Source organism: Haliotis rufescens, unplaced genomic scaffold, assembly GCF_023055435.1.
Source record: "Haliotis rufescens isolate VD_foot unplaced genomic scaffold, xgHalRufe1.0.p SCAF_15, whole genome shotgun sequence".
In the NCBI taxonomy this organism is placed as follows: domain Eukaryota; kingdom Metazoa; phylum Mollusca; class Gastropoda; order Lepetellida; family Haliotidae; genus Haliotis; species Haliotis rufescens.
Window position 1 is genome coordinate 4,205,603 of NW_025963835.1, and position 144,179 is coordinate 4,349,781.

General features: G+C 39.6%; 5 protein-coding genes and 4 long non-coding RNA genes across 30 annotated transcripts in view; 7 read left to right on the top strand and 2 right to left on the bottom strand.

The window, feature by feature from the left end:
* Positions 1–12,408: 12,408 nt before the first annotated feature.
* On the bottom strand, positions 12,409–30,419 carry LOC124134952 (F-box only protein 21-like). Its single transcript, XM_046500072.2, has 12 exons — positions 30,233–30,419; positions 23,632–23,877; positions 22,825–22,949; positions 21,463–21,618; positions 20,234–20,370; positions 18,850–18,983; positions 17,494–17,638; positions 16,710–16,889; positions 15,603–15,725; positions 14,572–14,642; positions 13,865–14,022; positions 12,409–13,129 (listed from the first exon to the last, which is right to left on the bottom strand). The coding sequence occupies exons 1-12, from the start codon at positions 30,340–30,342 to the stop codon at positions 12,954–12,956; spliced, it is 1,761 nt and encodes a 586-aa protein (XP_046356028.2). The 5' UTR covers positions 30,343–30,419; the 3' UTR covers positions 12,409–12,953.
* A 3,069-nt stretch (positions 30,420–33,488) lies between these two features.
* On the top strand, positions 33,489–54,339 carry LOC124134954. Of its 10 annotated transcripts, none has more exons than XR_007220993.1 (3): positions 33,489–33,618; positions 35,386–35,444; positions 54,212–54,339. XR_007220993.1 is itself a non-coding variant. In XM_048396053.1 (3 exons), the coding sequence occupies exons 1-3, from the start codon at positions 33,600–33,602 to the stop codon at positions 36,109–36,111; spliced, it is 306 nt and encodes a 101-aa protein (XP_048252010.1). In that variant the 5' UTR covers positions 33,489–33,599; the 3' UTR covers positions 36,112–37,242. The 10 variants fall into 10 exon arrangements, 1 of the variants encoding a protein (XP_048252010.1); XR_007220998.1 differs by lacking the exon at positions 35,386–35,444 and adding an exon at positions 53,663–53,795; XR_007220992.1 differs by lacking the exon at positions 54,212–54,339 and adding an exon at positions 39,247–39,367.
* LOC124134953 lies at positions 44,452–48,158 on the top strand. Its single transcript, XR_007221001.1, has 3 exons — positions 44,452–44,588; positions 46,347–46,405; positions 48,029–48,158. It is a non-coding gene; the product is annotated as an uncharacterized LOC124134953 (long non-coding RNA).
* A 2,793-nt stretch (positions 54,340–57,132) lies between the features above and the next one.
* Positions 57,133–61,678, top strand: LOC124134957. 3 transcript variants are annotated; one of them, XR_006861185.2, is made up of 3 exons: positions 57,133–57,278; positions 59,120–59,178; positions 61,551–61,678. It is a non-coding gene; the product is annotated as an uncharacterized LOC124134957 (long non-coding RNA). The 3 variants fall into 3 exon arrangements; XR_007221003.1 differs by lacking the exon at positions 61,551–61,678 and adding an exon at positions 61,042–61,066; XR_007221002.1 differs by lacking the exon at positions 61,551–61,678 and adding an exon at positions 61,031–61,064.
* A 3,458-nt stretch (positions 61,679–65,136) lies between these two features.
* Positions 65,137–69,694, top strand: LOC124134955. Of its 3 annotated transcripts, none has more exons than XR_007221005.1 (4): positions 65,137–65,282; positions 67,123–67,181; positions 69,042–69,185; positions 69,567–69,694. It is a non-coding gene; the product is annotated as an uncharacterized LOC124134955 (long non-coding RNA). The 3 variants fall into 3 exon arrangements; XR_006861179.2 differs by having other exon boundaries at positions 69,053–69,185; XR_007221004.1 differs by lacking the exon at positions 69,042–69,185.
* A 2,887-nt stretch (positions 69,695–72,581) lies between these two features.
* On the top strand, positions 72,582–98,027 carry LOC124134956. 4 transcript variants are annotated; one of them, XR_006861184.2, is made up of 4 exons: positions 72,582–72,729; positions 74,576–74,634; positions 76,505–76,637; positions 97,895–98,027. It is a non-coding gene; the product is annotated as an uncharacterized LOC124134956 (long non-coding RNA). The 4 variants fall into 4 exon arrangements; XR_006861183.2 differs by lacking the exon at positions 97,895–98,027 and adding an exon at positions 77,019–77,146 and having other exon boundaries at positions 76,494–76,637; XR_006861181.2 differs by lacking the exon at positions 97,895–98,027 and adding an exon at positions 77,019–77,146.
* LOC125380034 lies at positions 87,101–97,228 on the top strand. Of its 5 annotated transcripts, none has more exons than XR_007221007.1 (4): positions 87,104–87,246; positions 89,088–89,146; positions 91,003–91,146; positions 91,528–91,655. XR_007221007.1 is itself a non-coding variant. In XM_048396054.1 (3 exons), the coding sequence occupies exons 1-3, from the start codon at positions 87,228–87,230 to the stop codon at positions 96,308–96,310; spliced, it is 306 nt and encodes a 101-aa protein (XP_048252011.1). In that variant the 5' UTR covers positions 87,101–87,227; the 3' UTR covers positions 96,311–97,228. The 5 variants fall into 5 exon arrangements, 2 of the variants coding, with proteins under 2 accessions (XP_048252011.1, XP_048252012.1); XR_007221008.1 differs by having other exon boundaries at positions 91,014–91,146; XM_048396054.1 differs by lacking the exons at positions 89,088–89,146; positions 91,003–91,146; positions 91,528–91,655 and adding exons at positions 95,721–95,779; positions 96,083–97,228 and having other exon boundaries at positions 87,101–87,246.
* Positions 98,028–115,976: 17,949 nt separating the features above from the next.
* LOC124134958 (G-protein coupled receptor 143-like) lies at positions 115,977–128,388 on the bottom strand. Of its 2 annotated transcripts, none has more exons than XM_046500074.2 (9): positions 128,235–128,388; positions 125,584–125,955; positions 124,964–125,070; positions 124,357–124,445; positions 121,496–121,588; positions 120,517–120,629; positions 119,748–119,856; positions 118,537–118,630; positions 115,977–116,463 (listed from the first exon to the last, which is right to left on the bottom strand). In XM_046500074.2, exons 2-9 carry the CDS (start codon positions 125,864–125,866, stop codon positions 116,233–116,235), a joined length of 1,119 nt encoding a protein of 372 aa, XP_046356030.2. In that variant the 5' UTR covers positions 125,867–125,955; positions 128,235–128,388; the 3' UTR covers positions 115,977–116,232. The 2 variants fall into 2 exon arrangements, with proteins under 2 accessions (XP_046356030.2, XP_046356031.2); XM_046500075.2 differs by having other exon boundaries at positions 128,275–128,384.
* A 423-nt stretch (positions 128,389–128,811) lies between these two features.
* Positions 128,812–144,179, top strand: part of LOC124134959 (pre-mRNA-processing-splicing factor 8) — a 41,792-nt gene continuing 26,424 nt past the window's right edge. The window contains exons 1-15 of the mRNA XM_046500076.2: positions 128,812–128,938; positions 130,287–130,495; positions 134,421–134,589; positions 135,227–135,391; positions 135,585–135,800; positions 136,329–136,541; positions 137,648–137,773; positions 139,315–139,420; positions 139,987–140,177; positions 140,625–140,744; positions 141,179–141,368; positions 142,107–142,226; positions 142,641–142,775; positions 143,118–143,327; positions 143,887–144,003. Coding sequence (XP_046356032.1) covers positions 130,303–130,495; positions 134,421–134,589; positions 135,227–135,391; positions 135,585–135,800; positions 136,329–136,541; positions 137,648–137,773; positions 139,315–139,420; positions 139,987–140,177; positions 140,625–140,744; positions 141,179–141,368; positions 142,107–142,226; positions 142,641–142,775; positions 143,118–143,327; positions 143,887–144,003 — 2,271 coding nt within the window. The 5' untranslated portion in view covers positions 128,812–128,938; positions 130,287–130,302. The remainder of the gene's footprint in view (positions 128,939–130,286; positions 130,496–134,420; positions 134,590–135,226; positions 135,392–135,584; positions 135,801–136,328; positions 136,542–137,647; positions 137,774–139,314; positions 139,421–139,986; positions 140,178–140,624; positions 140,745–141,178; positions 141,369–142,106; positions 142,227–142,640; positions 142,776–143,117; positions 143,328–143,886; positions 144,004–144,179) is intronic.

The window sequence follows — 144,179 nt, forward strand, 5'->3', positions numbered from 1 at the left end:
AATCCTGTATACAATTTTGTGATGAAGACAAAAAAGACACAGATACAAACACAAATCATTACAGGTGTAAGTAGAAATCATTTCATAACATATATTTATATATATATGCATACATATATTAAAAAGCTGAGCAAGGGAGGTAATTCCGGAACCCCTTCCTGCTGGTGATCGCCCCTCTCCTTACCCTGTATGTAGAAGATTAATATCGTATTCGACGTAATAAGCGCCCACAGGGATATTTGCTAATATATTGGCTAGTGAACAATCCCAATTAGCACCCTTCAGATTGATCAATGCACACAAGACTTACTTATTCGTGTATAATACGCATTCGTGTGTTATATGCACCCTTAATTACGAGCAATTAAATTCTGGAAAAATATATCTGTCGTGTATAATACGCACAGATTTCTCTTACGTATCATTTCAGGCCGTCACCATAAACCATGAAATTTACGTTTTTTCAACTCTTTCACCAAAATTATATTCTAATAAGAGCCCCTTATTTCATATTTTGAGAGTGCCCTGGGCGCTTATTACGTCAAATACGGTAACTGACAATACAGACATAAACATTTGAGAAACAATAAAATATGGTGCATACAAGTGACTGAGTTGGGTTTAATGCCACTTTGAACAGTATTTCAGTTATATCATGGCATGTCAGCTTTATGTGGGATGAGAGCCCGAGGTGGTGCAGGGATCAGACATTCACCACATCGGTGAGTGAGTGAGTTGGGTTTAATGCCGCTTTTAACAGTATTCCAGTTATATCACGGCGTGTCAGCTTAATGTGGGAGGAAAGCCCGAAGTGATGCAGGTCTCAGACACTTACCACTTCGGTGAAACCCACAAGCACGGGTATGTTGCTGACAAACCTAGAAACATAATCGGGGCGAACCGCACAACTTCGGTGACAACCTTGAGCAGGGGTATGGTGCTGACAAACCTAGAAACATAATCAGGGCGCACCGCACAACTTCGGTGACAGCCTTGAGCACGGGTATGTTGCTGACAAACCTAGGGACATAATCAGGGCGAACCAGGATTCAAACCCACTATCGTAGATTTCTGGCATGTCCAAGGGTCGCCACTCTATACAGCAAATAGCAGCACCTTAGACAACTGGGCCACCAGTGCCCCAACAAACACAAGGGCGACATACAACATTTACACATCCAGTTTTCGCTATTGTACTCGTCTCTTGAATAATTCTACCATGACACTGAAGGATCATCTAATTTGATTGGTTATTTAGAGTAAATTTGAAGAGAGTCTTTGAAAGGCATTTAGAAGTGATACACATAAGGAAGAGAATTTATGGATGTCAACTTCTTCATTATGAGGAACGAAACGTTGTGTTCATCATAATAAAGAAGTTGACATCCATAAATTCTCTTCCTTAAATTTGAAGTGGTTAATGACCGATAACAGACTGCATCACTGAACATGTGAGCTAATTTAAAAAAACATATTTTAGTCATGGTAGAATGGAGATGTTACATGTAGCCGTGTATAATCAACAACAATGAACCACCTCAAAATTTAAAACAGAATATGTTTATCACCTAATTAACTGTCAGCTCATAGTGATCAAGTAAAAGTTCTTTCATAAAAGAATGAAGTCTTCAAGCACTGCAACTATACAAGAGATTAAGTTTGTGTGTTAAGTAAAAATGTCTGTGGAATTCAAGTCATTTTCAAAAGTATTTAAGTCATATCACAGCATTTCAGGCTAATGTGGGAGGAAAGCCCAAAGTGAGGCAGGTTGTTGATGCTTGTCACATGACACCCGTTTAATATCATTTTGAAAGATGTCGTGCACACAATGCCATACAAAGATAAATCATATTAATATAAGATATGGATCAGCAATCAATTAAAAAATCAGAATTGTTTGTTTTTATCTATGCTAAAAGTTTGTCATGTACAAATGTCAAAGAAAGTCATGAATATTAGCATGGGTTTATTTTTCAACTGAGTTGCACCCCTTAGACTACCAGGATACACTAAACATGGGGTCTGTGTCACTTTCCACCTGTCAAGCTTGTACACTGTAATATATGGCACTATATTTAGAATTATTTGGTTTACAGATCCGTCAACCATAAAAATCAAGAGTATGAAAACAGAAAGAAAGCCTGATAATATAAGTTGTAGCAGTATCACAAGGGGTACATGGGGTTTTAAGGTATTTAGTCTGCATCTCAGAAATCCATGTGCAGTCTGTCTTGTTCATGGCAGGGTATAAGCGACTTCTTCTCCCCCTGAGACATTTATTTCACTCCAAGGCAGGACACATAGTATTTTATCAAGATCATGTGGACCGATCAGATCTCGGCATTCTGACACAGGGTTTTTATTTTATTTTGACTACAAACCCAAGGTTTCGAGAGTGAAAATTCTTTAAACCAACTAAAAAAGGTTTAAGTGAAGAAACATAATATTCAGCATAAAAATAATATTCCTTACCAAGTCTGAATTCCATAAGACTATTTCAACACACAGTAACACAAGGCTACACAACTACCATCCAATTATAAGGACTTCAACTGACAACAATGCACAGCTGCGATGACACTGAACAAAGACACAGAACTTAACACAGTTACATATTCTGAATACTAAGCAAAACTAAGCCAGTATGGTACAGAAAACTTCATCTTACAATAACCAGACATGGTCATCTCAAAAATACAAATTTAAAACGTGGACACACAAAATGTCATAACAAATTGTAAAATCAATAGGAGTGTCTGTTTGGTTGAAAACTGTTAAATAGATTCGAAGCCCTGAAGCCCAGTATAGCATCACTGTGACTTTGTAATCTCAACATTAAACTTAATCACTATCTCCACGAGGCCTCTGTTTTTTCCGCAATAGTCAAACGTGTTGTCCAAGAATTCTTGATATGGTAAGTTTTTAATTATAATAAACATGATGGGAGTGGGTGTGAAATTTCATGCCTGGTGTATATAGAGAAGGTGAAAGTGAAAAAGGCATCAAGTTTCATGGTATAAATCAGAACTTTATATATCTGCATGGTGCTACCCACCACCAACTGTGGTTGGTTGGTTGGTTGGTTGGTTGGTTGGTTGTTTTACGCCACACTACGTAAATTATGGAGTCTGGACCAGACAAACCAGTGATTGAAATCATGGGCATCGATCCACGCAATTGGGATACGAAGACATGCTTCAACCAAGTCAGCAAGCCTGACCATCGATCCCGTTTTCGCCTCTTACCACCAACTGTGCACCAAGGTCCTTGATGTTAGTGGTGCAGCAAGTACAGACACGTGCACCATTCACACATCTCTACTGGTCTTGTTAACTTATCTATAGTTATTTAAGGTCAAGTTTAAACCACTGGACGAGAGGCGAAACTGACGTTCATAAGTGTATGAACGACACATGATGGCTTTTTACAAGATTGTATTCTTGTGAGGACATAACACTGATGGACTACTTCCACATTCCTGGGAAATCCCTGGGAATCCCTTGCATGAATAATTACACAAGCATTGTTTCTGATCATTTAGACCCCTTAATCTTGAACTTAGTGTTTTAGAATTTAACTACATGCCTGTTCAAGAATATCCTCACTATGACCCATCCTAGTGAACAAAACAAAGAAATGCACACCCAAACTATAGACTCCATCCATGTCTAGAGTAACAAGTGACAGTCTACAGCAAACTATACATTTACATAAGTATCTATTTGACTCATCTTTAAAATCACCTTTCAAAGATCAGCCAATTGATCAATATTAACTAACACCTGTAATCGCCACAGATTCATGAACAACACTGAAATCTCTCACGTTTTTCGTGTCAGCCATTTTGACGTCCTGTATTAGATGTAAATGTATTACAAGGCGCTGTCACAAGCTCCCACATTCAGACAGTTTGGCCCTCACTAGATATGAAGGTTCATTTTCCAATGAACTCACATGAAGTCAATTCGTAATTTATAAAACCCTGAAGTTCCAACTGTCTCTATTCTCCATAATTTACATTAAGTAAACTGAAAAAACAACAAACATACTCAAGAGAATGACAACACAACACACATACTCCCATTACACCAGAAATAGAGCCAGACAGGGTGCTCTCCCCTTGTTTTCAGGCACCTCATAGTTGTCCCTCCTTGTGTGTTCATCCCTTGACAAGGGTACATCACCAATACTCTGTTTTCAACCAATCAAACAAGCCACAGCCTGGTTCATTGAGAAGGAACCAGTGAGTATTCTGTCCAATGATCGCTCAGTTCTTACATAATATGGCAATCTAGAGTTCACCCCCTTTTCAAAATGTAGATGTGCCTTTGTGAGTTTACACATCCCAGTGGTCGAGAGCACCACCTGCCTGGCGCTGGGCCTGCTCTCGTCACAGAGGTCACACGAAATGTCTACCTTCATTATAAAACTACTATCTAGCTGCCCATGAAGGAAAGTCATTGAGGATAAATATAGAGCTTCTCTCAGAGAACTACATGTATGTACAATTTCATGGTCTGTACATAAACAATTCAAAACATTATAACAAACAGGCAATAGGTTAATATACAATATGGCAGATTACTTTCACTTATAAAACATTTCCTGGAGTCCTAAATCAACAGTTGATATTATTCCTACAATTTTGCATCCAAACTCAATGGTTTGGTTTTAAGTAGGAAACATTAAATAAAATTTGAACTCATCCTCAATCATCTAGGGTATTATGTTTCCATTCAGTTATGATAAATACCATGGACCACGTTCCACAAAGTGATAGCAGCACTAAGACGATAATAACTCCCCTACTTTAATACAGACTTACATCAGTCGTAGCACTAAGACGATCGTAACTCTCAAAGGCCATTTTGACGTCCTGTATAAGATGTAAATGTATTACAAGGCACTGTGAGATTGGCCCTCACTTGATATGAAGGTTCATATTCCAATGAAGTCACACAAAGTGAAAGTCAATTCTTGATTTATAAAACCCTGAAGTTCAAATGGAAGTTTGATGGAGGCGTAATTTTAGGCTCAAAATCGCAACAATTACGCCCAAATCTTCATGGTTAGCATCTCTGAGTTAGGTATAAGAGAAATTCAGATGGGAACATCACTTCTGAAATAATGATTTTATGGTACAGGATGTTTTTCATGACAGAAGGCAGATATGAAACCAATGAGGGTGATGTATGTTTGGCACAAGGTAGCATTCTACTATTGTATACACTGCCTGCACAAGCAATAGCACAGACTATTGTAAGTCTACATAAAGCATGGGAGTTGTGACGGTCTTAGCACTAAGATCAGACCCTCAAATGCCCTTTCATGATGTGTCTCATAGTGAGTGAGTGAGTGAGTGAGTGAGTATGGTTTTACGCTGCTTTAAGCAATATTCCAGCAATATCACGGCGGGGGACATCAGAAATGGGCTTCACACATTGTACCCATGTCGGGAATCGAACCCGGGTCTTCCGCGTGACGAGCGAACGCTTTAACCACTAGGCTACCTGACCGCCCCTGTGACTCATAGGATGACCTCAGTATACAATAATGCCACAACCCAAGCTCCATTATCAACACCCTCTTCATCAACGTCCTCCAAGTATACATACCTGTCCTTTTGTCTTATTAGTGTAGGTGTCCTCCACATACTCAAGTTTCCATATTAAAATTAATGGAGGAAACGATTGAAGTAAATGTCCGTTTAAGTCACTTTTGTCAGCTATCATATATATCATATATGAATCATATATTTTATATGAAAATACCAGTTTGCTTGCCCAGAGAGGGGTATCAACACTGCCATAAATGCAATGAAGATAATTCTTGTGAATACCTCACCTCTATCACATCAGTGCCATAAATTCCTGTTTATGCTGAGAACCACACTATAATTTTTTTATAAATTTTCAACAGACGTCCACTACACTGCCAACATATCCATAGTTGTGAGGGAAACCCTATCCCTTGCCAGAGGCGCCACTGCGCATGCGCAAGGCGGGAATCTAGTCACTTCTTTCCTGTGTGTCCTGATGACAACAAGGAAATCTTTTTTGTTGCACATCCGAACACGTGATTGAGTTCCACATACAAGATAGATCGTCTCAAGCTTTATAGACTACAAGCAGAGAGCAGTTCTACTAGCAGAACGGGGGTATAGAAGATCGTAGTCTCTAGTAAGTAATTAGTTAAGAAAAGTGTTGTGGGATGAGATCTTCATCTCATAAGCAGACACCTGTCTGTTTGGGCTGTGGACAACACCAAGCTCCTGGGGATCCTCACCCTAGATGTCTCGCATGCAAGAAAAGCAGCTGTACACAGAGGTCAAGGGCAGTTATTGCGAGCATCTGTCAAAAGAAAAATTTGACAAGCTCTCCAAGACATGGATCAAAAATCCCGATTATAAAACGGTCACTAGAGCATCTACATCAAGAAAACAAGTGATTAAGCCCGTGGCGGCTAAAATTAATCACAGGGTGACAAGCGAGTGTCGCGCGAGGGCGCCATCTCACCTTTTGAGGAGAAGAGACCCCGTCGCTCATCCCACTCTCCCAATAATGTTGAGGAGCAGATGCATGTTACCGGTCAAACAGAAAGTGCCTCTAACTTGCATCCGGCAACGTCTGCTACGGTCGATCGTCGAGTTTGGACAGAAACTAACGACTTTCACCCTCTGCCGCGTTCCCCCTTTAACGTAAATGAGTTCACGGAAAGAATAACAAATTCAATGTCTGTTATGATTGACACACGCATGCAATCTATGTCTCGAGAAATCTCAGATCTAAAAGAATCAGTTAATCAAACCCGGCTTGGCCAATCAGGGATTGATCACGAACAGAGATCTAAGGCTGAATATGGCAGTACACCCTCATACAGCAGACATGTACAAGGTTACGCTGAATCAGACTATGAGGACAGTAGGAGAATTATACTAAGAGAGCGAGAATCTCATAGATCTTCTCCCTACCACGCACATCACAGGGCTCATCGTGAATCACGGTCTTCACACCGCAGTATGCACAGAAATACGCACCAATCACCGTCAAGCCACTATGATAGACGCACCGACAAAGCTCGTGCATATCAGGATAGTAATCCTAAGCGTGCACCCTCTCATACTGCCACACAGTCCTGTTATACGGGCGAAGAAAGCGAGGGAAATATGACATCACCATACAGTTATAGACCACGTGATTCCCGCACAGCTTGCCGTAAATCAGACTACCGGGATTACGATACCCTCAGCCATACGACCCACTCCCAGCCCAGCCAGAGTAGGGGGTGCCGATCTACACCTGAGTATTCAGGCTATGGGGACACTGCTATAGAGGAGGATTATAGATCAAACAATTACTCCCTTAGAGACATCATAGAACTTTATGAACTAATGCCCACCTTAAAACCAGACCAGGACAGTACACCCGTTAAACCATTGATTGAACGGGCAGGATATGAGGGACCCGATAAGGGGACCGAACCATTCCATACGCTTCCCCCTCTGTCATATTTGGATGACGTCATCAAGAGAACTGAAAATCAGTTGAACTGTTCAGCGGGTCCTAGTCCGAAACAGAAGCCGATCTATATTAGATCTGCCTACAAAACACATGATCCGTTCACACTACAGCCTAGCATTGACGAAGATTACTTCGATCTGGTTAAGAAACCTAACCCCAATATGCGCATTGATATGTCCCAGATCAAGAGCTTAGATAAAGTCAATAAGCAAATGATTAATACCGGTTCTTACATCAACTGGTTAGCAGCTGGTATTCGCCATGTCATACCCCCGTATACCCAGAGCGATGATCTTCCCTTAGACACTTCCACGGAGATGACTAGTCAGAAGACGGGATTTATCCACAGCTCATTAGACCACATACTGAAGATGCAGGAAGACCTCCTATTATCTCAAGTATGGATGTCAGCACAGTTTCTGCTCATGCAAAGAAGACACTTACTACAGCAAGTTCATCATGTGATGCCAGACCCTTTAAAGAGATCCATGATGTCACAGCCCATTACGTCATCGCAGCTTTTCAACGGTAGACTGAAATCGGTGAAGGAAGCCATTATCTCGTCAACTAACCAGAAATTTCAGGAATCCACCATCTCGATAGCATCCAAGTTACAGAGACAACCGGCAGTTACTCGACCCCAGCGACAGAGCCCTGGACCCCGACGCAAACAGCCCAATCGGAATTCTTTTCGAGCCTCTACTCAGAGAAACAGATCGTATCAACCCAGGTACAAGAACTCCAGAGTTGATCTTCCCACTTCACAGAGAGGACTTGGCAGAGGAAGAGGCAGTTCCCGTAGGGGCCACCCTCGGAAATGACTTCACCATAAATCTACAGACCCATCCAGATCCTACCGACTTCGCCTGCCCTACGGACAACGAGTTAGAATTACGGAAGACCAAGGACACGCCTACTCCAAATCCAGTCGAACTAGCCAATCTTACAAACATCGACCCAAGACTATCCAAGTTCAAATCTCATCCTATTCCGGGACCAGTCGGAGGCCGTCTTATGCAGTACGCAGACAACTGGGAGACCATCACAGACGACTCATGGTTACTCGAAGTAATAAGAAGAGGCAACAAACTTCACTTCTTAAAACGACCAAAACTAGTCATTCATCCTACCGGACCCCGTTTCCAGCTATCAGGACCGAAGCTAGTCGCAGCAGAAGTAGCCATACAAAAATTACTCACAAAAGGAGCTATCAGCACCCTAAAGGAGTCAGACACCTCTCTCGGATTCTACTCCCCAGTTTTCCTGGTACCGAAGAAGAATTCTTCAGAGATGAGATTAATAATAGACCTAAAAACTCTGAACAAAGATTATCTGGAAAAACCACCCACATTTCAGATGGAATCTATAAAGAAGTTGAAGAATTCCCTAAGACAAGCAGACTGGATGATAAGCATAGATCTCCAAGATGCATATCTTCACGTCCCGATCCATCCAAGTCATCGTCGATACCTACGATTCGCTGTCAACGGTCAGAGATACCAGTTCAGGGTACTACCATTCGGCATATCCATCGCCCCATGGTTATTCACAAGGATCACCAATCCCGTCATTGGTTTCGCCCATCTAAATCTCATAAGGCTTCATGGATATATCGACGACTTCCTATCGGTCGATCAGGACAAATCACAAATCAGTCTAAACACAGTGTGTCTCATCCAACTTCTCACAAACTTAGGTTTCCTGGTTCACGCTCAAAAATCAGAGCTGGCACCACACAGGTCATCACCTACATAGGCACAAGATTTATCTTCGACAAGGGCATAGTAGCACCCCCAGAGGACAGATATGCAAGAGTACAGAGCATGATTACAAGCGCACTCGATCAGCCCGTCAAGTCGAGACGCTGGTGGATGTCTTGCCTAGGCACGCTCACATCTATCCAAGACCTAACCTACAGAGGCAGGCTACAATTACGACCATTCCAGATTTGGATGAACACCACCAAGAATCTAGAGCTGGAAGCACTAATCCAACCCCCAGAAGTTCGAATCTCAGAACTCCTTTGGTGGCTAAATCGCCAAAATGTCATGCCAGGTATTCCACTAAACTACCCCACCCCCCTACATCAACTCTACACAGATGCATCAGGAGAGGGTTGGGGTGCCCATATGGACGATGCCACCATTCAAGGGAAATGGTCCTCCCAAGACAAAGAGCTACACATCAATTGTCTAGAAATGAGAGCGATATATCTAGCATTAACAGCTTGGCTAAATCGTCTACACCACTCGTCAGTGAAGATCGCTACAGACAACTCAACTGTGGTCGCTTACATACAGCACCAAGGGAGCACAAGATCTCAGCCTTTACTGAAGGAGGTTACACGTTTATATGCCTTGGTAGACTCAGTGAGTTACAAGATCGAAGTAAGACACATTCCGGGGAAGCTAAATATACTAGCAGATTACCTATCCCGGAAAAACAAGATAGTACCCACAGAATGGTCACTACATCCCGAGGTGTTCAAGTGGATAACCCAGATATGGGACACTCCAAACATAGATCTATTCGCCACATGTCTCAACAACAAACTACCAGTCTACGTCAGCCCAGTACCAGACCCACTAGCACTCCAAGTCGATGCGCTCTCCATGGAATGGAAGGGAATGTTTGCTTACGCATTTCCCCCATGGGCTTTCCTAGACAGAGTACTGAAGAAAATAGAGGAAACGGATTGTGTCATAATCCTCATAGCCCCGGCTTGGCCCAAAAGCGCTTGGTTTCCGAGACTTCTACAACTCCTGCTAGAAGTACCTCTGAAACTCCCAGTACGTCACAACCTATTGAGACAACCGAAGACGGACATATTTTACGGCCGCCTCGACAACCTCCATCTTCACGCTTGGAAATTATCTCGCATAAGATGCAAGCCGCCGGTTACTCTAAAGCAGCTGCACGAAGAGTGGCTAGCTCATGGAGACCAGCCTCATCTGCCTTATATAATAACAGATGGGACAAGTTCATCGAATGGAGAAGAGGGAAACAGTTACATGGAGATATAACGATACCTATAGTAGCCGAATTCTTGATCCATCTCAGAAACGACAAGAAATTACGACACGGCACTATCGAAGGATATAGATCAGCCCTGTCATCAGTATTACAACACGATGACCTATCTATAGGTACCCATCCAGTACTAAATCGACTTATGAAGTCTTTTGCCCTGGAAGATATAAAAGGACCACGTACTTTTCCTAAATGGGATCTATCTATAGTATTGTCGGCATTGATGAAAGCACCGTATGAACCCATGAGTAGTGCGACATTACTATCAGTCTCCAAGAAAACTGCTTTTCCCCTTAGCCATGGCTACGGCGGCTCGCGTGTCAGAACTACACGCTATTGATATCTCCACTGTAACCCATACCAAAGAATGGAAAGCAGTGTCGTTCAGATCGCTCCCTGAATTTATTGCCAAAAACCAGTCGTCAACCTTCGGCCCACTCGGACATCGGCAATACACTATACCAGCTCTAAGTAAAAGTGTGGACTTCCCGGATAGATTGCTTTGCCCCATAAGAGCCTTGAGATATTTTATCACAGCGACTCAACCCCACAGAAAGCAGAGAAAACGCCTATTTATCTCTTGCAAGCCCTCGTCAGAAAAGGACATCGCAAAGGGCACTGTAGCGGGATGGCTAAAAACAGCTATCACAGATAGCTATAAAACGGCACAAATCTCCACTCCGATTTGGGGTAGCTGCAGACCCCACGAAATCAGAGCACTGGCAACAAGCCTAGCCACATGGAATACTGCATCCATCGAACAAATCGTGGCCAGCTGCCAGTGGAAGTCCCACAACACTTTTTCAAACTTTTACTTACGAGACATACAGACCGATCTAAATGGACTATACACTCTGGGGCCTTTGGTGGCCGCCCAGGTGATAGTTACCAAGTAAAGTAACCTGTTCCCTCCCTCTTCCAGGAAAGGGAAAAAAGAGGGGGGGGGGGGGGGGGGGTGAAGATTTCAGAAGTACCTCAGGAACTCAGGGTAAGTTGTACTTTGTTACTGGACTGCGCTATTGAGTTAGTAAAACAGGGCAAATGTCAACACTGAAATCAGAGATCGAAGGATTAAGTGATATACGGTAATCTACATGATAGGAAGGTTAATGTACTACCACCGGAAGTGACGTCATAGGAGTCATCACACTGGAGAAACGTTAAGATACGTTAAATATCACTATCCAAAAAGGGCATAACGGTAAACCACGTCATAAGTGATACGGGAGAATAGTGCCACCGGAAGTGACGTCACAGATGACGTCATCACCGGAAGTGACGTCACAGATGACGTCATCACAGGAAACGATGTCACTAAAAAGTCTAAGTATCACAAGGGAATATACATATACCCTTCACATGACGCCTTGAAAATTCTATACGTCTAAGTCTTGTAAGTAGACTATTAGACACATCCGTTTAAGACCCCTTTTGGCATATAATCCTTGGTTTTACCACTTCACTAGCCAAATATCTATGGGATGCTAGATACCAGAACCCGCCGGTCCCTCTGGTGTATACTGGCACTGATGTGATAGAGGTGAGGTATTCACAAGAATTATCAAACAATAGTTATCATTGTGAATAATTCTAAGAATACCACCTCTATCACATCAGGAATTAATCCCTCCCACCTCCCCAAATATCTGCATCTAGTTGATGAGAGTATGGGTTGAAAGAAGTGACTAGATTCCCGCCTTGCGCATGCGCAGTGGCGCCTCTGGCAAGGGATAGGGTTTCCCTCACAACTATGGATATGTTGGCAGTGTAGTGGACGTCTGTTGAAAATTTATAAAAAATTTATAGTGTGGTTCTCAGCATAAACAGGAATTTATGGCACTGATGTGATAGAGGTGGTATTCTTAGAATTATTCACTATGATAACTATTGTTTGGTGTTTAGAGAAGACTAGTTTGTTATTTACACCGCACTCAGCAATATTCCAGCTATATGACATCAGTCACAATTGAGTCTGGCCCAGACAATCCAGTTATTGACATAATGAGCATCGATCTACGCAACTCGAATGCGATGACCACCCAATCCACTTAGTCACGTCTTACAACAAGCATGGGTTGCTGGTTGCTGGTGTCTTATATTCTCACCCAGGATCCCCACAAATCTAAGACAAGTGAACATGAATCGCAAAGCCTGAATGTCCAACACTCAAGAGGGGAATTATGAAATCGGCAACTAGCTGTTCAATAGTCATGCTGCAAGAACACACAACTGGGCCTGCACAATATGAAGAACAGAAAGTTTCCAAATGGACTTGTGTTTGTCAAATATATCAGTCGGCAGTCAAGCACCCATTCTCCTAGATGCACAATCCATGATGAGGTCGTCTGGGAAGAGCACAAAGGTATCACAGCGCCATGTTGCTACTGTCAGTGATTACACTGATCACATGTTGGGAGTGTAATGTTCCTGCAGGAGGGCGCGCGTCACATCGGTGTCGTCCGGGTACTCCCTCTGCTTCTCCTGGTTGGGGATGTAGTGTGTCTCTGTGAAGGTCTGGAAGTACCGACCCACTTCAGGGTGCTGGATCTCGCGGGGACTGTCCGTGTACAACATGTTTTCTGGAAGTAGAGTCAAACAGAGCTATAGTTCCTAATTCACGCCAGCCTGTGTATACTTGAGGTTAGGTCATAGACAAACAGTAGTTGAGAGTAGGGCAGGTATTTGGATCCAGATCCATTTAGGACGGCCTAAGTGGCATCCTGTGTAATAATTTTGCATACAGATAACATCAATGGCAGCCTGTGTAATTCTTAGAGCATAATACTAGTGGACCCATGCAGTAGGGCTGGGACAAGTCCAAATTTACTACCCGGGTACCCAACACCCTATTACCCGGCCCTACGCGGATACCCGCTGTAGGTCTCAAGAGTTGAGTACAAAATGTCTGAATGGGAATTGTTTTACTGCAGCCCTGGCACAAACTATTTAGATACACATATAAAACGATTTGGTCATGTATACACTGCAGTTGATAGACGCTTTATCGAACATAGAAAAGTCAGAACGAATGCTTGCATAGTGAGAAAGAAATGTGAACATTAGCTATACTTGTAGTGTAACCATTGAGTTTTATTGTTAATGTCATTAAACAGTATATCACGTGTTTAACCACGGGTCCGGGTAGTCATGTGGGTACCCGGGTCTTACTCAGGACCCACCCGACCCGGGTACCCGAGTTACCCATCCCAGCCCTACCATGTAGCAGAACACCAATGTGAGCAGCCAGCATGTAATAATTCCTCATACAGATGATGTAACTCTGCCCCTGGAATAAATGCTGATATCAGACATACCTTGTGCAGCGTATCTATTACTGCCATCTTCCACAAGGACGCTGTAGAAAGGCTGTTTGTGTTGCTTCGTCAGATTGTGAACACCCATCTGCACTATCCACTCCTCGCTCGCCTGACAAGTCTCATCCCAGCCAAAGATCACACAAGTGTAGTCGTACCTACACAGAAACCAGTCCCCTCAAGCTCGGTAGTCATAGCCTACATAGCCTATTGTCTCACCTTACATTATAATATGAGCTTCTGATCGGTTAAGGAGCAGGCAATTATTTTCTATGTAGCTCGCTCATATACCCCGCTGAGAAATCAATCCGAACACACCTTAGGTAACTTGCTTATCTTAGGTAACTTGTTTTAGCCCCTTAATGCAGAGCGCCAGGCATGTTAATAACAAGTACCATCTTTTAACGTCTTTTTGTATAAGGCTGCCACTCTCCGGGCAGAACTCTACCACTAGACCACGAAGGTGATCCTTTTCAATCATGAAAGAGCAATGTTAATTTGACTGGACATGTAATTTCACATTGCATCAATCCAACAAGACCGAACCAAATTTGACTAGGCTCGGGCTTCAGACTAGTGACTAATGTCGCAGATTGAGAAACAATACACCAGGTGATGTAACATGGGGTTTATTGTTGCATTCAAGAACATTTCACTGACACAGCGACTACAACAACCTTGATAACCAAGGATTGTGTGGGCCTCACCTCTTGTGCTTCATCACCATCCCCACAGAGTACTTCACCTCCTGGTTGTCCTCCCGCAACTTCCTCTTCGGCTGAAACAGTAGCTAGTCTCAGCTCTCCGCAAACACTGATGACTGACTGGCTATTTTAGCAGTATTTAAGCAATATCAATGCATGTCAGCTTAATCATCTTAATGGGTGAATGAATGGAAATATATATATGTAGATAACAGTTTAGATATCAACAAGGACAGACACTTAACAAAAGTTGCAACAGCTTTGATACTCAACTATTTCTCAATAAATACTTAGGAAGAAAAACTCTTTTGAGATGAGAAGTCAGCAGAGCCAAATATGCATTTTAACAGAATTTTAGAGCGTGGTTAAAACAATTATTCCAAAGAAATGTGTCAAATTTTTTTTTTACTACTCATATACACCAAATTTTTATTACATTTCGAACAAATATGGCCGAGGAAGAAATAAATACATTTTTCAATGAAGCTGCAACTTATGGCATTTTTAAAACTGCATTCAAAACAATTTTCTGCATTTCCAATATGGCACCACGGCTATATTTGATTTCTGATGAAAATACCTGGATCCAAATTGGTACCTCATAAGCCGACCATCTCACCCAGTTACAGGCCTCTGGTCCTGGTTACCTGGTTGCCCATATTGAAATTCCAAAATGAGGCCTTGAACAAACTTGAACCCCCTTTATTGTAACAGGTATACATGTATCTGCACAAAATTTTAGCTGAATCCATCAGGTCATTTAAGAAAAGAACTAAGACCAGGTAAGATAAACATGGACCCCACCCCGGACTCAAAACCTGATATCAATGGTAATGTGCCACACTTTCGACATTTGTCAAAATGGGTCCTGGCACTGTTCCATGTCTGCAACAAACACTTGCAAAGAGAAGAGAAGATTGTCTCCCCTGATTGGCAACTCAAGGCCATCTAAACCTGACCTGTGCTTGACGATGGAACATTTACTAGTCTGGTGAAGCCCCCTGCACTGTTCTGAGAATCATTCAATCAGCTACCTTTTCTCTCTTTTCTGTGTCCTTGTTTTCCTGTATGTGAACCTGGGCCTCCTGCAGCAGGTACGCCACCAGCCCCATACGTGTAGGGTCAAGGTCAGCGACATGCTGCAAACTGTCAATCACCTGCGAGAAAAGTCAAGTCACATAACAGTCTGAAACAACTTACAAGCTTGAAATTTGGCTTCATTTACACCATAGTTTAGTCCTAATAAATTTATATGGACCACATGGGTCATTAGCGGGATGTACTGGATTGTAAAATTGAAACGAATAGTGGAATTATTGAATCTATTTTCACGATCATGATAGTATTTCATTAGTACCCCACACTATTGAATAGTATTGCAATAGTTTTAAACCAACTTTAAGGTTCGGTAATTATATTAATCAAAGCAACAGAAATGAAGAAAGTATTGCTGGCAATATCAGACAGCCATTTTCCACCCTGTAGCGACTAAAACAAAAGGGAAGTAACTCTAAACTTAAGTTGTCATATTCAATTCGGGCCAGATTTGAAATTTGACTGAAAAATAACTTTACAAAATCGACATCTGGTTTTCAAACGGCATTGCAGATTTTGGTTGATTGCAGGCTTTGCAAAACATGTGTACCGCCAACACGGCCTGAGTAGATATTTTCCAAATCTTTTCATGTTTTTAGTAAAGGTGCTCAAGTGATTTGATGCACTTCGTGATGTAAGATCCGTTATTATAATATAGATTTTGATTATCAATCAGATCGTCTTGACTAGGCACCGTCATTTTGTTTGAAACAAATGCAAGTGATATAAGAGATGGAATCTGATTGGTCAATAGGAGGGACATAGGGAGACATAACTCATAATAGTGACTGGTGGCGCCATGATCGAGCCCAGAAATTCCATCCTAGTTCAGCAAGGGTGGAAACTGGACTTTTACAGTCGTTAACTCCTTGATGCTTGCAACTCAGAATCACCGATTATCTGTCCCTTATGAATTCCTAAGTTGGATAACCTGTTCTGATCCTTTTGCATTTGTGAATGAAATATGTTTAAAGTTAACTATAGTACAGAAGAGTTTTCAGGCTACCTCATTACAGCCTGTGTGTAGGCAAAGCACATGTACTCACATCTGGCAGGTTGATGTTGAGATGGAGGTTGATGCGGACTTGGAGCAGCCTCATTTCTAGGTCATCAGGGCTGATAATAAGGAAGAGATCGAGGGCATTGCGTAAACACAGCAGTCCGTCACCAAGCTGACTCTGATGGCGCCCAATACCAACCAGGTTCCTGGCCATCCGCTCCAAAACCTGCAACCGGAGATTAGAGTTACCATGGTAACTAGGTAACAGAAAGTAGGGTACCTGAAGATTGTCACAATCACCATGGCAACAAAAACAAAAGTCATTAGAAGAAGACATATCCCCCCGCTCTGGTACATTCAGAAATGGCTTTTCAGGTGGACAAACAGACTAGTGCACTAGAAAAATAACTGGTCTACAAGAATTGGCTACTGAAGTACAAATACCATATTTCCATACATTCATATTATGTTATAAAAATCAAATAAGAAATCTGGCATTTCAAATTTTCTTTTCTAGTCAGTCAGCCCACCCCAATTGTAAAATGACTGGACCTAAATGATTTTTACTAGTATCTGTCTGATTGGCCAACATTTTTTATATGCTGAACCTGGAAGGAGCGATTGAGACATTAGAACCACCTTTGAGAAGCTGTGATGACCCATCCTCTATTATCTAGGGTATAATATATCACCTTTCTATTATGATAAATACCATTGGCCATTCATCGACTAATCATAATCAGCATCTATCCACATTACGAAGGTTTGATCTCACACTAACACAGCCAGCTCATACCTGGGAGACCGTCTTCCTACTGGCTAGTATTTACCTTCTTTGGTGGAACAGACATGTAGTGTTCCTTCTGGAAGCCGAGCCCCTCGGGGATGCCCACTGCACCACAACACTCATCCTGCTGCAGGAAGCGCCCTCCCCGGAACACATCCACGAACACATACTGCTGACTCACTGGGGCTCTGAAACAACACACCTTAACCAGTCAATTCTAATATGAAAGCTGAAATACAGCTGAAAACGCTAAAAGAATAAATGAAGAATGAAAATAGTAATAGCAGAAAGGCAAAGTATCTTTAAAAAATGGCATAATGCTTCACCATGTTCATGATGTTCACATTTAAAATTTGTGGTTGTACTGAGTACTTATTTGCCATGTTCCAGTTACATCACAGCTGCCTGTAAACATTGGAGTCTGTACCAGACAAAACCATGGATATTATGAGCAACAGCCACTTGAACAAGGTACAATGGCAAGGAATGAACCAAGTCACCAAGCCTTACCACCCAATCCACGCTCTTACAACCACCATGTGTTCCTGGGGACCAATTCTACCCTTGAATCACTTCAATCTCATAAAATCAGATTTTAGTTCTCGCTACTGCTAAACAAAGATCTGAGGACATCCCATTAGGGGTCATGTCAGAACGACCTTTCATCCGACCAATCAGAGCGTTGCTTACCAGATCATGAAAGTGACAGTCTGAATGTGATTTCTAATCATGCAGCCTCGAAAACATTGAAACGGGGTATTCCGAACGATAGTTACAGGCTTAACGACTGAATCTATACAATCTAGACAATATATTAGCCATTCTAGAACGTTCTGTTGTTCAGCTTCCCCCTGATTGGCTAATGTCGACTTCTTGTCAGTAATTCCATTGGTTGGTCAGAGTTTGCGAAAGGTCGGTCTGACGTGACCCGTAATGGGATGTCCTCAGATCTTTGTTTAGCGCCAGCGAGAAGATCTGATTTTAATGAGATTGGAATCACTTCAGCATGTTCAGGGCTAGTTAGTAATAAAAGTAACACCCCTATCATCAAATGGCCATGGCAGTTGTAATAAAATCAGATGTCAAATTAAAGAAATATTTCTAAACCCTGGAAAACCACTAGTCGCTTGGTTATGTAAAAGAGATCTTTTATCATTTGAATTTGAGTGGTTCAGTTAAGATGCTGACTCACTAACTTAGACTGATTTCCTAGTTTCAGAATGTAACTCCAAGCTATAAGGCTAAAAACATGTAAAGAACAGCACGCTTGGTGCCAAGTCAGGGATTCAAACTCATGGCTAAGGGCTGCAGTTCTGACACTGCCATTAGTAGTGCCTTAGTCAACTGTGCTACCATACCCTCCTGCTAAAGGACAGTTTGATCATCCCTAATGACTTACATGGGCCGCTCCAGCCATCGCAGCAGGAAGTGGGAAGGAAAGTTGATAGCTTCACACACGACCCCCAGTCTCCGCGCCACGGCACTGTAGACAATGGACAGCGTAATCGGAATCCCCTTCTTCCTCTCCAGAACCTAAACATTGCAACTGCAGTCACTACTGTGGTTCTGTACACAGAAAAGGATCCTAGCTAGCCATTGCATAGCACTGGGCCCATTGCAATCATGAATCCATACAATGGTGCATACAACTGGTTCCACTGCACACCTTCATATTGTAACAGACTCATTATGTAAGTGCCATGTAGTGGTCAGGTAGGCTACATTTACATCTGTGACTTTGGCCAGGGTACAGCTCCTTCATCCTTACTTAACATAGTTTATAGAAGGGAAATAATTATTGACAGAATGTGTCTGCTTTTGACTTTAAAGAGGCACTAGGACTGTTGGCCACCCATCCTACTTTAGTTGCCAATAGTTACCACCCATCCTACCTTAGTTGCCTATGGTTACCACCCATCCTACCTTAGTTGCCTATGGTTACCACCCATCCTACCTTAGTGGCCTATGGTTACCACCCATCCTACTGTAGTTGCCTATGGTTACCACCCATCCTACCTTAGTTGCCTATGGTTACCACCCATCCTACTTTAGTTGCCTATGGTGACCACCCATGCGACCTTAATTGCCAATGGTGGCCACCCATCCCACATTAGTTGCCGATGGTGACCACCCATCCTACCTTAGTTGCCTATGGTGACCACTCATCCTGCCTTAGTTGCCTATGGTGACCACCCATCCGATGGTGACCACCCATTACCTTAGTTGCCCACGGTGACCACCCATCCTACCTTAGTCGCCGATGGTGACCACCCATTACCTTAGTTGCCTATGGTGACCACTCATCCTGCCTTAGTTGCCCATGGTGACCACTCATCCTGCCTTAGTTGCCTATGGTGACCACCCATCCTACCTTAGTCGCCAATGGTGACCACTCATCCTGCCTTAGTCGCCTATGGTACCACCCATCCTACCTTAGTTGCCCATGGTGGCCACCCATCCTACCTCAGTTGCCCATGGTGACTACCTATCCGACCTTAGTTGCCTATGGTGACCACCCATCCTACCTCAGTTGCCCATGGTGACTACCTATCCGACCTTAGTTGCCTATGGTGGCCACCCATCCCACCTTAGATGCCTATGGTGACACCTATCCTATTTCAGTTGCCTATAGTGACCACCTCAGCCCACCTTAGTCGCCCATGGTTACAGACCAACACACCTTAGTTGCCTATGGTGACCACCGAGTCAGGGTCTCCATTACCCATTGTTAGTGGAGGAATATTCTGCCCTGAAATAAGCATTGTTAGTGTCTACTTTCTTACTCTATTGATGTAGGAATTCTTTGGATCGTAGTAATTCTCCTCATTGCCACAGAATCCAAGCTTGTCAAACAGTACATAGTTTAACGTCACCATGACAACTCGACATAGCTGAGGTGACCACAGATGCTCTGAAATAGCTGAAAACAGACAAATCAAGAGATGATGCCAACGATTTAAAAAAGGGTACCAAGTTGTAGCTTGTGTACATATTCTATGGCTACTTTAGAGAAATATTTATGGGTGAGGTGAAATTGGGTTTAACGTCGCGTTCAAGATTATTGCACTTATATAGCGACGTGCATGCATGTGTGTTTGTGTGTGTGGCTGCTTGTACTAGACCCGACTGATGCCGATTTATAGTGCTAGCCCACTGAGATACCATGCTGCAGTTTAACATCAATACCCCACTCAGACACAGTATACTGACTCCGAGCCTACCAGTCCTTGCTTTAACCCCTTAATGCCGAGTGCCAGACAGGGTAACAACAAGTACCATCTTTTAACGTCTTTTGGTATGATTCGGCCGGGGATCGAACCCCGGACCTTCCGCTCTACCACTAGACCACGGAGGCGGTCAGAAATATTTATAACATCTTACAATCCTACTACTGGTAGGACAAGAAGCATCATTACTGTTGCATTCACAGGTTTTTATACACTACATTCCTCCATGAGCCATGAATATACTGGGCCAATAAGGCATGCTAACCAACAAGATGACCACCCAAACATCACCTCATACAACAAGCAATAGTCCAGGCAAAATAAGGTTTCACTTAAAACAAATTGCAACAGGATTTATTTCACAACAATGCATTTCTACTAGGTCCCAAGAACAACATACAAAAAGTTCAAAACAATCCAAGTTTGGGAAAAAAATCTAATTTGCATAATCCAATATGGCCGCCAATTATCAACATATCTTCCATATTTCAGATGAGGTTCAATCTATTGATGAAAAGCATGGGTTTTATTGCAAAAAAGCCATATTGTGCTTCTAAATGGATTTTAACAACAGCTACCCAATGTTTTCGACTATTGAAAAACCTACAAATTATTCAAGATGGCCATCAATTTCGAGATGGCTGCTGGGGACCTAGCCTCAACGGAATCCCAATGGGATTCACTATTAGATGAGCTTACAAGACCAAGACATATCATTTAGATTCTTGCTTCAGTGGCTATTATCGCAGACTGATAAATGTGTGCATGTACAAGATTCCGCTCACCTCCTGCATTGTGGTCCATATTGCATGCTGGGTGGTCCGGCGACCTCTGACACAGCTCCCGTCTCACCATCCGCGCTATCTCGTCCAGCTGGTCATTGATGGAGTTCTGGGTAACACTGATAGTTGGGTGGCACCACTGGGCAATCATCACAGCACCTGGGGGACAGAGAGGGGGTGACATTGATGGAGTTCTGGGTAACACTGATAGTTGGGTGGCACCACTGGGCAATCATCACAGCACCTGGGGGACAGAGAGGGGGTGACATTGATGGAGTTCTGGGTAACACTGATAGTTGGGTGGCACCACTGGGCAATCATCACAGCACCTGGGGGACAGAGAGGGGGTGACATTGATGGAGTTCTGGGTAACACTGATAGTTGGGTGGCACCACTGGGCAATCATCACAGCACCTGGGGGACAGAGAGGGGGTGACATTGATGGAGTTCTGGGTAACACTGATAGTTGGGTGGCACCACTGGGCAATCATCACAGCACCTGGGGGACAGAGAGGGGGTGACATTGATGGAGTTCTGGGTAACACTGATAGTTGGGTGGCACCACTGGGCAACTCCCCTTCATTTGGGGGATCTGAGTTCGCAAAAGGTTCATGCAGAGAGGTGTCAGTGTGAAAGATTTGAGTCTTAAAGAGACTGTAAAGTTTCTCTCTACTGATCCTATCCAAACATAGTGAGTCCTGGGATAGAAATCCACCAGGCACTCACAAAGATGTCTAGGTGTGCCCTTTGGAATTTGTGTGTGTCACCAAGAAAACTTGTCATCCACTTTCAAACTCAGTAAACATCATTCACCATGTTCACCATGAGCTACATTTGTTTGTTTGTTTGTTGTTTAACGCCACACACAGCAATATTCCAGCAAGATGATGGTGGTCTGTAAATAATTGAGTCTGGACCGGACAATTCAGTGATTAACATCATGAGCATCAATCTACGCAATTCGGATACGATAAAAAGCAACAAGCAAGTCAATAAGTCTGACCACTCGATCTCGTTAGTTGCCTCTTACGACAAGCATGGGTTGCTGAAGACCAATTCTAGCCCCAATCTTCACGGGTATCAGTAGCCGGATGATAAGTAGCTGAAAGATTGGCTCCATCTTCCTCTTTGAGCTTGATAACATCCAATTCAGTTTCAAATCCCCAGGTTTATTTTATGAATCATACTGTGAATTACATTTTTCACAAGCTTCATTTAATATACATTATCACAAGGAATATTTTCATAAATTATGATTTCTAATTGTGACCTTCAGGCACCATGAATTTATCAAAGCTGTGCCATTGTTCATCATACTGTATATGGCACTCTAATACAAGGACATTCATACCCTGAAGTACCTACCCAACTCCAGATTCTGGTCGGCCTCCGGTAACTGGAGGTACTGCTGCCATTTTGTTGCCAGGTGGATCTGACTTAAATGTCTTAAGACCTTCTCTGCATAGTATTTCTCTGTCAGGTTGTGGCACCTAGTGAAACAGAAATGTCAGACATTGTTCAGTCCCTCAGAATTATGTCTGCAAACATCCAAATAAGTCTCTTTAACAGCCTTTGTGGTGCAATGGATAGATAGTCTGAACAGAGAGCAGAAAGTCAGTGGTTCAATCGTGAGGCTGATTCATAAGAAAAGACGTTAAAAGATGGTACCTACTGTCACCCTGCCTGGCTCGGCATTAAGACACTGGAATGTTGAGACTCATGAATAATATGAATATGGACATATGCTTGGCTACGTGGAGCACCTTTCATATGCCTAAGGGACAATTATACTGACACAACATTTTCAGACTGATCACTCTGTGACTTACCTCTAACATGTCTTAAGGAAGAAAATGTGCGGGGGTTTAGATTCTCAATTTAAGGCGACAAACCCATTAACATTTACCCACCTACCTTCCCTACTAATCTTAAGTTTGTTTGTTGTTTGACGTCAAACTCAGCAACACTTCATCTATATGACATCAGCTTGAAAATAATCAAGTCTGGACCAGACACTCCAAGCCATCAGGATACAATAAAACAGCATCAACCAAGTCACCAGGCCTGTCCATTTGGTCACCAAACACAACCAGTCTGGGACATGATAGGATGCAGACGGTAATGTTCATAACAGTCAAGCAACGATTACACTTTCAAAAATCCTTTACTCACTTCTTCCCATCATGCACTATGTTCATGAGTTCATCCATGATGTAATTCCCCGACTCATCATGTTCCTCGAGGAGTACAATAAACTGCGAGAAGCCTTCCTTTGATATCTCCTGAGTGTTGAAGTACTCGGCCGACAGCCCTGACACCACATTCCTCGTTCTGCGTCCATACAGCACACGTCCCTTGTACACTTCCCGCCAACACTTGTGCACTCCTCGGTCATAATGGTCGTACAGGTCTGGAAAACTGCACAGCACAGAACAAAAGAAATATTATTAGTCAAAAGAATATTGGTTCCCATTTTGTGACTGACCCTAATCTAAATCCCCTTACCCTTCACATTATTGTGGGGTTTTTCCTAGTTGCACCACAGCTGTTATCATCATCCCAGTGTTGTTCATATTTTATGACACTAACACAAATGTGTTGCATTTTACTGTAGATAAACCAGTAACTTAAAGATGGAAAACCTGCCTATTCCAATTTTATTCATCTTCCCATGGCAAGGGAGTTAACTGTCTGTAAAAGACCAGTTTCCAACCTTGCCGAACTAGGCTGGAATTTTTGGGCTCAATAGTAACACCATCAGCAAGATCAGTGGCAATTACGAGTTATGTCCCTTCTATGTCCCTCCTATTGACCAATCAGATTCCACCTCTCATATCAGTTGCATTTGCTTCAAACAAAATGGCAGTGCCCAGTCAAGAAGATCTGATAGAGAATCAAAATCTATTTTGTAATAGAAATGTATTACTTCGCGAAGTGCATCCAATCACATGAGCACCTTAATAAAAAATATGAAAAAATTTGGAAAATATCTATTGATGCCCAGTTGGCGGTACACATGCTTTGCACAACCTGCAATCGACCGAAATCAGCACGACAGTTTACAAACCAGATGTCAATTTTGTTACGCGATTTTGGTACGACTATGCATAGACTCATTAGTCCAGCCAAAATAAAACTTCATAATTCCAGCCTAGTTCAGCAAGGGTGGATACTGGACTTTTATAGTCAGTTAACTCCCTTGCCCCGGGAAAATGCTTTCACTGTGCTGAAAAAAAAACCGCACATATTTTTTAGAGGGGCTCAGGTAAGAACTTTTTCAAAATTTGGACACCATGGATACAGCTGCCCCAACAACTAATCTTCTTCCCACTAACAAAATGTTGCCTAGACTAACATTAGTCCCAGAAATAAAGTTAGTTTATTTAAAAATATATAATATAAAATCCAAACGGAACCACACATTGCTTAATTTCAGGAGATGAGGCAATCTAGACTTGCCCAGTCATTCTACACTTGAACTGGACTAATTTATTCTCTAGGGTCTGGGAGAGGGTTGCATAATCAATCATGTTATCAGGTTGACCAACCCTGTAGATGGTCAGGACTCGAAGGCAACCTATCAGCATCTGCCATTGGTCTCAAGTTTGAAAAGATTGAATACCAAACAAGATGGTGGGCGCTACAAGCATGCAAGAAAATAAGCATGTATAGCGTGAGATTCAGACCTTGACCAATCACTGGGTGGAAGTGATAGCTCTTCCAAATCTGGTAGAATTTTAAACTTGAGGAAAATATCCTTGAAGCTTGCTGAGGGCGCCTTCAACATGTTCAAAGTCAGAGCTATTCTTGGCAGAGGAGGGAGTCGTGGACAGTCCACCCGAGGCAGGGGAGGACATCCTGGCCGTAACAGCAGGACGTCCCACAACAGGTGGGTTAGACAACAACACTGTCTTTTTGGCGTGAGCAGTTCCTTTCCCCGCAGGAAACCCTTGGGTTCTACAGACACTAGAAGGATTTGACCTGCTGTCTCTACCAGTCCTAACAGTATACCCCGTTCACATCTGCCTGAGTCAGAGCAACTTGCACTGAGCAAGGAAATCCAAAAGATGCTCATAAAGAAATTCATAGAAAGGGTTCTCGTTATTTCACCAGAACAAGGCCCATTTCTAAGCACAATGTTCGTGGTACCAAAGAAAGATGGCGGTCACAGACCTTTCATAAACCTGAAAGCCCTAAATGCTTGTATCCCTTACAAGCACTTCAAGATGGAAGGCTTGCACCTCCTGAGAGATTTTCCCAAGGAAGATTACATGTGCAAACTCGACCACAAAGACCCTTACTCAGACCTCAAAGTTGCGACCAAAACAGTCGCCAATGTGACCATGGTGACCTAAAAGTCAATTTGTCTGCTATAAAATATTCAGAGGTCGCCAATTGACTACCTTGAAAAATCTTGTAGTGATTAAATTCTATTGCTTCAAATATATAGATACAAAAATAAATAACTTGATTGACATTTGCTACACAGTTTTCTTGACTGCCAGGTTTTTTCTGATTGCAATGGAAGTCACATAACCATACTCATCATCTGTTTCAATGAACATCTCAATAGCTTAATGCAGCATACGAGGATTCTTCTGACGTGCGTAGAACATCCGTTCCACTTGACAACATCATGGCAAAAGTACTTTGCCATTTTGAGAAAAAAAAACAACATACCACCAAAAGTTGTGAGTTAAACGAGTATGAGTGTAACTTTAACTAGTAATAGTGATGTTGAAAGTGACAGATAAATTTCAATTTTGGAATGACAACAAAACAAAAAATAAATAGATATACCTACAACCCTTTGTCCATAATAATATACAAAACTCAGATCACAAACAATCATATTATAGATGATATTCGCCTAGTCTTCAGTTTAGACGACACTGGTGGAAGAGTTTTCATGAAGATACATCTTCTGCAAGAATGTCCACTCTGTGCAGATTATGAATTTTGAACTTTTTCTAGTGGTCAAACATCAAGTTGAATTTAAGAGTTTAGAATATGCTACAATATACATGTAGTTGCTTCCAGATTTGTCCATAAAAACTGAAATGTGACTGAATAAATCATATGTAACCCATACACATCATGAATGTCAACATGGCCAACAGTGTTTCAGAGCTCCAGATAAGCTTTTGGTGTTGTGGGTATTTTACCCATGCATTTTAAAATCATTGGGTATCAGTAATTCTATCTGGGTATTCAAATTTCTGTTACCCACTAGTTTTTACACATGTGGGTATTTAAGTTAAATATTTAAAAACACTATTCATCTTGTCCCTGCAAACTGGTGTCGTGTGGGTTCGAGAGCTTTATAGGACTCAAAAATACCACTATACTTCCACAAGAAAGTGTGATGGCAAATGATCATGATGTAACTGTCATCGTGGAGTTTGGCAAGGTTGACAGAATGCCCGTTTATAATTTCAAAATAAGTTGCTGATTTGCTAATCGAATATGCGGGGTTACTTCATAATATTTTGATGATACGCACAAGTTTTATTTTTGTAGCGTATCTGTAATGTTCGTTGCATATTTGATACGCTTGGATTTTATTTTACTGCGTATTTCTGCATTTCTGATGCCTATTTTACGCAGATGGGGCTTGAAGCCTGTTCAAGATATTTCACAATCTTGTAAAACACTTTTACATTCTGACGATTCCATCCACAGAGAGTAAACAATTTTGGAACTCAAATACTTTATTATATTTTTTGTGCCCTTATGAAGAAGGGTTTATAGGTAAGATTTGTTACGAGATCTTGTGAGATCTCATTAGTAAAATGAAAATGAAATTATAAATTCACTGCACACACTACTTGTGCTTGTGAAATTTTCAATATTAATACTAGAATGGAGACATGATACAAAGTAGGGCTTTACTACCCAGATACCCAAACCCCTCTTACCAGACCCTACCCAATGTAGGTCTCAAGAGATGAGTACAAAATGTCTGATTGCGAATTGTTTTACAAGAACCCAAGCAAAAACTATTTAGTTGCACACAAAAAACGATCTGATCATGCAAGGGGAGCAGGATATAATGGCCCCATGCAAAAATGGCAACAGGCAATTTGGAGAAAAATGCCACAATTTTTAGTGAAAATGACCCCAAATTTTGCAGAAAATGGCCTCAAATGTTGGAGAAAATGGAACCAAATAAAACCTAGTTGTCTAGTTTGTACAATAATTACATGAAACCCTTGCCTCCCATTTCACATTATCAATTGTTATTTTGTTTGTTTTACAATTAGTTCTACATGTACTAGGAGTAGTAACACATGTTATTTAAAAGCTAGATAGGCCAGAGACAATGACACATACTGGAGAAGTGAGGACTCAAATTGGTCCCATGTATTAATTGTTATTTTGTTTGGTGTTACAATAATAATAATTTTGTAGAAATTCTGAAGAAGTGAGGATTATTGAGGATAATGGTTTACACAATATTTTATTAAAAAGAAATGGATGTAATACAAGCGTGAAAGCCTATATAAAGACTTCTCTTGTACACACTAACAATCATCCTGATCATAAACAGACATTATTATATACATTTTGGGAAAAAAGGCACATTTTGTTATAGTGAGTGAGTATGGTTTAATGGTTTTACGCCGCTTTAAGCAACATTCCAGCAATATCACGGCGGGGGACACCAGAAATGGGCTTTACACATTGTACTCAGGACGTGAATCGAACCCGGGTCTTCGGCATGACGAGCGAACGCTTGAACCACTAGGCTACCCGACTGCCCCACATTTTGTTATAATGCTGATGATTACATAAAGCTGCATTGTAACTGAAGCTGATGTATAACCTGCTGCAATTTCATCAAAACAGCTGGAATATTGCTAAAAACAGCGTAAAACCATACTCACTCACTCATCAAAACAATTTTTATTTTGACAAATAAATGCATTGTTTACTTAAAAGGATTGGGATTAATTAGCAGAAGTTAGACAGTTTTGACAGACCATGTGACATACATTATCAGTCCAGAATAGCCTATCACAGAGCTCCAGATAAGCTTTTGGTGTTGTGGGTATTTTACCCATGCATTATAAAATCATTGGGTATCAGTAATTCTATCTGGGTATTTAAATTTCCTTTACCCACTAGTTTTTACACATGTGGGTATTTTAGTTAAATATTTAATAAACACTATTCATCTAGTCCCTGCCATCTTCCCGAGGCAAGGGAGTTAACTGACTTTAAAAGTCCAGTTTCCACCCTTGCCGAACTAGGCTGGAATTCCTGGGCTCGATCGTAGCGCCACCAGTGGCTATTACGAGTTATGTCCCTTCTATGCCTCTCCTATGGACCAATCAGATTCAACCTCTCGTATCACTTGCATTTGCTTCAAACAAAACAGTGGTGCCCAGTCAAGATGATCTGATCGATAATCAAGATCTATATTGTGATAAAACGAGTCTTACATCGTGAAGTGCATCAAATCACGTGAGCACCTTGATTAAAAACATGAAAAGATTTAGAAAATATCTGTTGACAACGAGCTAGCGGTGCACATTCTTTGCAAATCCTGCAGTCGACCGAAATCTGCATGACACTTTACGAACCGGATTTTGATTTCGGTGCGCGATTTTGATTGGACTATGCATAGACTCGTTAGTCCAGCCAAAATATAACTCCATAATACCAGCCTAGTTCGGCAAGGGTGGAAACTGGACTTTTATAGTCAGTTAACTCACTTGCCTCGGGATGATGAGTCCCTGCAAACTGATGTTGTGTGGGTTCAAGAGCTTTATAGGACTCAAAAATACCACAATACATCCACAAGAAAGTGTGATGGCAAATGATCATGATGTAACTGTCATCGTGGAGTTTTGCAAGGTTGACGGAATGCCCGTTTATAATTTCAAAATAAGTTGCTGATTTGCTTATCGAATACGCAGGGCTACTTCACAATATTTTTATGATATGCACGAGGTTTATTTTTGTAGCGTATCTGTAATGTTCGTTGCGTATTTGATACGCTTGGATTTTATTTTACTGCGTATTTCTGCATTTCTGATGCATATTTTACGCAGATACGCAGCTTACCTGGAGCTCTGCTATCAATAAATGAAATAAATCTTATATGGATTTGTGTTAGTTGTGTTTCTCAGAAAGCTTGTGTCCATTTTCTCTAAAAAATTATGGCCATTTTCTCCAAATCGTCAGGGGCCATTGTCTCCATAACCCCTGAACATGCATACACTGAAGTTGACTGAAGCTTTATCTTTATCTTTACTCAATACACGTCAAAAAGAATGAATGCAGTCAGAAAGAAATGCGAACATTAGCGACCTAGTAGTGTAATCATGGAGATTTATTGTTATTGTCTGTCGGCAGCCAATAAGAACCATATTTGTGCCTGGTATTTTTTTAACCACATTGTTACCTTGTCATTAACGGTTTCACATGATTTACCATTGGTCCAGATATCCACGGGTCACCCTCAGGACCTACTCATCTCTGACTACCCGTCCTAGCCTTAATACAAAGGATAATCGAGGATGCCCCCTCCCCACGCAGGGACAAATACTATTGAATTTGAATAGCAACTTTACAAGAATCTTTATTTAGCTGGCCTAAACAGAATTGTTTTTAGTATGTCTGGCACAAGGCATGTCTGCTAGCTGCACTTGCTGAAATCCGAAAGGTGTTGCATGTAAAGTGCATTACTCCCCTGGATCTGAGCAACAATAAACATGATGAACCTCGTGAAGAAAGGGAAAAGTAGGACAAATGGCGATAAACTTACCTTTGTTGTAGTTTCTTTCGCCATAACTCGTTGCTCTTGCAAATTTTCTGAAAATATTTGCATGTATCGGAAACACTTGTCAGATCGACGTGATCTAATACACATGACATAAAAATATGTTCCCATATTTCCTCTGGAATGCCAAGTATCCACGGTTGACAGTCGTGCGATCCATGTGTGACCGCCATGTTTGTTTACGATTTGAGGGAGCGATTATTGTGGTAAATGGTACTATTTTCGTTCTTTCATTTTTGTAGGTTGGCTACCGGTTTGTTTTCACTAAAACTGTCGCATAGTCAGTTTGAATATATTTACGCTTGTGAATGTATAACTGTGGAAATAATTCCCAGTTTTATACAACCCATTTAATCGGCATAACTAAAGCAAGGTCTGCACGTGTTATGATTGTTTACATCGGATCCCTTGTCACGTGTGACTTTCGTTGTTCCAAGGACTTGCATAACCGTATTATATATACGTTTTGGTGCACGTGTACGTGCCTGCTCCATGTGATAATGTGACCAAGGCAATCTCAAGTAAATGTCACGAGGCTCTCATCTGTATACATCCAACGATTTAAACGTATGTCATGCAACGCATTTTCTCAAAATGTGTTTCGGTGTGATTTTATAGTTATGATCTTAGGAATCACAATTACTAAAATAACCACGTCTCTCTCTCTCTCCACGCAATAATATTTATTAACAACGTTGGGCTTCCGGCTATGGGGTCTTTAATTGCGTACTGCGCATATGTATGTGCGAACTTGACGAGGAATTCTTCCTTCCCCTTGGCACGTACAGTCCCTGGATCATAAGATTTTCTTTTCCGTCCAGCCCTTTCTGTAATGCAAAAGCCCTAAATGAAGCAAGTCTAAAATTTCACCAGGTACAGGCTCCCATCTCACTGTGGCAATGGAGATTTTTCTTTCAATCAAAATTACATGTTTTTTATACTAAGCGTTAGTGTACCCTAGATATTGATGACAGCGCTGATAATTTTCTCAAGAGACGTTCTCGTAGCAATTAGGGGTGCACTAGAAACGTAGAGTTTTATGTGTGGTCCTATGATAATGACAGGTTTTCTTAAGCTGGCTATATCAAAGCGAAAGAAGTGGCGCTCCCGTGTCCAACGTCAGCAGTGACTCCTTTGCTGTACCATAATGCATGAAATACAAGAACAGTGTTATCATAAATTTCAGATAGCCAAAACCTGTAAGAAATAGTACAACACGATGAAGCTTTAAGGCTAATCCATTTCACTTCATTGTTTATCCGTTTACGGCGCAGCATAGTTTCCGTGCAACTTCCCCTTCATGTTAAATTATATAATTATCATGTATCATCTATCTGTAGAATAGTCAAGCAGTATGCACACCTATATTAAGAAATGTGCACCGTGTAACTTTACCTAGCGTATTGTACCTGTAACAAATGTTCTCTGACTAGAGTGGGTGAGTTGGGTTTAACGCGTGTCAGCTTGATGTGGGACGAAAGTCAGAAGTGATACAGGTCTCCACTAGAACATTACATCATAATGATATAGAGCACGAAATATGTATTTTTGCAAGTACACAAGAGGCATCTGATTTGCAGCTTCACGTAATGGATACTTTATAAGGATAACAACTTGGTTTCTTGCAATGAGTGAATATCAATAGAATATTTATCCAAACGCTTGTGGGCATGGTCATGTTTGTTTGTTTGTTGTTTTTGCGCCGCACTCAGCAATATTCCAGCTATATGACGGCGGTCTGTAAATAATCGAGTCTGGACCAGACAATCCAGTGATTGGGATCGATGACATGCATCAGCCAAGTCAGCAAGCATGACCACCCGATCCCGTTAGTCGCCTCTTACGACATGCATAGTCGCCTTTTACGGCAGGTATGGGTTGCTGAAGACATAAGCATGATAGACAGTATGCCTGTCACTCTTATTTATTACTAATCATTTCAAATCTTCCATTTCAAGATACCCTATCATGCAAGTCACTCTGTTGTATCCTTGGACAAGGTAATTGACTCCACTTGTCCTGCTGTGATATATGACGTGGACGAGAAATGCCTGTTCATCGTTATTTACCCTTACTTGGAAAACAACATAAACATATGTATGAAATACAAATTGTTTATTGCAATAACCTAAACTGACGAACAAAAGAAACATTACCAACCAACTTTGTTTGTTCCTAAAACAGTACCAATGTCACGGAAGATGCTTGTATTGTTTAAAGACATAATCTATCAACATCATTACAACATTTGTCGTGAATGAAAACAAAAATCAAGGTATTGTGTCCACAGTTTGGAGGATGGGGTCAGTTGTTCGGTAATAGATCTACCATCACGACTGAAGTCAGCACATGGAATTCCCTTTATCCTTCAAAATATCAAAGTTGCCACCATCTTGTCAGTCAGTATTGTGTATGCCCTCCACGGGCGTCTGTGGAAGCCCGAACTCAACGACGGGCAGAAGATGTTTGACGTCTGGCCACAAGAAATTGGATTCAACACTATTCTTCTCGGAGGGCCTGTGCTAACTGAGCCTTGTTATAAAGAGCGACCTGGTCGTTCTCTATTTTGTCGGTCAAGGTCATCCCACAAGTGTTTTCTATGGGCGATAAGTCTGGTGATTGTGCTGGCCAAGGCAACATGTTGTATGAGGTCTTGTGTCACATAGTTGAAACCCCACTTCAAACTCTCAAGTTCCACGGATCTGGGTACTGCAGCACGTGCATTATTCACCAAATTGTTTTAGATGTGTTTGGGCGAATGATTCTCAACCATTTCGTAACACTTTGTGGTTTGGACCTAACGTGTACAGATTTGAGTTGGGTAACGATTCATTGTCAATTTACGTCAAAAGTTATGTTATTTATGTTGATCATTCACAATCTTAGACAAGTACATTCTTCCGAGTAGCCTAGGGGTTAAAGCGTTCGTTCGTCGTTCGTTCCCCACATGCCATAATGTACAGATCGAAGCCCATTTCTAGTATCTCCAGACGCGATAAATTACTGGAATATTACTAAAAGCGGCGTAAAACCATACCCGCTAGATTTTGATGAACTGAGTCGTCACCTTATCCTACCCGATAGCCCTTATTCATACATTTACAACTCGCTCGTTTTGAACCACCGAACATCAGAAAAAAATGACTGTGATCCTGACTTGCGTAGAGCAGGAAGAAAACTGTCCAGCTGTAACGTCACGTGATAATATACCAGTCTCGCGAGAGTTATGACGTCGCCATGACGACACTTTACTACTGATGTCGCCATTTTTGTGACAATCATACTGCTATCATCTTGCTAATATTTTGCCGCTGTTTGCCTCGTATTGTGCATATCTTCGTCTGTGAACACTATGAGTTCCTACGCCCAAGGTATGTCATTATTTCTGAATTAATCAAATCTTCTTTTTTCTTCTTTTATGACGTATCTACTTGTATGATCTGAAGTAGATCTAGCCTGAGGAAAAGAGGAAACTTTCAGAACATACTGCCATCAAAGATAATCATTTGTCCACTGTTAAGATCTTTTCAACGTTAATTGAGGCCGATTTTTCAACACTTTCAATCTGTTAATAAACACATTCGTGTTTTATCATTTCATCTTTTCAATTTTATATATATTTTATCTACTCGTTCTCTCGACCTGGGTACCGTCGATGTGATGGGGACAGATTAGATACCCCAAGAAGAGAAACGCAGGGTACAAAAATATATAACAATACATTCTGGGTACATTCCGATAGATCAAATTGTGCACATGTCGATGGTACCCAGGTCGAGAACAGTCTCATCAGTGTCCCTAACGCCACTATCGGAGCTGATGGTGTCAGGCTGATAACGTTTTAGGAATAGGAGGCGAATGTACCATTGGTCCTTGATTACCCTCACATCACATTCAAGTTTTGGATTCACCTATTATCTTTCTTGTTTGTAATGTAATAAAAGAAGGAAAATCCCACAAGATGAATTTGTCATTTCTTAAACTCTTAGTGATTCGTTTTCCTGCCCAAAATGTAGGTTATTTGCCCCTTTGTCTTATTAACAGTTTCTTCACTAGGCCCTTTTCAGTAGGCTACTACAGTTTACCTTCCATTGGCACTGATGAGATTTTCTGTAAATGTTAACCAGCAGGCATAGGTCAGCTATTAGTAGCCCTATATAGATATAGTTTACATGTCATTAATAATTGAGGTAGTGTTGGTTTCCAAGGTTTCTACTAGTCGGATGTTGGTTTCTACTGTGGTTCAATACGTAGACACAACAATCAAATACCAATGATTAGACAATTCATTAATATAGCCCACTATCAACATACTGAGTTGAAATGTGATTGAATTGTGTACTCACCCAGAAAAAGAAATTATTATTCTACCCAATAACTCCTAGACTGACTACACTGTTACCTATACGTATACACATACTCTTAAATACAAGAACTTTGGTGAACAAAAAGACTTCATGTACTTGTGTTCGCTTTTCTATATATCTAAACAAACACATTTATATCACTGCTTTATCAACACACACAGCCTTAGACTAGTCCTATAGTCCTTGCCACACTGCCCAATATGTATCATAAGCAGCGTTAGAAATTGGCACCAGTCCTGTAGTCAGCATTAGAAATTGGCACTAGTCCTGTAGTCCTTACCAAACTGCCCAAAAGTAAAGGTATCCTAAGGACTAGTAGAAATTGGCCCATTTTAAGGGTTTTGCTATATGTTATCATTAGAAGGACTAGTGGACTAAAACTGTACGTTTCTACCGCTGATAAGGACAGTAGAAATTTGCCCTTTTTAAGGGTTTTGCTATATGTATTCATTATAAGGACTCTAGTCAACTAAAACTGTTAGTTTCTATCACTGACAGTCTATTCTGCCCAGTCTACACCAATACTCATTATATTTCTGCTTTTATCCCAACCTGTAGTAAGCAGTCCCTTCATCTACTACATACGTCTCGAATAATTCTCTTGCAATTCTAAGTGTCCCAAAGCAATTTACCTTATAATATGATTGTGTATTGTCAATCAAAGATGTGTGTAGTTTTATTTTATTCTACCTTGTTATTGACAGAGTAGTTTGTATCTACCGAGATCTTGTTTATCCTTATTTAAGACTCTCATTCCTTCTTACTTGACAGCTGTTGACCTCGTGATCAGGTTCCCCTTGAACTTTGACATCTGGGCCCCTCCTCGCCAAGTGGGTGTCTTAAGAATCAGTACTTTACTAGAATTGTTGTAAAACTGAAATTGTGTGTCTTGGGACTTCATTAGTGTATAGCCTTAGCCATATAATGATCTATAACTAACACATCAACACATGTGCTATTGACTTGCAAACCAATATATATGTTCCATAGTAACCACATATCATTGACTTCTTCTTTTGTTCTTGTTTTTGTAAAATTGAAATTGTGTGTCTTGTACTTCATGAGTGTATGGGCTTAACCAGATAATCCATACTGTTGACTTGCAAAGTAATTTATATGAGAGATAATAACCGCACATCTTAATCGCTGACATCATGCATCATAAGTATCCCTTAGTCAGTCCATTTCCAACATCTACCCTCATCTTTCTCTACTTTCTACTTCCATCTTCTATTACTCTCTACATGCCCTTCTTTCCCCTCCTGCCAGCGTCGTCCTGGGAGATACATGACCATCCTTGACCCCCTGTCAGAGCTGCCCACCCCTCCCACCTCTCTCCCTGCCCCTCTCTCTACCCCCGTCCTCCGTGATGCCCCTCACTTCGTCGAAATCAACCTCGATGATGACGACACCCCGACCCAGTCCCCAGTTCGAGTCTTCCTGTCACGTGTGTCTGGATTCTTGAGGAGAGTGTTACGTGTCAAGATGGACGCTTAGAGTGACATCTTGCTACCTCTTGGACGATGTGTCTAATAATTAATTATATTGAATCATAAACACAAGATATTTTGTGCTTTTGGCATTTTTGGAGATTTCAGAAATGTTTTGTTTTACTTTTCGGACCTTTCGGACATTTTGTGCTTTTGGCTTTTTAAAAAATTGTACAATATTAGTATTTATAACACCTTTAAATACTTATATGTTGATTTACACATTTTGGCCCTTCCGAGTGTTCCGTGTCAAAATGGACGCTTAGAGTGACATCTTACTAACTCTTGGACGCTGTGTCATATAATACATTGATTCAATCATAAATACAAGATATATTGTGCTTTTGGCATTTTTCGACCTTTCGGGCGTTTTTCTATTTTTCGGACTTTTCAGTCACTTTGTGCTTTTGGTTGTTTTTTTCTCCAGAAATATACGCTATTTGTATTATACGTTTAAAGACGTATAGTTTGATTTACACATTTAGGAACTTTCGGACAAGGTTTCAACTTCTATTTTATTTGATTAAATCGATTACCAATCAATATTAACTATTAAAGATTATCTTTTGTTTTTAGCCCCTTTGTTTTGTCTTTTGTTAGATAACACTCGATCTTGAAAATCAATCAAGCAACGCGTGGTATGTGCAGAAACTGCATATAACGTTTTTAGAATCATCAGTTGTTCGTGTGGACTCATGACAACAGATAGTTACAGATTCTGACTCGATTCTTTGCATCCCTCTCAGCATATTTGCTGTAACATTTAACATTGACTTACAATACTAAGGGTGCCAGGTACCCTTTTGGCACGCGGGATTCGGGGTCTATTTAGAGGATTTTCGGGACTCAGCAGTGTTGTACGCGGGACGCAAATTAAATCGTATTTGAGATCCAAGATTCGAACCCGCAGTCATAGGGGTCAAGGTACGGTGAACAACGCGACTGCACAGCTTCCAATACCTTGGTCACCCGCGCCTCCTTGCATAATTTAAATGTAATGTCGGTGTAGTTGGTCCTATGTCCTAGAGTTCCTTGATGTCCTATGTTACTCATCTTCCCGAGGCAAGGAGTTAACTGACTTTAAAAGTCAAGTTTCCACCCTTGCCGAACTAGGCTGAAATTCCTGGGCTCGATCGTAGCGCCAACAGTGGCTATTACGAGTTATGTCCTTTCTATGCCTCTCCTACTGACCAATCAGATTCAACCTCTCGTATCACTTGCATTTGCTTCAAACAAAACGGTGGCGCCCAGTCAAGACGATCTGATCGATAATCAAGATCTATATTGTGATAAAACGAGTCTTACACCGCGAAGTGCATCAAATCACGTAAGCACCTTGATTAAAAACATGAAAAGATTTAGAAAATATTTGTTGACAACGAGTTAGCGGTGCACATGCTTTGCAAATGCTGCAGTCGACCGAAATCTGCATGACACTTTACGAACCGGATTTCGATTTCGGTGCGCGATTTTGATTGGACTATGCATAGACTCGTTAGTCCAGCCAAAATTTAACTCCATAATACCAGCCTAGTTCGGCAAGGGTGGAAACTGGACTTTTATAGTTAGTTAACTCACTTGCCTCGGGAAGATGTATGTTACTGTACAAAGCTGGAGGTGCAGTCATCCTCAACGGACGAGATTTAGAAACATTCCGGCCCTGTCACGACGATGGACATCAATATACTGGCCGATACTGTAGTCTCTCTTTGAATATACTTTGTTGGTTTGTTGTTTGTTGTTTAACGCCGCACTCAGCAATATTCCAGCTATATGACGGCGGTCTGTAAATAATCGAGTCTGGACCAGACAATCCAGTGATTGACATCATGAGCATCGATCCACGCAATTGGGATCGATGACATGCATCAACCAAGTCAGCAAGCCTGACCACCCGTCCCCGTTAGTCGCCTCTTACGACAGACAAGCAGTCGCCTTTGACGGCAAGCATGGGTTGCTGAAGACCTATTCTACCCCGGATCTTCATGGTCATGTATTCTATGTGACAATCCCAGTGTAATTTAATTGTACCAGTTTTGCACATTGATATGTATCAAGAGTTCTTACATTGGACTCGAAGACACTCGGAGTGTGTGGAGGAGGTTTTTAGTGAGCTAGACATGAGCACTTATTACAGATCCTCATGTCACCAGAACAGCCATTCTTTCAGTTTCGGCAACGCCGACAGTACTCACGTGAGTTCATTAAGACTTAATTGCAGATATATTTATGCATCCATTACATTGCCTGCGAAAGGGTGATATTTGATATGAATGAGTGCATGTGGCGAATCCAGTGGGGAACAGGTACAATGTCATAGTACTATGTCCTAGAAGTCCTTGATGTCCTATGTGACTGTACAAAGCTGGAGGCGCATTCATCGACTCTAGGGACGAGTTTATAAAAATATTCCGGCCATCAAGATACTGTAGTCTCTCTTTGAATAGACTTAACTGTGTGAGTGAGTGAATGTTCTTCAGTAATATTTCAGCTATATCAAAGCAGTCTGTAAGTAATAGAGTTTGGACCAGGGAAACCAGTGATTGACTGCATGAGCAACGACCCACACGGTCGAAGCACGGTCGAGTGGGGAGATTATTCCGCCCCGCAATCTCCAAGTGGGGTTAGTAACTCAGGGTCCCAGTTTTATTTCCACACTATTCCATTTGAATCGACTCTGAATTGGCGGCAAAACTTGAGACCAGTTTTATCATCACCAGAACAGCATTTAAGAAATCCACATTTACTTTACGATATGCAAATTCATGTAAAACGTAAAACATGTCAGTTAGAGTATCAATATTGGATTAGACATTTGTCCTGTGTCAAACGCTGCGTTAAATTGATAATGCCGTTGATTTATTTCTTATAAGTCGACCGTTTGTTCAGAGAGATCATCGGCATGTTTCAAGTATGTTTCGCGGAGACGGTTTGTTATTACTTAAGTATAGGACAAATCACGACACATAGTTTATTCTTGGCAAAGCCCTAAGGAAGAGAGGCAGGAATGATTAAACAAGAGGTGAAACATCGATTTCAGAAAAATAAAGTATTTTATCACAAAATACAGTGCCACATGCTGTCTGCTAAATATTGCATCCCAGTTAACTCTGTTCATATATTTTTTTCCGTCTGTTCACAGGAAGATCCGAAGCCAACCCCTCCACTCGCTAGCTATGTAGCAGCCTTCGTCTCCATCTGATGTGTATCGCGCCTGTTATACACATGTAGAAATGATACATTTAATAAAATTCTGCTGTGAATGTTAATCTCTTGTGTGCTTCATTGTAGCTCTGTTCAAATTGTTTAGGTGTAATTATCACTTGAGTGAGTTAGTGAATTGGGTCTAACGCTGCTTTTTACTGTATTTCCGTTTGCAAAGTGTGGAATGCAGGCCTTGAGCGCTTATAGTTGTTTTGAAACCAACGTGCACGGGATTCGAACACATGGTCATGGAATTCTTACACGCCAAAGGTGACGAACATCTGGACGTGTTGTATCCTTGGTGTTATGTAAATAATTACCAGTGGAAAGAAGGTATCCAAGATCCATCTCTACCCCTTCATCATGCTTTAGACATGCTGGAACTGTAGTAGTGGTTGTAGGGTATATCATTCTTTAACCAGTGATTATAATGGATTATTTTTTCGGAACATCCAGCATGTCCTGAGTTGTTTCAAAGGCACAGAATGTCAGAAAAATAATAGAAAAAGTCTTCTTTTCGGACTAAACTCTTCAGTAAGTTAATCAGACTCGTCATTAACATAAGACACATGTGTGGCGTTTGTGCCATGTACCAGTATTAGGGCGCTATTTACTACCAATATTGCACAGGGAGAATCAAGAAGAACTACATTGTTCGACACCATCGTTTATTCTCCCCAAGGGATGTAACTCTCATCGGTATACCATCTTTAGTAAAGGCCAACGGGATTATCCCCCTTATAAAAATACAACTATAACCATCAGATACAGAACAAAGTTACAGCAATTGTACTACTCGCCACATCAACCTTATCTTTTCAAAGTGAAACCACTCGAACAAAACATATTTTGAAACATTTTTGTTTTGAGGAAAAAGCAACATGTAAAAAGTTTTAAGAGAGACAAAAATCAGCCAAATTTTAAAATTGTATTATTTAAATTTCACATAGTAATAATATGGTGTTGTAGTATTTTTGCACGGCGTCGTTACAAAACATTAAACCTTAATCTGTGGTGAAATGAAAACTGACATATGCAAGACTTGTTTTTTCTTTTAACAAAATGCTATGAACATTCATTATAAATACACATATTTGAACTAAATTATAACCACCGTAATAAAACAACACACGTGACACATGTGCTTACATTAAAAGGTGTAGACCTTAACGTTTTGTTGCTACTAGAGAAATATGATTATTATCATTATAGTACAACAAATACATTCCCGTGAATATCTTAAAATGAGTACACAAGGATGAAGGAAGTTCCTCAACAAAATGGATCTGTTACATTAAGAAAAGGTAAAGTCTTATGCTTGTATACCTACAGTCAGTTTCTGACATTCATACAATTGTATCAAACTACAACTTGAACGTAAAACAAGAGAACTGACATGCGACAACAAGATTGTTACTTAAATCTGAAAATACCATAAAACATGTAGTAAGCATGAAAATACAATATACAGAACAATCAATAAAATCAACATCACTGACTCTTGGAATATGTCCGTATCTTTGAGTGAGTCTCTTCAACTAGTTTTTGTTTGTTTGTTTGTTGTTTAACGCCGAACTCAGCAATATTCCAGCTATGTGACGGCAGTCTGTAAATAATTGAGCCTTGACCGGACCATCAACTGATTGACATCATGAAGATCGATCCACGCAATCGGGATACGATGACATGGATCAACCAAGTCAGTGAGCCTGACCACCCGATTCAGTTTGAATTATGTTTGATTTATCTACCCTAATCATTTCACAGGATACTGAGGATAATACCATATCTTTTTACAATACTCTTTCCTGAGAGTGCTCTCAATTCAGTAGGTCTGGTTACTCTGACAACAAGTCTGGCGCATTGTCTCTGCTTCAGTTTCAGAACATCTGTCAATGGTAGAGGGGACTTGATGGCCCAATAGAGGGGACTTTATGGTGCAGATGGCCCAATACTGTCAGCAACTGCAGGAGATGTAGGGTCAGCAGCTTCTTAGGTTGGTTGGTTGGTATGTTGTTTAACGCCGCACTCGGCAATATTCAAGCTTTATGACGGCAGTCTGTAAATAATCGAGCCTTGACCAGACAATCAAGTGATTGAAATCATGAACATCGATACGATGACATGCATCAACCTAGTCAGTGAACCTGACCACCCGATCCTGTTAGTCGCCTCTTACAACAAGCACCGTCACTTTTTAAAGCAAGCATGGGTTGCTGAAGACCTATTCTTCCTCGGATGTTCACGGGTCCATCAGCTTCTTCAGCTTCTTAGATAGCCATGTTTAAGTCTGTTGATTTGGACCCTGCTGTGGGCTAGACGTCCATCACACATTTTAACATGCACTTCAGATTGCTTCTCTACAATATGGTAGGGACCTGTCCAAAGCCTCAGAAGCTTTCGCGTCTGATTCGTTAGCAACACAGTAGATGGGGTCTTCATATTGGCAACAAAATATAAAGGGGAACGAATATCATTTCCACCATGTGGCGTTGGTGCCACGTGCACGTATTAGGGCACAAATAATCACCAATAGTATACCCTGAGACACGTATCAAGACAGGCGATTTGGGCATCATTTTTACAGTCTCCGCAAGGGAAGTAACTCCCGTCGGAACACCTAGACTGGGTGGAACCAGTTTACGGTACACGATCATCGTCGGTAAAGGCCAACGGAATTATCTCACTTAAATAACTAATACAAATATTGATATACGACTGTATAAACATCACAACAAAGTTACATCAATATTACAACTAAACTTTTTCTCACCACATTAGGGGGCACGGGTGGCCAAGTCGTCTAAAGCGCCGTGATTTGCTGTGCAGAGTTGCGTCCCTTTGGCACGCCAGACACCTATGATTGTTGGTTCGAATCCCGGTTCGCCCATATTATGTTTCTAGGTTTGTCAGCACCATACCTGTGCTCGTGGGTTTCACCGAAGTGGTAAACGCCTGAGACCTGCATCACTTCGGGCTTTCCTCCCACATTAAGCTGACACGCCGTGATATAACTGGAATACTGTTAAAAGCGGCGTTAAACCCAATTCACTCACTCACTCTCACGACATTACCCAAACAATAACAGGCTCCAAACTTGATGTTACAAAAAATGCAATGAGTGTACCTTCTTCATGTGCAAATCCTCCTCAATACAGGAAGTTGAATAGTCTTTCAATTTGTGCCAGTGAAGCGCTAAAACTGAAAAAGAACTATAAATTACTGAACAGCAAAAGGCACAGGTTCAGCATTTGTCTGGTGACGATACACAATTTTACCAAACTGACACCATTAATGAATGGTTTATGATATATGTTCTGGAAAAGAACCCTAACTTGAAGTACAGGACCATGTAACTAATAATAATAAGGACCAAATTCGCAAAAAAAACCTCCGAGTATGTTTGTTTTATTATTAGTTATTTGGTCCTGTGCTTGAACGATGTCCACTTTCTTTGCCATGGCGTAAGAAATATCATTAATATAAAATGACTCTTCCCTAGGTTGTTCTCAACGCAGCATCCGGGACTACAAATCCAACAATAAGCATCCTGCAAACAATTACTTGGCAATGTGCCCATTTCTGTGATTTAACCAGAGGCTTATGTAGATTTATGGGAATTGAATGATAATCGACGAGGTAGGCTGACCAATCAGATTGCGAAACACACTGACTATTAGTTTACAGTTCACCTTAACTTTCACAGACACGATATGAAGGTCGAGCATTAACGGTTCTGAAGAGTGTGTCCAGTGAAGACCACAACGACCCTTCCTTTATATATTTTCCTGTAATCCAAAGATTTTAAAATCATACCTTATACAGAAGCCTATTGGCTGCTAGATTTTGATGCTCTGCGTCGTCGCTATTGTCTTGTCTGATATGCATAAAATCTATACAACCCAGCAGCGATAAAAACTGACAGTTTTAGTCCTCTAGTACTATAAAGGTAACATGTAGCAAAGCCCTTTAAAAGGGCAAAATTTCTACTGGTACACTGTAACAATTTGGTCCCAGTGTGGCAAGGGCTATCCGACTAGTGCCAACGTTGCTCAGTGTGAACTCATTTTGAACCACCCAACAAGCACTCTCCTACCCAGAGTTCCTTGCGGTCGGCAGCCAGCCAGCATAGTACCTCTGCCACAGGCCAGCACCATGCATGTGGCGATTCTCACATCTTACAGAGTCTATTCAAGATATTGCGTATGCTTTTCATCCGTTTCATTTTTGACAGGTTTTCCCATTTTCAGAAACAAATGTCATAGAATGGTTAACTTTCATTAGGAAAATATCCTAAAACGTGAAAATCTACTTGCGTAGTTTACCCTTGTTTACATTGTTTGTACGGCTCCATGTGCTGTCATCGAAGCCCTGCGGAGAGCTAGCGATACGGTCACTTTGATGTATAAATATATACTGTCATGCAACTCACTGTCGCAGATGTAGTAGCATATCTATATAATTATGCAAAACACTATATAAAGCGCCCACAAATACTTGCATTAGTCCGTTCTATACTGATTTCTGAAAAAGCGCGTTTGTTTGTTCACGTGATATGCAAATTAGCCTGTGGCACCGTTTGATGATTTGTAATATCAATATAGAGGTCATTTACCTGCACGATCCATTTGGTCTCCAACATTCGAACGGAAGTCCAAATAAAAAAAACAAAAAAACGATTACACCCGTGTTGTACCGATTTGCCCTGACAAATAACAAAGATTTCACAAATATATGTATTAAACATTTTTAAAATATGTTTTTACAACTTTTAGATAATCTATCTATTAGATGATGGATTAATGCCAGTACATGTTTGAAGTTATGTAATTTGAAATACTTTATTACTACTGGGGCTTAATTGTGGCATGCTTGCCGTAAAAGGTGACTATGATTGTCGTAAAAGGCGACTAACGGGATCGGGTGGTCAGGCTCGCTGACTTGGTTGATGCATGTCATTGATCCCAATTGCGTGGATCGATGCTCATGATCCCAATCACTGGATTGTCTGGCCGTCATATAGCTGGAATATTGCTGAGTGCGGCGTAAAACACAAACCAGCCAATCAACTTAACTGTGGAGTGTGCCCAACAAGCTGTAACGTCACGTGATAATATACCAGTCTCGCGAGAGTTATGACGTCGCCATGACGACACTTCTTTACTGATATCGCCATTGTTGTGATAATCATATTGCTGTCATCTTACTACCATTTTGCTGCTGTTTGCCTGGTATTTAGCCCTCCTTCGTCTGTGTACACGATGAACTCCTACGCCCAAGGTTTGTCATTACTTCTGAATAAGTTATTTTGACTTTATTCCTTCTTTTATGACTTATTTACTAGAATCTGAAGTAGGCCTCGATCTAGCCGATGGAAAAAAGAAGAAACTTCCAGAACATACTGCCATCAAAGATGATCACTTGTCCAGTGTTAAAATACTTTTCACGTTAATTGAGGCCGATTTTTCAACACTTTAATCTGTTAATAAACACATTCGTGTTTTATTATTTTATCTAGCGATATCTAAACGACTTCCAGGCTCATGGAGTGGTTCTCGACCTGGGTACCATCGACTTTATGGGGCCCGATTAGGGGATACCAAAAGAAATACGCTGGATACAAAAATATATTAATAATACATTCAGGGTACATTCCGATAGATCTAATTGTACCCCAGGCACATACCGATGGTACCCAGGTCGAGAACAGTCTCATCAGTGTCCCTAACGCCACTGTCAGAGCTGATGGTGTGAGGCTAAAAACGTTTTAGGAGGCGAATATTCCATTGGTCAAGTTTGGGATTCACTGATTATCTTTCTTGTTTTGGTAATGTAATTAAATATTGGAAATCCCACATTTGTCATTTCTTAAACTCTTAGTGATTCGTTTTCCTGTCTAAAATGTAGGTTATATGCCTCTTTGTCTTATTTACAGTTTCTTTACTAGGCCCTTTTCAGTAGGCTACTACAGTTTACCCTCCATTTGCACTGATGAGATTTTCTGTAAATGTTAGCCAGCAGGCATAGGTCAGCTATTAGTAGCCCTATATAGATATAGTTAACATGTCATTAACAAGTGAGATAGTGTTGGTTTCCAAGGCTGTTTCTCCTAATCGGATGTTGGTTTCTACTATGGTTAATAGAGCTGTTCAATACGTAGACACAACAATCAAATACCAATGATAATACAATTCATTAATAGCCCAATATCAGCACACTGAGTTGAATTGTGATTGGAATGTGTACTCTCTGAGGAATAAGAAATCATTTTTCTACCTATTTAGTATTACCTTCTAGACTGACTACACTGTTACCTATACACATATTCTTAAATACAAGAACTTTGCTGTACAAAAACACTTCATGTACTTGTGTTCGCTTGTTATATATATATCTAAACAAACACTTTCAGTTAAGACAATAACATTTCTATCACTGCTTTGTGAACACATGCAGCCTTAGACTAGTCCTTCAGTCCTTGCCACACTGCCCAATAGGTATCATAAGGACAGTAGAAATTTGCCCTTTTAAGGGTTTTGCTATATGTATTCATTATGAATACTGTAGTGGACTAAAACTCTTAATTTCTATCGATGACGTGCCAGTACTTTTAGTCCAGTCTACACCAATACACATTATATTTCTGATTTTAGCAATACCTGTTGCAAGCAATCGCTTCATATACCTATGTATTCACATGTCATATATCTTTAACAATGTTTTTGCAACTCTACATGTCCCATAGCAGTTTACCTAATAATATAGTGATGTATATATCTTCCAAAGATTTGTGTATTTTATGTTGTTCCACCACCTCATCATTGACAGAGCAGCTTGTATCTTCCACAATCTGTGTATCCTGTGTGTGTTAAAACTTCATCCAGTGATGATCACTTTTTAGACTGTAATATTATTTGACTATGATGACAATGGATCAACAGAATAACTGTAAACATTCTAAAACTCGTTTGTGTACTGTACAGTTTATCCTGTCTTGTTTATCCATATTTAAGACTCCCATTTCTTCTTACTTGACAGCTGTTGACCTCGTGATCAGGTTCCCCTTGAACTTTGACATCTGGGCCCCTCCTCGTCAAGTAGGTGTCTTAGGCATTAGGAATAACTAATTTACAAGTTGTTCTAAAACTGAAATTGTGTCTTGTATTTGATGAGTGTATGGGCTTAACCATATAATCCAAATCAACACATCAACACATATCCTACTGAATTGCAATCTAATATATATTTGCAATAATAACCACTCATCTTTGACTCACTAACGTTCTTCTGACATCATGAGTATTCAACAATATGTCCATTTCCAACATCTACCCTCCCCTCTCTCTACTTCCATCTTCTGTCACTCTCTACAAGTCTTCTTCCTCCCTGTCAGCATCGTCCTGGGAGATACATGACCATCCTTGACCCCCTGTCAGAGCTGCCCACCCCTCCCACCTCTCTCCCTGCCCCTCTCTCTACCCCCGTCCTCCGTGATGCCCCCCACTTCGTCGAAATCAACCTCGATGATGACGACACCCCGACCCAGTCACCAGTTCGAGTCTTCCTGTCACGTGTGTCAGGATTCTTGAGGAGAGTGTTCCGTGTCAAGATGGACGCTTAGAGTGACATCTTGCTACCCCTTGGATGATATGTCATAAAATTAATTCATTACTTTTAATCATAAACGCAAGATATTTTGTGCTTTTGGCATTTTTTTACCTTTCGGACGTCTTTGTTTTTACTTTAGGACCTTTTTATTACTTTTCGGACCTTTCGGACATTTTGTGTGCTTAGGTGTGTTTATTTTTTTCAGAAATACAAGCTATTTGTATTATACGTTTAAAAACGTATGTTTTCCTTTAAACATTTTGGCTCTTTCGGTTTTAATGCTTTAAGTATTATAGAATATTTAAATCGATTGCAGATGAGTATTAATTATTAAAGATTGCATTAATTTCCTAGCTTCTTTGTTTTGTCTTTTGTTACATAGCACGCGACTATTGTTTCTTTAATCAGACATCTTGAAAGACATTAAAGCAATTAGTGGTATGTCGAACATATTTGATTACAGAGCAGGGTCTACATTCACAATACTTTCTTCTTCTACCCAATAACACAGACTTACAATACTTGTAAGACAGATCAGATAGTACATACAGTCACAGGAGTCAGTACTAAACTCTGCTGAGGTAGTCATATGACCCAAATTCAATCCCATATTATGTCAGTCCTAGTACTGCCGAATAATGGATTGGAATAAAAGCGTACATCAAAGACAACCATGATATAGAGACCATCCCTATGGAGCCAACCTCCTTTTCAAGTGTCATGGCTGAGTGAGTAAGTTGGGTTTAAGGCTGCTTTGAATAGTAGTTCAGTCATATCCCTGCTGTCAGCTTCATGTAAGGCGCAAGTCAAAGTGACGCAGGTTACAGACGTTTCTTGAACCCCACTACCAAGGGTATGGTGCTGACAGAGCACGGGTACAAAACAAAGGAGAAACCAAGATTCGATGATGATGATGAAGAAACCCGATCTATCCCATTTACATACCCCGCCCCTCCTCCACAGCAAGTCTCTACGATCAAGTCAGTTCAGTATATCATCTTAAAATCCTGGAGGTCTGTTCAGAGTACACCAGACAAGCAGTCTGTTCACATGCTGTCTACTCAAAATTGTATCACAGTTAAGGTTATTCCATATTTCCCGTCTGTTTACAGGTTGACGATCTGAAGGTTGCCTCTCCGCTCGCTAGTGATGTCTCACTGAGCAGCCTTCGTCTCCATCTGTATCGCGCCTGTTATAAACAAGTATCAGTGAAACGTAATAAAATTCTTCTGTGAATGTTAACCTGTTCAGTGGTTCTTTTTTAAAGCTGGTAAAAAAGCTTTGGTGTAATTATCACTCGAGTGAGTGAGTGAATTGGGTCTAACGCTGCGTTTGACAGCTTAGTGTGGAATGCAGGTCTTGGACGCTTACAGTATCAGTTAAACCCACGTGCACGGGTATGGTACTGACAAACCAAGAAACGTACTCTTGGCGAATCTGGGATCGAACACGGCAAATGTGCCGAACATCTGGACGTGATGTTTTGTAACTAATTACCAGTGGAAAGAAGGTACCTAACATTCCTCCCTACTCCTTAGCGATACTGTATACATGATGGTTGGTTGGTTTGTTGTTTTGCGCCGCACTCATATATTTCAGCTATATGACGGCGGTCTGTAAATAATCGTGTCTGAACCAGACAATCCAGTGATTGATATCGTGAGCATCGATCCACGTAATTGGGATCGATGACATGCTTCAACCAAGTCAGCGAGCCTGACCACCCGATCCCAAGCATAGTCGCCTTTTACGGCAAGAATGGTTTGCTGAAGACCTTTTCTACCCCGGATCTTCACGGGTCTTATACATGATAGAACAGACGTGATGGTTGTAAAGAACCTTTCTTTTACAGGTGTTTATTTTTGATGGTATTTGTTCAGAATATGTCCCACGTTGTTATAAAATCCGAGGACATTATTCTTTTCCAGGGCACACATTTTTTTTTTCAACCCCATTGTCATTCTCAAATACAGCTATGTTTTAAACCACATTCGAACAACACGACGCTAAAAATAGCCGCCCAATCAAATTACAGTCATGAATGAGGCTATTTATTATACTTGAATGGAGATAAAAGAAAATAGTGATGCTGAGCATAAAAATCTGGCGTTAAACAGCCATTCGTTTTGTACTACACTCTTGAGTAGGTCATTCATATAAGGGGTAGAAGACATTTGTGCCATGTACCCGCTATTTATCACCAATATTCTACGAGACGAATAAAGACAAGCTACATCGTTCAACACCATCTTACAGTCTCCCCAAGGGAAGTCACTCTCATCGTTACGTCATCTTCGGTAAAAGTCAACGGGATCATCTCCCCTAGACCTTTCCCTAAATTGCTCACCAAAACTGTTGAAATACAGCTAACAAAGAGTCAGGATAAATTTACATCAGTTGTAACGAAACTTCTCGCAACACATTTGAAACTTAAACATTTTTTTTAAAAACCCAAAAAACTTTTAAAATGTTTATAGAGAAAGACAAAGATGAGTCAAATAATAAAATTGTGCTATGATTTAAATTTTATACTGTAATAATATCGTGTTGTAATTAACACCGTGCACAGCGCTGTTACAGTGCATTGTGTGTCTCCATTATGTGTGGTGAAGTCGAAACTAAGGTATTTGGTTTTTTTCTTCCCAATAAAGGCAGTTAACATTCATTAAATTACCTTGCACGTATTTGAACCATAACTGTAACCATGATAATAGAACAACACCCATGACACATGTGTTTACATTAAATAGTTTAGGATTACAGTTTAATATAGCTGGTACCTGAGAAATGTGATGTAATAGTACAACAAATACATTCCCGTGAATATTCATATAATGGGAACACAAAGATGAAGTTCCTAAACAAAATGGATCTGTTACACTCAGTAACAAGTATAGCCTTATACTGGTATACTGTGTCAGTTTGTGATATTCAGGTTCAGAATATCAACTTGACCATACAGGGTGTTAATGCCATTTGTACCTCAGCATAACAATTTAAACTCCGTCACTTGCAAGGATGCACATTATCTGTCTGTCGTTACACTGACAATCAACTTCAGCCCAAAATCAACATGATAATGATCAACTAACATTGAATTGAACATTGAACAAAACAGTTATCTAGTGGTTTTCAAATCTGAAAATGCCACAATGTATGTAGTAAACATAATAATACAATCTACAGAACAATAATAAACTAAGCGCCTCTGACTCTTTGAATCTGTCGGTATCTTTGAGTGAGTCTCTTCAACTAGTTTTGACACGTTGGGGTGACATCATTGAAACAGACCCACATTTTGTTACAGTACTTTTTCCTGAGAATCCTCACAATGGTGTGGGTACTGAGTGAGTGAGTTTTACTCACTCATTAGCAATATTGCAGTAATATCACGGCGGGGGGACACCAGAAATGGGCTTCACACATTCACACATTCACACATTGTACATTTTACCAATGTCGGAATTCGAACCCGGGTCTTCAGCGTGACGAGCGAACCTTTTAACCACTAGGCTATCCGACCGCCCCTGGTTACTCTGAGACAAGTCTGGCACAGTGTCTTGATCTTCAGTTTCAGCAGACTTGTCACTGGTAGAGGGAACTTGATCAGCCACCTCATCCTCATCAAGTACAGGTGGCTCAATGTTGTGAGTATTTGCAGGTGGTGTAGGGTCGTCAGGCTCCACTCTCCCAGATAGCCATGTTTAAGTCTGCTGAGTTGCACCTTGTTGTGACTCACCTAACACATCACAACAGATACATGTAGTTATGGATAGTTCTAACTCATGATGTTCCACTTTCTCAGATATCCAAGTTCAAGTCTGTTGATGGACCCTGTTGTGAAAGAGATGGCCATCAAACTTTCTACTTAGATTAACATGTACTTCAGATAGATTCTCCACAATGTAGCAGGGACCTGCCCAAGGCATCAGAAGCTTTCGCGTCTGACCTGTTACCATCACAGAACAACATGAGCAGCTGTACCTCCAACTGAAAATATTGATTTGTGCTCAGTCATCTTTGATTTCTCTGCCACATCAACTTTTCGATCCATGCATGACACTTCCATGGCTTCAAGGAGTGGAACAATATATGTAGCAGCAGTTTTAGGAATTTCATTGTTTGGGAGGTCAACTTTTGTACATCTAGGAAGTGAGGTGAGGTGAAAAGGGTTTAACGTTGCGTCAAATATTATTGCACCTACATAGCGACGTAAATGCACGTGTGTGTGTGTGTGTGTGTGTGTGTGTGTGTGTGTGTGTGTGTGTGTGTGTGTTCGATTGTACAGGATCAGACTAATGCCGATTTTAAAGAGCGTGCCCACTGAGATACCATGCACTCAGCATCCCTACAAGAAGACAAACTGTTCCATTAAACATGATGAATGATGAACACTTCCTATTGACAGGCTTCTGTCTTTTACCTGCGAATATGGCCCAGTGCGGTGTTAAACAACACAAACAGTAACTATCAATATCCGTTACCGACTACATATAATACAAAAAGTGAGTGAGTATGGTTTTACACCGCTTTTAGCAATATTCCAGCAATATCACGTCAGGGGGACACCAGAAATGTGGCGGATCGAACCCGGGTCTTCAGCGTAACGAGCGAACGCTTTAACCACTAGGCTACACCACCGCCCCAGGATAACTGAGCTAAAATTCATGAATGAATGACAGCCAAATTCATCTCGAGTTTTGGACAAACCATTATATATTATATTTTGAGACCAGAGTGCAGTTGTACAACGCGATCTCAGCCTCTTACATGGAGGTCGAGTGTTATTACAGTTCTGAAAAATGTATCCAATGAAGTCCAAAAGGACTGTTTCGACTATTTGTTTTGCTGTGTTCCAACTTTTAAACATTCATAACTTAAACCTTTTTCAAGCTGTCACGTCACGTGATACTACGACAGTCTCGCGAGATTTATGACGTCGCCATGACGACACTTCACTACTGATATCGCCATTGTTGTGATCATCATATTTCTATCATCTTGCTAATATTTTGCTGCTGTTTGCCTCGTGTTTTGCTCATCTTTGTCTGAGAATACCATGAACTCCTACGCCCAAGGTATGTCTTTACTTCAGAATGAGTTAATTTGGCTTTTTTCCCCCTTTCTTTTATGACTTATTTACTTAATTGGATCTGAAGTAAGCCTAGATCTAGCTGATGGAAAAAGAAGAAACTTCCAGAAAATACTGCCATCAAAGATGATCACTTGTCCACTGTTAAGATCTTTTCCACGTAAATGGAGACCGATTGTTCAGCCTTTTCGAGTGAGTGAGTGAGTGAGTGAGTATGGTTTTACGCCGCTTTTAGCAATATTCCAGCAATATCACGGCAGGGACACCAGAAATGGGCTTCACACATTGTCACCCATGTCGGATATCGAACCCGGGTCTTCGGCTTGACGAGCGAACGCTTTAACCACTAGGCTACCCGACCGCCCCTCAGCCTTTTGGAAGTAATTCAGTATACGGACACCTTCCGCCATTTTGGTAAGGGATGTAGATCTACATGAGCCCATGCCTTAGTAACGGTTTCTGTTTTTTTCAGACGCCATGTTCGTCGCCAAGCAATAAATAACAGGGGAATGCTTTCATAATGTTATGTCTTTATGTACACTCAATGTAGGGAGTGGGAGATAACTCCGGATGGCTTAACGTGTTCATGCTATTGTCTCATTCGTCACCACTCGCCCCTTTCCGTAACCTGCAAGAAGACTCGTCCCCCTATCGATGAATGTTATGTGCGAAAATACGACAAACCAATCAGAATGCGCGTATGATTTCTAGTTCTTCATCAAAGAATCCCTCAGAAATAATTTTTGATTTTACATATGTCCTGCGTCTAAAAATATACCCAAGACACAATTAAGTGTGTTCAATCACACCGTATAATTCCGCACGTCCCGATGTGCTTTAAATTGCATCTGAAATATATATAATATATGGGGAAATATATGTGAACCATTACGCAACGAGTTGACAATGGTTTTAGGTATGCCCGTTTGCGCTAAGACGGAAATTGTCCTAACAATCATCAAATACTATGATCAGTTATTGCGATTGCTATAGCATATCTATCTTTCCACCCTAACCTGTGGTGGTAGATTATGTTCATGGCTATTTTAAGTGCTAAGATATATGAATAAATAATACAAGAAAATTAGTCTTTTTGTTTTAATTACATGCATTCCTATTGACAGTAACATGGATGGATCCACATGCCTACTTTGTCTAACTAGCAAAGTCACTCATTGTTTATAGCAAAATTCTTATGACCACATATTACAAGCATCTATGTATCAAAAAAGTTGGGAACTACATCAAATACAGATATTATCAATGCATTTATGCATAGGTCAGTAAATGTCAGTTGCAAATTATTACATTGATAATCAGAAAAAAATTGAGCAAGCCAATCCCTTGCCCCCTTCCCACTTAAAGTATTTCCTATTACATGTGTATGATAAATGGCCTGGGTCCGGCACTAGGTCGAAAACAATTTTTTCTTGGGAAACAGTCTTGTTGAAAATACCTACAAGCATTTAGCTGAAAAACTACTGGCACAAGTGTTTACGAACATTGTTACTTGTCCATTCATCAGCAACATGGACACTGACATCATTCGTCTCAATATCATCACGATGGACATCAAGTCACTAGCCGATACTGTAGTCTGTCGTGAATATACGTAAGTGTGTGAGTGTGTGAATGTTCTTCAGTAATATTTCAGCTATATCAAAGCAGTCTGTAAAGTAATCGAGTCTGGACCAGGGAAACCAGTGGTTGACTGCATTAGCAACGACCCACACGGTCGAAGCACGGTCCAGTGGGGAGATTATTCTCCCCCGCAATCTCCAAGTGGGGTTATTAACTCAGGTTCACAGTTTTATTTCTGCACACTATTCCATATGAATCGCCGCTGAATTTGCAGCCAAAGTTGAGACCAGTTTTATCATCACCAGAATTTTTTTTAAGAAATCCCCATTTACTTTACGATATGCAAATTCATGTAAACCGTCATAACATGTCAGTTAGTGTATCAATATTGGATCAGACATGTGTCCTGTGTCAAACGCTGCGTTAAATAGATAATATTGATAATGTCGCTGATTCATTTCCAGTCTGCTCAGAGAGATCGGATGACCTCGAGTGATTATACAACAGGTGAAACACAGATTACAGATAAGGAATTTCGTCACAAAATACTTTGTCAAATGTTGTCGGCTCATTATTGTATCACAGTTAACTTTGTACATATATTTTTGCCGTCTGTTCACAGGAAGATCCGAAGCCAACCCCTCCACTCGCTAGTGGTGTATCACTGAGAAGCCTTCGTCCCCATCTGATGTGTATCGCGCCTGTTATAAACACGTATCAGTGAAACGTTTAATAAAATTCTGCTGTGAATGTTAATCTGTTGTGTGCTTCTTTGTATTCCTGTTCAAATTCTTATGGTGTTATTATCACTTGAGTGAGTGAGTGAATTGGGTCTAAAGCTGCGTTTGCAAAGTGTGGAATGCAGGTCTTGAGCGCTTACAGTTTAAGTGAAACCCACTGGATTCGAACCCATGGTCATAGGATTCTGACACGCCAAAGGCGACGAACATTTGAACGTGTTGTATCCTTGGTGAATGTAACTAAATACCAGTGAAAAGAAGGTACCTAACATTCTTTAACCAGTGATAATATAGGATTATTTTGTCAGAACATCCAGCACGGCAAGTGTTCTAAAACCCGAGGACATTATTTGTTTTCAGGCACAGAATGTCAGAAAAATAATAAAGACAGTCCTTTCATTTTGGACTACACTCTTCGGTAAGTTAATCAGACTCGTCATTCATATAAGAGACCACTTAAATCGGTGGAAAGTCATGGTGAAACAAACTGGTTAAAGTTGCTGTGGTGTCAGTGCCATGTACCCGTATTAGGGCGCTATTTATCACCAATATTGCACGGGGAGAATCAAGACAACTACATTGTTCGACACTATGGTTTATTCTCCCCAAGGGAAGTAACTCTCATCGGTACACCATCTTTGGTAAAGGCCAACGGGATTATCTCCCTTAAAAAATACAACTATAACCGTCTGATACGGAACAAAGTTACAGCAATTGTAACCAAACTACTCGCCACATCAACATTATCTTTTCAAAGTGAACAAAACGCATTTTGAAACATTTTTGTATGAACGGGACGGACAGCACCTATTCCTATTCGTGGCGGGGAATAAAAACAACTAAACAAATGGTCTTATTATTGAAATTTTACACTGTAATAATACCGTGTTATAGTATTGTCCACGGCGTCGTCACAAAACACTAAAACATTATGGCAATACATTGTGTGGCTCCAGAATATGTAGTGAAATGAAAACTAACAGATGCAAGACTGTTTTCTTCAAAATAAATGCTACGAACATTCATCATAAATACCTTGAACACATTTGAAGCTAAATAATAACCACCGTAATAAACCAACACCCGTGACACATGTGCTTACCTGACGTTAATGTTTTGTTGCTACCAGAGAAATATGATGCATTATCATTAAAGTACAACAAATACATTCCCGTGAATATCCTTAAAATGGACACACAAGGATGAAGTTCCTCAACAAAATGGAACTGTTACATTTAGAAACAAGTACTAGTACTTACAATGGTAAACCTACAGTCAATTTCTGACATTCATAAAATTGTATCAACCTGCATGTTGAACTTGAAACAAGAGAACGCGACAACAAAATTGTTACTTAAATCTGAAAATACCATAATACATGTAGTAACCATGACTACAGAACAATTAATAAAATCAGAGTCTTGGATTGAATACATTGTATGTCCGTATTTTTGAGTGAGTGTCTTCACCTATTTGTTGTTTGTTTATTTGTTGTTTAACGCAACACTCTGCAATATTCCAACTATATACGACGGCGGTTTGTAAATAATCGAGTCTTGACCAGACAATCCAGTGATGGATATCATGAGCATCAACCAAGTCAACGAGCCTGACCACCCGATCCGTTAGCGACAAGCATATTCATCTTACGACAAGCATAGGTTGCTGAAGACCTATTCTCACCGGGATATTTACGAGTTTCATCTAGTTTTTGACACAATTGGATGAGGAAGAGAATATATGGATGTCAACTACTTTATTATGAGGAACACAACGTTTCGGGGTATATACTTTCTCCTTCATCAGGTGTAGCAGCATTAGAACCAGTTTACGGTACAACCATCATATCATCTCCTCGCCCCGTTACCCAAACAGTAACAGGCTCCTTACTTGTTTGGTGTAGACACAAAATGCACTATACCTTCTTCGTGTGCAAATATCCTCCTTAATACAGAAAGTTGAACAGCCTTGCAATTTGTGCCAGCGAAGTACTAAAACTGAAAAAACCCAGACATTACTGAATAGCAAAAGGCACCGGTTCAGCATTTGTCTGGTGAGTATACAAAGTTTTATCTAAATGTCACCATTTATCAATGTTTTATGATTAATGTTCTGGAAAAGAGCCCTACTTGAACGAAGTCATGAATATAAAATGGCACGTTCCTGCTCTGTTTGCCCTATCGAAGCAGCATCCGGGGCTGACTATAAATTCTCCAATAAGCGTTGTGCTAACAATTACTTGGGAAGGTGACCATTGCTGTTATTTAACCAGTTCAACTTTAACCAGTTCAACTTTTCCTTTACTTCCAAAGCCTCTATATGAAGGTCAAGAGTTAACAGTTCTGAAGAGTGTGTCCAGTCAAGTCCACAACGACCGTTTCATTTATTTATTTTCCTGTATTCCAAAGATTTTTAACATCATACCTTATACAGAAGCCTATTGGCTGCTAGATTTTGATGTTCTGCGTCGTCGCTATTGGCTTGTCTGATATGCATACAATCTATAGAACTCATGCAGCAGTGATAAAACATGCAGTTTAGTCCACTAGTCCTTATAAAGGTAACATATAGCAAAGCCCTTTAAAAGGGCGCTTTTCTACTTGTAATAATGATACTTTAACAACTGGGTCCCAGTCTGGCAAGGACTAACCTACTAGAGCCAATTTCTAACGCTGCTCAGTGTGAACTCACTCGTTTTGAACCACCCAACAACTGAAAACATTACTGGGATCCTGACTTGCGTAGAGCAAAAAGAAAACCAGTCAAGCTGTCACGTCACGTGATACTATGACAGTCTCGCGAGATTTATGACGTCGCCATGACGACACTTCACTACTGATATCGCCATTGTTATCATCAAACTGCTATCATCTTGCTACTGTTTTGCTGCCATTTTCCTCGTATTTCGCTCATTTTCGTCTGTGTACACTATGAGCTCCTACGCCCAAGGTATGTCATTACTTCTGAATAAGTTAGTTTGACTTTATTCCTTCTTTTATGACTTATTTACTGAATTAAGTCTGAAGTAGGCCTACATCTAGCCAATGGAAAAAAGAAGAAACTTCCAGAACATACTGCCATCAAAGATGATCACTTGTCCAGTGTTCAGATCTTTTCCACGTTAATTGAGGAGGCCGATTTTTCAGCCCTTTGGATCTAAACACATTCGTGTGTTTTTTTAATTTTATCTAGCGATATCTACTCGACTTCAGGCTGATGGAGTCGTTCTCGACCTGGATACCATCGATTATATTGGGACTGATGAGGGGATACCGAAAGAGGTACGCTTGATCCAAAACATTTAACAATACATTCAGGCTACATTTCGATAGATCTATTTGTACCCCAGGCACATGTAGATGGTACCCAGGTCGAGAACATTCTCATCAGTGTCAGTCCACTAGTCCTTATAATGATAACATATAGCAAAACTCCTAAATATGGCAAATTTCTACTAGTCCGTATGAAACCTTTACTATTGGGCAGTTTGGGAAGGACAACAGGACTAGTGCCAATTTCTAACGCTAGAAATTCCACAAGAAGAACTTGTCATTCCTCAAACTCTTAGTGATTCGTTTTCCTGTCCAAAATGTAGGTTATTTGGCTTTTTGTCTTATTAACAGTTTCTTTACTAGGCCCTTTTCAGTAGACTACTACAGTTTACCCTCCATTTGCACAAATGTGTTTCTGTAAATGTGAGCTAGCAGGCATGGGTTAGTTTTCAGTAGCCCTACATAGATATAGTTTACACTTCATTAATAAGTGAGGTAGTGTTCGTTTCCTAGGCTGTTTCTACTAAACGGATATTGGTTTCTACTATGGTTTATACAGCTGTTCAACACATAGACACAACAATCAAATACCAATGAGTATACAATTCATTAATAGCCCAATATCAGCATTCTGAGTTGAATTGTGATTGAAATAAGAATAAGAATAAGAAATCATTTTTCTACCTTTTAACTCCTAGACTGACTTCACTGTTACCTATACACATACTCTTAAATACAAGAACTTTGGTGTACAAAAACACTTCATGTACTTGTGTTCGCTTGTTATATATATCTAAACAAACACTTTGAGTTAAGATAATTTCATTCACATCACTGCTTTATGAACACACGCAGCCTTAGACAAGTCCTATAGTCCTTGCCACACTGCCCAATAGGTATCATAAGGACAGTAGACATTTGCCCTTTTTAAGTGTTTTGCTATGTGTATTCAGTATAAGGACTATACAGTGTTAGAAATTGGCACTAGTCCCGTAGTCCTTGCCAAACTGCCTAATAGTTAAGGTATCATAAGGACTAGTGGACTAAAACTGTTAGTTTCTATCGCTGACATGGCCAGTACGTTTAGTTCAGTCTCCACCAATACACATTATATTTCTGATTTTAGCAATACCTGTTGCAAGCAATCACATCATATACCTATGTATTCACATATATCTTTAACAATGTTTTGCAACTCTACGTGTCGCATAGCAGTTTACCTAATAATATAGTTATTGTATATTATCTTCCAGAGATTTGTGTATTTTATGTTGTTCCACCACCTCATCATTGACAGAGTAGCTTATATCTTCCACAATATGTATACCCTGTGTGTGTTAAGACTTCATCCAGTGATGTAATCATCGCTCTTCACTTTTTAGAGTGTTATGTTATTTGACTTTGATGACAATGGATCAACAGAATAACTGAATGTTTTTAAAACTCGTTTACATACTGTTCAGTTGGTTCTTTCTTCTTCATCCTTATTTAAGATTCTCATTCCTTCTTATTCCACAGCTGTTGACCTCGTGATCAGGTTCCCCTTGAACTTTGACATCTGGGCCCCTCCTCGCCAAGTGGGTGTCTTAGGAATTATTAATTTACTAATTGTTCTAAAACTGAAACTATGTCTTGTATTTGATGAGTGTATGGACTTATCTATATAATCTTTAACTAACACACATTCTATTGACTTGCAAACTAATGTACATGTGGAGTAATAAACACACATCTTTATCACTAACGTTCTCCTGACATTATGCATAATGAGTATCCTGTAAATGCAATCCATTTCCATCATCTACCTTCACCTTTCTGTACTTGCTACTTAAATCTACATGTCCTTCGCTCCCTCCCTGTCAGCGTCGTCCTGGGAGATACATCCTTGACCCCCTGTCAGAGCTGCCCACCCCTCCCACCTCTCTCCCTGTCCCCCTCTCTGCCCCCGTCCTCCGTGATGCCCCTCACTTCGTCGAAATCAACCTCGATGATGACGACACCCCTACCCAGTCCCCAGTTCGAGTCTTCCTGTCACGTGTGTCTGGATTCTTGAGGAGAGTATTCCGTGTCAAGATGGACGCTTAGAGTGACATCTTGCTACCTCTCTGACGATGTGTCATATAATAATTAATTACATTCAATCATAAATACAAGATATTTTGTGCTTTTGGCATTTTTGGACCTTTCGGGCGTTTTTCTACTTTTCGGACCTTTCGGACACTTTGTGCTTTTGGTTGTTTTTCCCCCAGAAATATACGCTATTTGTATTATACGTTCAAAGACGTATAGTTTGATTTACACATTTAGGCACTTTCGGACAAGGTATTAACGTCTATTTTATTTGATTAAATCGATTACCAATCAATATTAACTATTAAAGATTGTCTTTTGTTTTTAGCCCCTTTGTTTTGTCTTTTGTTAAATAACACACGATCTTGAAAATCAAACAAGCAACGCGTGGTATGTGCAGAAACTGCATATAACGTTTATAGCATCATCAGTTGTTCGTGTGGACTCATCACAACAGATAGTTACAGATTCTGACTCGATTCTTTGCATCTCTCTCAACATATTTGCTATAGCATATAACATAGACTTACAATACTAAGGGTGCCAGGTACCCTGTTGGTACGCGGGATTCGGGGTCTATTTAGAGGGTATTCAGCAGTGTGGTACGCGGGACGCAAAAGAAAATCGTATTTGATACGCAGATTCAACATCTCTAAAATAAAGGTGTAGGTTACAAAAACCTTTATATTTTATATTTTTTTCTGTGATTGAAGTTTAATTGCACCCTTTTCTCAATGCTTTTGAGTGTTGCGGTAAGTAGTCGAGATTCAGGGGTGAGCAATGGCACCCTCAATACTTGTACCACTAAGATCAATTTGTGCATACAGTCCCTGGAGTCTGTACCCCACCCTCCCTAACGAAGTCATATGACCCAAATTAGATCCCAGATTAGTTCTGTCCTGGTACTGCTGAACACTGGATTTGATTAAAATCGTACAGAAATGACAATCATGATTTAGAGACCACCCATTGGGAGCCTACGTTTCATAACCGAGAGTGAGTGAGTAAGTTTGGTTTAACGAGGCTTTGACCCAGGTCACAGGCGGATACCACTAGCACGGGTCGGGTGCTGACAGAGCAGGGGTCAATACCAAGGAGAATCCAAGATTCGAACCCACGATCATTGGGTCCTGGTACAGTGACGGACGCAATTACACAGATACCAAACATCCCTTGGCCACCCTGCCCCTTTGCATATTCGAAATAATGCTAGAGTAGTTGGTCCTATGTCCTAGAGTTCCTTGATGTCCTATGTAACTGTACGAAGCAGGAGGCGCTTTCATCGACTCTAGGGACTAGCCTATACTGTAGTCTGTCTTTGAATATACGTAAGTGTGTGAGTGAGTGAATGTTCTTCAGTAATATTTCAGCTATATCAAAGCAGTCTGTAAAGTATCGAGTCTGGACCAGGGAAACCAGTGGTTGACTGCATTAGCAACGACCCACACGGTCGAAGCACGGTCGAGTGGGGAGATTATTCTACCCAGCAATCTCCAAGTGGGGTTAGTAACTCAGGTTCCCAGTTTTATTTCTACAAGATTCCATTTGAATCGCCACTGAATTGGCAGCCAAACTTGAGACCAGTTTTTACGTTACGATATGCAAATTCGTGTAAAACGTCATAACATGTCAGTTAGTGTATCAATATTGGATCAGACATGTGTCAAACCAAACGCTGCGTTAAATAGATAATATTGATAATGTCGCTGATTCATTTCCAGTTTGCTCAGAGAGATCGGATGACCTCGAGTGATTATACAACAGGTGAAACACAGATTACAGATAAGGAATTTCGTCACAAAATACTTTGTCAAATGTTGTCGGCTCATTATTGTATCACAGTTAACTTTGTACATATATTTTTGCCGTCTGTTCACAGGAAGATCCGAAGCCAACCCCTCCACTCGCTAGTGGTGTATCACTGAGAAGCCTTCGTCCCCATCTGATGTGTATCGCGCCTGTTATAAACACGTATCAGTGAAACGTTTAATAAAATTCTGCTGTGAATGTTAATCTGTTGTGTGCTTCTTTGTATTCCTGTTCAAATTCTTATGGTGTTATTATCACTTGAGTGAGTGAGTGAATTGGGTCTAAAGCTGCGTTTGCAAAGTGTGGAATGCAGGTCTTGAGCGCTTACAGTTTAAGTGAAACCCACTGGATTCGAACCTATGGTCATAGGATTCTGACACGCCAAAGGCGACGAACATTTGGACGTGTTGTATCCTTGGTGAATGTAACTAAATACCAGTGGAAAGAAGGTACCTAACATTCTTTAACCAGTGATAATATAGGATTATTTTGTCAGAACATCCAGCACGGCAAGTGTTCTAAAACCCGAGGACATTATTGTTTTCAGGACACAGAATGTCAGAAAAATAATAAAAACAGTCCTTTCATTTCGGACTTCACTCTTAAGTAAGTTAATCAGATTCGTCATTAATATATGTAAAATACCGCCTAAATCGGTGGAAAGTCACAATATAACAAACTGGTTAAAGTTACTGTGGCGTATGTGCCATGTACCCGTATTAGGGCGCTATTTATCACCAATATTGCACGGGGAGAATCAAGACAACTACATTGTTCGACACCATCGTTTCCATGCTCCTCACAGCGATAGTACGTTCCCGGAGCTCTCTATACTATCGCTGCCACCAGTCAAAACTCCCCACTGTGAATAGGTGGCCACAACCATGCTTGGAGTTGAACTCGCAACCGAATGACCGTTATGTTTACAAACAAGTGACGACTGTCGTGACGCCGAATACACTTATCGCTGCTAAAATACTTTCTTCGTTTGTCAATTTGAATTTCTGTTTCATTAAAACTATCGTGTTATTGATATAGTAAGAATGTAAGGGAGAAATTGGTTGATTTTCCGTTAGTCTGCAATCTCGAACCAATCTGATTACCAAAACAACAAAGTAAATTCATTTGGAAAATATGGTCAGTCGTAAACCTTTTCAAATTGAAATATGATGGCCTTCCCAAAGACATAAACAAAAGTATAAACATTACTACATATGGGGTTGGAGGGCAAATTTCAAGATTCTTGAAATGGCCGCGCCCACACTGGTGGCAGCGATGTTACCGAGAGTGTAACGAAGGTGTCACGCGCTGGGAAGGAGCTTGCATCGTTTCTCCCCAAGGGAAGTAACTCTCATCGGTACACCATCTTTGGTAAAGGCCAACGGGATTATCTCCCTTAAAAAATACAACTATAACCGTCAGATACGAAACAAAGTTACAAAACTACTCGCCACATCAAACTTATCTTTTCAAAGTGAACAAAACGCATTTTGAACATTTTTTTATGAACGGGACAGACAGCACCTATTCCTATTCGTGGCGGGGAAAAAAAACAACTAAAAAAATGGTCTTATTATTGAAATTTTACACTGTAATAATACCGTGTTATAGTATTGTCCACGGCGCCGTCACAAAACACTAAAACATTATGGCAATACATTGTGTGGCTCCAGAATATGTAGTGAAATGAAAACTAACAGATACAAGACTGTTTTCTTCAAAATAAATGCTACAAACATTCTTCATAAATACCTTGCAACACATTTGAAGCTAAATAATAACCACCGTAATAAACCAACACCCGTGACACATGTGCTTACCTGACGTTAATGTTTTGTTGCTACCAGAGAAATATGATACATTATCATTAAAGTACAACAAATACATTCCCCTGAATATCCATTAAAATTGGCACACAAGGATGAAGTTCCTCAACAAAATGGAACAGTTACGTTAGAAACAAGTACTAGTAGTGAAAATGGTAAATCTACAGTCAGTTTCTGACATTCATACAATTGTATCAACCTGCAAGTTGAACTTGAAACAAGAGAACTGACAAGCGACAACAAAATTGTTACTTAAATCTGAAAATACCATAATACATGTAGTAACCATGATAATACAATCTACAGAACAATTAATAAAATCAGCGTCATTGGCTTAATATGTCCGTTTCTTTGAGTGAGTGTCTTCACCTATTTTTTGTACTCTGCAATACTCCAACTATATACGACGGCGGTTTGTAAATAATCGAGTCTTGACCAGACAATCCAGTGATGGATATCATGAGCATCAACCAAGTCAACGAGCCTGACCACCCGATCCGTCAGCGACAAGCATATTCATCTTACGACAAGCATAGGTTGCTGAAGACCTATTCTCACCGGGATATTTACGAGTTTCATCTAGTTTTTGACACAATTGGATGAGGAAGAGAATATATGGATGTCAACTACTTTATTATGAGGAACACAACGTTTCGGGGTATATACTTTCTCCTTCATCAGGTGTAGCAGCAGTGGAACCAGTCTACGGTACACCATCATATCATCGGTAATCAAGGTCAACTGGATTATCTCCCCTTAATTACTAACACAAATAATGAAATACGACTATAACCATCAGAACAAAGTTGCATCAATTATGACTAGGGCTGGGACAAGTCCAAATTTACTCCCCGGGTACACACACCCCTGTTACCCGACCCTACCACGGTATCCGCTGTAGGTCTCGCGAGATAGGTCCAAATGTCCGATTGGGAATAGTTTGACCGTATTTAGATACTCGTATAAAACGAACTTCACATGCACACACTGAGGTTGACGGAAGTTTTATCTTTATTCAAACACATAAAGTCAGAAGGAATGCGTGGCTAGTCAGAAAGAAATGTGCACATTTGTGAGTAGTAGCGTAACCATGGAGTTCTAGATAATTTTGCCATTAAACAATATATCACGTGACTAGCCACGGGTCCGGGTAGTTCTGTGAGTACCCGGTTCCTACACAGTACCCACCCGACGCGAGTACCCGAGTTACCCGTCCCAGCCCTAATTATGTCTAAAGTTTTCCTCGCCCCGTTACCCAAACAGTAACAGACTCCTTACTTGTTTGGTGTAGACACAAAATTCACTATATGCAAATATCCTCCTTAATACAGAAAGTTGAACAGCCTTGCAATTTGTGCCAGCGAAGTACTAAAACTGAAAAAAACAAGACATTACTGAATAGCAAAAAGGGACCGGTTCAGCATTTGTCTGGTGAGTATACAAAGTTTTACCAAAATGTTACAATTTATCAATGGTTTATGATTAATGTTCTGGAAAAGAGCCCTACCTTGAACGAAGTCATGAATAGAAAATGGCACGTTCCTGCTCTGTTTACCCTATCAAAGCAGCATCCGTGCGCTTGTAAAGGTAACATATAGCAAAGCCCTTTAAAAGGGCGCTTTTCTACTTGTAATAATGATACTTTAACAACTGGGTCCCAGTCTGGCAAGGACTAACCTACTAGAGCCAATTTCTAACGCTGCTCAGTGTGAACTCACTCGTTTTGAACCACCCAACAACTGAAAACATTACTGGGATCCTGACTTGCGTAGAGCAAAAAGAAAACCAGTCAAGCTGTCACGTCACGTGATACTATGACAGTCTCGCGAGATTTATGACGTCGCCATGACGACACTTCACTACTGATATCGCCATTGTTATCATCAAACTGCTATCATCTTGCTACTGTTTTGCTGCCATTTTCCTCGTATTTCGCTCATTTTCGTCTGTGTACACTATGAGCTCCTACGCCCAAGGTATGTCATTACTTCTGAATAAGTTAGTTTGACTTTATTCCTTCTTTTATGACTTATTTACTAAATTAAGTCTGAAGTAGGCCTACATCTAGCCAATGGAAAAAAGAAGAAACTTCCAGAACATACTGCCATCAAAGATGATCACTTGTCCAGTGTTCAGATCTTTTCCACGTTAATTGAGGAGGCCGATTTTTCAGCCCTTTGGATCTAAACACATTCGTGTGTTTTTTTAATTTTATCTAGCGATATCTACTCGACTTCAGGCTGATGGAGTCGTTCTCCACCTGGATACCATCGATTATATTGGGACTGATGAGGGGATACCAAAAGAGATACGCTTGATCCAAAACATTTAACAATACATTCAGGGTACATTTCGATAGATCTATTTGTACCCCAGGCACATGTAGATGGTACCCAGGTCGAGAACATTCTCATCAGTGTCAGTCCACTAGTCCTTATAATGATAACATATAGCAAAACTCCTAAATATGGCAAATTTCTACTAGTCCGTATGAAACCTTTACTATTGGGCAGTTTGGGAAGGACAACAGGACTAGTGCCAATTTCTAACGCTAGAAATTCCACAAGAACTTGTCATTCCTCAAACTCTTAGTGATTCGTTTTCCTGTCCAAAATGTAGGTTATTTGGCTTTTTGTCTTATTAACATTTTTTCTTTACTAGGCCCTTTTCAGTAGACTACTACAGTTTACCCTCCATTTGCACAAATGTGTTTCTGTAAATGTGAGCTAGCAGGCATGGGTTAGTTTTCAGTAGCCCTACATAGATATAGTTTACACTTCATTAATAAGTGAGGTAGTGTTCGTTTCCTAGGCTGTTTCTACTAAACGGATATTGGTTTCTACTATGGTTTATACAGCTGTTCAACACATAGACACAACAATCAAATACCAATGAGTATACAATTCATTAATAGCCCAATATCAGCATTCTGAGTTGAATTGTGATTGAAATAAGAATAAGAATAAGAAATCATTTTTCTACCTTTTAACTCCTAGACTGACTTCACTGTTACCTATACACATACTCTTAAATACAAGAACTTTGGTGTACAAAAACACTTCATGTACTTGTGTTCGCTTGTTATATATATCTAAACAAACACTTTGAGTTAAGATAATTTCATTTACATCACTGCTTTATGAACACACGCAGCCTTAGACAAGTCCTATAGTCCTTGCCACACTGCCCAATAGGTATCATAAGGACAGTAGACATTTGCCCTTTTTAAGTGTTTTGCTATGTGTATTCAGTATAAGGACTATACAGTGTTAGAAATTGGCACTAGTCCCGTAGTCCTTGCCAAACTGCCTAATAGTTAAGGTATCATAAGGACTAGTGGACTAAAACTGTTAGTTTCTATCGCTGACATGGCCAGTACGTTTAGTTCAGTCTCCACCAATACACATTATATTTCTGATTTTAGCAATACCTGTTGCAAGCAATCACATCATATACCTATGTATTCACATATATCTTTAACAATGTTTTGCAACTCTACGTGTCGCATAGCAGTTTACCTAATAATATAGTTATTGTATATTATCTTCCAGAGATTTGTGTATTTTATGTTGTTCCACCACCTCATCATTGACAGAGTAGCTTATATCTTCCACAATATGTATACCCTGTGTGTGTTAAGACTTCATCCAGTGATGTAATCATAGCTCTTCACTTTTTAGAGTGTTATGTTATTTGATTTTGATGACAATGGATCAACAGAATAACTGAATGTTTTTAAAACTCGTTTACATACTGTTCAGTTGGTTCTTTCTTCTTCATCCTTATTTAAGATTCTCATTCCTTCTTATTCCACAGCTGTTGACCTCGTGATCAGGTTCCCCTTGAACTTTGACATCTGGGCCCCTCCTCGCCAAGTGGGTGTCTTAGGAATTATTAATTTACTAATTGTTCTAAAACTGAAACTATGTCTTGTATTTGATGAGTGTATGGACTTATCTATATAATCTTTAACTAACACACATTCTATTGACTTGCAAACTAATGTACATGTGGAGTAATAAACACACATCTTTATCACTAACGTTCTCCTGACATTATGCATAATGAGTATCCTGTAAATGCAATCCATTTCCATCATCTACCTTCACCTTTCTGTACTTGCTACTTAAATCTACATGTCCTTCGCTCCCTCCCTGTCAGCGTCGTCCTGGGAGATACATGACCATCCTTGACCCCCTGTCAGAGCTGCCCACCCCTCCCACCTCTCTCCCTGTCCCCCTCTCTGCCCCCGTCCTCCGTGATGCCCCTCGCTTCGTCGAAATCAACCTCGATGATGACGACACCCCTACCCAGTCCCCAGTTCGAGTCTTCCTGTCACGTGTGTCTGGATTCTTGAGGAGAGTATTCCGTGTCAAGATGGACGCTTAGAGTGACATCTTGCTACCTCTCTGACGATGTGTCATATAATAATTAATTACATTCAATCATAAATACAAGATATTTTGTGCTTTTGGCATTTTTGGACCTTTCGGGCGTTTTTCTACTTTTCGGACCTTTCGGACACTTTGTGCTTTTGGTTGTTTTTCCCCCAGAAATATACGCTATTTGTATTATACGTTCAAAGACGTATAGTTTGATTTACACATTTAGGCACTTTCGGACAAGGTATTAACGTCTATTTTATTTGATTAAATCGATTACCAATCAATATTAACTATTAAAGATTGTCTTTTGTTTTTAGCCCCTTTGTTTTGTCTTTTGTTAAATAACACACGATCTTGAAAATCAAACAAGCAACGCGTGGTATGTGCAGAAACTGCATATAACGTTTATAGCAGCATCAGTTGTTCGTGTGGACTCATGACAACAGATAGTTACAGATTCTGACTCGATTCTTTGCATCTCTCTCAACATATTTGCTATAGCATATAACATAGACTTACAATACTAAGGGTGCCAGGTGCCCTGTTGGTACGCGGGATTCGGGGTCTATTTAGAGGGTATTCAGCAGTGTGGTACGCGGGACGCAAAAGAAAATCGTATTTGATACGCAGATTCAACATCTCTAAAATAAAGGTGTAGGTTACAAAAACCTTTATATATTATATTTTTTTCTGTGATTGAAGTTTAATTGCACCCTTTTCTCAATGCTTTTGAGTGTTGCGGTAAGTAGACGAGATTCAGGGGTGAGCAATGGCACCCTCAATACTTGTACCACTAAGATCAATTTGTGCATACAGTCCCTGGAGTCTGTACCCCACCCTCCCTAACGAAGTCATATGACCCAAATTAGATCCCAGATTAGTTCTGTCCTGGTACTGCTGAACACTGGATTTGATTAAAATCGTACAGAAATGACAATCATGATTTAGAGACCACCCATTGGGAGCCTACGTTTCATAACCGAGAGTGAGTGAGTAAGTTTGGTTTAACGAGGCTTTGACCCAGGTCACAGGCGGATACCACTAGCACGGGTCGGGTGCTGACAGAGCAGGGGTCAATACCAAGGAGAATCCAAGATTCGAACCCACGATCATTGGGTCCTGGTACAGTGACGGACGCAATTACACAGATACCAAACATCCCTTGGCCACCCTGCCCCTTTGCATATTCGAAATAATGCTAGAGTAGTTGGTCCTATGTCCTAGAGTTCCTTAATGTCCTATATGTAACTGTACGAAGCAGGAGGCGCTTTCATCGACTCTAGTGACTAGCCTATACTGTAGTCTGTCTTTGAATATACGTAAGTGTGTGAGTGAGTGAATGTTCTTCAGTAATATTTCAGCTATATCAAAGCAGTCTGTAAAGTAATCGAGTCTGGACCAGGGAAACCAGTGGTTGACTGCATTAGCAACGACCCACACGGTCGAAGCACGGTCGAGTGGGGAGATTATTCTACCCAGCAATCTCCAAGTGGGGTTAGTAACTCAGGTTCCCAGTTTTATTTCTACAAGATTCCATTTGAATCGCCACTGAATTGGCAGCCAAACTTGAGACCAGTTTTTACGTTACGATATGCAATTTCGTGTAAAACGTCATAACATGTCAGTTAGTGTATCAATATTGGATCAGACATGTGTCAAACGTGTCAAACGCTGCGTTAAATAGATAATATTGATAATGTCGCTGATTCATTTCCAGTTTGCTCAGAGAGATCGGATGACCTCGAGTGATTATACAACAGGTGAAACACCGATTACAGATAAGGAATTTCGTCACAAAATACTTTGTCAAATGTTGTCGGCTCATTATTGTATCACAGTTAACTTTGTACATATATTTTTGCCGTCTGTTCACAGGAAGATCCGAAGCCAACCCCTCCACTCGCTAGTGGTGGATCACTGAGAAGCCTTCGTCCCCATCTGATGTGTATCGCGCCTGTTATAAACACGTATCAGTGAAACGTTTAATAAAATTCTGCTGTGAATGTTAATCTGTTGTGTGCTTCTTTGTATTCCTGTTCAAATTCTTATGGTGTTATTATCACTTGAGTGAGTGAGTGAATTGGGTCTAAAGCTGCGTTTGCAAAGTGTGGAATGCAGGTCTTGAGCGCTTACAGTTTAAGTGAAACCCACTGGATTCGAACCTATGGTCATAGGATTCTGACACGCCAAAGGCGACGAACATTTGGACGTGTTGTATCCTTGGTGAATGTAACTAAATACCAGTGGAAAGAAGGTACCTAACATTCTTTAACCAGTGATAATATAGGATTATTTTGTCAGAACATCCAGCACGGCAAGTGTTCTAAAACCCGAGGACATTATTGTTTTCAGGACACAGAATGTCAGAAAAATAATAAAAACAGTCCTTTCATTTCGGACTTCACTCTTAAGTAAGTTAATCAGATTCGTCATTAATATATGTAAAATACCGCCTAAATCGGTGGAAAGTCACAATATAACAAACTGGTTAAAGTTACTGTGGCGTATGTGCCATGTACCCGTATTAGGGCGCTATTTATCACCAATATTGCACGGGGAGAATCAAGACAACTACATTGTTCGACACCATCGTTTCTCCCCAAGGGAAGTAACTCTCATCGGTACACCATCTTCGGTAAAGGCCAACGGGATTATCTCCCTTAAAAAATACAACTATAACCGTCAGATACGGAACAAAGTTACAAAACTACTCGCCACATCAAACTTATCTTTTCAAAGTGAACAAAACGCATTTTGAACATTTTTTAATGAACGGGACAGACAGCACCTATTCCTAATCGTGGCGGGGAAAAAAAACAACTAAAAAAATGATCTTATTATTGAAATTTTACACTGTAATAATACCGTGTTATAGTATTGTCCACGGCGCCGTCACAAAACACTAAACATTATGGCAATACATTGTGTGGCTCCAGAATATATAGTGAAATGAAAACTAACAGATACAAGACTGTTTTCTTCAAAATAAATGCTACGAACATTCATCATAAATACCTTGCAACACATTTGAAGCTAAATAATAACCACCGTAATAAACCAACACCCGTGACACATGTGCTTACCTGACGTTAATGTTTTGTTGCTACCAGAGAAATATGATACATTATCATTAAAGTACAACAAATACATTCCCCTGAATATCCATTAAAATTGGCACACAAGGATGAAGTTCCTCAACAAAATGGAACAGTTACGTTAGAAACAAGTACTAGTAGTGAAAATGGTAAATCTACAGTCAGTTTCTGACATTCATACAATTGTATCAACCTGCAAGTTGAACTTGAAACAAGAGAACTGACACGCGACAACAAAATTGTTACTTAAATCTGAAAATACCATAATACATGTAGTAACCATGATAATACAATCTACAGAACAATTAATAAAATCAGCGTCATTGGCTTAATATGTCCGTTTCTATGAGTGAGTGTCTTCACCTATTTTTTGTACTCTGCAATATTCCACCTATATACGACGGCGGTTTGTAAATAATCGAGTCTTGACCAGACAATCCAGTGATGGATATCATGAGCATCAACCAAGTCAACGAGCCTGACCACCCGATCCGTTAGCGACAAGCATATTCATCTGCAAGCATAGGTTGCTGAAGACCTATTCTCACCGGGATATTTACGAGTTTTATCTAGTTTTTGACACAATTGGATGAGGAAGAGAATATATGGATGTCAACTACTTTATTATGAGGAACACAACGTTTCGGGGTATATACTTTCTCCTTCATCAGGTGTAGCAGCATTGGAACCAGTCTATGGTACACCATCATATCATCGGTAATCAAGGTCAACTGGATTATCTCCCCTTAATTACTAACACAAATAATGAAATACGACTATAACCATCAGAACAAAGTTGCATCAATTATGACTAGGGCTGGGACAAGTCCAAATTTACTCCCCGGGTACACACACCCCTGTTACCCGACCCTACCACGGTATCCGCTGTAGGTCTCGCGAGATAGGTCCAAATGTCCGATTGGGAATAGTATAAAACGAACTTCACATGCACACACTGAAGTTGACGGAAGTTTTATCTTTATTCAAACACATAAAGTCAGAAGGAATGCGTGGCTAGTCAGAAAGAAATGTGAACATTTGTGAGTAGTAGCGTAACCATGGAGTTCTAGATAATTTTGCCATTAAACAATATATCACGTGACTAGCCACGGGTCCGGGTAGTCCTGTGAGTACCCGGTTCCTACACAGTACCCACCCGACCCGAGTACCCGAGTTACCCGTCCCAGCCCTAATTATGTCTAAACTTTTCCTCACCCCGTTACCCAAACAGTAACAGACTCCTTACTTGTTTGGTGTAGACACAAAATTCACTATATGCAAATATCCTCCTTAATACAGAAAGTTGAACAGCCTTGCAATTTGTGCCAGCGAAGTACTAAAACTGAAAAAAACAAGACATTACTGAATAGCAAAAGGCACCGGTTCAGCATTTGTCTGGTGAGTATACAAAGTTTTACCAAAATGTTACAATTTATCAATGGTTTATGATTAATGTTCTGGAAAAGAGCCCTACCTTGAACGAAGTCATGAATAGAAAATGGCACGTTCCTGCTCTGTTTACCCTATCAAAGCAGCATCCGTGCGCTTGTAAAGGTAACATATAGCAAAGCCCTTTAAAAGGGCGCTTTTCTACTTGTAATAATGATACTTTAACAACTGGGTCCCAGTCTGGCAAGGACTAACCTACTAGAGCCAATTTCTAACGCTGCTCAGTGTGAACTCACTCGTTTTGAACCAGCCAACAACTGAAAACATTACTGGGATCCTGACTTGCGTAGAGCAAAAAGAAAACCAGTCAAGCTGTCACGTCACGTGATACTATGACAGTCTCGCGAGATTTATGACGTCGCCATGACGACACTTCACTACTGATATCGCCATTGTTATCATCAAACTGCTATTATCTTGCTACTGTTTTGCTGCCATTTTCCTCGTATTTCGCTCATTTTCGTCTGTGTACACTATGAGCTCCTACGCCCAAGGTATGTCATTACTTCTGAATAAGTTAGTTTGACTTTATTCCTTCTTTTATGACTTATTTACTGAATTAAGTCTGAAGTAGGCCTACATCTAGCCAATGGAAAAAAGAAGAAACTTCCAGAACATACTGCCATCAAAGATGATCACTTGTCCAGTGTTCAGATCTTTTCCACGTTAATTGAGGAGGCCGATTTTTCAGCCCTTTGGATCTAAACACATTCGTGTGTTTTTTTAATTTTATCTAGCGATATCTACTCGACTTCAGGCTGATGGAGTCGTTCTCGACCTGGATACCATCGATTATATTGGGACTGATGAGGGGATACCAAAAGAGATACGCTTGATCTAAAACATTTAACAATACATTCAGGGTACATTTCGATAGATCTATTTGTACCCCAGGCACATGTAGATGATACCCAGGTCGAGAACATTCTCATCAGTGTCAGTCCACTAGTCCTTATAATGATAACATATAGCAAAACTCCTAAATATGGCAAATTTCTACAACTCCGTATGAAACCTTTACTATTGGGCAGTTTGGGAAGGACAACAGGACTAGTGCCAATTTCTAACGCTAGAAATTCCACAAGAAGAACTTGTCATTCCTCAAACTCTTAGTGATTCGTTTTCCTGTCCAAAATGTAGGTTATTTGGCTTTTTGTCTTATTAACAGTTTCTTTACTAGGCCCTTTTCAGTAGACTACTACAGTTTACCCTCCGTTTGCACAAATGTGTTTCTGTAAATGTGAGCTAGCAGGCATGGGTTAGTTTTCAGTAGCCCTACATAGATATAGTTTACACTTCAATAATAAGTGAGGTAGTGTTCGTTTCCTAGGCTGTTTCTACTAAACGGATATTGGTTTCTGCTATGGTTTATAGAGCTGTTCAACACATAGACACAACAATCAAATACCAATGAGTATACAATTCATTAATAGCCCAATATCAGCATTCTGAGTTGAATTGTGATTGAAATAAGAATAAGAATAAGAAATCATTTTTCTACCTTTTAACTCCTAGACTGACTTCACTGTTACCTATACACATACTCTTAAATACAAGAACTTTGGTGTACAAAAACACTTCATGTACTTGTGTTTGCCTGTTATATATATCTAAACAAACACTTTGAGTTAAGATAATTTCATTTACATCACTGCTTTATGAACACACGCAGCCTTAGACAAGTTCTATAGTCCTTGCCACACTGCCCAATAGGTATCATAAGGACAGTAGACATTTGCCCTTTTTAAGTGTTTTGCTATGTGTATTCAGTATAAGGACTATCTATACAGTGTTAGAAATTGGCACTAGTCCCGTAGTCCTTGCCAAACTGCCTAATAGTTAAGGTATCATAAGGACTAGTGGACTAAAACTGTTAGTTTCTATCGCTGACATGGCCAGTACGTTTAGTTCAGTCTACACCAATACACATTATATTTCTGATTTTAGCAATACCTGTTGCAAGCAATCACATCATATACCTATGTATTCACATATATCTTTAACAATGTTTTGCAACTCTACATGTCGCATAGCAGTTTACCTAATAATATAGTTATTGTATATTATCTTCCAAAGATTTGTGTATTTTATGTTGTTCCACCACCTCATCATTGACAGAGTAGCTTATATCTTCCACAATATGTATACCCTGTGTGTGTTAAGACTTCATCCAGTGATGTAATCATCGCTCTTCACTTTTTAGAGTGTTATCTTATTTGACTTTGATGACAATGGATCAACAGAATAACTGAATGTTTTTAAAACTCGTTTACATACTGTTCAGTTGGTTCTTTCTTCTTTCATCCTTATTTAAGACTCTCATTCCTTCTTATTCCACAGCTGTTGACCTCGTGATCAGGTTCCCCTTGAACTTTGACATCTGGGCCCCTCCTCGCCAAGTGGGTGTCTTAGGAATTATTAATTTACTAATTGTTCTAAAACTGAAACTATGTCTTGTATTTGATGAGTGTATGGACTTATCTATATAATCTTTAACTAACACATATTCTATTGACTTGCAAACTAATGTACATGTGGAGTAATAAACACACATCTTTATCACTAACGTTCTCCTGACATTATGCATAATGAGTATCCTGTAAATGCAATCCATTTCCATCATCTACCTTCACCTTTCTGTACTTGCTACTTCAATCTACATGTCCTTCGCTCCCTCCCTGTCAGCGTCGTCCTGGGAGATACATGACCATCCTTGACCCCCTGTCACAGCTGCCCACCCCTCCCACCTCTCTCCCTGTCCCTCTCTCTGCCCCCGTCCTCCGTGATGCCCCTCACTTCGTCGAAATCAACCTCGATGATGACGACACCCCTACCCAGTCCCCAGTTCGAGTCTTCCTGTCACGTGTGTCTGGATTCTTGAGGAGAGTATTCCGTGTCAAGATGGACGCTTAGAGTGACATCTTGCTACCTCTCTGACGATGTGTCATATAATAATTAATTACATTCAATCATAAATACAAGATATTTTGTGCTTTTGGCATTTTTGGACCTTTCGGGCGTTTTTCTACTTTTCGGACCTTTCGGACACTTTGTGCTTTTGGTTGTTTTTTCCCCCAGAAATATACGCTATTTGTATTATACGTTCAAAGACGTATAGTTTGATTTACACATTTAGGCACTTTCGGAAAAGGTATTAACGTCTATTTTATTTGATTAAATCGATTACCAATCAATATTAACTATTAAAGATTGTCTTTTGTTTTTCGCCCCTTTGTTTTGTCTTTTGTTAAGTAACACACGATCTTGAAAATCAATCAAGCAACGCGTGGTATGTGCAGAAACTGTATATAACGTTTATAGCATCATCAGTTGTTCGTGTGGACTCATGACAACAGATAGTTACAGATTCTGACTCGATTCTTTGCATTTCTCTCAACATATTTGCTATAGCATATAACATAGACTTACAATACTAAGGGTGCCAGGTGCCCTGTTGGTACGCGGGATTCGGGGTCTATTTAGAGGGTATTCAGCAGTGTGGTACGCGGGACGCAAAAGAAAATCGTATTTAATACGCAGATTCAACATCTCTAAAATAAAGGTGTAGGTTACAAAAACCTTTATATATTATATTTTTTTCTGTGATTGAAGTTTAATTGCACCCTTTTCTCAATGCTTTTGAGTGTTGCGGTAAGTAGTCGAGATTCAGGGGTGAGCAATGGCACCCTCAATACTTGTACCACTAAGATCAATTTGTGCATACAGTCCCTGGAGTCTGTTCCCCACCCTCCCTAACGAAGTCATATGACCCAAATTAGATCCCAGATTAGTTCTGTCCTGGTACTGCTGAACACTGGATTTGATTAAAATCGTACAGAAATGACAATCATGATTTAGAGACAACCCATTGGGAGCCTACGTTTCATAACCGAGAGTGAGTGAGTAAGTTTGGTTTAACGAGGCTTTGACCCAGGTCACAGGCGGATACCACTAGCACGGGTCGGGTGCTGACAGAGCAGGGGTCAATACCAAGGAGAATCCAAGATTCGAACCCACGATCATTGGGTCCTGGTACAGTGACGGACGCAATTACACAGATACCAAACATCCCTTGGCCACCCTGCCCCTTTGCATATTCGAAATAATGCTAGAGTAGTTGGTCCTATGTCCTAGAGTTCCTTGATGTCCTATGTTACTGTACGAAGCAGGAGGCGCTTTCATAGACTCTAGGGACTAGCCTATACTGTAGTCTGTCTTTGAATATACGTAAGTGTGCGAGTGAGTGAATGTTCTTCAGTAATATTTCAGCTATATCAAAGCAGTCTGTAAAGTAATCGAGTCTGGACCAGGGAAACCAGTGGTTGACTGCATTAGCAACGACCCACACGGTCGAAGCACGGTCGAGTGGGGAGATTATTCTACCCAGCAATCTCCAAGTGGGGTTATTAACTCAGGTTCCCAGTTTTATTTCTACAAGATTCCATTTGAATCGCCACTGAATTGGCAGCCAAACTTGAGACCAGTTTTTACGTTACGATATGCAAATTCGTGTAAAACGTCATAACATGTCAGTTAGTGTATCAATATTGGATCAGACATGTGTCAAACGTGTCAAACGCTGCGTTAAATAGATAATATTGATAATGTCGCTGATTCATTTCCAGTTTGCTCAGAGAGATCGGATGACCTCGAGTGATTATACAACAGGTGAAACACCGATTACAGATAAGGAATTTCGTCACAAAATACTTTGTCAAATGTTGTCGGCTCATTATTGTATCACAGTTAACTTTGTACATATATTTTTGCCGTCTGTTCACAGGAAGATCCGAAGCCAACCCCTCCACTCGCTAGTGGTGTATCACTGAGAAGCCTTCGTCCCCATCTGATGTGTATCGCGCCTGTTATAAACACGTATCAGTGAAACGTTTAATAAAATTCTGCTGTGAATGTTAATCTGTTGTGTGCTTCTTTGTATTCCTGTTCAAATTCTTATGGTGTTATTATCACTTGAGTGAGTGAGTGAATTGGGTCTAAAGCTGCGTTTGCAAAGTGTGGAATGCAGGTCTTGAGCGCTTACAGTTTAAGTGAAACCCACTGGATTCGAACCTATGGTCATAGGATTCTGACACGCCAAAGGCGACGAACATTTGGACGTGTTGTATCCTTGGTGAATGTAACTAAATACCAGTGGAAAGAAGGTACCTAACATTCTTTAACCAGTGATAATATAGGATTATTTTGTCAGAACATCCAGCACGGCAAGTGTTCTAAAACCCGAGGACATTATTGTTTTCAGGACACAGAATGTCAGAAAAATAATAAAAACAGTCCTTTCATTTCGGACTTCACTCTTAAGTAAGTTAATCAGATTCGTCATTAATATATGTAAAATACCGCCTAAATCGGTGGAAAGTCACAATATAACAAACTGGTTAAAGTTACTGTGGCGTATGTGCCATGTACCCGTATTAGGGCGCTATTTATCACCAATATTGCACGGGGAGAATCAAGACAACTACATTGTTCGACACCATCGTTTCTCCCCAAGGGAAGTAACTCTCATCGGTACACCATCTTCGGTAAAGGCCAACGGGATTATCTCCCTTAAAAAATACAACTATAACCGTCAGTTACGGAACAAAGTTACAAAACTACTCGCCACATCAAACTTATCTTTTCAAAGTGAACAAAACGCATTTTGAACATTTTTTTATGAACGGGACAGACAGCACCTATTCCTATTCGTGGCGGGGGAAAAAAACAACTAAAAAAATGGTCTTATTATTGAAATTTTACACTGTAATAATACCGTGTTATAGTATTGTCCACGGCGCCGTCACAAAACACTAAAACATTATGGCAATACATTGTGTGGCTCCAGAATATGTAGTGAAATGAAAACTAACAGATACAAGACTGTTTTCTTCAAAATAAATGCTACAAACATTCATCATAAATACCTTGCAACACATTTAAGGCTAAATTATAACCACCGTAATAAACCAACACCCGTGACACATGTGCTTACCTGACGTTAATGTTTTGTTGCTACCAGAGAAATATGATACATTATCATTAAAGTACAACAAATACATTCCCCTGAATATCCATTAAAATTGGCACACAAGGATGAAGTTCCTCAACAAAATGGAACAGTTACGTTAGAAACAAGTACTAGTAGTGAAAATGGTAAATCTACAGTCAGTTTCTGACATTCATACAATTGTATCAACCTGCAAGTTGAACTTGAAACAAGAGAACTGACACGCGACAACAAAATTGTTACTTAAATCTGAAAATACCATAATACATGTAGTAACCATGATAATACAATCTACAGAACAATTAATAAAATCAGCGTCATTGGCTTAATATGTCCGTTTCTTTGAGTGAGTGTCTTCACCTATTTTTTGTACTCTGCAATATTCCAACTATATACGACGGCGGTTTGTAAATAATCGAGTCTTGACCAGACAATCCAGTGATGGATATCATGAGCATCAACCAAGTCAACGAGCCTGACCACCCGATCCGTTAGCGACAAGCATATTCATCTTACGACAAGCATAGGTTGCTGAAGACCTATTCTCACCGGGATATTTACGAGTTTCATCTAGTTTTTGACACAATTGGATGAGGAAGAGAATATATGGATGTCAACTACTTTATTATGAGGAACACAACGTTTCGGGGTATATACTTTCTCCTTCATCAGGTGTAGCAGCAGTGGAACCAGTCTACGTTACACCATCATATCATCGGTAATCAAGGTCAACTGGATTATCTCCCCTTAATTACTAACACAAATAATGAAATACGACTATAACCATCAGAACAAAGTTGCATCAATTATGACTAGGGCTGGGACAAGTCCAAATTTACTCCCCGGGTACACACACCCCTGTTACCCGACCCTACCACGGTATCCGCTGTAGGTCTCGCGAGATAGGTCCAAATGTCCGATTGGGAATAGTTTGACCGTATTTAGATACTCGTATAAAACGAACTTCACATGCACACACTGAAGTTGACGGAAGTTTTATCTTTATTCAAACACATAAAGTCAGAAGGAATGCGTGGCTAGTCAGAAAGAAATGTGCACATTTGTGAGTAGTAGCGTAACCATGGAGTTCTAGATAATTTTGCCATTAAACAATATATCACGTGACTAGCCACGGGTCCGGGTAGTACCCACCCGACGCGAGTACCCGAGTTACCCGTCCCAGCCCTAATTATGTCTAAACCTCTCCTCGCCCCGTTACCCAAACAGTAACAGACTCCTTACTTGTTTGGTGTAGACACAAAATTCACTATATGCAAATATCCTCCTTAATACAGAAAGTTGAACAGCCTTGCAATTTGTGCCAGCGAAGTACTAAAACTGAAAAAAACAAGACATTACTGAATAGCAAAAGGGACCGGTTCAGCATTTGTCTGGTGAGTATACAAAGTTTTACCAAAATGTTACAATTTATCAATGGTTTATGATTAATGTTCTGGAAAAGAGCCCTACCTTGAACGAAGTCATGAATAGAAAATGGCACGTTCCTGCTCTGTTTACCCTATCAAAGCAGCATCCGTGCTCTTGTAAAGGTAACATATAGCAAAGCCCTTTAAAAGGGCGCTTTTCTACTTGTAATAATGATACTTTAACAACTACATCTAGCCAATGGAAATAAGAAGAAACTTCCAGAACATACTGCCATCAAAGATGATCACTTGTCCAGTGTTCAGATCTTTTCCACGTTAATTGAGGAGGCCGATTTTTCAGCCCTTTGGATCTAAACACATTCGTGTGTTTTTTTAATTTTATCTAGCGATATCTACTCGACTTCAGGCTGATGGAGTCGTTCTCGACCTGGATACCATCGATTATATTGGGACTGATGAGGGGATACCAAAAGAGATACGCTTGATCCAAAACATTTAACAATACATTCAGGGTACATTTCGATAGATCTATTTGTACCCCAGGCACATGTAGATGGTACCCAGGTCGAGAACATTCTCATCAGTGTCAGTCCACTAGTCCTTATAATGATAACATATAGCAAAACTCCTAAATATGGCAAATTTCTACTAGTCCGTATGAAACCTTTACTATTGGGCAGTTTGGGAAGGACAACAGGACTAGTGCCAATTTCTAACGCTAGAAATTCCACAAGAAGAACTTGTCATTCCTCAAACTCTTAGTGATTCGTTTTCCTGTCCAAAATGTAGGTTATTTGGCTTTTTGTCTTATTAACAGTTTCTTTACTAGGCCCTTTTCAGTAGACTACTACAGTTTACCCTCCATTTGCACAAATGTGTTTCTGTAAATGTGAGCTAGCAGGCATGGGTTAGTTTTCAGTAGCCCTACATAGATATAGTTTACACTTCATTAATAAGTGAGGTAGTGTTCGTTTCCTAGGCTGTTTCTACTAAACGGATATTGGTTTCTACTATGGTTTATAGAGCTGTTCAACACATAGACACAACAATCAAATACCAATGAGTATACAATTCATTAATAGCCCAATATCAGCATTCTGAGTTGAATTGTGATTGAAATAAGAATAAGAATAAGAAATCATTGTTCTACCTTTTAACTCCTAGACTGACTTCACTGTTACCTATACACATACTCTTAAATACAAGAACTTTGGTGTACAAAAACACTTCATGTACTTGTGTTCGCTTGTTATATATATCTAAACAAACACTTTGAGTTAAGATAATTTCATTTACATCACTGCTTTATGAACACACGCAGCCTTAGACAAGTCTTATAGTCCTTGCCACACTGCCCAATAGGTATCATAAGGACAGTAGACATTTGCCCTTTTTAAGTGTTTTGCTATGTGTATTCAGTATAAGGACTATACAGTGTTAGAAATTGGCACTAGTCCCGTAGTCCTTGCCAAACTGCCTAATAGTTAAGGTATCATAAGGACTAGTGGACTAAAACTGTTAGTTTCTATCGCTGACATGGCCAGTACGTTTAGTTCAGTCTCCACCAATACACATTATATTTCTGATTTTAGCAATACCTGTTGCAAGCAATCACATCATATACCTATGTATTCACATATATCTTTAACAATGTTTTGCAACTCTACGTGTCGCATAGCAGTTTACCTAATAATATAGTTATTGTATATTATCTTCCAGAGATTTGTGTATTTTATGTTGTTCCACCACCTCATCATTGACAGAGTAGCTTATATCTTCCACAATATGTATACCCTGTGTGTGTTAAGACTTCATCCAGTGATGTAATCATCGCTCTTCACTTTTTAGAGTGTTGTGTTATTTGACTTTGATGACAATGGATCAACAGAATAACTGAATGTTTTTAAAACTCGTTTACATACTGTTCAGTTGGTTCTTTCTTCTTCATCCTTATTTAAGATTCTCATTCCTTCTTATTCCACAGCTGTTGACCTCGTGATCAGGTTCCCCTTGAACTTTGACATCTGGGCCCCTCCTCGCCAAGTGGGTGTCTTAGGAATTATTAATTTACTAATTGTTCTAAAACTGAAACTATGTCTTGTATTTGATGAGTGTATGGACTTATCTATATAATCTTTAACTAACACACATTCTATTGACTTGCAAACTAATGTACATGTGGAGTAATAAACACACATCTTTATCACTAACGTTCTCCTGACATTATGCATAATGAGTATCCTGTAAATGCAGTCCATTTCCATCATCTACCTTCACCTTTCTGTACTTGCTACTTAAATCTACATGTCCTTCGCTCCCTCCCTGTCAGCGTCGTCCTGGGAGATACATGACCATCCTTGACCCCCTGTCAGAGCTGCCCACCCCTCCCACCTCTCTCCCTGTCCCTCTCTCTGCCCCCGTCCTCCGTGATGCCCCTCACTTCGTCGAAATCAACCTCGATGATGACGACACCCCTACCCAGTCCCCAGTTCGAGTCTTCCTGTCACGTGTGTCTGGATTCTTGAGGAGAGTATTCCGTGTCAAGATGGACGCTTAGAGTGACATCTTGCTACCTCTCTGACGATGTGTCATATAATAATTAATTACATTCAATCATAAATACAAGATATTTTGTGCTTTTGGCATTTTTGGACCTTTCGGGCGTTTTTCTACTTTTCGGACCTTTCGGACACTTTGTGCTTTTGGGGTTTTTTTTCCCCAGAAATATACGCTATTTGTATTATACGTTCAAAGACGTATAGTTTGATTTACACATTTAGGCACTTTCGGACAAGGTATTAACGTCTATTTTATTTGATTAAATCGATTACCAATCAATATTAACTATTAAAGATTGTCTTTTGTTTTTCGCCCCTTTGTTTTGTCTTTTGTTAAATAACACACGATCTTGAAAATCAAACAAGCAACGCGTGGTATGTGCAGAAACTGCATATAACGTTTATAGCATCATCAGTTGTTCGTGTGGACTCATGACAACAGATAGTTACAGATTCTGACTCGATTCTTTGCATCTCTCTCAACATATTTGCTATAGCATATAACATAGACTTACAATACTAAGGGTGCCAGGTACCCTGTTGGTACGCGGGATTCGGGGTCTATTTAGAGGGTATTCAGCAGTGTGGTACGCGGGACGCAAAAGAAAATCGTATTTGATACGCAGATTCAACATCTCTAAAATAAAGGTGTAGGTTACAAAAACCTTTATATATTATATTTTTTTCTGTGATTGAAGTTTAATTGCACCCTTTTCTCAATGCTTTTGAGTGTTGCGGTAAGTCGTCGAGATTCAGGGGTGAGCAATGGCACCCTCAATACTTGTACCACTAAGATCAATTTGTGCATACAGTCCCTGGAGTCTGTTCCCCACCCTCCCTAACGAAGTCATATGACCCAAATTAGATCCTAGATTAGTTCTGTCCTGGTACTGCTGAACACTGGATTTGATTAAAATCGTACAGAAATGACAATCATGATTTAGAGACCACCCATTGGGAGCCTACGTTTCATAACCGAGAGTGAGTGAGTAAGTTTGGTTTAACGAGGCTTTGACCCAGGTCACAGGCGGATACCACTAGCACGGGTCGGGTGCTGACAGAGCAGGGGTCAATACCAAGGAGAATCCAAGATTCGAACCCACGATCATTGGGTCCTGGTACAGTGACGGACGCAATTACACAGATACCAAACATCCCTTGGCCACCCTGCCCCTTTGCATATTCGAAATAATGCCAGAGTAGTTGGTCCTATGTCCTAGAGTTGCTTGATGTCCTATGTAACTGTACGAAGCAGGAGGCGCTTTCATCGACTCTAGTGACTAGCCTATACTGTAGTCTGTCTTTGAATATACGTAAGTGTGTGAGTGAGTGAATGTTCTTCAGTAATATTTCAGCTATATCAAAGCAGTCTGTAAAGTAATCGAGTCTGGACCAGGGAAACCAGTGGTTGACTGCATTAGCAACGACCCACACGGTCGAAGCACGGTCGAGTGGGGAGATTATTCTCCCCCGCAATCTCCAAGTGGGGTAAGTAACTCAGGTTCCCAGTTTTATTTCTACAAGATTCCATTTGAATCGCCACTGAATTGTCAGCCAAACTTGAGACCAGTTTTTACGTTACGATATGCAAATTCGTGTAAAACGTCATAACATGTCAGTTAGTGTATCAATATTAGATCAGACATGTGTCAAATGTGTCAAACGCTGCGTTAAATAGATAATATTGATAATGTCGCTGATTCATTTCCAGTTTGCTCAGAGAGATCGGATGACCTCGAGTGATTATACAACAGGTGAAACACCGATTACAGATAAGGAATTTCGTCACAAAATACTTTGTCAAATGTTGTCGGCTCATTATTGTATCACAGTTAACTTTGTACATATATTTTTGCCGTCTGTTCACAGGAAGATCCGAAGCCAACCCCTCCACTCGCTAGTGGTGTATCACTGAGAAGCCTTCGTCCCTATCTGATGTGTATCGCGCCTGTTATAAACACGTATCAGTGAAACGTTTAATTAAATTCTGCTGTGAATGTTAATCTGTTGTGTGCTTCTTTGTATTCCTGTTCAAATTCTTATGGTGTTATTATCACTTGAGTGAGTGAGTGAATTGGGTCTAAAGCTGCGTTTGCAAAGTGTGGAATGCAGGTCTTGAGCGCTTACAGTTTAAGTGAAACCCACTGGATTCGAACCCATGGTCATAGGATTCTGACACGCCAAAGGCGACGAACATTTGGTCGTGTTGTATCCTTGGTGAATGTAACTAAATACCAGTGGAAAGAAGGTACCTAACATTCTTTAACCAGTGATAATATAGGATTATTTTGTCAGAACATCCAGCACGGCAAGTGTTCTAAAACCCGAGGACATTATTGTTTTCAGGACACAGAATGTCAGAAAAATAATAAAAACAGTCCTTTCATTTCGGACTTCACTCTTAAGTAAGTTAATCAGATTCGTCATTAATATATGTAAAATACCGCCTAAATCGGTGGAAAGTCACAATATAACAAACTGGTTAAAGTTACTGTGGCGTATGTGCCATGTACCCGTATTAGGGCGCTATTTATCACCAATATTGCACGGAGAGAATCAAGACAACTACATCGTTCGACACCATCGTTTCTCCCCAAGGGAAGTAACTCTCATCGGTACACCATCTTCGGTAAAGGCCAACGGGATTATCTCCCTTAAAAAATACAACTATAACCGTCAGATACGGAACAAAGTTACAAAACTACTCGCCACATCAAACTTATCTTTTCAAAGTGAACAAAACGCATTTTGAACATTTTTGTATGAACGGGACAGACAACACTTATTCCTAATCGTGGCGGGGAAAAAAAACAACTAAAAAAATGGTCTTATTATTGAAATTTTACACTGTAATAATACCGTGTTATAGTATTGTCCACGGCGCCGTCACAAAACACCAAAACATTATGGCAATACATTGTGTGGCTCCAGAATATATAGTGAAATGAAAACTAACAGATACAAGACTGTTTTCTTCAAAATAAATGCTACGAACATTCATCATAAATACCTTGCAACACATTTGAAGCTAAATAATAACCACCGTAATAAACCAACACCCGTGACACATGTGCTTACCTGACGTTAATGTTTTGTTGCTACCAGAGAAATATGATACATTATCATTAAAGTACAACAAATACATTCCCCTGAATATCCATTAAAATTGGCACACAAGGATGAAGTTCCTCAACAAAATGGAACAGTTACGTTAGAAACAAGTACTAGTAGTGAAAATGGTAAATCTACAGTCAGTTTCTGACATTCATACAATTGTATCAACCTGCAAGTTGAACTTGAAACAAGAGAACTGACACGCGACAACAAAATTGTTACTTAATCTGAAAATACCATAATACATGTAGTAACCATGATAATACAATATACAGAACAATGAATAAAATCAGCGTCATTGGCTTAATATGTCCGTTTCTTTGAGTGAGTGTCTTCACCTATTTTTTGTACTCTGCAATATTCCAACTATATACGACGGCGGTTTGTAAATAATCGAGTCTTGACCAGACAATCCAGTGATGGATATCATGAGCATCAACCAAGTCAACGAGCCTGACCACCCGATCCGTTAGCGACAAGCATATTCATCTTACAACAAGCATAGGTTGCTGAAGACCTATTCTCACCGGGATATTTACGAGTTTCATCTAGTTTTTGACACAATTGGATGAGGAAGAGAATATATGGATGTCAACTACTTTATTATGAGGAACACAACGTTTCGGGGTATATACTTTCTCCTTCATCAGGTGTAGCAGCAGTGGAACCAGTCTACGTTACACCATCATATCATCGGTAATCAAGGTCAACTGGATTATCTCCCCTTAATTACTAACACAAATAATGAAATACGACTATAACCATCAGAACAAAGTTGCATCAATTATGACTAGGGCTGGGACAAGTCCAAATTTACTCCCCGGGTACACACACCCCTGTTACCCGACCCTACCACGGTATCCGCTGTAGGTCTCGCGAGATAGGTCCAAATGTCCATTTGGGAATAGTTTGACCGTATTTAGATACTCGTATAAAACGAACTTCACATGCACACACTGAAGTTGACGGAAGTTTTATCTTTATTCAAACACATAAAGTCAGAAGGAATGCGTGGCTAGTCAGAAAGAAATGTGAACATTTGTGAGTAGTAGCGTAACCATGGAGTTCTAGATAATTTTGCCATTAAACAATATATCACGTGACTAGCCACGGGTCCGGGTAGTCCTGTGAGTACCCGGTTCCTACACAGTACCCACCCGACCCGAGTACCCGAGTTACCCGTCCCAGCCCTAATTATGTCTAAACCTCTCCTCGCCCCGTTACCCAAACAGTAACAGACTCCTTACTTGTTTGGTGTAGACACAAAATTCACTATATGCAAATATCCTCCTTAATACAGAAAGTTGAACAGCCTTGCAATTTGTGCCAGCGAAGTACTAAAACTGAAAAAAACAAGACATTACTGAATAGCAAAAGGGACCGGTTCAGCATTTGTCTGGTGAGTATACAAAGTTTTACCAAAATGTTACAATTTATCAATGGTTTATGATTAATGTTCTGGAAAAGAGCCCTACCTTGAACGAAGTCATGAATAGAAAATGGCACGTTCCTGCTCTGTTTACCCTATCAAAGCAGCATCCGTGCGCTTGTAAAGGTAACATATAGCAAAGCCCTTTAAAGGGGCGCTTTTCTACTTGTAATAATGATACTTTAACAACTGGGTCCCAGTCTGGCAAGGACTAACCTACTAGAGCCAATTTCTAACGCTGCTCAGTGTGAACTCACTCGTTTTGAACCACCCGACAACTGAAAACATTACTGGGATCCTGACTTGCGTAGAGCAAAAAGAAAACCAGTCAAGCTGTCACGTCACGTGATACTATGACAGTCTCGCGAGATTTATGACGTCGCCATGACGACACTTCACTACTGATATCGCCATTGTTATCATCAAACTGCTATCATCTTGCTACTGTTTTGCTGCCCTTTTCCTCGTATTTCGCTCATTTTCGTCTGTGTACACTATGAGCTCCTACGCCCAAGGTATGTCATTACTTCTGAATAAGTTAGTTTGACTTTATTCCTTCTTTTATGACTTATTTACTGAATTAAGTCTGAAGTAGGCCTACATCTAGCCAATGGAAATAAGAAGAAACTTCCAGAACATACTGCCATCAAAGATGATCACTTGTCCAGTGTTCAGATCTTTTCCACGTTAATTGAGGAGGCCGATTTTTCAGCCCTTTGGATCTAAACACATTCGTGTGTTTTTTTAATTTTATCTAGCGATATCTACTCGACTTCAGGCTGATGGAGTCGTTCTCGACCTGGATACCATCGATTATATTGGGACTGATGAGGGGATACCAAAAGAGATACGCTTGATCCAAAACATTTAACAATACATTCAGGGTACATTTCGATAGATCTATTTGTACCCCAGGCACATGTAGATGGTACCCAGGTCGAGAACATTCTCATCAGTGTCAGTCCACTAGTCCTTATAATGATAACATATAGCAAAACTCCTAAATATGGCAAATTTCTACTAGTCCGTATGAAACCTTTACTATTGGGCAGTTTGGGAAGGACAACAGGACTAGTGCCAATTTCTAACGCTAGAAATTCCACAAGAAGAACTTGTCATTCCTCAAACTCTTAGTGATTCGTTTTCCTGTCCAAAATGTAGGTTATTTGGCTTTTTGTCTTATTAACAGTTTCTTTACTAGGCCCTTTTCAGTAGACTACTACAGTTTACCCTCCATTTGCACAAATGTGTTTCTGTAAATGTGAGCTAGCAGGCATGGGTTAGTTTTCAGTAGCCCTACATAGATATAGTTTACACTTCATTAATAAGTGAGGTAGTGTTCGTTTCCTAGGCTGTTTCTACTAAACGGATATTGGTTTCTACTATGGTTTATAGAGCTGTTCAACACATAGACACAACAATCAAATACCAATGAGTATACAATTCATTAATAGCCCAATATCAGCATTCTGAGTTGAATTGTGATTGAAATAAGAATAAGAATAAGAAATCATTTTTCTACCTTTTAACTCCTAGACTGACTTCACTATTACCTATACACATACTCTTAAATACAAGAACTTTGGTGTACAAAAACACTTCATGTACTTGTGTTCGCTTGTTATATATATCTAAACAAACACTTTGAGTTAAGATAATTTCATTTACATCACTGCTTTATGAACACACGCAGCCTTAGACAAGTCTTATAGTCCTTGCCACACTGCCCAATAGGTATCATAAGGACAGTAGACATTTGCCCTTTTTAAGTGTTTTGCTATGTGTATTCAGTATAAGGACTATACAGTGTTAGAAATTGGCACTAGTCCCGTAGTCCTTGCCAAACTGCCTAATAGTTAAGGTATCATAAGGACTAGTGGACTAAAACTGTTAGTTTCTATCGCTGACATGGCCAGTACGTTTAGTTCAGTCTCCACCAATACACATTATATTTCTGATTTTAGCAATACCTGTTGCAAGCAATCACATCATATACCTATGTATTCACATATATCTTTAACAATGTTTTGCAACTCTACGTGTCGCATAGCAGTTTACCTAATAATATAGTTATTGTATATTATCTTCCAGAGATTTGTGTATTTTATGTTGTTCCACCACCTCATCATTGACAGAGTAGCTTATATCTTCCACAATATGTATACCCTGTGTGTGTTAAGACTTCATCCAGTGATGTAATCATAGCTCTTCACTTTTTAGAGTGTTATGTTATTTGATTTTGATGACAATGGATCAACAGAATAACTGAATGTTTTTAAAACTCGTTTACATACAGTTCAGTTGGTTCTTTCTTCTTCATCCTTATTTAAGATTCTCATTCCTTCTTATTCCACAGCTGTTGACCTCGTGATCAGGTTCCCCTTGAACTTTGACATCTGGGCCCCTCCTCGCCAAGTGGGTGTCTTAGGAATTATTAATTTACTAATTGTTCTAAAACTGAAACTATGTCTTGTATTTGATGAGTGTATGGACTTATCTATATAATCTTTAACTAACACACATTCTATTGACTTGCAAACTAATGTACATGTGGAGTAATAAACACACATCTTTATCACTAACGTTCTCCTGACATTATGCATAATGAGTATCCTGTAAATGCAGTCCATTTCCATCATCTACCTTCACCTTTCTGTACTTGCTACTTAAATCTACATGTCCTTCGCTCCCTCCCTGTCAGCGTCGTCCTGGGAGATACATGACCATCCTTGACCCCCTGTCAGAGCTGCCCACCCCTCCCACCTCTCTCCCTGTCCCCCTCTCTGCCCCCGTCCTCCGTGATGCCCCTCACTTCGTCGAAATCAACCTCGATGATGACGACACCCCTACCCAGTCCCCAGTTCGAGTCTTCCTGTCACGTGTGTCTGGATTCTTGAGGAGAGTATTCCGTGTCAAGATGGACGCTTAGAGTGACATCTTGCTACCTCTCTGACGATGTGTCATATAATAATTAATTACATTCAATCATAAATACAAGATATTTTGTGCTTTTGGCATTTTTGGACCTTTCGGGCGTTTTTCTACTTTTCGGACCTTTCGGACACTTTGTGCTTTTGGTTGTTTTTCCCCAGAAATATACGCTATTTGTATTATACGTTCAAAGACGTATAGTTTGATTGACACATTTAGGCACTTTCGGACAAGGTATTAACGTCTATTTTATTTGATTAAATCGATTACCAATCAATATTAACTATTAAAGATTGTCTTTTGTTTTTAGCCCCTTTGTTTTGTCTTTTGTTAAATAACACATGATCTTGAAAATCAAACAAGCAACGCGTGGTATGTGCAGAAACTGCATATAACGTTTATAGCATCATCAGTTGTTCGTGTGGACTCATGACAACAGATAGTTACAGATTCTGACTCGATTCTTTGCATCTCTCTCAACATATTTGCTATAGCATATAACATAGACTTACAATACTAAGGGTGCCAGGTGCCCTGTTGGTACGCGGGATTCGGGGTCTATTTAGAGGGTATTCAGCAGTGTGGTACGCGGGACGCAAAAGAAAATCGTATTTGATACGCAGATTCAACATCTCTAAAATAAAGGTGTAGGTTACAAAAACCTTTATATATTATATTTTTTTCTGTGATTGAAGTTTAATTGCACCCTTTCCTCAATGCTTTTGAGTGTTGCGGTAAGTAGTCGATATTCAGGGGTGAGCAATTGCACCCTCAATACTTGTACCACTAAGATCAATTTGTGCATACAGTCCCTGGAGTCTGTTCCCCACCCTCCCTAACGAAGTCATATGACCCAAATTAGATCCCAGATTAGTTCTGTCCTGGTACTGCTGAACACTGGATTTGATTAAAATCGTACAGAAATGACAATCATGATTTAGAGACCACCCATTGGGAGCCTACGTTTCATAACCGAGAGTGAGTGAGTAAGTTTGGTTTAACGAGGCTTTGACCCAGGTCACAGGCGGATACCACTAGCACGGGTCGGGTGCTGACAGAGCAGGGGTCAATACCAAGGAGAATCCAAGATTCGAACCCACGATCATTGGGTCCTGGTACAGTGACGGACGCAATTACACAGATACCAAACATCCCTTGGCCACCCTGCCCCTTTGCATATTCGAAATAATGCTAGAGTAGTTGGTCCTATGTCCTAGAGTTCCTTGATGTCCTATGTAACTGTACGAAGCAGGAGGCGCTTTCATCGACTCTAGGGACTAGCCTATACTGTAGTCTGTCGTGAATATACGTAAGTGTGTGAGTGTGTGAATGTTCTTCAGTAATATTTCAGCTATATCAAAGCAGTCTGTAAAGTAATCGAGTCTGGACCAGGGAAACCAGTGGTTGACTGCATTAGCAACGACCCACACGGTCGAAGCACGGTCCAGTGGGGAGATTATTCTCCCCCGCAATCTCCAAGTGGGGTTAGTAACTCAGGTTCCCAGTTTTATTTCTACAAGATTCCATTTGAATCGCCACTGAATTGGCAGCCAAACTTGAGACCAGTTTTTACGTTACGATATGCAAATTCGTGTAAAACGTCATAACATGTCAGTTAGTGTATCAATATTGGATCAGACATGTGTCAAATGTGTCAAACGCTGCGTTAAATAGATATTATTGATAATGTCGCTGATTCATTTCCAGTTTGCTCAGAGAGATCGGATGACCTCGAGTGATTATACAACAGGTGAAACACCGATTACAGATAAGGAATTTCGTCACAAAATACTTTGTCAAATGTTGTCGGCTCATTATTGTATCACAGTTAACTTTGTACATATATTTTTGCCGTCTGTTCACAGGAAGATCCGAAGCCAACCCCTCCACTCGCTAGTGGTGTATCACTGAGAAGCCTTCGTCCCCATCTGATGTGTATCGCGCCTGTTATAAACACGTATCAGTGAAACGTTTAATAAAATTCTGCTGTGAATGTTAATCTGTTGTGTGCTTCTTTGTATTCCTGTTCAAATTCTTATGGTGTTATTATCACTTGAGTGAGTGAGTGAATTGGGTCTAAAGCTGCGTTTGCAAAGTGTGGAATGCAGGTCTTGAGCGCTTACAGTTTAAGTGAAACCCACTGGATTCGAACCCATGGTCATAGGATTCTGACACGCCAAAGGCGACGAACATTTGGACGTGTTGTATCCTTGGTGAATGTAACTAAATACCAGTGGAAAGAAGGTACCTAACATTCTTTAACCAGTGATAATATAGGATTATTTTGTTAGAACATCCAGCACGGCAAGTGTTCTAAAACCCGAGGACATTATTGTTTTCAGGACACAGAATGTCAGAAAAATAATAAAAACAGTCCTTTCATTTCGGACTTCACTCTTAAGTAAGTTAATCAGATTCGTCATTAATATATGTAAAATACCGCCTAAATCGGTGGAAAGTCACAATATAACAAACTGGTTAAAGTTACTGTGGCGTATGTGCCATGTACCCGTATTAGGGCGCTATTTATCACCAATATTGCACGGGGAGAATCAAGACAACTACATTGTTCGACACCATCTTTTCTCCCCAAGGGAAGTAACTCTCATCGGTACACCATCTTCGGTAAAGGCCAACGGGATTATCTCCCTTAAAAAATACAACTATAACCGTCAGATACGGAACAAAGTTACAGCAATTGTAACCAAACTACTTGCCACATCAACCTTATCTTTCAAAGTGAGACCACTCAAACATTTTTGGAAAGGAGAAAATAAGAAAAAGCAGCTTGTAACAAGTTTTAAGAGAGACAAATTATAAAATTGTAATAGTATTTAAATTTTACATTGTAATAATACCGTGTTGTAGTATGGTGCACGGCGCCGTTACAAAACACTAAAACATAATCTGTGGTTAAAATGAAAACTAACATGTGCAAGACTTGTTTTTTTCTTCTAACAAAATGCTATGAACATTCATCATAAATACCTTGCACATATTTGAACTAAATTATAACCACCGTAATAAAACAACACCCGTAACACATGTTCTTACATTTAAAGGTGTAGACCTTAACGTTTTGTTGCTACCAGAGAAATATGATTATTATCATTATTGTACAACAAATATATTCCCGCGAATATCTTGAAATCAGTACACAATGATGAATGGAGTTCATCAACAAAATGGAACTGTTACATTAAGAAAAAGGTAAAGCCTTATGTTTGTATACCTACAGTGAGTTTCTGACATTCATACAATTGTATCAAACTACAATCTACAGAACAATTAATAAAATCAACATCACTAACTCTTGGAATATGTTCGTATCTTTGAGTGAGTCTCGTCAACTAGTTTTTGGTTATTTGTTGCTTAACGCCGAACTCAGCAATATTCCAGCTATGTGACGGTGGTCTGTAAATAGTCGAGTCTGGAACAGACAATTCAGTAATTGATATCATGAGCATCGATCCACGCAATTCAGATACGATGACATGCATCGACCAAGTCAGCGAGCCTGACCACCCGATCCAGTTAGTAGCCTCTTACGAGAAGCATAGTCGCCTCAAGCATATTCGCCTCTTAGAACAAGCATGTTGTTTGCCTTGTCAACGCAGCATCCGGGACTACAAATCCAACAATAAGCATCCTGCAAACAATTACTTGGCAATGTGCCCATTTCTGTGATTTAACCAGAGGCTTATGTAGATTTATGGGAATTGAATGATAATCGACGAGGTAGGCTGACCAATCAGATTGCGGAACACACTGACTATTAGTTTACAGTTCACCTTAACTTTCACAGACACGATATGAAGGTCGAGCATTAACAGTTCTGAAGAGTGTGTCCAGTCAAATCCACAACGACCGTTTCAATTATTTATTTTGCTGTATTCCAAAGATTTCTAACATCATACCTTATACGGAAGCCTATTGGCTGCTACATTTTGATGCTCTGCGTCTTGTCTGATATGCAGACAATCTGGACAACTCAGAAGCGATAAAAACTAACTAGTACACTAGTACTTATAGTGGCAAAAACCTTTAAAACGGCAAATTTCTACTTGTACACCGTAACAATTGGGTTCCAGTCTGGCAAGGTCTATCCGACTAGTGCCAAATTCTAACGCTGCTCAGTGCGAACTCACTCGTTTTGAACCACCCAACCATTCGTGACCAACTCGTGCTTTTCCGGGACAAGCCTTCTTGCAGGTGACGGAAAGGGGCGAGTGGTGACGAATGCCACCCAACAAGCTGTAACGTCACGTGATAATATGACAGTCTCGCGAGATTTATGACGTCGCCATGACGACACTTCTTTGCTGATATCGCCATTGTAGTGATAATCATATTGCTGTCACCTTACTACTATTTTGCTGCTTTTTGCCTCGTATTGTGCTCTCCGTCGTCTCTGCACACTATGAGCTCCTACGCCCAAGGTATGTCATTACTTCTGAATGAGTAAGTTTGACTTTTTTCCTTCTTTAAGTTTAATGACTTATTTACTGAATTAAATCTGTAGTAGGCCTCGATCTGGCCGATAGAAAAAGAAGAAACTTTCAGAACATACTGCCATCAAAGATGATGATCACTTGTCCAGTGTTCAGATCTTATCACTTTAATTGAGACCGATTTTTCAACACTTTGAATCTGTTAATAAACACATTCGTGTTAAATTATTTTATCTAGCGATATCTACTCGACTTTAGGCTGATGGAGTCGTTCTCGACCTGGATACCATCGATTTTATGGGGACTGATAAGGGGATACCAAGAGAGATACGCTTGATCCAAAACATTTAACAATACATTCAGGGTACATTTCGATAGATATAAGTGTACCCCAGGCACATATCGATGGTACCCAGGTCGAGAACAGTCACATCGGTGTCACTTAGGCCACTGTCAGAGCTGATGGTGTGAGGCTGAAAACGTTTTAGGAGGCGAATGTACCATTGGTCCTTGATTACCCTCACATCACATTCAAGTTTTGGATTCACTAATTCTTACTTGTTTTTGTGTAATTAAATATTGGAAATCCCAGAAGAGGAACTTGTCATTCCTTAATGATTCGTTTTCCTGTCCAAAAAATAGGTTATTTGCCTTTTTGTCTTATTAACAGTTTCTTTACTAGGCCCTTTTCAGTCGGCTACAGCAGTTTTACCTTCAATGTGCACTAAGGAGTTTCTGTGAATGTAAGCCAGCAGGCATAGGTCAGCTATTAGTAGCCCTATATATATTGTTTACATGTCATTAATAAGTGAGGTAGTGTGGGTTTCTAAGGCTGTTTCTCCTAATCGGATGTTGGTTTCTACTATGCATGGTTTATAGAGCTGTTCAATAAGTAGACACAACAATCAAATACCAATGATAATACAATTCATTAATAGCCCAATATCAGCATACTGAGTTGAATTGTGATTGAAATGTATACTCTTGGAGGAATAAGAAATCATTTTTCTACCTATTTAATATTAACTTCTAGAGTGACTACAGTGTTACCTATACACATACTCTTAAATACAAGAACTTTGGTGTACAAAAACACTTCATGTACTTGTGTTCGCTTGTTATATATATACGCAGCCTTAGACTAGTCCTATAGTCCTTGCCACACTGCCCAATAGGTATCATAAGGACAGTAGAAATTAGCCCTTTTTAAGGGTTTTGCTATGTGTGTTCAGTATTAGGAGTAAGGACTTTAGTGTACTAAAACAGGAGCAGGAACTGTTGTAAGCAGTGACAAAGATGTGTGTATTTTATGTTGTTCCACCTCCTTCCAACTTGTATATACCACAATCTGTATATCCTGCTTTTCAAAACATTACTTTAATATGTCATTTGTATTGATGATGAGTAATCGTATATATTTAGAGTGTTTGGACTTCATCCAGTGATTTGATCATTGCCCTTCACTTTTCAGTGTGTAATATATTTACTCCGATGACAATGGATCAACAGAATAACTGTGAATGTTTTTAAAACTCGTTTACATACTGTTCAGTTGATCCTGTCTTGTTCATCCTTTTTTAAGACTCCCATTCCTTCTTACTCGACAGCTGTTGACCTCGTGATCAGGTTCCCCTTGAACTTTGACATCTGGGCCCCTCCTCGCCAAGTGGGTGTCTTAGGAATCAGTACTTTACAAGAGTTATTGTAAAACTGAAATAATGTGTCTTGTATTTGATGAGTGTATGGGCTTAACCAGATAATCTTTAACTAACACGCATACTATTGACTTTCAAACTAATGTATATGTGGAGTAATAACCACAGATCTTTATCACTAACGTTCTCCTGACATTATGCATCATGAGTATCCCTTAAATTCAATCCATTTCCAGCATCTACCTTCACCTTTCTCTACTTGCTACTTCAATCTTCTGTCACTCTCTACATGTCCTTCTCTCCCTCCCTGTCAGCGTCGTCCTGGGAGATACATGACCATCCTTGACCCCCTGTCAGAGCTGCCCACCCCTCCCACCTCTCTCCCTGCCCCTCTCTCTACCCCCGTCCTCAGTGATGCCCCTCACTTCGTCGAAATCAACCTCGCTGATGACGACACCCCGACCCAGTCCCAAGTTCGAGTCTTCCTGTCACGTGTGTCAGGATTCTTGAGGAGAGTGTTCCGTGTCAAGATGGACGCTTAGAGTGACATCTTGCTATCTCTTGGACGATGTGTCGTATAATAATGAATTATATTGAACCATAAATACAAGATATTTTGTGCGTTTGGCAGTTTTGGACATTTTGGGAACATCTTTTTCTACTTTTCGGACCTTTCGAACACTTTGTGCTTTTGGCTTTTTTCAGTTACACATTTTGGCCCTTTCGAGTGTTTCGTGTCAAGATGGACGCTTGGAGTGACATCTTACTCATTCTTGAACGCTGTGTCATATAATGATTAATTACATTCAATCATAAATATCAGATATATTGTGGTTTTGGCATTTTCGGACCTTTCGGACACTTTGTGCTTTTGGTTGTTTTCATACGCTATTTGTATTATACGTTTAAAGACGTATATTTTGATTAACACATTTAGGCACTTTCGGACAAGGTTTTAACTTCTATTTTATTTGATTAAATCGATTACCAATCAATAATAGCTATTAAAGATTGTCTTTAGTTTTAGCTCCTTTGTTTTGTCTTTTGTTAAATAACACCCGAAAATCAATCAAGCAACGTGTGGCATGTTCAGAAACTGCATATAACGTTTACAGCATCATCGGTTGTTCGTGTGGACTCATCACAACAGATAGTTACAGATTCTGACTCGATTCTTTGCATCTCTCTCAACATATTTGCTATAGCATATAACATAGACTTACAATACTAAGGGTGCCAGGTGACCTGTTGGTACGCGGGACTCGGGGTCTATTTAGAGGGTATTCGGGATTCAACATCCATCCTTGATGTCTTATGTAACTGTACGAAGCAGGAGGCGCATTCATCGACTCTAGGGACGAGCTTATAGAAATATTCCGGCCAAATCCCGACGATGGACATCAAGTCACTAGCCTATACTGTAGTCTGTCTTTGAATATACGTAAGTGTGTGAGTGAGTGAATGTTCTTCAGTAATATTTCAGCTATATCAAAGCAGTCTGTAAAGTAATCGAGTCTGGACCAGGGAAACCAGTGGTTGACTGCATTAGCAACGACCCACACGGTCGAAGCACAGTCGAGTGGGGGAATTATTCTACCCAGCAATCTCCAAGTGGGGTTAGTAACCCAGGTTCCCAGTTTTATTTCTACACTTTTCCATTTCAATCGCCACTGAATTGGCCGCCAAACTTGAGACCAGTTTTATCTTCACTAGAAAATAATTTAAGAAATCCCCATTTACTGTACGATATACAAATTCATGTCAAACGTCATAACATTCAGTAAGTGTATCAATATTGGATTAGACATTTGTCCTGCGTTAAATAGATAATATTGATAATGCCGCTGATTCATTTCCAGTTTGCTCAGAGAGATCATCCGCACGTTTCAAGTATGTTTTGCAAAGACTATTTATTTCTACTGATGTATGGGACAAATCACGACACATAGTTTATTCTTGGCAAAACCCTAAGGAAGAGAGGCGGGGGGAAATCTGACCTCGAGTTATCATACACTAGGTGAAACATAGATAAAGATTTTCGTCACAAAACACAGCGTCACATGCTATCCTCTCATTATTGTATCACAGTTAACGTTATTCATATATTTTTCCCCGTCTGTTCACAGGTAGAAGATGTGTAGCCCTCCACTCGCTAGCGACGCATCACGGAACAGCCTTCGTCTCCATCTGATGTGTATCGCGCCTGTTCTAAACAGTTATCAATGAAATGTTGTAATAAAATCCTATTGTGGATGTTAAGCTGTTGTGTCTTTGTAGCTCTGTTCAAATTGTTTTGGTGTAATTATCACATGAGTGAGTAAGTGAATTGGGTCTAAAGCTGCGTTTGCAAAGTGTGGAATGGGTGCAATATTGGGTGCAATACGGGTGCACAGTTTTAGTGAAACCCACGGGATTCGAACCCATGGTCATGGGATTCTGACACGCCAAAGGTGACGAACATCTGGACGTTTTGTATCCCTGGTGAGTATTTTGTAACTAAATACCAGTGGAAAGAAGGTACCTAACATTCCTCTTTACTCCTTAATGATACTTCATACATGCTGGAACAGTAGTAGTGGTTGTAGGGTATCATTCTTTAATGGGTCATTATATTTGAGGATTATTTTTTCCTGAACATAAAGCATGTCCTGAGTTGTTGTAAAACCCGAGGATATTTTTTTGTTTCCAGGACACAGCATTTCAGAAAAATAATAGAAACAGTCCTTTCATTTCAGACTACACTCTTCAGTAAGTTAATCAGACTCGTCATTCATATAATCGGTGAAAAGTCAGGGTGAAACAAACTGGTTAAAGTTACTGTGGCGTCTGTGCCATGTACCCGTATTAGGGCGCTATTTATCTCTAATATTGCACAGGGAGAATCAAGACAACTATATTGTTCGACACCATCGTTTATTCCAAGTTCCCCACAGCGATATCACAGCCTTCTATACTATACGAGTGTAACGAAGATGTCACGCGCTGGGAAATGAGCTTGCGTTTATTCTTCCCAAGGGAAGTAACTCTCATCAGTACATCTTCGGTAAAGGCCAACGGGATAATCTCTATAACCTGAATAAAACTATAACCATCATACAGAACAAGTTACAGCAATTGTAACCAAACTACTCGCCACATCACCCTCTGATTTTCAGAGTGAGACTACTCGAACAAAACACATTTTAAAACATTTTTTAAGTGAGAAAATAAGAAACAACAACTTGTAATTTAGAGACACAAAAATCAGACAAATTATTAAAATGTAATAGTATTTTAACTTAACATTGTAATAATACCATGTTGTAGTATTGCGCATGGCACCGTTACAAAACACTAAAACATAATCTGCGGTGAATGAAAACTAACATATGCAAGACTTGGTTTTATTCTTTAAAATTTTTTATTAAATGGCTGTTCATGTGAATAAAATCCAGAGGCTAAATGTCAGAACCAACGACAGACCCTATCATTAAACACAATTATTAAGGATACTGGGCGTTCAATAATTCCGATTAACCACCACCATTTCACATTAGGAGAAAACGGGACATAATCGGCGACATTTACTTCATCAAATTTGCTAAAGTAAAGATGCCAACGGTATTTCATTGACGTGGTCGTTTAATTCCATGTATTATGTATACGATTTCGTGATAACAGTAGGCTGACACGAAATATTAACGCACATATCACTGTTGAAAATGGGGTGTGTGTCATTGTTAATATTTCACTGATGTGACGACCACTTTCGAGTCTCCAAAGAGAATGTTTTTCCTTCACTAAAAGTAACAACGGACGTTATTCTCGTAACATATACATTGCAAGAGCATTCATGAAAATGCTAAGAAAAAAATGTATATTAGACATTCCGGAATCATTTGTTCAGTTTTCAAAATTTAAATCGAGAACTGTGTCAACATTTTTTTCAAGCATAGTCTGAAATGGAAGTCGCCAGGTTGAAACGAGTGCCGTTAAGCTCGAGAAAGCTGCTTTCCAATTGGCTGATGTCGACTTCTTGTTAGTCATTTCGGGGGTCTGTCAAAGTTCGCGAAAGGTCGTTCTGACGTGACCCGTATTGGGATGTCCTCAGATCTTTGTTTAGCGGCAGCGAGAACTCTGAGAGATCTGATTTTAATGAGATTGATCATACCTACAAACTTTGTTTAACAATGGAGCAGGCTGAGCTCCGGGAAGTGAAAAAAACACACTGGAGGAACTGGCGGGTACGTTGGAAGCGGAGAAGAAGGCGGAGAAGGACCAGAAGAAGAAGCTGTTGGAATAGCTGAAATCGGCAGCTCTGCATGAGTTGTCTGCCCTCCAACGCCACACTGCTCCTCTGACCTGCCAGACTGCCGGCAAGAGTCTCCCAAACGTAATGAATTGTAACCGAGCCTTCAGATCTAGATGTTCGTAACAAGACGTGGTCCTGAAGATATACATACTCATGGAGAAATTAAAACTCTTAACGCAATTGTCTTCTCACATGTGTTCTAAATATAAGTGATACTATTTGCTGAATGTATACGCCATCAGACTCTTTACCAATTCTACATATCATTATGCCCTATCTATCACGTTTTACAGAAATATGTTTGGGATGCTGCAGGGCATTACAACATACAATCCCAGATTTTGGAACAAGCTGCCGTCAGAAATCAGAGAATCAGAAAATTTGACAAAATTTTAGAACACGTTAAATACTCTTTTCGAGCACTTGCGTTTAAATAGATCTGTCATAATTAAACGGAAATGAGCAGTTAAATCTGGAAAGCGCCCTTTACAAATTCATTATATGATTTCATTTGAAAAAAAGTCTGTGAGAGGAAAGCCCGAAACGATTCAGGTCTGAAACGTTTACCACATCGGTGAAACCCACGAGCACGGGTATGGTACTGACAAACCTAGAAACATAATCGAGGCGAACCGGGATTCGAATCCAAAGTCATAGGTTTCTGGCGTGCCCAAGGGACAAGCGCACCCAACTCTGCACAGCGAATCGCGCCTCAGACGACTCGCGTGAAGGACGTATATGCGCAGAACAAGGCTAGCTTTCTTTGAAAATGTACACCCATCAAATACTTACATAATGGAAATGTTAACTTCCAAAGACATTCACATTTGATGTTATTTGATGTCGTCAATCATGATTACATAAGACGGGGGAAGGTGTATGCTCCAAAAACTGTCAATTTGGTTTGGGATTGAAATGTGCCGTTTGTAGAATTCTAACTTTAAAAAACCTACCATCAGGCTTGGCGAAATGGATACCAAGTTAATTAAATGTTTGCAAGCGTTCCATATAGACACGCAAGCTATCTATCAAATAGCTTTTTTTCAGATATCTCAAATTCAATTCGAGACTTGTGTGTGGGTGTAGGTGCTGTTGAGACAGACAAGTATGTCAGTGGATACCGTATTTCAGTAATACATATATATCATTATTTGTTTCATATAAATGTATCAACAACACAAGGTGTGAGACGGGCACAGTTTAATACCACTACAAACAACACATATTAAACAAAGTAAAATAGAAGAGGGCTTCCGTAATAACATTATATGCTGGTAAAACTGCCGGTAAAACTGCCTCTTCAGTACAAAAGAATACTCCTTGGCCGAACCAAGTACGAAGACTTATAAACACAGCGTGCTCGCGGGCGCCAACCAAAATCACATGACTTTTTATGTATGCGTTAAAACCACGACCTGGTGGTGAGGTGAAAAGGGGTTTAACGTCGCGTCCAAGATTATTGCAACGAGCATGCACGTGTGTGTGGCTGCTTGTACTAGTCCGGATTGATGCCGATTTATAGTGCTAAAATTTAGCACACTGAGATACCATGCCGTAGTTTAACATGAAAACCCCACTCAGACACACTGACTCCGTGCCGACCAGTCCTTGTTTTATACCCTTAATGCCGAGCGCCTGACAGGGTAACAAACAAGTACAATCTTTTAACGTCTTATGACGCGGCCAGGGGTCGAACCCCGGACCTTCCGCTCTCCGGGCGGTCACTAGACCACGGAGGCGACAAAACATGTGTAGCGCCAACACAGAGTTAACATATATTATCCAAATCTTTTCATGTTTTTAATGAATGTGCTAACGTCATTTCATGCACATCGCGAAGAAAGACCCGTTTTACCACAATATAGCTTTTGATGATCGGTCAGATCTTCTTAACTGGGCGCCGCCATTTTATTTGAAGCAAATGCAAATGATATGAGAGGTGGATCCGATTTGTCAATAGGAAGGACATACAGGGTACATAAATCGCAATAGCCAATATTAAGCCACTGGTTGCGCAACGATCGAGTCCAGAAGTTCCAGTCTTTTTCAGCAAGATCGGAAACTGGACTTTTACAGTCAGTTAACTCCCTTGCCTCGAGAAGATGACGTTACCCTAATCTACACAAACACTGTTCAGTAACGTCACAGTTGTCGAACTTATTCACTCATATAAGTTAGAAAGGGAGACAACTGTGAGTGAATGTGGTTTATCAGATATAACACAGCATATAGCTGCATATGTCTGAAGTCAGCAATCACAGCGTCCTGTAAATAATTGAATCTCGACTAGGCAAACCAGTGATTCAAAGCATAAGCAACTATCCAAGCCATCGGACACAATGACACATGCAGCATAAGCATCCGATTCTATTTACTCGTCTCTTACGTCCAGGGTTCCGTTCCTCAAACCGATCTTACCACTCAGGTGATCGTAAGTCCCATACTTTAACAAAGGCTTGCGATCATCGTAGCGCTAAGATGGCTTTGAGGAACGGGGTCCAGGTGTTAGGGTGTTATACTAATTCGGACCTCTGGGTAAAATTCTGAGGAACATAATCTGTGGTGCATGGTGTGGACATGTATAAGATGTGGGGCTGGGGGTGGGAATGAACCATGGTTGGGAACAGGGAGATGACATGGTGTGATCTGGGACCAGGATAGGCGTGGTTGAATACTGAGTATGGCTGTTTCTACAAGTCTGGAACTATTCCCACCTGAGTTAATCTGTAGAAGTCTGTTAACTTGAGAAGATGGTTTCATCGTGCTAGCACACAGAGATCCCATGCCACTCAAGATACAGTGTACGGACTCCGAGCCAGCCAGTTCTGGCTTTCTTCCCTTGACTCGTGCCAGAGAGGTTATCAGAGTTAATGATCTGATTTATTGAGATTGGTCTGTGTTCTATGAGTTTGTTTGTTGCAGTCACCAATATTCCAGCAACCAGTGATTAATAATCTCTGGTCACCATGCAACAACTAATTCACCATCCTGTACACCTGTTCCATGTAGTGACCTCTTACAACAAACAATCCCTGGGGTTGTTCTATAAGGTATGCCACAGAGGGTTGCATCTGAGAGCATGTTGTTGATAGAGACAAAATAGGAGAATAAAACTGACTTAAAGTTAACAATACTTGCTGACAAACAGAATAGAACAGAAGTCCTGTTATGTTTAAATTCAACCACTTTATTTCACTGATATAATAAAAGACAGAAGGAGGCAGCATATGTAGTATCACCACGATCACAAATGAGCAAGTTAATAAATACATAAATACATATTGGACATTGAAAGTTTGTGCAGTGAAACTTGGTGAGCCCAGACCCTCATGACTATTTCGATAAATATCCATAGGCAGGGGTTTATTTAACTGCTGGCTCATGGCCAGTTAAAATTACAAAGGACTTGCTGAAATATAAAGTAGATGGCCTGTCTGGCGAGTCAAAATATCACCCCTTCTCTGTGAATGTTTAATTTTTTTTAATTTGATCATCTCTGTAGAATGACAACAGACCGCCAGTTTGTAATGTTGTGTACAACAACATTTTTATTTGCTCATAAAACACTATGAGGCAAATGGAAGCCAAGATTAATGATGGAGTGATGGAAAAAACGTTATAAGGGTGAGGATGTCTAAAATTTTCAGAGCCCTGCTAGGTGGCTACTCAACCACAGGTTCGGCCACCTCCACCATTTAGTTTGGAGATTGGCCTGTAACATTTAACAGGAGCAAGCCCTGCTTGCTACATACAAATTTGTTGTTAAATCTACCCCTGCATATGCACTTGTATTTCAAACAAGGTAACTTTATTAACCTTGGAATTTATTAATCCTGATGATTGCAATGTGAACACTACCATCTGGATAAACAGGGTTTCACTCTAAACAAAAACAACATAAAACTTAGTTACACAGCCAATGTTTCCAAACATTTTTTTATAGAAGTAATTATGATTTTCATCTTAATTTTTCAACATTGGTATGGATGACTGATTTCAGCCAAAATACTGAATATGGTTGGTTTTATACACCTAAAAAACAAACAAGACATGCTAGATGACTCTCTGGTAGCCATTTTGATGACAGATTTTTCCATGATCAGATCCATATTCTTTAAGGGGGAAGTAAAACCCATTTCTCAGCTCTGTCCATTAACACTCACAGAGACCTGCTGCTAATGCATCGCTACAGAAAACTGGGATCTGTAGTAGGAATTGAAAATCCACATTTCAAAGAGGCCACCCTGACCGACTAACCAAATCAACAACTAAAGCAGGAAAATAAGCTTCCTTTTGTATTTTAGTCCATGTGAGACTCGAGAAAGTCTAGAATTCAAAATACAGACAGACAAAGATATAATAAATGTAAATGAGATGAGATCAACACAACGCCACACTGGGTAAAAAGGAAAATAATGATAAATATATTATTACCATAAAGTATGTAATACATTGAGACTCGGTAAACAATATGATTACCAGTGTATTGCACAAACACAACCCATTTTATCAATATTGCACAAACAGTTGGATTACATTTGAAAAATAACATGTAACATTCACAAATTGAAATACAAGGCAAGGATAGAAACACAAGATACTGACAAACGCAACATTATCATCCTGGTCTTGGACATGTTGGAAGGACAAAAAAATCACCCCCAAAATCATCAGATATTAGTCTGAGCTCCCCTGCTCTTCTAAACATGGCAAGGCATACATTATAGAGGTTCTCTATCTTGTACAACAAATAGATTTTAAGTGTGTGTGTAGCCTTGAAGAATTGAAATACATATTGGATCACTAAACAGTGATAGGTTGACACATCCAATGCTGATAATTGCATTACTGATCTAGGTAGATAAGGTAGTGAACAGTCAGTATTGATGGATTGAGTACACTATTGCTACTTATCAGAGATGCCAACCTTAGAATGGTGTAGTTAATAAAATTCTTATCAAATGCCATCAGCTGATCAGAATTAGTAATTTTACTAAAAAATTAGTAGTTACATTTACCACTTGTTTTTGGCTATCATCGAGGCCACCCAGAACTTATGTAAATTGCATGAACAAATACATTTGTATCTGTGATTCAGCTCAAGAAAAGGAAAATTGCAAGTGTATTATTCCATGAATTTCTGTCCTATCCTCAAGTTTTTTTTACGCACATGATTTATAATTATTAATGCAACTTCGAATGTTGACAAGAAACATTTCCCTTCTGAATGATGACTATGCACACACATAGAGCCTGTCCAGGATGGGTAATCAGGTTTTTGCTGATTCCAGTAAGCATGGTTAGGAAAAGACATCACGCTTGCGCTGGTTTCAATTCATCCAATTGTAGTTCATTCAGGTAATCCACTAGTGAATTATTTTGATTATTATACTTTAATTTATATAATTTATTTTAAGCGACTGTTATGGCAAAATTCAATGTCCCTTTTCATTGCAATTTCCCCAAAATTGTAAGGATTGGCATCTCTGCAGGGCACATCACTGGAAAGAGAAACCCGGCTAACTCCTTGAGATTTAGAGCTTCAGTTCACTGCAAGCACAATACACATATTTGGCAATGTGTCAATGAGGCTTCTTCTAGGACCACCATATGACATCTTTAAAAATACGAGGGCTGGCTGAAAAGTTCTAAGCCTAACTGTGAAAGACCCGTACCAAGTCGATGGTTTTCATTTATTTCTCCACATAGTCCCCTTCCAGGTTTACACACTTTTGCCAGCAATGCTGCAAGGCCTGGATGCCGGTCAAGAAGAAATTTTCTTCAGCCACCCTAAAAAAGTAATTCACAGCGGAAATGACGTCATCATTACTAGGAAAATGGTGACCGGCTAGTTCCTTTTTCATTTTGGGAAACAGGTGGAAGTCTGACGGGGCCAAATCGGGTGAACAAGGGGGATGATCAATGAGTTTGAAGCCACAATCAAGGATCGCTGACATGGCAGCTACCGATTTGTGAACAGGAGCATTGTCTTGGTGGAACAGGACTCCTTTAGTCAGCATTCCCCATCGCTTAGCTTTGATAGCTTCACACAACTATCTCAGTTGGTCAGCATAATATCTTCCATTGATAGTCTGGCCTTTTTCAAGATAGTCATTCAGCAGAATACCTTTGGAATCCCAAAAGACTGAAGCCATCACCTTTCCAGCAGAAAGGAACCGACTTGGCTTTTTGGGGGACTGGTGATTCAGGATGCTTCCATTGTTTAGACAGAATTTTGGTTTCTGGTTGAAAGTGATGAATCCAGGTCTCATCCATGGTTACAAATCGGGCCAAAAATCGGGATCTGCTTCAAAACGGCATAAATTGTCACGGGACGTCAGGAATCTGCAGTTCTCATGTCTATGATTCAATAAATGATTGTACTTGTTGGTGGCAAAAGTTTGTTTCAATCCGATTGAGATATCCCACTTAGGCTTAAAACTTTTCAGCCAGCCCTCGTATATCCAGATAGTAATGCCAGCTTACAAGGTTTCTCTTTCAATATTACCTAACTGCACAGCAAAATAGAAAATCAAATAAAAGTGGCTGACATACTGATAAACATACATGTAGTACTGTTATACTCACAACCTTGAAAAATAAATACGACATGATCATGATGTGATTAAGTTAGTACCAGACACATTCATTTGTCTTGGACACTGACAATACTTGTATAATGAAATGCATTTTTCACAGTTTATCATGCTGAATACATAATAATACGGTAATAATGCAGCGCTTTGAGCATGCTTTAGTGTTGATTATAAATATGCTGATTATTATTATTAATTAATCAATACACATCTGATCTGGCTTGTGCTAAAGAAATTGAAAGTAATGGCAGACACAATCACCATTAAGAAATACTTGAATGATAGGCAAATATGACAGCATGGTCAGTCAAGTAAATTTTCAAACTGTGGTCAAACATAATTGTTTAAAAATAGTATTATTGACAACAAAATTATTTGTTACAACTGTATCTATGAATTTCTTTCTGTTTACCATGTTTACAGTGCATGTTTAAATTTTTCAGCAAGACTGCAGTATTAAGCTTTTTATTGCAGTTATTGTCAATATGCATTTTTATCTTTCCACTTCAATTTTAAAAGTAGTTAAGATTTCAAGTTGGATTTTTGTTGGTAAGTGAACAAAATCTTGAATGTTCTCAAAAAGTCTTGGCCATGTCTAGAACCGTCATCACAACAGTGTGATACATGTATCACCTCTGTTCATACATAGCGTATCACGGCTGTATCATTCCTTCCGAATCTTATTCTTAGTCCACATGACCATGGTCTTTGAGTGTTGTTCTTCGTGCAAGAACTATGGCAGCGATGACTGTTGTAATAGTGAACAGGAAGGCAAAGATGTAGAATGACTCTTCATCAAAGATGTCTGTGAAGTGGGGAATATACACAGACAGTTTCTTCACTATTGACACATGGTTGACTACTTTAGGAGGACCTTGAGCCATCTTTCACCAGATGAATCAGCAACTGAAACGTAGCCTGGAAAGATATTCATACATAACAATTAACATAAATAACAGATTATGTCAGATGTTAGATGTGCAATGTCTTTAAATTATGCAAGCTAATATCAATATGCTAAGTGAACCTAACAGTAAAATCTTAATACTTATAGTACAAATGATTAGGGATGTCATGATACAGGTGTCACACCATATGATACACATCTCGATACAGAAGCCACAATACAATACATATCCCGATACTGCATATACGACATATTGTGTGGAAAACTCAGTCATTGGATTGAGAAAAGAATCCATAGACTCGCTCATAAAGGCAAAGGAGGACAACTGACTAATACCCAACAACATGACAATAAGTCAAGTCAACTATTCTGTATGACAAAATAATAAGAAACAAACAAGTTCAGCGTCTTGTTTAATTTTTTTTAAGACTTGGTAGAATTTCATGCTATTAAAGGACATATGTAAAACAAAGACAAGTTATGCGTTGTCTACAACATGGGCTGTGGTATGTTTTGGGTATGAAATTTGAGCTCAAAGTGACATGTTTACTCCACCACAGATGAAGGTGGTGGCCTTTTAACACTAATATAGTAATAACAGTTTGTATTGTTGTGTATATGACCATCACGCCTGTTGATGGTAGATTACTTAGATTAGTGCAGTAATGTACCATTATAGGTACAAACATGACCTTGAAGGGCATTAAGAAAGATCCATGTGACATATTATTGGAGTATGATATTTATAATTCAAACAGCAAACAAATTCAATAATATAATTTACAACAAATAATGTGATATTTCCAGGCTGTTGAATTGACTTGCGACATTGCCTCAATATTACGTTTATATGCTGCAAACTCATGCCTGTTTCAAAAGCAATGTTTTCTCTCTTTGGAAAACAGTTTCCCAGAATAAAAGGTGTTGGCTGAAAGTATGCATGAATCATGTGTCTTTTGAATACCAAGGTGAAACTGAGGGGAGAAAAACAGCACTAACTGTATCAATTCAATCGACAATCAATCGCTAGGCCTGAAACTAGATTATGTTTCCCGACTGAAAAAATATGTTCCGATAGTTGAATGATATACTCCGAATTTGTTACCTAATTCGATTCTTATCATGATCCAATCGCGGCTATCATAATCGGACGCTGGTGTAGACTCAAGTCAGTGATGTCATGCAGTATACTACTAGGCCTAATGGCGAAAGCGAATACTTCACTGGAAGAGGTAAAGCCAAAGGTTTGAACACGAAACAAAAGTGAACACGATAACTTGGAGAATAAATACGATGAAAAATCTCATGGATAATCTTACCAATAACAGAGGTACAATGTTTTCATTCGGATGAATCTCGTAGATCTAGTCTGCACCCAACCTTCTGCTGATGAAGGTGTTTGCAAAAGCTGAATTATTTTGTAGATAAATTCGAGTGAAAAACTAAAATATATTATTTATTTGGAAATGAATGCGGAACATTAAAATGCACGCGGGAAGATGGGGTTTGCTGTTATTATGTGAGTACAAATGATACATCAATCAAGGTATAAATTAAAAACACTAACATGTTTGTTTTTCACTTACAGGATTCGTATTTTGTATTTGCCGTTATTGAACTAAGCTCCACACAGCATCAGTCCCCAAAATAACAATGGCAGTGCCCTGCTGTGAAGTTTGAAGCCTGCCCATTGCGATTGGGTGAGAGTAGATTTTATGTCGCAAATGCATGTTGAGCGCCAGAAGCACAGAAGCACAGAAGCGCTGCACCCATATATGATCATATACGGTGTTTCAGTATTAGTTTCGTGTAAAAGGAGATGTTCAGTGCCAACTACTGTTACAACTACTGTACATATAAAACTTTTGTCCCATTTTTTTCATTTAATACATTAACATTGTATATAGGCTTATAATAGTTAAATACATTAATTGTCACTTAATAAAATTTGTTTACCTTTATTTAAATTTAAAAAAGGTTGTCTTTTCATGTATTTAAAAAGGATTATCCTTCAGGATGTGCTATTTATCTGTACGTAATCTATGTTGTCTCAAAACAAATATATTAATTAAACATGGCAGTCAGGCTGAGAGTTGTTTACAAGCTACACGAGGCGACTAAAATGGATTGGGTGGTCAGGCTTGGTGACTTTGTTGATTGTGTGCCATTGTACCCCAATGTTAATAGAGGATTATTTACACTATAGAACCATGTGTAGTATTTTGTTCTGTATCCTGTTCTTTGTTCCAGATCCAGATCATTTGTGATGTCGAATAAAGACATCTCAAAAACATAATAATTCTACTCATTTATGAATGTACATAATCCTGTAAATTCTTGCTCATAATATCAATCACAGGTTTGTCTGGTCCAAACTATTATTTAAAGGTTGTCATGACGTAGATAGAATATTGCTGAGTGCAGCAAACGAACAAACAGAGCAAACAATATTTTAGGTATGCCCCCTGATCAAAATGTGGTCAGACCCTCCATATCTTGTTTGTGTGTTTCTCATCTCCAGCCTCAACCAGCAACAGAGCGGATGGACAAAATAGGTTAAAAAGAAAACATTTTATTAAACTGTTTCTCACTGATTGTGTAACTTATTTAACGACATTTTAAAGTTTAAGACACTTGGTACGAGTCTTTAAATTAATTCATGACGTAAATCCAGTTGCTTTGCACTGGAAACAATATTTTAATAAACATAGCTTGAAGACCTGGTTTTTTATGAGTGTGCAATGGGAGTAGTATATTTCTTCATCACATCGGGGCATTATTTGCCCTGGATGGGAAAAATTAATACGAAAACGTTTTATTATTTCACTTTGGAATGAGAATTCCGGGAGATGGAAAACTCAGAAACAGATATGGACAGCCTTACAAGATATTATTTGGTTGTCCAAGATGTAAAAAATGTTTACCTGAAAACTGTCAAGATGATTCATATGATTAGTGAGTGAGTTGGGTTTAACGCCACTTTGAACCATACGATTAGTGTCAATTAATATAATCAGTATCAGTCACAGATATTGTTTACTATTTACCTTATATACTGATCAACAAAAGTTCCTGTGACGTTGAATAAGATTTAATGCAAAGTCATGTGTTTTTACCAAATCTGAAACAATTTCGGTCTGCAACAGATAAAAGACTCCTGTAAGTGTTCAAATGGTTTAATTTGCCATACTGACTTCAGAAAACGCGTGATTTCATAAAAAAAAACCATGAACATGCCAAAATGTCTATTTACAAATCAATAGCGTGTGTGTCCACCTCTGGTTGCGATGCAAGCAACACATATTCGTCTCATGGAATGGACCAGGCGTCGCACAAAGTCCTGTGGGGATATCTGTCCATATCTGCTGGAGCATGTTTCGAAGTTTCCGGAGTGTCTGTGGAACACGTGGATGACGTCGAAGTCGCCGATCCACATGTGCTCGATTGTTGAGAGATCAGGGGAGTGAGCCGGCCAGGGGATGACATTCACGTTGTTTTGTTGAAGAGAATCTGATCAAGTCGAGCAATATGAGGCCGGGCGTTGTCATGTTGAAAGGTAATGCCTGGGCCACGACGACGCAAAAACGGTAGAACAACAGGTCTGATGATCTCGTCGCGGTAGCGCTGTCCATTGAGATTTCCCTACCACTATTAAACGGGTCCTCTGGCTGTAATCCCGCCCAATACCATAACGCTGCCAACCCCGGATCTTCTTCCGTGATGATTGACGTAACGTTCACCTCGACGTCAGTACACTCAAATCCGTCCATCGCTGTGGCTGAGGTGAAAAAGGAGACTCGTCAGTGAATAGAACTTGTCCCCACTGCAGGGCCGTCCAGCGTAGACGCTGTCTGCACCACTGTAGACGTGCTTGACGGTGGTTTTCTGTCAAAATGGGACGTCTGGCGGGTCTTCTGGGGACAATACCTGCACATCTGAGGCGACGACGTACGGTTTGTGAGGATATTCGCCGAAGGCCAGGGATGCTTCTTGCAGTTATTGTTGCTGGCTGGAATTGATTTCGTAGGTGTGTTGTTCGAATCCAGTTGTCTTGTCGATTATTGGTTACGCGTGGCCTGCCACACCGCGGATGGTCTCTGACTGCATTCGTCTGTTGCCAACGTTGCCATAAACACCAAATGGTGTTTCTGTGGACGTTAAATTGTCTTGCAACATCACGTTGACTTCATCCTGCTTCAAGCATACCAATTGCTCGCAGAAGCTCATTTTCTGACAGGCGTGGCATTTCGTTATGTTGAATAATTGCGTAATTTTGTTGTTTTTCTGAGTGGTTGTTGTCAGCACGATGCTAAACAATTCATATGGAATCCCGTTAATGCACATGTTTTTATACCCATTCTTGGGTAGTGAAATGTATGGGGCTTGCATAAAAGTCAACTTTTGCATGGAATGCATGCTTTTCTGTAGCAGTTGCGTTTTTGTGACTTGATTCCATACATGTACTACAATATTGAAAATCAAAATAATGGTATCACAGGAACTTTTGTTGTTGAGTATATTTCACACTGCCAGTATGTCACATCACTTGCAAACAAAGCAGATGCAGTGGTGCAGGTCAAGTTTCTTCCATCACACAGAGGGGCCTAGGTGGCCCAGGCGTCTACTGCACCAAAATTCACTATGCAGAGTTGTGTCCCTTAGGTGTGACAGAAGCCTGTGATCATGGGTTTGAATCCCATATTTTGTCCTGATAATGTTTGTATGCACCATACTCGTGCTCTTGGGTTTTACCAAAGGGGCTCATCAATCCCAATTGCTTGGATCGATGCTCATGAGATCAATCACTGGATTGTCTGGTCCAGATTCGATTATTTACAGACCGCCGTCATATAGCTGGAATATTGCTTAGTGCGGCGTTAAACACAGAAACCACCAACGACCAAAGGGGTATATGTCTGAGACTGCATCACATTTGGCTTGTCTCACATATGAAGCTGACATGCCATGGTATAACTGAAATATTGTTAAAATCATGTAAAAATACTGTGTACCAAACTCACTCTAACACACAGATGGTCCAATACTTTGTCCACACTCAACATGGGGCCTGTGTAGAACAGTAAGAGAGGATAACCGGCCAACTCACTCACACTCACACAGAAGACCATGAAGACAAAAGGTTATGGATACCACCTTCATGAAAGTCCCTGTCTCACCTTTATTCAGAATGTATTGGTTAGCCTTGGTACACATCCGCTAGATTTGGAGTATGATTCAGTCAGCCAGCCAATCATTGATGGGTATGAGCTGGCAGATATTCTCAGCACATAATAATGAATTTAACAATAATGAATGATATGCATATATCATTTATTTCCAAATTAAACAATGTAAACAATATTCCAGTCTCATTAAAATCAGACCTTAGTGCTCGCTACCGCTCTGTGAGAAAAATAATCGAACTGCCCAGATAACAATTTCACGTTGTCACAACGTTATGTATACGTCATTTTCATGTTGTCACAACATTATGTATACGTCATTTTCATGTTGTCACAACGTTGTGGGAACGTTGTAGTTACGTTGTAGTAACGTTGTGGTAGCATATTTTTACGTTTTGGGAACCTATTTTACGTTGAAACTATGTTATAATATTATGTCAGCCAAAGTTGTCTGAAGGTTGAAATACGTTGTGATAACGTTATTTCATGTCCAAATGACATTATTGTGTGGACTCTGTATGACGTTGTGACAACGTAGTAAAACCACGCATCATACTTATGTCCCTACGAACATATGCCCCAACTTCAGAATGGGGAACACGCCTCCGTGGTCTGTCTAATGGATATGGAAGTCCAATGGAGAGTTTAGAGGATATTCCACTATACTTAAAACACATCCCTACTTTTACACTTGGACAAAACATTGTCTCGAGTAGACTGGTTCCCGCGCATTCCTGCGACAGACAGAAAGAAGAATAAGAGCAGCGACACCAAACGGAGGATCCGGGATTCAGTCAACATCGCGAACTGATATTTTTAATGCATTGTACACGGCACTTCATTGTTTCATAGTATTTTATCAATTGCTTGCAAGTTGTAAATACGTGCTGATGGGGATTAAAAGAAATATAGAGCCCTGAACAAGGATATATATGTTTACTAGGGGTGAAATGATACATCAAGGTCACAAATATTACAATATATACAATCGCATGGAAAGCAGGCTCAGAAGGTAAATCCAGTTTAGACACATGTTTGTAGTTTGTATTGTTATAGGTAACCTGCTGTAACACAACATTATATTCATATTATGTTTTAGAAGGATTAAGCAAATATTTGAAAATATTTAATGTTCATTTCACACCATATCGTCATGTGGTGTAGACGTCCTCAAATCACACGATGCAGGCTCACTTGTCAAATAAAAATAATACTTCCGTCAATTCCAAATATAAATTAATTGAAATGTTGGTTCAATATAAAATATATTTGACAAACAACTCTCCATTCCTGAAAAACTAGAATGTGTTTTTACTTCAAAGCATAATATTATGTCTCCCCGCTCCTTGTTTGTGGATACATTATAGATACTGATGAATTATAGTACCTGCAGATATACTCATTCCATGAAACATAAAGACATATAACAACAACATCTTAACTAGATATAACAACACATATTATTCAACAACAAATTCAGGCACTTTAAATGTCTCTAAATGTATTATCATGAACAAAAAGCAGAAAAATACGTTCATAGTGACAAAACTGGGATAAATATATTCTTTCTGAATCACACTTCATAGTACAACAAAAAATATCAAATAAAAATCTTGAATATATACCCACAAGTTGGGTTAACATATTTGTATAAATCTTGATACATTATACATGTACCGGTATACACAGACTAAGTCATCACTGGTTGAATGTAACATACACCTTACATTTGGACCTTGTTGCTATTGTAACCAGCCTGGCCTTGTGGATAATGATTGATTTATCTATGTGTGCATTGGAAACAGTAGCATCTGGAGCAACAGGATTTCACATATCATAAAGATTGTCAGTTTTAATACCTCTTACAAATGGACTGTTCTGCTTAGTTGGACTACTAAGTGGACTACTCTGCCTGTTATGAACTTTCTCATTGACATCTCATTTGAGTAATCCCATTTCTTATAGACTATATTAATATTGCCATAAGTAATGATTTAGGATGAAGAAACATTCAAGTATCTGTGACAACCACAGTATCCAGTTGCACAAAAACAAAGCCCTCCCCACAACCTCAAAGACTTCAAATCCAGAAAACTCCAAGATGCAATCCACATCAAAAGACTCATCAACCGTGATCAAGGCGATTACATATCCCATTAGTCATCTCTTACGACAAGCATAGTCGCCTTTTATAGCAAACATGGGTCGCTGAAGACCTATTCTACCCCAGATCTTCACAGGTTGTAATAAATATGAATTGAAGCTTGTGAATTGTATACTTGTGTTCCAAAGATACTATAGTTTTAAAATATAATGAAAAGTCAAAATGTGATTTTTCACCCATAAGGTCCCTTATCTCATGGTTGGTCACATATCTTATTCTTAAGTGGATTGAGTTATTTTGAATGGATTCAATGCACTATCCCAGTTCTAAGTTTAGCGAGGTATTTAAATGGAAATGGTTAGCTGAACTTGGTATCCACATTTGCCAGGATGTTGGAGATATTCCTATCTACATGAGTTGTTTATTTATTTTGTTGCTGTTTAAACCACACTCATCAATATTAAGGCATATGACAGCGGTTTGGACCAGACAATGCAGTGATTGACATCATGAGCATCGATCTATGGGACTGGGATCGACTCAGCCAAGTCAGCGAGTCGATCCCATGATCCCACCCATTTTGCAACATCCATGGGTAAATATGGGTACTTTTCTGAGAAATCTATCATGACAGACATGGCACCAGCAAATGTCAAGATTAACATGTCTGTCCCACTCATCTAGTATTGTAATTTTGTGACAGCCTGAGAGGGACATTACATCTCCATCACAAGCAAGTGCTATAATGTGTAGAATCTCTTGTCCTTACTTGCACATGAATCCATTACACAGCAAAATGACAAAATCATGTACATGGTGCTGTATATCAAAAATCCCCAGTTGGTGTTTTTGACAGTGAGTATCAGGTTTATTTTATCTGTAAAAAATATTGCTTTGTTAGACATAAATACACAAATTAGATGTGTATATTCATCAATGAAGAAGTGTTGCTTGCCAGTATTTTAACTATTAAAAATTAAACTATTAAAAAAAAGCATGCTATCAGTGAGTGAGTGAGTGAGTTTGGATTAATGCCACTTTGAACACTATTCCAGTTATATCACGGCATGTCAGGTTGGTGTGGGAGGAAAGCCCGAAGTGATGCAGTTCGTTGATATTTACCACTTTGGTGAAACCAACGAGCACAGGTATGGTGCTGACAAACCTAGAAACATAATCGAGGACCAGATTTAAACCCACGATCACAGATTTCTGGCGTGCCCAAGGGACGCAACTCGGCACAGCATATTATCAGCTCTACTGCAGTATTTATACACAATGTGTACAATCTCTGAGGTTGTAAAACATCCTCAATGTTTTGACATCACTGACACTTGTAAACTTTTTCTTCATTGCACCTCAGGCCACTCCACTTCACTGCAGTCATGTGTCTGTATAGAAGGTACTCCCTCTCCGACCTTTGAATGTCAGAATGGGAGTAGCTTCGCAATTCTTGTCACATGATGTTGAGAGAAACAGAGCGCTTCTCTCCTCAACAGTTGTCTTGTTGCTGTGGCAGAGGAAGTCTGTGACAGCCTCACACGATGCCTTCCATCCCGGCCATCCGTAGTATGCCAGACAGTTCAGAAGTGCTTGGAACGGATTACAGATGGCCTGCAACATGGTTGTGTTATAGAAATTATTATCTGACTATGGTTCTGTAGCCATGCTCAATAATGTTTAAGTCCATACAAATAACCTGATACAGTTGCCATCCATCTTATGGTAGTCAACAAGAAAATGTGATTTATAGTTGTGTCAGATTTGTGGACAAATTTTACTTCAAACGCTGATAGTATCATGAATAGCATGTATTCGGAAAAGAAATTTATTTTTTAGAGTAAAAACATCATTTATACTTAACCTGACACTTTCTAATTGCTTTTCTCTCTATTTCCGAAAGGTAGTGGAAACTTCGTAAAATGTGTTCCCGGAGAACAAAAAAAAGCTCGCCCGAATGCGCACCGGAAACACGTGACCAAGCCCAGTTACTCGGATCCATGAAGTAGTTGTGAAGTTATAGGTCTCACAAATGTTGAAGTAAACAAATTGAAAGAATTCCTTGGTATAACTATATACCCCCACCCTTTCAGGTGGAAGGTATAACAAAACGGTATTGCATTGATGTATGGATCTTAAGAAAACTTAAGTGAAACCAAGTTTTATCAGATGGGTTGTATGATAAAGTTTTTTAGCCCATGTTCCAGCCATGTGATGGTGGACACCCAGAATGGACTTCACAACAGAGTTTTCTGGGAAACAAATATGTGTTATAACTCTTACATAATACATATTAATTCTATTTAGTTGGCTGACAGACTATCATCCAAAGAATCTTAAAACCCAAATGATTCATTTAAAGGGCAAGTTCACACGGAAATTAACCTATTTTTCTTGTACTTTTTCCACATTAAAAGTGTTAACCTAGAAGTGTCATAGACAAAAATATAAAAATATCACAATTAATTAACATATTTTTCGCATTAAAACGATTTATATTTTTCACATTTACCAAGTGTTCTATTTCCACAACAAAAACACCATGGCTTATGCCCCTTGCAATATGACGTCATTGGTGCCAATTGATAAACATTATGACGTCATCATGCTTTGTTAGAGCCGCTTCACGTGGTGTAGGTCTAGGTGTGTGATTCTAGCGTCTCAGATGCCAGCCAGCATAGTGTTATGCTGAGTCACCACTGCGCCGGAGTGTGTCGTAGGCCATGTTGTTTTACCGCAAACTGGTACTTGATATCTTTTGCGTTGAGAATAGACAGGGACCCAGTTGAATTGGCACCAATTACGTCATAATCTAAGGGGGATAACTCAGGCCTGTTTAGCTCGAAAAACGAAGGCCTCATAACGGCATATCATTTTCACACTATTGTGAGCTTTCTACTTTCACTGTGAAAAAAATGAGTGTATATTTTCAAACACAGATACTAATTAATTCTAAAATTGCGTTTTGTTTAGAAAAAGAAAGAAAGTGATTTTTGCGTGTACACTTCCCCTTTAAGGACTGACAATATCTTTTGCATTATGGGGGTATAAATGTAAAAAACGGTGCGCAAACTGTGTAAATTCATGTTGTGAGTTAAACCGCAAATTGGCACACTCTTTTTTACGTTTATATCGCTATAAAAGCAAAAAGTATTGTAGTCAATTCTTATCAACAAATATACAGTATATCACCATCTGTAAAGCGACCCCATGTAAAAGGTGAACCCCCAGTACAGCCTTCAAAAACAATGCTGATTTATATACCCCGTCAACTATAATTACTCCACAGACTGCTTATTTAATGATTAACACGCAGAAAACTGTAAACAACAGTATGAAATCAGTGACATCATTTAGAGCAATAATGCAACACAAGCCCCGCCAATTCTATTATCAGCCATCAGGAAACAGTAGTTTCTAATATTTTTTGGTTTATGGAAACACAAAAACAAAACAATTGCTTGGTTAGCAAATCAGAAGCCATGGAAGTGCTTGCAATTTATTTATGACACTTCAAATGAGTGAGTTTGATTTTACGCCACTTTATGCAATTTTCCACGGTGGGGGTCACCAGAAATGGGCTTCACACATTGTACCCATGTTGGGAATCAAACCAGGGTCTTCGGCGTGACGAGTGAACGCTTTAACCACAAGGCTACCCGACCGCCCCCACTTCGAGTGACTTACCATGACAATCCAAAGAATCTGAAGAACATCAAAGAATGTGGCATCTTCTCCAGGTATACCCTCCAGTATGGCGGCTATGATGTTGGGTGTCCAGCTGAAAAAACACAAGTGAAAATGTCATCTTTGCTTACGTAAACAAAGGGATGTCTTCATTCAAACCTGGGCCAAGTATAAATAGGTTTCTTAATATGGCTGCCGTGGTAGACATATTGAACATCAGAGAACGTCCTGAACAACTTGTTGGGAACATACATTTGAAGTTTCATTGGTCCAGTGGTTTCTGGGAAGATGTTTGAAACAAACAATTGATACTGGACAAACAGGCCATGACATAAGCTCACTTGACTTTCAGTTAGGTGATGTATAATGGAATCAGAAGTGTAGTGGGCAAGTTTACTGCCCGCTATGAGCACATGGTCTGCATTACAGACATATTAGAGGATCCCTTCTCTCCTTTCCACTAGCTAAAGAGTTATACAAGGAATTAGGCTGCTGGGAGTTATCTCCCTTAGTCCATCCATGAATCAAGCTCCTTCCCAGCGCCTGACACCTTTGTTACCCTCTCGGTAACATTGCTGCCACCAGTGTGTGAGCAGCCATTGCAAGAATCTTGAAATTTGCCCTCTAACCCCAAATGTAGTCACGTTCTTTCCTTTGTTTATGTGTTTGGGAATGCCATCATAGTTCATTTTGAAAAGGTTTACGACTGACCATGTTTTCCAGATGAATTTACTTTGTTGTTTGTATAATCAGATTGGTTCGAGATTGCAGACTAACAGAAAATCAACCAACTTCTCCCTTACATTCTTACTTTATCAATTACATGATAGTTTTAATGAAATAGAATTCAAATTGACAAACAAAGAAAGTAATTTATCAGGGGTAAGTGTATTGGGCGTCACGACAGTCGTCACTTGTTTGTGAACATAACGGTCAATCGGCTCCAAGCATGGTACGTTGTGGTCATCTATCACTGTGGGGAGTTTTGACTGGTGGCAGTGCTAGTATAGAGAGCTCCGCGAACCGGATATCGCTGTGAGGAGCTTGATCCATGAATATGACCTAAAGACATAACATTAGGTGAGCTAAGAATTGGGAGATTGCAAACACATGGGAACATCATATATGATTTGGTCCAAATATTCTTGTTTCTAATAACTTTATTAATGTTTTAAAATACTTTTTTGAGTGTTCTAAAGATGGCAACTAACCAAAATATGAAGACGATGAAGATGAGTACCAGCTTGAGCTGTACGGCCTCGACCAGTCCTCGCTCTGAGTGGGTGTACTTCCCCGAGTGGAAGATCAGCTCTTTCCGAACTGACAGACAAACATGCATCAACGTTATTAATCAAACAACTACATAAAGAATAATAAACGAGCTCCCTATGAAACGGGTGAAAGTAAGTCAGATACCAGAACAATTCACGAGTTTCATAAAATTGGTATTACACGGGAGCGAGTTTAGTATTTTATTTATTACTTGCTGTTTACAACTTGTTTAGAATTTCACTGTTATGTGTGAATAGGCAGACATCTACGTGATCCACAGCATAGTCCAATTGACTTTAACAAAAGAAAACATTAAACATCTTAAAACTTAACAGGTAATTATTTATTACCATAGAACGGCCCAATTTTTTAATTCAGGAGTCCGTTCCACAAAGTTATCGTAGCCCTAAGGTTATACATAATTCCTATATACCTAGACATATGAATGTCATTGTGCTACGATCGTCTTGTGGCATTGTAGTTGCTAGTTTTACTCAATGAAGCAAGCCACTGCCTGGTTCCAGCTAAAGGAAAACCAGTGCTCTGATAAACAAGTACTCAGATTACATAACTTAATGGCAACATTAATGTGCAACACCTTCAAGTGAGATCGTCACAGGTACCTACTTGGTCTTGTGGCCTAGTGTAACATGCTGTGTTCTGACAAGTATTAACAATATTTCAAGGGAGATAATCACAGGTACATACTGGTTCTTGTGGCATAGAGGAATATTATGGGGTTGATGATGACGACCAGCGAAACCGGAAGAAAGACGGAGAGGAAGAGTATTGTCCATTCCAGGTTCCGTGTCCCGTAGCATCTGAAGACAACACCATATTGTGAGCTTCATACAGGTTTTGTTCACACATACACATTAAGACAATAATATTCACAACTATCAGAGAAGTTTAAGTTTGGATTGATGCTATTTTGAACACACAACACAATAACACTACAATAACAATATGGTGTCGAGAAGGATGCTCTCACCTGTCTAGTGAAGAGAGGAATGGTCTCACTTGTCTAGTGAAGAGAGGAATGCTCTCACCTGTCTAGTGAAGAGGGAAATGCTCTCACCTGTCCAGTGAAGAGAGGAATGCTCTCACCTGTCTAGTGAAGAGAGGAATGCTCTCACCTGTCTAGTGAAGAGAGGGATGCTCTCACCTGTGTAGTGAAGAGAGGAATGCTCTCACCTGTCTAGTGAAGAGAGGAATGCTCTCACCTGTCTAGTGAAGAGAGGAATGCTCTCACCTGTCTAGTGAAGAGAGGAATGCTCTCACCTGTCTACTGAAAAGAGGAATGGTCTCACCTGTCTAGTGAAGAGAGGGATGCTCTCACCTGTCCAGTGAAGAGAGGGATGCTCTCACCTGTCTAGTGAAGAGAGGAATGCTCTCACCTGTCTAGTGAAGAGAGGAATGCTCTCACCTGTCTACTGAAAAGAGGAATGGTCTCACCTGTCTAGTGAAGAGAGGGATGCTCTCACCTGTCCAGTGAAGAGAGGGATGCTCTCACCTGTCTAGTGAAGAGAGGAATGCTCTCACCTGTCTAGTGAAGAGAGGAATGGTCTCACCTGTCTAGTGAAGAGAGGAATGCTCTCACCTGTCCAGTGAAGAGAGGAATGCTCTCACCTGTCTAGTGAAGAGGGAAATGCTCTCACCTGTCCAGTGAAGAGGGAAATGCTCTCACCTGTCTAGTGAAGGGTAGAAGGCCACTACCGCTCCTATTATACACACGACCCCAGGAAGCACCCAGCCCAGCAGGTTCCTTGTCCAGGCTGTCCTGATAATAACGTAACATATTAATCCCGGCTAGCCACATCAGTCAACATGTAACAATGCCATGGTACAAAGTACCAATTACAAGTTATAATTGGAAATTTTAGTATAAATTGTATATTTATATACTTACGCGATCTCACAGTATGCATTTCTTATTTCTTCTTCGATCCTATGTGGCAACATGCTTGAACCATGTTTCCAGCTTCTAAAACGAAAAACACTTCACCCGAACACACCCCTGCATCCCTATGGTTACTGACCAACAACTGCGGTAACCTTACGTGACCTGATCATGCATGTATCTATTCCAACTCATTCTCTTTTGCAGAGCTATCAGGCTAGAGGAACTGAGATGTAGGAATGGTCGGGTTGGCGTTTTGCGAGTGGGATAGGATAAGTATATAAATATACAAGTTATACAAAAATTTAAAATGATTAAACTTATCCTGTCTCACATTTTGCATTTTATCGCACGGATGGATGGTGGAACGCAGATACCCTAGCCTGTATAGACAACAACCGTGAGATATATCCTTCTAAACCTCTTGAATCTGGTCCATGAACAGGCTACGAGACGACCACAGGAGTTGATGTAGCCTGGCTTTAAATTGGTCATCCCAGATACAGTGCTGTTGTACACCACGGTGACGGAGGGCTGTGACTGAGCCAGCGTGATGAGATAAGAGAATGACAATGCTCATGATTTTCTCCTGCATCAGGAGCACCGTACCTCTATGAAGGCATCCTCCTGTGACTGATGGGAGAGGGAAGCAGAAAGAGCCTCTATTGCCGACAGAATAGAAGAAACAAGTGGCAAAGTACAATCAGCAGCCGAAGTAGTCCAACGTAACTGCAGTTTGTCAGCGATCCAGTGGGGAAGAGATTTAGGGTCAGCAGGTTAAAAACTGTCTAGCGAAGCAGATGGAGACGAGTTTGGATCCAAACCACTTAGGAGAGGAGCCGTCTCAACCACTGGGACAGCAGAGCCAGGGAAGGCAGAGTGGGAAGGGATTGGAGCTGGATCCGAACCAGATGGCAAAGGGGTCAACAAAAGTCCAAAGCGCTGAGGGAAAGCCTTCGAAACCGCCCAAACGAACAAATCAAAAGATGGTTTCGCATCCTGATGATCTTAACTTGTAGGAAGAATTGGTGTAGGAGGAAGTTGGGACACACCAGCAAAACTGGGAGAAGCCCGAACCAAAGACTTCTGTACAGAGTGAGAATGGCGACTTGATGATCTAAATCCGGCGAAAGAACGTCGATCCTGAGAAGGAGGGGACTGAGAACGGTCATCATGATGAGATTGGTCAGTAAGAGGAGGACGAACCGGAGTTCGACTATAGCCAGCAGCCAAACGATAATCCAAGTAAACTGGCGGGTATGGGTAACCAGGTCAACAAATATTTGAATCCCTATGGGAATAGGTAGCCCTCCCATCCACATGGGGGGCGATCCGAATATGTTTCATTAGGATAGTCCAACTCCAGTTGTTGATGTGGTAATCCATCAGTCGATAGTCAAGAAGGAGAGTGGGATCATCAAGGAAAGTGGGAGCGTCGCCCCAACCCGATTGCCGATCCTTCGAGCAAGAGCATTGATCCTTATTGTCGCACACGATCGTCGATTCTTTCCACGATCCTCAGAGGGACAATCAGGAGTGTCCCGATCCTGAGAGAGTGACATGTAATCATAGTAGTTAACAAGCAGAAGACACACTGTCATAGAAAGGTCAGAGAAACTACCATCCCTCAAACGAACATCCAAAGGAGCGGAAAGCGTTGAATCCAGGAATGGGATTTTGAAGGGAGGAGCATGCACGATCGACTGAAAGTCGGGGGTTGGAGCAGGATTGGCAGCCACCATCAACAACGTAGTTGTCAAAGGAATAGTGTGTGTATGAGACCAAACGTCTGAAGGGAGTGGAGCTTTAGGCATGGTCTGGGGGTCGAGTTGTGTGAAGACAATTTTGTGTCAGTCAAAAAACTGTCGAAAACAGCATCATTGGGAACTGATAAACAGGTATCTGTGAGGCTGAGGGAGCGGCAAAATGACTGGATGTGACAGTAGCTTTCTTAGCTGACTTAGCTTTCTTTTCAGAATCCTTAGACTTCGACCCACCATTCTCCGATGGAACTTCTGATGGTAATGCAGAAAACGTGCGTCGGCACCTTTACACATGCCAGACATAGCTTGTCCTTCTTTGCCATGAAGGAAGTAGCTGTCCAAGAAACAATGAAAAAATACAACCCAAAATGTATTCTCTAGGTCCAAGAAACACATCCACACACTGTGGTGATTAGAAAGAGAATGAGTTAGGAGGGATACACACATGACCAACTCGTGCACGGGAACACATAATTGACTTTGTTGTATGTCACAGGGTATGAAACTCCCAAAAGTTTAAATCAACCCGTCTCGGACGGTCGGGCAGGCAGGTATTTCGAACACTGTATGTCAGTAACCATACAGATGGTGGGGTGTGTTTGGGTGAAGGGTTTTTTGTCTTAAAAGCTGGAAACATGGTTTAAGCACGTTTCTACATAGGATCGAAGAAGAAATGCATAGTCAATAAATGCACATTTTTATTTCATTTAGAACAACACCTGATTGACCATAATATTTTACAGCCAACCCCAAAAACAAAGCAGACTCTCTCAAAATAGGTTTTGTGCCTAACGCAAATGTCATGCTTCATCTAAAACCACGATTCAAAAGAGAAATCTGACTGTAGCTTTACTGCCAATGATGACAGTTCTTATTACAACTAACTTTGGCCAGTGTTTAAGTGATGTGAAGAGCTCCAGTGCAAAGTTGAGATTCCAAAAGTAGGTGCAGACATAGAAGTACTGGATCCAAACCTGTGAAGAAAGACATTGTGTTAGCAGCAGGCATTTACAGGGAGATAACTCTAGTTACCTGACGTGATAACGATCGTAAACACTCTCACAAGCTCCTTCACAGCGTGTGACATCTTTGTTACACTTATGTTATAGTATAGAGAGCTCCATGAACAGGCTATCTCTCTGTGAGGAGCTTGACACAGTGAGTATGGGAATTCTAATGTTGAAAATTTCGAATTCAGTATACTGTTTTTGAGTGGATATTCATGTTAAACTGTGGCATGGTATCTCAGTGGGCTAGCTCTATAAAACTGGCATTAGTCTGGACTAGCACAAGCAGCCACACACACACACATGCATGCATATCACTATAGAAGTGCAATAACCTTGAACACATTGTTTGTAAACCTCATTTCACCTCACCTCACCTCCATCAGCTAAATACAAGGAAATGGAGAGACTGCGGGGATACATTAAGCACAGGTTTCCATGTTTTCTGTTTGCAAGGTACTCCTACTTTGATGTTATTCACTCACATTGATTGCAATACAGAAAACATAGGAGTTTTCTTCCAGAGTTCCTTTTGAGTAGGAAGCAGGTACCGGGTACCCAGCCAGCCACACACACGACCGGATCAGGATTCCTGCAACAACACAGCACTGTCACCATGTATGCTACCTCAGGTGCCAGTTCAAAAGGCGGACGTTGGAAAATATCTTAATTTTTTGAAGTTACAGATTTTAACTTTCCAATAGATTTACAGTTCTTATCAGTATATAACAGTTCTTATGACATTTCCATCATAAGTATTAAAATTATTTGGGTGACAAAGCAGTCATCTTGACATGCTCAAAAGCTCCTTCAGCAGACATCTTTAAGAAGGTTTCACCATAAACAATATAATGGCCTGGGCTTTATTAATTACATTTGGAAATGGTTGTTTAACTTCATTTCCTGAAATCAGATTTGCTGGCTGGTCTGAATGCTTTCGATCACTCGTACCAAGAATTTAGAAGAGTCCACGGTGGTTGGCTGATTATAAAGTACACCTTTAACAACCTCTGATGGAGGTGTCTTTCACACAAAGACGTATTACATCTGAGTAAAATATATAGTTTTAATGCAATGGAACAAAATTTGACTATGGCTGTCTCACCTGCTGCAGCCAAACAATCTGCAGCAAACAGTGACAAAACTGTTGACTTGAGAGACGGTCCTGTCAATATTCTTGTGTGGGTCAAAGGTGTGGTTAGGTCAAGGTTGCCTCGAGGCAGTAGTAGATAAAAAACTCCCAATAAACTCAAAGTTGACGATATAATGCAAAACACATTAGTGATGTCATCAGTAAAAATGAGGTGATCACGTGATAATGTTGAGTTGATTAAATGACCATCACTGTCGCCATGACAACAAGATAACAAATAAAGTGGGTATGACATTTTCTTGTGCGACTTGTGATATTAATGTTGGCATAGGTCACTGTCCAGGCCTCATATTTCTTCAGCCCATTGCCCCACTCTGTTTAGTTCTGAAAAAGAAACCAGCAATGAAGGCATCTGATAGTGTTTAGTACGCATGGTAAGGCCAGATTAAGTTAATGTCTTCTTTCACAGCCAACAGACACAGGCAAAAAAACCAAATGTGTTTCAAGGTTGCTCTTTTTCCTAAAAATGAATTCTCAACTGAAACTTTAAACGAAATACAATCAAAGAGCTGAGAATATTTTTTTCATATACCCTTTATGACCGCAGAAAAGCAGACCCCGGAGATAAGCCAAGGTATTAACTTGACCATTGAAATATGAAAGAACATGATATGACCTGTAGATAAGCAGACTTTCAATAATATAAGATGAAAAATGTTGTAAACACTTAAAATACATGTTTCAAGTAAAATACTAACAAAAGGCTGTTGAGAAAGCATATTTTCAATTTATATGATCAAACATAAAGTTTAAAAAAAAATTGATTTTCACTTTTTGTCAGTTTGAAGGGTAGGCTCCTCCATAAATGCCTTGAACACATCATTCAAAAGACAAGGCTTAAAGCTATTTGTTTGTTTATAGTTAATGATTGTAACTTTAACAATAATTTAACAAATACAATGAAAATATGGTGACAATTACACAGTAATATATGAGAAAACATTGATGAAGTTGTATTATCGTTAGCTTGGTAAAAAGAATAACCATGTCAAGCGCAAGGAGACCGAGGAGAACCCATCCTTACACACACCACACCTCCATGCTGCCAGCATCCCTCTGCTCGTCTTGTGTAGATGGTTGTACAGACACATTACCATGCACTACTAACTTCCAGTTGCAATATATATGAGTTACAACACCTGTTTCATAGACCAGACAGTTATTAACAATACAAATAAACCTATCAGCTTGGTAGAAGTATGTGATATTACAGTATATTGGATTGCAGATATATTGATTCAAACAAAGTGCATTGTAAGGAATTTCCTTTAGCAATTATTTTGTTTACAGATGTTTTATCAAAAGCTTTGATCTGTACCAACATATGTATTATATCCTTCTTTATTTAGGTTATATTTCCAAAATCAAAAAGATTAGTTGGACGAGATTTTTTTCCCAAATTCTCTAAAACTTAACCTATTAAAGGATCAAAGAGGCGTGCAAGATCCGTGAAGCAAGAGCAACAGTTGCCGTCAGGGATTATAGCTAAAACGGCACCTCAGGAAAACAGCACCGATTGGAACAAACGTCTCCTCGCCTAAAGCGAAAATGGCTACGATTGCCTGGCAAAAATGGTACCTTATTTTTTTTTTACCTTGGTACTGAAAGACATGAAATAAAACTCACAAACCTGTAAACACAAATAACTGTGAAATGTTAAAACAAATTTACATTAGAAACTAGCTTCTACTCCAATTTACTTGCCGACTCTGATTTGGAGGGGCAACTAAACTTTTTGTTTAAACATTACATGCTTTGAAGTAAATTAAATTATATTAAACCCACATAGTCACTTGCAAACACAAATAATTGTGAAATGTTAATTGCCTTAAAACAAGTTTACATAAGAAATTAGCCTCTGTTCCAATTGATTGCAACTAAACCTATTGTGAAAACATCACATGCTTTGATAACCTTTACTCAAATAACCGTTTTGCTGAGATGCCGTTTTAGCCTGCACCCGTATGCGGCTATGCCGAGTAAACTGCAGTCTTGCCTAAACTACTAATTACCTTATTCGACGTAATAAGCGCCTAGGGTGCTCTCAAAATTAGAGATAGTGGGCTCTTATTAGAATATTATTTTGGTGAGAAAAAAAAACATATCGCCATGGGCACTTATTAGAGCGGGGCGCTTATTAAGTCGAATACGATAATACACTGGACACAGCATGGAAAACTAATGTCATAGCTAATAGCAGTTTTCTGCCTGCTATAGCTGATTCATAATTGGTCTTCATATACATTTTCCAAATTACCTTAGATTTATCAAAATATTTTAAAAAGTTCATAAATGCATGGTCATATATTTCATTATATATATAAACTCACAATACCTATGTAAATTCACAAATTGATATTGACATATGTTATAATAATTATGTTTAACTCACAATTTATAACAACAGATCACATGCCACGCGCCCACAGACATGCACTGGTGTTATGACAACTCATCACTTATCTAGCAGTAAATTTACAAGATAATCTAAGTACTGTCGAGCTATCTGATCATTCATGGATTTCGTTTTCGAATATTTTTTTTATGAAAAATAATATATATATATAGAATCTATGTGTGTACATATTTAAAATGAAACCTACCTATGAGCATGCTCTCGTTTATCAGAGAGCGTTGCCTTACCTCAAAATGAACAATAAGATCAACATAAACAATTATTATCAGATGAGCCAAGGGACCTCTGCACCCTAATCTGAAGTACTTAGATTAACACCTTAAATTCCGGGCATTTGGTATTTCATTCAAAGTTATGCCATATATGTAAGGTTACAAATTTTTAAATGAATGAATTTTCAATACAATTTATTATTGCATATTATTAGTTCTTCTTGTAAATTGTCATCTTTATTCTCAGCGAAAATATGTTTGTTGTTAAATACGTTTCATTATTCGGTCTTTACCGGAAAATTGACAACAGAGAGTTATTTGCTCTTGGTACCGCAAAAAATCGACAGTTTTGATTTCATGTTACAGAATAGGATAGAAATTCTATAACTGAAGAGTAAATGCCGGGTTTTCTTCAATTAAATAGCCTTTTCAAGTTCAACACATATATAATACCGGTAAATATTAGGTTTGAATTTTAACTGATAAAGAATATAGTCTCCCTTTTCCGAATAATAGATCAACAAAGTGCGATTTCTTCTTTTGATAGTAACCATGCCGGTCACGTGGTTTACGTAAACTGCACGTCGCGTCCATCTTTGTGCGCGTACAAGAAACGTGGTCGAAATGAAACTTTAATAATCGAATGAAGTTTTGAAGGACACTTCATTTGGAATCCAAGGTAATCTGTGAGGAAGTATGGTTTTATTTTCCTTTGGAAATAATTATATTTGCATTCTTCTTCTAGGTGATATGACTCTAGTTCTGACTCTACATATCTCTGTTCTGTGTGAGCAAAGTTTCTAGCCCTAAATCTTGTAGGCCTAACGGATTTTTATTGATAATCGCTGTCATTTAAGCTGCATATAATTTAGAATCGTTTAAAGATGGTGGGGTGAGTTTTAACAGCGCTTAATAACCATTATTCAACTATTAGTGACATTTGGAGAATCGTAACTTGTTGATAAACAATCCGCACCTTAGTGGCATGCTTTGTGTCCAGAAACGCCACAGTTTTCGACAGTTAACACCTACAGACTATCTTTCCATCTATCATGCAAAATAAGATGCCCAAATTTGAAATAACTGAGGTCAATATTTGTTTAGAATGCAGTTTCCTGTTTGCAATGAAATAAATGTAGATCACTGATCTCCGGAGTTAGGTCACAGACTTGTTATATAGGTCCGTGGTTAGGCTAACCATGTCCACTCATTTAGCATGTTTAGGGTTGGGTCAGGTGGGTAGAGAGTAAGATCCGGGTACCCATGTGACTACCCGGACCCGGGGTGCAGGTTAGTCACATGGTATATATTTTTTATTGACAAAAATATATGCCATGTGACTAACCTGCACCCCGGGTCCAGGCTAACTGGCTAGTGCTACTTTCTATCCCTGGTATGCATGACTAGATGGTTTTATACATTTTGCCATGGCTTCTGGTGAAACAATTCCCAATGGGACATTTTGTTCCAAACTCTTGAGCATGTTAAGACTACAGCAGGTACCCGGGTAGTAAATTTGGACTCATCACTGCCCTACCCTCGTGCATTCCTTGTTTAATATCAGTATGATAACTTTATCAATAATATTATTTGGAAATAATCATGCAAAAATTTACAAACAGGTTTACAGTAAGATTAAGAAAGAATATACTAATCTTGATCAAATGCATGTCAAACTAGGTTTATTTGAAATGTTGTGATTTGCACACTTTCATTACTAACATGACTAAGTTTAGCTAAGCTTTGATGATATGAATTAACAACCAAACAACATAATACTTGTTTTACAAGAAATACTCTTGTGACATATATTCCCATTTGCTTTGGGACTGTTATTTCTACAAATCCAATAAAAAAACAGTTCTGTTATCAGCAGTTTCATCAGATACATGTTACTGTGATTGGAAAGCTCAGATTGATGAATCGAAACTGTGTACCTGTTCAAAGTCATGGTGGACTTGACAGTACACACCTCAGAATTCATAACATGTTTCTCTTTTAATTGAACCTGTTGACTTTTGTTTCAGAAGCTAACCTACAAGGATGGCCTTCCCCTATACAGTTATAGGGCCTGGAGGCCAGCCCTTCTTGATCAGTCAGCCAGTTTTACAGCAGATAGTAGTACCTATGGCTCCCCCGCAACAGCAGCCACCAATGCCACATCCTCCACAACCCCCTCCCCCTCAGCAACCTAAAGTGCCGGACTACATGTCAGAGGAGAAGTTGCAAGAGAAGGGTAAGAGACATAGGAGTACTGCATTGGGCCTTAAGAAAACAAGGATGTTGTTCTAATAACCGTTACCAGAGCTACAGATAAGCTGCATATTTGTGTAAAATACCCCCAAAACTGTTCAAAACCCTATTACTTTCAATTAACTTGCGTACAGAAATGCATGACTTTAATGGAATACTCAATTGTTTGAAAACAGCAAGCGTAAATACCCAATGAAGCTTTTTCAGCATGCGTACAGCGGAGCTAATTTCCAAAACACAATTACAAGCTAATTTACTTTCCGAGTCAAGCCTATATTTAGAACCGTTGTATACACCTAAAGCATTATTTCATATATTTTTTAAGGCATTATTTCATATATCTTTTAAAGTATTATTTCATATATTTTTTAAATCTCAAAATGCTTACTCATTTTGGGAAAAACCCAATAGAATGATGAATAGATGAGTGAAAATATTGGTTACCCAATGAAAATGTAATAACCCGATTAAAATGAAACCTTCGGGGGGAAAAACCCTCAATTGCTCAAAAAGTTATCTGGAGCTCTTGCATAACCCAACTGGCCATGTCCTTGGTTTAACTTGGTTCTCCCATTTTATCACTAGATCGCTGTTCGTGACCAAAATATATTACACTTAATATTTGTCAAAAACTTTATCTTTATTTACAGCAGTTAAAAACATGAGATATTTGTAGGTTTTTAAAGAAAAGAAATAAAGCCTACCTATTTTGAAAATAAATCTTACCCTAACCATATTAGTTTTATTGTACCTTACAATGAAACACTGTTAATGTGGGCCAATCTTGTAAGGACACCAATCTCGTTAAAATAAAATCTTTTTCTCCAATACAATTCCTCTGCATGAAGATATGACAGCCCTCCAATGGAATCGGAGCTAGCATCATGTGAACTTTCCAATCAGCGTCAAGGCTTTTTAATTCTTTTCCACTAGAAAAATAAATAAATTTAGTGAGGTCATAATATCTAATAATCTCTTTTTATGTGTTCAACATTTGGTATTTTCTTGTTTATGCTAGATCTATAAATAATTTTCTTAACAAATAATGATTGCATTAATAGGATTGTTGTTCATAGCTTTTATGTCTTATATAATATTTTGTTTTGAAAACTGTTGGTACTTGTATTAGCAGAATCCATTTTTCAAGTTTGTGCCATATATTAGAAACAATTTTACACTTATAAACTAAATGTTCTATCGTTTCAAGTTTTTTTTTTACAGAATTCATGTAAAGGTGAATCAATATATCCTATTTTAAATAAATAATTACTAACTGGTAGTAAATTATGTGATTCTATACTGTAGCCATTTCAGATCGGTACTTTCGGTACACTTATTTGAAATGATATTGAAAAGTTTCAAACCACTTTCAGTGTAGTGACAACCAAGTATTCGTTCCCATTTACTATAACTTAGAAGGTGATTGTCCAGGTATTTGCTTCCCATGATATTGCTAATGTGTCCAATAAGATTAAAAACGATATATAGGGTTGCCTTTACGGCTCTTTTAACACCTTTGTAAGTTAAGAAATTTGTTGCTTAAGATTATTTTGTAGTGATTTCTTCACAAGTCCGGAATCTACCTTCCTGGTGCATAAGATCGTAAACAAAAATAACACCTTTATCATACCAGCTATTTTTCTTAGTTGGTCTCTTGTCAATTCTTATGTCATCAAGTATTGAGTTTTACTTTTCAAAATAAAGTCTGACCAAGCTTTATAAGCACATCGTGCCAGAATGTATTTGTTAATGATGGAATTATAGTTTCATTTATGTATGAACTATCTGCAAGCCATAATACTAATAGCTTTGAATCAGCCACTCTGTTTGAGAAAAAAAAAAACCCACTTTGGTTGACCATCATTTACTCTTTCTTTTTCCGTCTCAGGTTTTGAGATTTTATTATTTCTTTAATGTTTGGAACTTAAAAATCCACCATGTCCAGAATTCTGTTGTTGTGATTTTGTCTACATTAACTTTTATCCCTGAGAAATGTGAAAATAACTGCAATTCATTTAAAACTGCATAGAGACATTTTTCAGAACCATCTAAAGTAAGAGTAGTATCGTCAGCAAATTGGGATAGTATATCTTAGTTATTATTAAAGTTCCAAAATGCCTTCCTGTGAGTAGAGAACGTTAGAGACAAACTAATGATAGAATATCTAAATTAATACTTGGCTGGATGTCACATGTATTCACAGATGGAATCAGAGCATGTGAAATCATAAAGAAACCTAAACGGGCTTGCTTTAATGGAGTAGGCTGAAGCCATGTATATCGCTTTTCTTCATAATTAAATTCCCGTCATTGACCTTTTAGGTCAAACATATCTATCAATTTCATAACTTTTTCTCTAGCTTTAGGATTGTTAATCTATTTTAACACAGATTTATAACAAAATTCCAATCACCACACAAACAAATGTCATCACTATCAAATGTGTTTACTATTTGGATTAATTGGTCAAAAAAAAGTCTGGAAGAACATCTTCTAAAAAATATATCTTTCCCATTTTCTTTCTAAGAAATTGGAACAACTTCTTACTTTTAAAGTTACTGTTTAAGCCTCTGCAGATTTGTGATAGGATTTTTATTGTTTGTCATTTTAGACAAATAGTGTTTTAGCACAGCTAAATTGTATGCGGTTGGCCGTGTTTTTGAACTGGTCATTTCTAAGACTGACACCATACTTCAAGCTGGTTGCCTCGGAAATACAAAAGAAATTAACAATCATAAAAAGGAAACATTAGAATAGCTTTAATCAGGGTTAGAAACTAACAGTTTTTGTCCACTAGTCCTTATAATGATAACATATAGCAAAACCCTTAAAATGGGCCAATTTCTACTAGTCCTTAGGATACCTTTACTATTGGGCAGTTTGGTAAGGACTACAGGACTAGTGCCAATTTCTAACGCTGGCTTTTGTGTCATTAATAAGGGAATGAATAACATAAAACCACAGGAGGATCTTTCCTGTTTGAAACTAAAGTTTAAGTCACTTTGTTGAAACATGTGAACTCGCAAAAACAAACTGAGGTAAGCATGGTAAGTAGTTACCCCACGGATATCACCTGATATTTAAACAAAAAATTATACCCTATTTGGTTTTTAGCCATTGTTATTTCTTATGAATAGAAGTTTCCTAAAAGTTGGTTGAAGTTAACAGTATTTAATAATAAAGCAAGAAAAAGGAAAACAGGCAGTGTAGCTTTAAAGGATGCGTGTTACAGGCTCACGCTCATTACATGCACGCCTGTGTCGCCACTAAATCTTTCAGTGCACTGACTACAATATGTGAAGAGACCATATCACCCCATGTTGTCAAACAGTCATGACAATTTACAATATGAATTTGTGTATCAGTATTTGGATATTTACGTTCACAATAGCCATACAGACATTTATAGTAGTATTTATAGCAAGGTATTTTGTTTGCTGTGCTTACAAAACCTTTCGAAATGATATGTATTACTATCATTCGTACCCTGATACTAAATACATTTGATACATTTGTCAATATCACCTTTAATGCCATCTAGCCTTTCAGAGATACGTTTTTAAACATTTAATGAGTTTCTAGATTAGCCGTTGAGCGAGTGTTTATCCCAATTTTAGTGTCTGCCATTACAGTTGTATCAGTTCACAATTTTTTAAGTTTACTAACTCAAAAATCCATGAAATAACTTCCAGAACACAAATAGACGTATGTAGAAGGCCTTTTACTGTTATTTTGTAGCCCATTTGTTGACCATTGGAAGTAGGATTGGTTTGGTATCCATGTGGTATCTGGGAGCAGCTCATACCTGTGCCCTACTCCTTCTCATGCGCAACCGGAAGTCTTTTTTTTAAGTCTTCAAACAATTGAGGAAGTATTCATACCAGCATCAGATAATGCTTTTTCCTTCAGCTCGTAAATGGCAACAGCTTCAATCCAAGAGATATGCAGAGAAAAGAAAGTTTGGCTTCATTGATGCCCAGAAGGAAGACATGCCCTCAGAACATGTGCGGAAGATTATCCGAGATCATGGTGACATGACCAACAGAAAGTTCAGACACGACAAGAGAGTGTATTTAGGGTGAGTTTATCCCTTGACATGTGTAATTTGAAATATTAACAGGTGTTGGTGATGTGCTTTATTTCGTGTACCATTCTCTTTCAAAATAAGATGCCATCTTTAAAAGATAATTGAAGAACCGCAACTTATTAGGACAAATTACTTGACACATAAGTCCCATTCAAATTTGAAACCATGTCCCCGACATGAATTCTACTTGCCACAGGCCTACAGACAGGTGCTTACTGTGAATACTGGGTATTGCAGAAAATGGTTTGTTGTATTGCTGCAATACATTGTTATTTTCATTTTGTCATTGTATCTCTGTCCTCAGTATTGACAACTAAAATCTGAAAGTTTTAACCCAGGAGGGATTCTTAAGCACTGTAGGATCTAAATAAACCAATGCTTATTGTGAGAAGTGATGAATGTGTATCCAGTGGCTACAATTTTACAATTTATCTCTGTAATGACAACCTGACAAGCATATATCTGATTGTCTGTGTGGTCAACTGGAGTCTGAGAGATATAGCTGTTATTTAGAATGTTCATTATTCCCTGACATGCCTGATGGCATGGATGTTTGCTGATGTCAGTAACTGATTCTCCCAGATCATCAATTAAAGCTGTGTGTAACAATGTTTTGAAAAATCTTCAGTGCCCTGAAGTACATGCCGCATGCAGTGATGAAACTGATGGAGAACATGCCCATGCCGTGGGAACAGATCCGTGACGTCAGCGTCCTCTACCACATCACCGGAGCCATCACATTCGTCAACGAGATACCCTGGGTCATTGAACCAGTATACATTGCACAGTGGGGGTAGGTGTTCAAGTCAAATAAAACTTTTCTTCATGGGAAATTCAGTTCTATTCTCAAAGAAGTTTGTAATTCTCTTCATTCAGAACACAAAATTATCCCATTGTGATTAGACTTCATATTAAACTAGCTATTATAGACAGGTCTGTGACAAAAAGAAAGTGCTGACTAATCGTGACTTTCTGTAATTTTATAGAACAATGTGGATCATGATGAGGAGAGAGAAACGTGATCGGCGTCACTTCAAACGTATGAGGTTCCCACCTTTTGATGATGAGGAGCCACCTCTAGACTATGCTGACAACGTCCTGGATGTGGAACCTCTGGAAGCAATTCAGATGGATCTTGACCCAGATGAAGACAAGGATGTTGGTGACTGGCTGTACGAACACAAACCACTCATTGACTCAAAGTAAGTACAATTTCAACTTGTCATGTTCAGATGTATCAAACTCTTCAGAGATCATTTTAAGAAGGGGAGGGGTGTGTGGTTTAGAGTTGCCTGTTGGTTAAAGCTTCAACTCGTCACTCCCAGGTCAATTGTTGGATTCCTGTATAGTTTGTAAAGTACATTGTTGTGACTGGAATATTGTTTATGGAGTCTGAAAACTATACACCCTCACCCTTTAGAAAATTGATTGTGTTTTTATTTTCCATGTCAGTTACACCGAGAAGGATTCATTTAAAGGGTCAAAGTAATAAAATTTATGCATGATTACTAAGTGATACTTTCTCATGGCAGTCAGAGTTGCCCTTATTGTTTTTCATGGTTTGTGTTAACACGTTCATTTATTTGAAAACATAATGTTTGTTCTGTGGTCTGTTAATATTGCTACAGGCTCTTTGAGACTTGATCATGTTCATGTTAGTTATGATTGTTATAAACTATCGCTATCAGTTTTATATGCTGAACTAAATGTCAGTACTCCTTTTCCTCCAGACATGTGAATGGCACAACGTACAGGAAGTGGAACCTGACTCTCCCCCAGCTGTCGGTGCTGTATCGACTGGCCAATCAGCTGCTCACCGATCTGGTCGACAGGAACTACTTCTATCTGTTTGACCTCAAGTCCTTCTTCACAGCCAAAGCTCTCAACTTGGCCATTCCTGGTGGACCCAAGTTTGAACCTCTGGTCAAAGATAAGGACATGCAGTGAGTACAAAGTCTACACTTGGTCCCGGCTTTTGGTGCAGTGTAGGTGGTTTTGATATGGGGACTGGGTGGAAACATGGACTGCTTAGTATGTGTCATTCTAGGAAAAGTGACCAGTCATTACATAGCTGTATCCATGGGGATTTTGGTTTGGATGAGGTCCACAGCAACCTATGCTTGTACAAGAGGAATACATGGATTGGGTAGTCAGGCTTATTGACTTGGTTGATTGTGTGTGAACATGCATCAGTGATGTGGGATGTAGCTCATGATAACAATCACTGGTTTATCTTTACAGGCTGACTTTATGTAGCAACAAAATACAAAAAGATATTATCATCAGTTATGTTCCAGATTTTATCCTCAGTTTTGTTCCAACCAGTAAAAAATTGTTTATTATATTTATTATTATACCACGACCTAAGAGGGCGGGGGTATATAGTTTAACCAAGGAATTACGTCCATCTGTCATTCTGAAGACATTTTTTTGTGCGACCTGTAACTTGAAAGCTACTACATAGATTCTTTTCAAACTTGGTGAACACTGTCTATAACAGAAGGAGAGGTGCAATGTAAAGTTGGATTTTAATATTTGTATTTTCTGAAAAAATTCAATTTTTCCATTTTTTTACTTGAATTGTTTCATTGAAACATTTGTGCAATCTGTAACATGAAAACTACTTCATGGATTCTTTTCCAATTGGTGGTACAGTTTCTTTACCAATTGGAGAGGTGCATTGCTAAATATTGCTTTTTCCATGTTTGAACTTTGAAATATGTTGGAGTCGAAGTCAGGGGTATTAGTGAGCCATGCTCACTTTTTATCTTGTTTTCCTCTCTTTTGTGATGGAGAACTTTTTTATCACTTTTGAATTCTTTTCATGTCGATGAAACTTATTTCAAAATACTTCTTTTCTTGCGAGTTTGTGAGGGTGTTTGTGTAATGTGTAAAACTGTTGTCTTATGAATGGTTGAAAATATGAACAGTCTTTGTCAAGTAGCTTTTTCTCACAACTGATGGACACTGGAATTTGACACAGCCTAATAATCATACAATTTGAGAATTCAGATATGTCCGATACACTTGATGACAAATTTGTTCGCAGTGATGAGGACTGGAATGAATTCAATGACATCAACAAGATCATCATCCGGCAACCAGTGAGAACAGAGTACAGAATTGCCTTCCCATACCTGTTCAACAACATCCCCTTCCAGGTCCATCTCTCATGGTAGGTACACTGTGGGGAAACAAGTCTTTGTTTTGATGGATTATCGGAATACAACTGCAGTTTAAGATTCTTTGTGATTGTGCCAATGTCACAACTAAATCATAATGACATAGTTAAAATAAGATCCTATAGAGCACACATGGACATCGCTTGTTTAATAACCTGGTAAAGATGTAGGTTAAGATGTTCTTTTGCGAAAGTTAACTTGACAAACATGAAAATTTGTTATGCACAGTATGATTCATAACATATACTTGGTGATTCCAAAATTGAATGGAATGTTATCAGTCTTAATATAAAGGAAATGGGCAAATTCTAAATTACGTCTTGTCAAGTGTCTGAGTTTGAAGATGGATCAAAAGTATTCTTCTTGTGCTTGTTGGCACATTTAAATTCCTAAGGGAACTATTACGCTTGAAAAGCGTTCAAAATAATTCAGCGAAACTTGGGATGTGCATTGCTCATCAACTTTACTGGTGCCTTTTGCTATTTTGAAATTGTTCTAAATTTTATTTTCTTATGTTTCTATGGAAAGAATTTTGACTTAGCCTCAAACGAGGGTAGGGTTTGCTTCCAGGCCATAACTTGAAAACCTTTCAACTTTTTTCAATGAAACCTGGCATATACATTGCTCTATGTTTCTAATTTTTATTTTGTTATGTTTCCATGGAAACAATTTGTACTTAATCTCAAACAACTGTACTCTTAGGTTTCCAAGCCACAACTCTCAAACTAATGAATATTTTGACACGAAATAATGCATGTGAAATAAGCACATGCTCAACTATTGCCTTTTCATATTTTTAAAGGGCGGTCGGGTAGCCCAGTGGTTAAAGCGTTCGCTCGTCACGCCGAAGACCCGGGTTCGATTCCCGACATGGGTACAATGTGTGAAGCCCATTTCTGGTGTACCCCGCCGTGATATTGCTGGAATATTGCTAAAAGCGGCGTAAAACCATACTCAGTCAGTCAGTCAAATTTTTAAATTTTTCAAGTTTTTTATTTGTTGTGTTTCCATGGGCTAAGTCTCAAACAAGTAGCGTTTGTTTCCCACCAAAACTCAACACCTAATGAATATTTCTGCATGAAACCATTATGATTATCTTTTCAGGCTATAATTTGCTATTATTGTTTTTTGGTTAGATTAGAATAGAAACGTTAAGGTTAAAATTAGAAAGGTTATCAAAAGCAGACTTGTTGTAGATATTCAAGTCAACATTGAAGTGGATTTGAATTTTCCGTTCTTCCTAATTGTTTTCTTGTGAAAAGTTTGCGTGTGTGTTGAGTAATTTTGTGATTTCATGAGACATGTGAGGAGGCATGCTGCTAGTCCATGAATCCTTGTGTCAAATCATGATAGATCAGACCTGCTACATGGTATATTGGTTGACAGTACTGAGTGTGTGCAGTCACCTGCTGAACTTGTAGTACAACTTGCAGGCTCAAGTTTTGAAGGAACCGTCCAGATTCAGATACTGTTGCAGTTGCCCAGCATCCTCTGCTGCCAAACACTACATGATTATGACCGATAACTGTTTCAGGTACCATACCCCAAATGTTGTCTTCATCAAGACGGAGGACCCCGACTTGCCGGCGTTCTACTTTGATCCTCTCATTAACCCCATCTCACACAGGAACACAGTCAAGGTAATGCATGAAGGAATGTGCCTTCACATGGTCAGATGTTCATTCTGGTTGGGAACAAGGGTTCTCAGGCACTGTCATCATTAACAAAACATTTCCAAATGAAACACTTTATTGTGATACCTTGAATCTTGTTTGGATCATGTCCTAAATAGCATGACATTTACTGTTTGGCTTTATCAATGGCTGATATCAGATTAAAGAAAAAAGTGATAAACCAGTAGTTTCATCTCCATCCAGCCTCACATCATTATATCATTCCTAAATACCTACAGTCGATGCAACTTTGTTTCTTCATGAAAAACAGCATTAAGCATTGACCAACCCAACATTCTTGCTTCATGTGAACCACATCCATTGTCAGTTACTATACAGAGATATAAAAATATGAATAAGAAATAAAATGACTCTCATTTTTGATAAATTGGCTGAAAATCTAATGGATTATTGTGGTCTAGCAAAACCAACTTTCACCTGGAGCAATTTTTAATTTCTTTTACAAACCTAGTGTGCAACGATTTTGTGGTTTCCAATGATCAGTGAGATACAATCTATTCCTTTTCTCTCAGGGTACAGAGCCTCTGCCTGACGATGATGAAGAGTTTGAGCTGCCCGAGTTTGTGCAGCCATTCCTTGCTGAAACCCCCCTGTACACTGACAACACAGCAAATGGCATTGCTCTGCTGTGGGCACCACGACCTTTCAACCTCCGGTCAGGAAGGAGCAGACGAGCAATGGATGTACCGATTGTCAAAAACTGGTAGGACATTGCTTGTGTTTGTGATTCATTGTTTGAAAGTATGAAAATTGTGAGTGAAATCACTCAACTGGATTGTTTCTTTTCATGCCAGATGTATTTGTTCTACGAATGAGCCTGCTGTCTTTTGCATCTCAGTGAGTATCTGCAATATGCTGATGTGGCCTTAAACAATAATCACACTCAGTTTGATAAGAAGTCTTTTTGTTTATGATTTTGTGTAAACAACAAATTCAAGGGGGTTTAGGAAATTACCTGACAGCATTTTCATTTTGCTTCTTCATGGATTGACCAATAATATCTGTAGAACAAGGATTTTTTCAAAAGAGTTCTTTTGAAGGAATTTGAATTTTATTTCACAAGCTCTTTTGGGAAGGAAATATTTAGATATGAAGGATGATTTAAACAGTGTGTAAGTGCCATTATCAGACTGAGTATTTCCTCCTTCAGGTACAGAGAGCACTGTCCAGCCGGCATGCCAGTGAAGGTGAGAGTGTCCTACCAGAAGCTGCTCAAGTACTACGTTCTCAATGCCCTCAAACACAAGCCACCCAAGGCTCAGAAGAAAAGGTAAGTCACAATATGTGATATGGTAGTACTGCTACCAAATCTTGTAGAAATGCCATTTACTATGTATGTCAGGTTGCAAAAGTTGAGATAATATCTGGATATTTGACATCTGTGATATAGCTGAGAGGACTGTCAAACAACTTGGTCACTCGCTGACTTTATTGATGTGAGGCATTGACTGGTGATGTCAAGGACCAAAAATTAGTTCCCATTGATAATTTTTTAGGAGCTCATTTGTCAGATACCAGGTTGATTAATCCATTAGTTAAAGTGTTTGCTTGTCAGCAGAAGGGCCAGTTTAGATTCCCAGCAAGGTAAAATGTGTGAATCCCTGGTGCCCTCTGCCATAACATTCCTAAAAGCAGTGTAAAACCATACTCAAACACTTTCTGACTATCTTCAAACCCTTTCACATTTTCCCTTTTGTTTTTCAGGTACCTGTTCAGATCCTTCAAGGCTACCAAGTTTTTCCAGACCACACAGCTGGACTGGGTTGAAGTTGGCTTGCAGGTTTGTCGTCAAGGTTACAACATGCTCAACCTCCTCATCCATCGTAAAAACCTCAACTATCTGCATCTGGACTACAACTTCAATCTGAAGCCTGTCAAGACCCTCACCACCAAGGTATGCCACTGGACTGTTTATCATGGTCCAGCTGCTCAAATCTGTCTTCAGGCTATGTGTGTCTTATGTCTAAGCTAAAATATGTGAGCTGTGACAGTATGGCAGTGGCTTTGGGGAAAAGGGATCTGGTATTAGTGTGAAGTCTTAAAAAGCAGTATAAAATGTTGAATAGTCTTGGCAGTGTAAAATAATGAATGATCTTTGATAGCAGTGTAAAATGGTGAATAGTCTCGGCAGTCTAAAATGATTGGTCTTAAGATAGCATTGTAAAATGGGGAGTAGTCCCAGCAGTGTAAAATGATGAATGGTCTTAGATAGCAGTGTAGTCTCAGCAGTGTAAAATGGTGAATAGTCTTAGCAGTGTAAAATGGTGAATAGTCTTAGCACTAAAATGATGAAAAGTCTTAGATTACAGTGTCAAATGGTGAATAGTCTCAGATTGCAGTGCAAAGTGGTGAATAGTCCCAGCAGTGTAAAATGGTGACTAGTCTAAGCACTGTGAAATGATGAATAGTCTTAGATTGCAGTGTAAAATGGTGAAGATCTTGTATTAATATGTTTGAATTAGTGTCTGTTTAGTAAAAAACAAATGACATAAGTTCAACCACCTTGTGTCTGAATCATGTAAATACTTACTTATAAATAGCTATGGTTCTCGATTTTACTGAGATTAAAAAAAACAAGTTCCTGTGTTTTATACATATTCCACTTCATGTTGTGTCCTTTCTTTTGAAATAGGAAAGAAAGAAGTCCCGTTTTGGAAATGCTTTCCACTTGTGTCGTGAGATCCTGCGTCTGACCAAGCTTGTGGTGGACAGCCATGTGCAGTACAGACTGGGCAATGTGGATGCCTTCCAGGTATGTACAGGGGACAGCAGTTCAACTATTACTGGTTTTGACTGGTCATGGCTATATTCCTTCCAGGCCACTCTGATCAGCCTCAGATACGGATGATTACTGCATTAAACAATTACACCCTCATGACACTGAACAGTGTCAACATGGGTCAACTATTTATTGTTTGGGCTGTTGTTAACAACATACATGTCATGTAGCAAACACTTTAAAATTGACACATATCCAGGAAAAATCATTGGATTTCAATCAAATACTTGAGGCTGTAGGAACCTTGAAAGTCAACTTTCTTGGCATTTTAGTGTATGAACCCTTTGCTTACCAGTACTCAACATTGATGAGTTGATTAAGGATGCCGCAGTTGGACTTTGAACTGCCCTGATTTGTTACTTACATTACTCTGTTGATGTATTGCAGCTGTCTGATGGTATCCAGTACGTGTTCGCCCACGTGGGTCAGCTGACCGGCATGTACCGTTACAAGTACAAGCTGATGAGACAGATCCGGATGTGTAAAGATCTCAAACATCTCATCTACTACCGGTTCAACACAGTGAGTAGAAACTAACTGTTAAAACTGAATTACTGTTTATGGTAGTGTTTAACCCAACCCTTTCGAAGTTTCTAATCCCATGGGAATTCGGGTTTGTAATCAAGCTATGCTGGGCATAAAAGGTGACTTAATGGATTGGTTGGTTAGAATCAGTGCCTTTGTTAATCCCAAGTACCCTGACGGGAGTAGATTATTTCTCATATTGATCACAGGATTGGTCTGGTCCAGACTTAAGTTTGTTTTTGCACACTGATATATGTGAAATACATATTAAAGTATGGTAAAACCTACTCACTAACTCACTTCAAAGTTTGTTTACTAATTGCTGCCATTGTTCCCCAGGGCCCAGTAGGCAAGGGTCCAGGCTGTGGAATATGGGCGCCTGGTTGGAGGGTGTGGCTGTTCTTCATGCGTGGAATCACACCCCTTCTGGAGCGTTGGCTTGGCAACTTGCTGTCCAGACAGTTCGAGGGGCGACACTCGAAGGGGGTGGCCAAGACTGTCACAAAACAGAGAGTGGAGAGTCACTTTGATCTGGAGTTGAGAGCTGCTGTAAGTAACACAATTGTTGATACTAGCAATCCATTCATTTACAATAAGATTTTAAGAAATGCGAAACATAGCTGTTTATATAATATGATGATGAAGGTTGTGTTTTTGGAGTCTAAAAAGTTGACATCAGATTATTGAGAGGGAAATAGCTACAACAGAAATGTTTGATTGACTTTTTTATATTATATTAAAGTACAGCCATTTTACCTCAGAGTATAGATTGCTGCATAGGAGAAACTCAGACATGTTTTGTGACGCGGTTGTAGCAGTACATCTTGACCTGCGGATCACCTGTCCTCAATGTTATCAGACAAACATTTTATCTGTAAATGTGATGTGCATATGCTGACCAAATCTTTGTTCCAATGCGTTTATTCCAACTTGCAAACAATTCATTTCAGACTGGTAGCTTATGTAACATGACCTACATTTTGAAGAAATTTGACTGTCACTTGTCATGGATTTCTGATTATCTGAATATGGAACCCTGAAAATTTGAATTTAAAATTAAAATATGTTTCTTTACAAGATTTTAAGATTTAAGATACATTTTATTCAGGTAATGCACGACATCCTTGACATGATGCCAGAAGGGATCAAGCAGAACAAGGCCAGGACCATCCTGCAGCATCTTAGTGAAGCCTGGAGGTGCTGGAAGGCCAACATTCCATGGAAGGTGAGACTTCTAGGATACCAGGCTATGCTTAATATGGAACCCAATTGGTGATTCTGTCTGTTCTACTTATTCTTGTTGTGTACTTCCCAAGGAGCTGAGGATGAAATTTGAGTGCACACTGATCCAAAAGCTGGGATAATTATAATATCGGGCCACGAGCCTTCACTTGGTGAATA

Excerpts from the sequence above, each read along its gene's own strand:
- LOC125380034 (XM_048396054.1), top strand. Across the intron at positions 95,780-96,082 it reads TCTGGGCCCCTCCTCGCCAA|CGTCGTCCTGGGAGATACAT; the intron begins GTGGGTGTCTTA and ends CCTCCCTGTCAG.
- LOC124134952 (XM_046500072.2), bottom strand. The coding sequence starts at position 30,342 with ATGTCATGTGTATTAGATCACGTCGATCTGACAAGTGTTTCCGATACA. Across the intron at positions 20,371-21,462 it reads TATGGACCACAATGCAGGAG|CTATTTCAGAGCATCTGTGG; the intron begins GTGAGCGGAATC and ends GTCTGTTTTCAG. Across the intron at positions 14,023-14,571 it reads ATGGTGATGAAGCACAAGAG|GTACGACTACACTTGTGTGA; the intron begins GTGAGGCCCACA and ends GTTTCTGTGTAG.
- LOC124134954 (XM_048396053.1), top strand. Across the intron at positions 35,445-35,883 it reads TCTGGGCCCCTCCTCGCCAA|CGTCGTCCTGGGAGATACAT; the intron begins GTGGGTGTCTTA and ends CCCTCCTGCCAG.
- LOC124134958 (XM_046500074.2), bottom strand. The coding sequence starts at position 125,866 with ATGTCATACCCACTTTATTTGTTATCTTGTTGTCATGGCGACAGTGAT. Across the intron at positions 124,446-124,963 it reads TTTTCTGTATTGCAATCAAT|GTTTGGATCCAGTACTTCTA; the intron begins GTGAGTGAATAA and ends CTTTCTTCACAG. Across the intron at positions 118,631-119,747 it reads TTCATCGTCTTCATATTTTG|CTGGACACCCAACATCATAG; the intron begins GTTAGTTGCCAT and ends GTGTTTTTTCAG.